Source organism: Podarcis erhardii (genome assembly GCF_964252035.2).
Source record: "Podarcis erhardii genome assembly, chromosome: 12".
Classification (NCBI taxonomy): domain Eukaryota; kingdom Metazoa; phylum Chordata; class Lepidosauria; order Squamata; family Lacertidae; genus Podarcis; species Podarcis erhardii.
Genome location: NC_138513.1, coordinates 16,195,288 through 16,339,466, shown reverse-complemented (window position 1 = coordinate 16,339,466; position 144,179 = coordinate 16,195,288). Strand labels below are relative to the sequence as shown.

General features: G+C 42.0%; 3 protein-coding genes and 3 long non-coding RNA genes across 8 annotated transcripts; 4 read left to right on the top strand and 2 right to left on the bottom strand.

The window, feature by feature from the left end:
- The first annotated feature begins 20,913 nt into the window (after positions 1-20,913).
- On the top strand, positions 20,914-25,981 carry LOC309326117. The gene is made up of 3 exons (XR_014150171.1): positions 20,914-21,147; positions 21,256-21,393; positions 25,611-25,981. It is a non-coding gene; the product is annotated as an uncharacterized lncRNA (long non-coding RNA).
- A 5,434-nt stretch (positions 25,982-31,415) lies between these two features.
- On the top strand, positions 31,416-50,194 carry LOC309326019 (uncharacterized protein). The gene is made up of 11 exons (XM_081834529.1): positions 31,416-31,556; positions 33,086-33,199; positions 34,862-34,969; positions 38,308-38,427; positions 39,558-39,641; positions 40,285-40,404; positions 41,100-41,240; positions 43,398-43,487; positions 48,368-48,454; positions 49,511-49,560; positions 49,934-50,194. Exons 1-11 carry the CDS (start codon positions 31,550-31,552, stop codon positions 50,021-50,023), a joined length of 1,011 nt encoding a protein of 336 aa, XP_081690655.1. The 5' UTR covers positions 31,416-31,549; the 3' UTR covers positions 50,024-50,194.
- Positions 50,195-55,330: 5,136 nt separating this feature from the next.
- Positions 55,331-94,073, bottom strand: ITGB1 (integrin subunit beta 1). Of its 2 annotated transcripts, XM_081834275.1 has the most exons (17): positions 93,735-94,073; positions 82,999-83,068; positions 81,992-82,077; positions 75,124-75,346; positions 73,832-74,002; positions 72,686-72,924; positions 71,565-71,720; positions 70,828-70,923; positions 69,884-69,973; positions 68,233-68,373; positions 67,935-68,137; positions 65,584-65,822; positions 63,917-64,139; positions 60,501-60,733; positions 60,010-60,176; positions 59,030-59,110; positions 55,331-56,524 (listed from the first exon to the last, which is right to left on the bottom strand). In XM_081834275.1, exons 1-16 carry the CDS (start codon positions 93,741-93,743, stop codon positions 59,036-59,038), a joined length of 2,421 nt encoding a protein of 806 aa, XP_081690401.1. In that variant the 5' UTR covers positions 93,744-94,073; the 3' UTR covers positions 55,331-56,524; positions 59,030-59,035. The 2 variants fall into 2 exon arrangements, with proteins under 2 accessions (XP_081690401.1, XP_081690402.1); XM_081834276.1 differs by lacking the exon at positions 59,030-59,110 and having other exon boundaries at positions 93,735-94,067.
- On the top strand, positions 60,177-61,142 carry LOC309326145. Its single transcript, XR_014150201.1, has 2 exons — positions 60,177-60,275; positions 60,946-61,142. It is a non-coding gene; the product is annotated as an uncharacterized lncRNA (long non-coding RNA).
- Positions 71,764-128,755, top strand: LOC309326102. Its single transcript, XR_014150154.1, has 2 exons — positions 71,764-72,078; positions 128,218-128,755. It is a non-coding gene; the product is annotated as an uncharacterized lncRNA (long non-coding RNA).
- On the bottom strand, positions 94,394-142,691 carry LOC309325929 (integrin beta-1-like). 2 transcript variants are annotated; one of them, XM_081834313.1, is made up of 16 exons: positions 142,598-142,691; positions 141,591-141,660; positions 139,700-139,785; positions 135,031-135,253; positions 133,866-134,036; positions 128,814-129,052; positions 127,727-127,882; positions 126,471-126,566; positions 125,532-125,621; positions 123,881-124,021; positions 123,584-123,786; positions 122,087-122,325; positions 120,427-120,649; positions 115,161-115,253; positions 106,590-106,722; positions 103,708-103,818 (listed from the first exon to the last, which is right to left on the bottom strand). In XM_081834313.1, exons 1-15 carry the CDS (start codon positions 142,604-142,606, stop codon positions 106,704-106,706), a joined length of 2,058 nt encoding a protein of 685 aa, XP_081690439.1. In that variant the 5' UTR covers positions 142,607-142,691; the 3' UTR covers positions 103,708-103,818; positions 106,590-106,703. The 2 variants fall into 2 exon arrangements, with proteins under 2 accessions (XP_081690440.1, XP_081690439.1); XM_081834314.1 differs by lacking the exons at positions 103,708-103,818; positions 106,590-106,722; positions 115,161-115,253 and adding an exon at positions 94,394-94,418.
- Positions 142,692-144,179: the final 1,488 nt, after the last annotated feature.

Genomic DNA, 144,179 nt, shown 5'->3' with positions numbered 1-144,179 from the left:
TCACATCCTATTTAAACTTGAAGGACTTAGACTTAAACAGATTTGCTCCTGTTGAAATCAGGAGGAATACATCACGTTAAAATGAAGTACCGTGGCTTAACTAGGCTATGGATTCGAGCCAGGCAACTTGTAGCCTAAGCATGAGCAAGGCAGAGCTGAATCAAAGTTTTCGAAAAACAGAACACAGGTCGTGCCCCATCCTTTACAGCAAGACATGCATAGATTTCACATTCTTTTTAAATACAGTCCGCAGGAAATGCTGTATGGCATATGATAACGTTTAACTACACAGAGGTCTGGACCAAATTCAAGTGCTGCCAGTGAGCAGATCAAAGCAAGCAACATATATTTATGCTTTATATAGAGGAAACCTTGCAAAAGAAAAAAGAAAAAGGAAAGGAAAAGGGCAATGAATATGTTTAAAGCCTAGCTGGAGGGAAGAACTATATTATGAACCCCTTGTAAAACAAAGGAAGAAGTAGAGCTATGATTCTGTTTTTACTGGAAGTCCTGTTTATTATGGCACATACGTTCAGATAAACTCCACAAAGTCTTGTGCTCTTTGTGTAAATATATTTGGCTTCTTTGAAGCAAAGGATAAAAAGGATATGATAATAGACATTATGCTACGCAAATTTATTGCTTTCTTAACCAAATGCAGAAGCCTCAGAAGCTGCAGGGAGTGGTCTGTGCTTTCCACCTTGAGAAGGACACCCTGACTGCTGTGGGGTTATGCCACAAATGACTTTGGTCACATCACTCATAGTGGGAGAGGAGAGCTGGCAGGACTTAGTTCCGTTCTCTGTCCTCTTTAAACACTGGCCAACTGCTTGCACAAATATTATTAATACATGTTGAGTGAAGCCTTTTATGGAAGTTCATAGCAGCCTTCGAGGCTTCCATGCTGCCAAATGACTGTGGAAGTAAAATAAAATAAAGATTTAAAAGTATGCGCTTGTCAAAAAGCTTTGGGTTGTTGCAGGCTAAACAGCACCCACATTAATTGATATTTGCATCCTAATTCTCTTCCAAAGGAACCCAGGTTCAGTTGATCAAAAAACTAAAATACTGGTCTTCTCCATAAGGAATTGAGTTTCTAAATGACTTTTGGATAAGTAAGTTAAAACCTTCAAGTATTGAGGATTTGTTTTTCAGGGTCCTAGATGGCTTATGGTAAAAGCATTTTGGCCCAGAGCTAATAACAGCACAGCTGGGGTTGCTCGTTTTTATTGGACAAAAGGAAGTTGTTCAATTCTTCCAGCAGGTAAATTCTGTAGAGCACAGTCTGTGTCTCAGTTATTGTTTGGGATTTCAGTTTGGCTCAACAATAAAACTACTATTTAAAGAGGATCCAGAATAGATATTTGAGAAGCTGAAGCACTAGCCAATACAGTATGTGGAAGTTGGCTTATCATCTGCTGAGACTTCAGCATGGATAACCACTCTAAACATTTATTTGCCTGCAACCACTGGGATTATTACCATTGCTGACTCATATGTGTGTTGTCTCTTGAAGAACCAGCAACTTGAGTTGGTTACTATTGTCCTTTCCAAGGAATTAATGGCTACTTTAGCAGAGGGGTGAGGAACCTATGGCCCTGCAGATGTTGCAGCCCACAACTCCCATCATCTCCAGCCACCGAACATGCTCACTGGGGCTTATGGGAGTTGGAGTCCTGCAACATCTAGAGGGCCACAGGTCCCCCAGCTCTTCTTTAGAGTACTGTGTTGTAAATCCAAAATGTGGGGCAAAGACATTTCTCTATCAATAATCACTGACATACTGGGGCCTCTGCCAGGAAATGTGGCTCTCCTGTCTTTACCTGCCCTGCTCTTTTACCTTCCTCATTCCCAGCACCCTGTTTACTGAAGATGATGCAAGGTTTAGGTGAGCTCTTGCAGTTTCCAGGTTTAATGCCTGATGGTTTGCTCTATGGACAGGTCATATGACAGGAATTCCTTCTGCAGATTGCCAATGTCCATGTGTGTCTGAGGAAGTGGAAACTCTGATTCGTGTTTTCTTCCAATGCATTTCCCATCCCAATGGCAGATGTGAAGTGCTTATATCTCAGTTTGAATCTTACCACCAAGGTTGTTTTTCTGTTAGCAGACACCAGGCTTAATGTTACCTGGGGGCGGCGGCGCTGCTGCTACGTTTTGTGGTTGCTATTAACACATAGCAAACTGACTGAGTTAATAACAAATTACCTGAAGCATGTGGGTTATCCTGGTAACCTGTATTATTTATTTATTATTGAATTTCCCTTTGCATACATGTGGGAGAACATTGCAGTCTGGACACTCTGATACTGATATTGTGGTAGCCACAATTTCAGAGGAAGACTCCCAAGAAAGGAAAATGCTGCATTATAATTCATCAAGAAGCCCAACTCTATTCATCCGTGTCTGAATGAAAAGAATGGTTTCCTGTCCTATTACGCATTATTTAATTCAGTGTTGCTATGTTGACTGTATTATTACAAGTCACTGCTGTTGTAAAGGGTAACTGCTTATTTCCACTGTAATTGAATCGCCACTGCTTGTACTTTTTGCATTTCCTTTTCCTCTGATCTCATTGCTTACTTTTGATGAAGTGGACTCTTGCCTGTGGAAGCTTATGCCATTCTAAATGTGTTAGTCTTTAAGCTTCCACAAGAGTTAAGTCTCTAGTGAACTCAGTAGACTATGCAGTGGTTCAAAGGGTGTGGTCCACAGGCCACCAGTGGTCCATGAGCTTCATTCAGGTGGTCTATGGTGGAGTGGCTTAGTATGTATGAAGAACAGTGTGTGTGTGTGTGTGTGTGTGTGTGTGTGTGTGTGAGAGAGAGAGAGAGAGAGAGAGAGAGAGAGAGAGAGAATCATATACTTGTTGAGTTGGAAGAGTTCCACCTCCTGCAATGCAGGAATATGCAGCTGTCCTGTATGGGGATCAAACCTGCAACCTTTGCATCATCAACACCATACTCTAACCAACTGAGCTATTCAGTGCATCCACTGGAGACACACACACAGAGAGAGCACCTGCTCTGTCATTCTTAGAACTTGGCAGTCCTCCAGGAAGGTCAGTGGGATGGGCCAGAAATAATGGGGTGGGGTAGGGTCAGGTTTGCAAGACATAGAAAGGAGTGGAAACTCACTACAGCGGAATGAAGGAAGAAGCTGAGAGACAGAGAGTAACTCCGAGTATCAATTTAGAATGAAAGTAGTCAAGGTTTCAAGCTGAGTTATATCACACCAAATACTGAAGAACTTTAACACAACATGCACACCCATTGCATTATCCATCCATCCATTACATTTATATCCCATTGTGTACATTCTTTTCTATCCCCTCCCCCCAATTATATCCTCACAAGGACCCTGTGAGGTAGTTTACACTGAAAGATAGTGACTGGCCCTAGGTCATCCAGTGAGCTTCAAGGCCAAGTAGGAATTTGAACCCTGGCCTGGTCTCCCAGGTCCTAGTCCAGCGCTTGCATTTTTATTGCTTCTTTTATTTCTTACTGTACTGTGGTACTTCAGGTTACATACGCTTCAGGTTACATACGCTTCAGGTTACAGACTCCGCTAACCCAGAAATGGTCTTCAGGTTAAGAACTTTGCTTCAGGATGAGAACAGAAGTCGTGCTCCAGCGGCACAGCGGCAGGAGGAGGCCCCATTAGCTAAAGTGGTGCTTCAGGTTAAGAACAGTTTCAGGTTAAGAACAGACCTCCGGAACGAATTAAGTACTTAACCTGAGGGACCAATGTACTGCATTAAAATTTGAATTCCATATTGTTTTAATATAATACTTAATACATAGAATAATTAATATGTATGTCTGAAGAGCAACATATAACCAATACTGAGCCTGAATCATGTACTCCATTCTGAAACACATAATATAGTCCATGAGCATTATGCATTGTGTGGGTTAGCAGACTGAGGTGAGCCAGGAACCCTGAGCTCTGGTGGAAAAGCCAGCCAGCAGGATCAGAGAGTAAATCTGAAGTGAGGACAAACCAGGAGACAAAATCAATGAGCAATCCAGAACCAAGGAAAAATCAATAAGGACTATGCCAGAGCTTAGGAAGTCATTGCAGTTCAAGCAATGCTAAACTAAGAAGCCATATTGTACTTTTTCCTGCCTATGGGGAACCAATGACCGACCTGAGTGGATGGAGTCAGTCAGGGTCGTACTTGCACTGAGAAACCACTACCTGCAGTCTCTGGGATCACCACATGGGGCAGCTGTCTGTGGATCTTGGCAGCTCCTAAAGTAAGCTTAGCTGGGGGAGAAATTTATGAGGCGAGAGTGAACCAGACCCTCTGCATGCCTTGCTATCCCATGCTATCTTCTGTCAGTGAGAAACTGATGATGAAGCTATTGCCTTGTTTCTCAGACATCCCTGGCAGCTTCCACAGATGTTTACATCAACCCCGGCAAGCCTTTCTCCAGCCACAGCTTCCAAACAAATGTCCTAGGTAGTTCCTGGGCGTGGGGCCCACCAGTCACACCCATCTGGTCCCAAACATTTGGCCTGCTGCACAGTCCTCTGTGCCTCCCATCCTCCATCCATTTCCTATGGAGCTGGAGGCAGCACCACCTGTTTCTTCTTTTCCCCTGCAGCTGTCGAAGCATCTGCGCAGCTTAAGAAGCCGTAACAGAAGCTTCCATCTATTCTCCTGGCACAGGGGATGAAATATCCTAAGGACACACACCTTAAGACATAGGCATAAGATGACTGCTGTTTCCTGAGGGAAGCGCACATGTTGTGTTTGGGGTGTGTGTGTGCGCCTGACATGGAACTGGCATTAAATAATTCTCAAACCTGGCGTCCATACTTTGTGCCCTACAGCCTGGCCTGTTATTTATCCCGTATTTATTTAAACGGCCACAAGCAGGATCCTGCACAGCTATTTTGGTCACTTCCTCTAGAGAGTTCCTCCAATTGTTGGCTAGCACTGTGTGAGTCACCAAGTCACTGAGCCACACTTCCTGTAGTGCTCACTCGCAGCTGGGAAAATGGCCTTCTGCTTTCTCTTTGTTTGCCAAAGCATCCTGAAGCAGCTCAGACTATGCTCACTGTTATAGGAATTCTAAAGTCTATATATATATATATATATATATATGCAGGTTTTGGTGTCCTTGGGTGTCTTCCCGTGTAAAAGTTGGGGTGTCTAGGCGACGTTTCGACGAGGTCTCACGGTCGCCTAGACACCCCAACTTTTACACGGGAAGACACCCGAGGACACCAAAACCTGCATTCCTGTACCCGTGAAAATCTACGAAAGCAAATATATATATATATATATATATATATATATATATATATATATATGAGAGATAAATAGATATAGATATATTATATACACACTATGAAAAATGACCATGCAGAAATCTTTCCTGGTCACCAAGACCTTTGCAAAAGTTTGTAATGCAAGGAGGTCAGACATCCTCACAACTGAGACTACCATTTCAAAGAGGCCAAGTAATCATTGAGCTTATGGACTGATATCTTTCTGGAAATCCGATCAGGGCTGATAAGGATTGTCATGCTGACCCAGACCAATGATCTGCTCATTGCAATGTGTGCGCAGTGCAGGAGCAAGGAACCCCAGGGGACTCCTCTAGGCCTCTCTATCCAGCTCTCAAGATTCCCCCTAGACTACTCTTCCCTCAGAGTATTTCCACTGTTCCCTCATTTAGTGGAAATACTCTTCCCTCAGAGTATTTCCACTAAATGCAAACTCTTCCACTGTTTCCCACCTGTTTCCCTCATTTATATTCCCTTAATCCAGCCTTGCTCTCTACTTGCCTGGAAAGTGCCAATGAACTGTAATAATGCCTCTTGCTTGCCTGGGCAGAGAGAGAGAGAGAGAGAGAGATTTGTCAGAGAAATCTGACTTTTGCATGGCTGGAATGTAGCCAACTACACAAAGGTAAAAGACACATCAGTTGTTCTGCCCACTCTGGCCATGTCCATTGCAGCCGGTGTATGTGTGTAACCCCAAAACGCTGCCCATGAGGTGATGCAGCGCTCAGACTAAAAGAAAAACACACACACAAAGAAACCCTGGTATAGTGAATTCTCCCAACCCTGGTTGGCTAGATGTCTCAGGGGAATTTGCAATGTTTGCCCTATTCATCTTCTACATTGATTACACATATATAGTATTTCAGCATGAATAATGCTGATAAGCTGACCCTCTGTATAGTTAATCCTTTTTTAAAGCTAGATATACAATGGACCTCAGAACATTCTGTGGGAATGACTTAAGAGAGCAGCCATCGTTTGCTGCCCATTGCACTCAGTCTCTGCCTTGCTCCCCTTTTAGCCTTCCCAACCTGGACTGCTGCATTTGAGCTTGCTCAAGCTGAGAAGCTGTACCTCACCGCTTGATGAAGCTTGTGATCCTCGCCTGCCCTGATCTTAATCCACCTGAGTGACCACCAACCTCCTCCTTGACCTAAGAAGCCCCATGATCTCCATGATCTCCAGTCCACTAGTGGCCTGGGCTGTGTTCATGTAGCACCCTGCTTGTGGTTAACGCTTAGCTGGAATGAAATATTCAACGCAGCAATAGAGAAATTAAAATAGTAATTTATTTGTCAGACAAATAAATAAGAGGCTCAGTGGTACGTGGTTACCAAGCTCTGGCCTGGCCTCCTGCCATTCTGGCCAGCACTTATATTCCCTTAATCCAGCCCCCTTTGCTCCTCCTGTGGCTGCCTCTGTCCAATCAGCCTGGTTGAAATTCCTATTGGCTGTTTGCTAGAGCCAATCACAAAAGATACACCCACAAAAGATACACCCATTTCCTTGCCCTTATAAGGGAGACAAAGAGCTATATATATGACATATAAGTAATAATATATCTTACATGGAATCTTAATTACCAGCTCACCTCTTGCCCTTCTTGCCCTATTGCCTTCTAAAACAGATGTTTAATCTTACATTTTTATGTTCAACAGATGTCAAGGATCTTGAGTTTCACATCAACATTGAAAGATTTCCTTCATTTAATGTTTCTAAACAAATGCCTGACAACCATATATCAAGACTGCCCGGATGGCGTCCTCTGTCCGGCAGGGGGGCTAGGCTGGTGGCTGACTTAATTTCAGGATAAATACAACTCTTACAACCATATGAAATAAGAATCTAGCATTCCTTAAATCCTTTGCATAATTACATTTAAGCCAATATATTTAAGCTAATATATTTCATACATTTATCATAGGTAGCCTCTTAAAAGAATAAAGCTTCTCAAAGTGAAAAGGAAGGAACTCAATAAAACACAGCTTTTAAAAGAAGCCTCTTCAGTTTGCACCTCCCCCTTTCCCCCTCCTCTCCAGCCTCAAAATAAAATAGGAAGAAGCTGCTTCTTCTGCCAAGCCAGTTGCCTTTCCAACATTTAACACATTTTAACCTTTTTTAACTCTCTTAGTTTAAGAAACAGCTTTAGAAAAAGACTTCCCCCAAAAATGTTCTCTTTCCAGCTAAATGTTTCTCCCCATTGCTCCTGGCCTTTTAACCTTAGAAAGAAGATCTGGCTCATTTTACTGGGAGGCACATTGGTATTATCTTCCCCATTCCTAATGGTGTTTTCTCAGCCTTGGGGCAGCATATGTAATTCTCCCTTTTTATGACTTTGAGAATTGTTTTTCTACTATAAATCAATGGGGCCCTTCTTGTCTTAGGAGGAAAAACATCTTGCCAAGGTTCTTTTAGGCAGCTGGTCTTTTGCCTGGCATGAAACATTTGAAAATCCTTTTTTTAAGCTCATTTTTAAATACAAGCCTTGATTGAAATATATAGAAGCTTTGATAAAAATGCAGGCTTATGATTAGATGCCTCATTCCCCCCTTTCAAGCTCAAGGACCTTCATCCCAAGTGTCCTTGATAGCTTGACCTTCATCATATTCCTGAGGTAAAGCTCTGTATAGGGCCATGATATGAGGTAGAGTTTCATTTGAAACCATCTTGCTAATTGTACTTCTAAAACATGAAATGATACATGGCATCATACATAAAACCAATACTACTACTGTCAAGAAAAACAAGCAAGACAATAGTATCCCTTTGAGTCCTGTGACATTAGGTAACCAATTGGTGAGCCATCCCATATCCCATCCTTCCCATGTTTGTACTGGGACATGTGCTATATTCTCCATCTTTGTGGCCAACACACGGATTGCCTCACCATTATCAGAAATGTTAAAGCAACAGGCATTCCCTGTCAAGTTCAAGACTCCACATAGGCCTCCCTGCCTGGCAAGTACATAATCCATTCCCATTTTCAGCTGCAAAATGGCGGCTCTACTTTCATCCAACTGTTGTGCAATAAGTCTCAAACTCTGGGCCGTTGCATTGGTTACAAGTTCCACTACTGCTTGCAATCGAATTATTCTGTTTAGATTATAAATAGGATCCCGTGCCCCTTGTATGAGCTCACCAGGATTCCAGGAGGCAGGATCATAATAGGCTATAATGCGCTCTGGCGGCCAATCATCAGTACCGCTCCAACTTTGGGTACTTCCTCCTGCTATATGAGAAATATCAGCATTCCTTCGTGTTCGCCTGGCCGAACTAGTGGGCATAATCCACATTGGTGGTAATACCCAACCCAAGAAACAAGTCCCACTCCATTTGGAAGGGAGTTTCTTGTATGCCCATTCTCCACATATCCACCACAACCATCGGGTCTGAGGTTTTTGGTACGGGGAATACAGAAGGCGAAATACCAAAAGGGGTAGAGAGTTCACAGTGCAGTATGTTAGATTGCCTTCTTCTGTCACAGTTATGTTCCACACCACTTTCCATGCATGAATAAAAGGAGGTGCACAGGGCAAGGCATTCCGAGTTCGATAGGTAGTACCGTGTGCCCAGGTATGACTATTCTTCTTATAATCCCAAGTATAGTGACAATGAGAAGAGCCTATCATGGGAGAATCAGCTGCATCTGATGATTTATGTACACAGAATTCCCCTTGTACAGGTATAACTCGTAATGGTTTAGTTGAGTTCCATCCGGGGAAATTCTGTATTTCAGTTTGGTGTGGCATTTCGCTTACCATACCAATAGCATCTAATGGTATTGGTAATAACGGCATACCTCCCTCTGAATCATCTGGCCCAAGAGAGCAAACAAGGCAATTGGTCCTATTTGCAACATTAGCTACCATTTCAGCTAAACCTACCCACATATTGTGGTCATGGCTGAATCCATATTTAGCCAATTTGGTCAGATTCAAGGACCCTTCCCCTTCCCAAGGGATCAGGATTAATAAAATCATGTTGATGTCTAGTATATGCATTCCTTCCACAAAAGATTACCTTATTGTGATAGCAAATAATTATTAGCCCCAATATAATTCCCCCAGTGACAGAAATGGGGAACCACCAAGACCAAAACATATATCCCGAGGATCCCCAATGAGTAATATCTCTGATAATTGTTCCACAAGGGGGGCAGTCAATCAATTGTATTAGAGAATCTTTCCGTTCACAGTCGCTGGTTCAGACGCTCCTCAAGCTTCAGGCGTGCGCAGGTCAGCCAGCTTCCAGGTTGTGGCTGCAGCAGGCCAGTCGTCAAATGTTGCCCGTGACCTAGCCCGTTCCCGGTAGGGCTAGATACAGGGGTTTTTGGAGAGAGTTAGTTTTAAAGGATTAGAGGGGTCACCTTTGCACGTCCAACTGCCTTCAGACTTCTTCAAACGAGAGTGATGAATCCAGGGGGTCACCTCAGCTACCTTCACCGCTGTTGGAGTAGAGAGCAAGACGGTGTAAGGTCCACGCCACTTAGGTGCAAGTGGATCGCGTTTCCACTCTTTCACCCATACGCTATCGCCAGCCTGGAACTGATGAATCGGCTCGGCAATGCTGCACGGCGTGCGCTCGAGGGCCCACCTGTTAAGAGAAACAAAAACACGGGAGAGAGATTGCACTTGTTCCTGTGTTACATGGTCTCCTATTTGTTTAAGGTCAGCTGGAATATCCTGAACAAAGGAGGGCGGTCTCCCATACAGGAGCTCAAAAGGTGACAACTTAAGTCTTTTTGTGGGTGCACACCGAACACGAAACAGTGTTATGGGTAACACATCTACCCATCCCAATCCCGTTTCCTGGGTTAATTTTGCCAATTGGGTTTTCAGAGTCCGATTCATTCTTTCAGTTTTCCCTGAACTCTGAGGCCTATATGCTGTATGCAGTCTCCATTTTACTTGTAGGACTCGACATACATCTTGTACTACTTGATCAATGAACGCTGGCCCATTATCACTTCCAATGCATCTAGGTAATCCAAACCTTGGGATCAATTCAGTGAGGAGTCTTTTAGTTACCTCTCGTGCCTTTTCAGTTCGGGTGGGAAAAGCTTCAACCCATCCGGTAAGAGTATCTACAAACACAAGGAGATACTTGAATCCCTTAGAAGGGACCAGCTCTGTGAAGTCCACAATTAGGCTTTCCATGGGGACGTATCCCACATGCTGAATTCCAGGAGGTTGTACCGGTCCCTGCCTGGGATTGTTTTTAGCACAAAGAACACATTTCTGTGAAATGCAAGTTGCTAATTGTGATAGATTAATAATATACAACTTCCGACTGAGACTCTCTCTAGTTGCAGTACCGCCAAGGTGAGTAGATTCATGATAATTTCTTACAATTGTGCCTGCTAGATGATGAGGTACATAAATCCTATTGTCCGGCAGGATCATCCAACCGTCCCTCACAACCGCTCCTTCCTGTTCAGCCCACTTCCTCTCTTCTGGGGTATAGTGAGGTTTAACTTCTTCTGGAACTACCTCTGGTATGAGGGCTGCTATAAATCCTCCCACAGGCTTTTGGGCTGCCTCTCGGGCTGCTTTGTCAGCAGCATGATTTCCTCTGGTTATTGGATCCCTTCCTCGTCCATGACCTTTGCAGTGCATTACAGCAATCTGTTCTGGAGCCCATACTGCTTCTAACAGGATTTCTACTTCAGGTCCATATTTCAAGGCCTTCCCGTGGGCTCCGATTAGACCTCTTTCTTTCCATAGAGCTCCATGTGCATGCAGGGTTAAGAAGGCATATTTTGAATCAGTATAGATGTTTGCCTTACATCCGGCTGCCAATTGCAGAGCTCTAGTTAAACCTATAAGTTCAGCCTTTTGTGCTGAGGTGCCAGCAGGCAAAGCTTCAGCTTCCACAACTTCCTCATTGGTGACCACAGCATATCCTGCCCGTCTGGCACCTTCATGCAGGTAACTGCTACCATCAGTATAATATACAACATCTGGATTTTTTAATGGCTCATCTTTCAGATCAGGTCTACTGGAATAAACTTCATCCATTATTTGGAGACAATCATGTGATTCCTCATCATCTACCTCTGGTAGGGGCAGCAAAGTCGCTGGATTGAGCATATTCACTACTCGTAGATGAATCCTGGGATTTTCACACAATAGGCCTTGGTATCTAGCCATCCTTGGGTTCGTTAGCCAATAACTACCCTTATATTCCATGAGTGTCAGAACAGCATGAGGTACATTCACATACATCGTCTGGCCAAAGGTAAATTTATCAGCTTCTTTGACAAGGCTCGCAGTGGCCGCTACTGCCCTTAGGCATGGAGGCCATCCTTTTGCTACTGAGTCCAATTGTTTAGACAAATAAGCTACTGGACGGTTCCAACTTCCTAATCTCTGGGTCAGGACTGCCGCTGCAATCCCATTCTGTTCATGTACATACAGCTGAAAGGGTTTTTCCGAATTAGGCAATCCAAGGGCTGGTGCCTCCATAAGTCGCTGTTTGATAACTAAAAAGGCTTGTTTCTGCTCAGGTCCCCATACGAATGGGTCCTTTTCTGCACCTCGAGTGCTTTCATGTAAGGGCTTGGCCAGACTGCTGAAATCAGGTATCCATAGTCTACAAAACCCTGCTGTTCCCAGGAATCCCCTAAGTTGTTTTCTTGTGGTAGGTTCCTTGATAAGGCAAATAGCTTCTTTCCTCTCTGGTCTCAATGCTCGTTGTTGGTGTGAGATGTCAAAGCCCAAATATTTGACCTTTTCTAAACATAACTGTGCCTTTTTCTGGGAAACTCGGTAGCCAGCTTCCCAGAGCAAGTGGAGCAGTTCCTCTGTCCCTTCTTTACAGGTATCAAAATCCTTTGCAGCTAGTATAAGATCATCCACATATTGCAGAACCACCTTTTCTCCCGGTATTGAGGGGTAACTTGTTAGATCCCTCGCCAAGGCAGTGCCAAATAAAGTTGGGGAATTTTTGAATCCTTGGGGCAATCTTGTCCAGGTTAGCTGGCCTTTTGTTCCTGTCAAAGGGTTTTCCCACTGGAAGGCAAATATAGGTTGGCTCTGTGGTGCCAGCCGGCAACAGAAGAATGCATCTTTCAAGTCCAATACAGTAAAAAATGTTGCTTCTGGTGGGATCAAACTCAGCAAGGTATATGGGTTTGGTACATTTGGGTGCAAGGTCTCGATAGCCTGGTTTACGAGCCTCAAGTCCTGCACTGGCCTATATTCATCTGTCCCAGGTTTTCGAACAGGCAAAAGGGGTGTGTTCCATTCTGATTGGCAAGGCTTAAGCAGACCATATTTTAATAGGCGGTCCAAATGTTTCTGGATGCCCTCCGCTGCTCGCCGGGGTAAGGGATATTGCTTTACAGATACAGGGGTAGCCATAGGTTTTAGGGTTACTACAATTGGAGCTATATTCTTAGCCATTCCTGGTGGGCTATTTTCAGCCCATACTCCTGGTGGCACCTGTAGAGTTCGGAGGAGCTTGTTTAATTCTGTATCCAATGTGGGTTGGACTTGCAAGGCTGACATTAGGCGCCATGATTGTTCCTTAGGTACTGAGAGGGTAATTATTCCTGCTGCTTTTGATGGCAGTTTCATTTCTGGACCTCGAGGAGTGAAAGTGATTTGGGCCTGCAATTTGGACAGCATATCTCTACCTAAGAGAGGTATTGGACACTCAGGTATATACAAAAACTGATGGGTTAAACGATGTCCCCCAATCTGGCATTCCAAAGGTTGGAGGAAAGACCTCTTGGCTGACTGTCCAGTGGCACTTTTAATGATTACACTTTTGGATGCCTTTTTCTGCAATAGTTCTGGGAGTACCGAGTATTCAGCCCCAGTATCAATCATAAAATCTATTAAATGGCTCCCTAATTGAATCGTGACCGTGGGCTCCTGGAAGCCTAACTTTATGGAGTCCGGTCGTTCCTAGTCTTGGGTAAAATCCTCTTCTGCCAGTCCAATGAAATTGTCTCTACTCCGTCCCTGTCCTGGTCTCTGATATCTTCCATCTCGGATCATTCCCCGTCCCCGTCCCTGGTTTCTTGGGCCGGAGCCTGGGCCTGGGCCTGGGCCTGGGCGCACTTCTTCCAACCTCAGGGGTTCAGGACACTCCCGCTTCCAATGACCCTCCTTCTTGCAATTTGCACATTGATTCCTTCCCAGTGGTGGATTCCTTCCTCGCCCTCGCCCTCCATTTAAGGGGCGGTGGTCTTGCTTCACTGCTGTGGCTAGCATTACCATCTTTTCCTTCTGCCACTTCTTCTTCTCTTGTTTCTCAGCCTCATCCCTATTCCGATAAACTCGGCGTGCAATGGCCATAATTTGGCTCATCAGCATCCCTTCCCATCCTTCTGATTTCTGAATTTTCTTACGAATGTCAGAAGCGCACTGGGCCACAAATGTAGCAGTAATCATTCTGCTGTTTTCAGGGGCTTCAGGGTCAAAAGGAGTCCATATACGATAGGCTTCTTGCAGCCTCTCTAAAAAGTCTCCCGGACTCTCATTTGGTTTTTGTTCTACTTCTGAAACTTTAGACATATTAGTGGGCTTCTGGCATGCCCTGCGGATACCTTGCACAAGTGTCTGGCGGTAGGTGGTAAGTCTGGCCAGGTGAATTGCATTGTTTGGATCCCAATTAGGATCTTCCAAGGGAAAGTTATCTTGGAGATGACGGTCAATATTATAAATATTTCCCGCTCTGGCCTGCTCACGCAAATATATCTGTGCCTTTTCAATTATGTCTCTCCTTTCCTCAGTGGTGAACAGAGTATTTAGGAGCTGGCGACAATCTGTCCAAGTAGGGCTATGAGTATTTACTATTGAAGTCACCAAGTCCATCATAGCCTGAGGTTTTTCTGCAAAAGATGGGGTGTGTGTTTTCCAATTCATCAGATCTGTAGTTGTGAATGGAATATATTGCAGGGTCGAAGTTCGAGGTGGCCGTGGTCCGGGTTGCCCATTAACCAGCGCAGGCTCCTCAAGTGCATCAAATACTCTTCTAAGAGGGGCTACTACGTGATCTTTCTCTTCACTTTGCTCTAGGGGCTTCAAATCATAGGGGATGGTATCTGTCGCAAGGCGTTCTTTTAGCAGCTTTATACGCCTGGCTGTATTGCTTGCTGACCGAGCAAGGTCTCCCTGTAACTTCTGTAACATTTCTCTGGGACTTGGATGTACAGGGGTTTGGGGTGGGCAATCAGTTGTTCCACTAAAGGAGACTGTAGATGGAGGTCTATTAGGAGTCACAGGTGGAATAACCACTTCTGCTTGGGCTTTATTATAGAACTCCAATGCCTCCTGAAGATATTTATCATAATCTATCAAGGAATCAAGCTCTGTGACTCCACTCCCATTATTCATTCCAGTTTCTTGCCTTGGGGTTACAACTGGTGGAGTGTTTGGATTAAGCTCCCTTCGATGTGGAGCATAGGGTGGAGGTGGAAGCACCTCTTCCTCTGGCCCCTCAAAAATGGGTTTGAGTTTATTTGGCAAGATTCCTTTCCTAGCTTCGGCTTTTACAGCCAATAATTTGCATCGTTTGACTTTGCATTCCCTTATCCATGGAGGATTTTTATTTAATGTGCTCAGCCAGGAATCTATATATGGAAATTGTTCTGGGCACCCTCCAGTTTCTTTGGCGATATCAGTCCAAAGTTTGCTTACTAAATTTATATCAAAGGTTCCCTGGGATGGCCATCCAGTAATTTGTTTTGGCCATTCTAGTTCACATAACGTTCTCAAGCGCTCTGGCGTCATTTTGACTCCATATGCCCCTGAGAAGGCTTTCTTAAAATTATTTAACATACACTCAAGAGGTGTATTTTCCCCCTTTGAACCCCCAACTCCCATTGTATGGCCCTGTGAAGTATCCACTCAGTCACTCACAGACGCGCTTCGTGGGTTTCCTTGCCTAGATGGAGTCGGCCTTACTAGGAACCGAAGTACTGCCCACTCCACACTCAGGTCAGCTACAGATTGCTCTGTACTTTCTCACACATACAATGCGCTGGATACTTCACCACACTCTACCTCCCAATCCTTCCCTTTCCCTACACCAGATCACCATCTGATGTACCCAACCACCTAGCGTACTCAGTTTCCCCTTACTGAGACGCAGAAGTTTGATCAAGACTTCTCTTCCTCCCAATTAATTGGAGGGCCAAAAATCCCTTTGTGCACTTACCCTTGGTTGGTTCCCTGTTTCCCCCGGTCCGTCGCCGCCAGTGAGCAGGGTATCAGACAGACGAGTCTTCTGCGTTCCCCCTGGAAAAAATTACCAGTGCGCGCTTTGGGTAAGCAGTTGTCCTCTCTCTTGTACCCTGCCCAGTAGGGCGAAGGGGCTGCGTTCCAGCAGACCACTTATCCGAGTCACGGCACCATAAAATGTAGCACCCTGCTTGTGGTTAACGCTTAGCTGGAATGAAATATTCAACGCAGCAATAGAGAAATTAAAATAGTAATTTATTTGTCAGACAAATAAATAAGAGGCTCAGTGGTACGTGGTTACCAAGCTCTGGCCTGGCCTCCTGCCATTCTGGCCAGCACTTATATTCCCTTAATCCAGCCCCCTTTGCTCCTCCTGTGGCTGCCTCTGTCCAATCAGCCTGGTTGAAATTCCTATTGGCTGTTTGCTAGAGCCAATCACAAAAGATACACCCACAAAAGATACACCCATTTCCTTGCCCTTATAAGGGAGACAAAGAGCTATATATATGACATATAAGTAATAATATATCTTACATGGAATCTTAATTACCAGCTCACCTCTTGCCCTTCTTGCCCTATTGCCCTATTCTAAAACAGATGTTTAATCTTACATTTTTATGTTCAACAGATGTCAAGGATCTTGAGTTTCACATCAACATTGAAAGATTTCCTTCATTTAATGTTTCTAAACAAATGCCTGACAACCATATATCAAGACTGCCCGGATGGCGTCCTCTGTCCGGCAGGGGGGCTAGGCTGGTGGCTGACTTAATTTCAGGATAAATACAACTCTTACAACCATATGAAATAAGAATCTAGCATTCCTTAAATCCTTTGCATAATTACATTTAAGCCAATATATTTAAGCTAATATATTTCATACATTTATCATAGGTAGCCTCTTAAAAGAATAAAGCTTCTCAAAGTGAAAAGGAAGGAACTCAATAAAACACAGCTTTTAAAAGAAGCCTCTTCAGTTTGCACCTCCCCCTTTCCCCCTCCTCTCCAGCCTCAAAATAAAATAGGAAGAAGCTGCTTCTTCTGCCAAGCCAGTTGCCTTTCCAACATTTAACACATTTTAACCTTTTTTAACTCTCTTAGTTTAAGAAACAGCTTTAGAAAAAGACTTCCCCCAAAAATGTTCTCTTTCCAGCTAAATGTTTCTCCCCATTGCTCCTGGCCTTTTAACCTTAGAAAGAAGATCTGGCTCATTTTACTGGGAGGCACATTGGTATTATCTTCCCCATTCCTAATGGTGTTTTCTCAGCCTTGGGGCAGCATATGTAATTCTCCCTTTTTATGACTTTGAGAATTGTTTTTCTACTATAAATCAATGGGGCCCTTCTTGTCTTAGGAGGAAAAACATCTTGCCAAGGTTCTTTTAGGCAGCTGGTCTTTTGCCTGGCATGAAACATTTGAAAATCCTTTTTTTAAGCTCATTTTTAAATACAAGCCTTGATTGAAATATATAGAAGCTTTGATAAAAATGCAGGCTTATGATTAGATGCCTCATTCACTTGCCTGCCTCAGTCTCTTAGAGTGCACTTCGCACTCTTCCTGATGCCTCAGAACCCACCGTTTCCCTGGTGATAGGTCCCCCTCCCCTGAACTGTCAGCTGGCCCTGCAATGTCCTCCAACGTCCTGTGAGCAGGGCCGGATTTAGGTTTGATGAGGCCCTAAGCTACTGGAGGTAATGGGGCCCTTTATATGTCCAGCTATCCTTTGTCAACAACAAATTGTCGCTGTTTTTTGTGCTGAATATCTGCTATATGGTAATTTACGATATATATATAGAAATGAGCAAACCAGTGATATTTTAGGGAGCAGGCTAGCAGGCGGGGCCTATTACTTACATCATAGGAGCCTACACAACACAAAACACTGTTGCTGTATGTAGGTTTTATTTTATTTGTTTTTTATCTTATATTTCGGAAATGTACATCCAGGTTTTTTCCCTTTAAATTTTTTGGGGGCCCCCAAGAGAGTGGGGCCCTAAGCTATAGCTTGTTTAGCTTATACGTAAATCAGTACCTCCTAAGTCCCCAACCTCCCCTTCCCCATGTTCAGCTTGTCCCAGTGGTGTCCTGCCAGTTCATGACACAGGGGTGTTCTACCAGCATATCTGTCACAAAGGCAGTGTATCCAGCATTCTTCCAATGTTGCAGGGCTTCTATTTTATTCCATTTTATTAATGTATTCATATCCTGCCCTTCTAGTGTAAAAACACCTCTCAGGCCACCTTGCAACATAAAGCATTAACAATTTCATAAAACAATTACAAAAAAGAAAGAAAGGAAGAGATCAGGCAGGCAGGAAGAGGAAAAGCAGCAGCTGGTGAGAAAAGCAGTGATTTTTTTGGGGGGGGGGGTGGCAGGGGCTATGGAAGGTGCCTCGCTCTGTTACCTGGAGCCAGGTGTAGCATTAGCTTTACATTACTGTTTTGGGAATAACCAGGGATATCCAGGCATATTTTGCCCATGACCATCAGAGTCCTTTAGAGCCACGATGAGCAGAATTGCATATATACTTTAGCTGTTTGTTGTCATGGATCTGATACAATCTTTTGCAGATGGCTGAAAGAAATGCAAACCAATTATGTGTACTTCATGTGGAGAAACCTCAGCTGAAGCATCACACTAAATTGCCAGATTGTTAGATGGTTGACCCATATGACAACGAAAGCTTGTGTTTGAAATCACACCTCATCTCTCCTAAGAGCTTGCATATGCTGAAAATTAGAAACATCAATGCTCAGATTCATAGAAAAAAAGACACATGGGGGGGGGGGGGTTGGGAGAAGTTTAACCGCCTGGGTCCCCCCTTCCATCTTGGAGAAAGAAGAATAAAGAAAGTGGATACTAAGAGCAAATCAATGGATCACCTGCAGCTGAGATCAGTTGCCTTCTTTCCTTTGTACTTCATGCACTGAATGCTAAAGTGCATATGTGTGGCATATGTCACCTGGCCCATATGTTTCGAACATGTTAGGAAGCTCTAGTTCTGATGAGCTGCTATGCAATGGATGAGCAATAAGCGTACCTAAAAATACACCTAGCAGTTCTATTTCATATACTTGTGGAATGCATTTTTTGAAACTGATACAAGGAAGAAATATGATCATGGAGTGATGTGTGCATTTTATATTTCTTTTCAAACCAAACCAAACAGCTGTTTCTTATTGTTGAGACCAGGTAGACCTAAACTCTGTTCAGACACTCAAAAGTGCAAGCAGCGAATACTGGGAGGGAGAGACTCTGGCCCTCAACCTGTGCCTTAACAGAGCATCTGCAGGGTGCCTCCACATGTATAACTTGTCACACACATCCATGTGCTCATGGTACACATTTTGAACTCTTGACTAGGGCCTAGGTCATGGGTAGGCAAACTAAGGCCCGGGGGCTGGATCTGGTCCAATTGCCTTCTAAATCCGGCTTGCGGTCGGTTCGGGAACCAGCGTGTTTTTACATGAGTAGAATGTGTCCTTTTATTTAAAATGCATCTCTGGGTTATTTGTGGGGCATAGGAATTCGTTCATTCCCCCCCTTCAAAATATAGTCCCGTCCCCCCAAGGTCTGAGGGACAGTGGACCACCCCCCTGCTGAAAAAGTTTGCTGACCCCTGGCTTAGGTTTTCTCTCATATGTATATCCCACTGTTCCTCTGATAAGCTGAGGCTGGCATTCATACATGAGCTCATCCTGTGTTTTGGTGTCACATTTACTGGCCCCAAAATGGTGACCCTTTTTTGGGAGGGGAGGTTGGGGTGAAAAGTCAGCAAATGCCGTTTTCCCCCAGGACTTCACCAGAACTCTGTACTGGCTCCTTTTCTTACCCACCAGATTTTTCCTGGTTTTGGAAACACCATAGCTCAATGGTAAAAAGGTAAAGGACCCCTGACAGTTAAGTCCAGTCGCAGACGACTCTGGGGTTGCAGTGCTCATCTCACTTTACGGGCTGAGGGAGCTGATGTTTGTCTGCAGACAGTTTTTCCGGGTCATGTGGCCAGCATGACTAAGCCGTCTCTGGTGAAACCAGAGCAGCACATGGAAACGCCATTTAACTTCCTGCTGGAGCGGTACCTGTTTATCTACTTGCACTTTGACGTGCTTTCGAACTGCTAGGTTGGCAGGAGCTGGGACCGAGCAACGGGAGCTCACCCCGTTGCAGGGATCTGAACCTCCGACCTTCCAATCGTGAAGCCCTAGGCTCAGTGGTTTAGACCACAGTGCCACCCGCGTCCCCTAGCTCAATGGTAGACTAACAATATAACTTAACCTTGCAATAAGTCTATTTGCATACGAAGTGCCTTTAAATGAAAATACCTTATGACTTCCTACTTTCCATATATAAAAACTTGTAATGTCTGCTTATAGTGTTTTCTACTTCCTTTATTATTTAACCAGTTATGTAATTTTTTAGTAATTTAAATTTAGCCTGTTTATATATTTTAATTTAGTGGTCCCACATATTCTGAGGTCCTATGCTGTTGCTTACAATCTTGTGTGTAAATCCAGCACTGATTTGGTCCTTGATTACGGTATATGTTTATTCATCACAGAGCACCCTCTCTCACTAAATTAGGTCCAGCTATTTGCCTGGGATGATTTACACAGAGAAAATGCATTCAGATTATCTTCTGTTTCTACTGGAGGAGCTAATTCGGAGCCTGCTGCTGCCTAGAATTTATCTTCAATAAACAATGAATTCTCCGTCTGGGAAGAAGACACTAAAATCATCACCTATTTGTAAAGGGTAATTACCATTTCTTCTAAGCAGACACTAATGTTTATTGTTAGTATCAACAATCTACATGCAAGAGTCTAGATTTCAAAGAAAGCAGATGGTAAAAGGGACTCTTCAGAAAACTAGAGTGAAATAGAGTTCATATGTGTTTGCAAGACTTATCTGAAGACAGCATGATTGTATAAAGCTTGGCTACACAGAAAAGGAGAAGCCAATCATAGAAAAATAAAAGCGGAGAAAGGGATCTTGTCTGGTTTAATCATGTTGTAAAGAGACCCACCCACTGTAGTGTTTGCAAGTTTATAAATCATCCACAGACTGGATTAGAAGGAACAAACTTTACAGAGTAGTGCCCTGCTACCAAAAGCACATACTAACCGATATAATATTGGACTACAGCTCCTATCATCCCCAGCTGGCATGGTCATTAGCCAGAGATGATGAGAGCTGTAATCCAACAACATCTGGAGGGCACCAAGTTGATTATCCCTGGCCCAGCCCTCGTGAAAAGGAAGAGAGCAGGAATCTGTAGGCTGAGCTGTATTTAAAGGGACATCCTGTTTTCCATCATGAGAGAATGGTGGCCAATTTGGTTGCCGTGATCCCAAGCAAATTCACCAAGCAACCCCCGAAAAGCACTTTTTGGGGCCGCAATCTCAGGGCTTTTTTGGGTGGGGGAACCGTGATACAAAATTGCGCAAGATCACAGCAAACAAAATGGCCACTGTGCTTTCGCAATAAAAAAATGAGAAGGCAGCGTTTGGGAAGACGGCCCCCCAGATTTTGGCTTCAAAGCATTGGAAAGTATGCAGTGGGCAGGGGAAGAATGTCTGCCTCAAGAAATGTCTGTTTTAGAGATCTAGATGGGGACCTAACAAAAGCACTGGCTCATGTTCTTCAAGATCTTTGTTCTGAGGTAAGGGGTGCTCAATTTGTATTTGTAAACACACCCACACAGACTCCTTTTTAGAAAGACGCTTTTGTGGCACAGTTTGACCAAATGCTGCCTAACTTTCCTCCTCAGTTTGCTGAGCTGTCGAGGCACAAAAGGGAAAGATGGTCACTGAAATATTACTGTCATGCTGCACAAGAAAACAGGAAGATAAATCACCTTCTGTGTCCTGGTTGCCCAGGGCAACTCCTAATGGATGGGCCTACTCAGGTAAAATCTTACTGCCTTGTCTTTTTAAAAAAAATATCCAAACAAACTTAAGATGTACTGCCAGATGAAGGGGCTAAACACATGTAGCGCTTCACTCAAAAATGTGCACGTCCCGCTCTCTTGCATTTTCATCATTCAGAAATGCAAAAAGGCCCCAGGAAGGCCACCAGAATCCCTTCTGTCTCTCTCACTCCCTCAATCCGAGAACGAGGCGAGGGCTCATTAAATGCTGCTGTCAGTAGGCCTGGATCCCGTCCCCACACAGCACCAAGTGATTTTAACCAGGTACACAGAATTAAGAAGAGTTCAAAAGTTCAGGGAGTTGGGACCTGGCAAGTCACCGCCAGGTACAGAGCAAAGGGGCATCCATTTTGGGGATGTTGTTTGTTTGAGGTTATTGGAGGGAGCAATTTTGTGGGGATTCATCAAGAGAAGAACTGATTTGCGTGACCCGTTTTTGAGTTTTGACCCTCTCAAGTTTTTTGTGCAGTGAAGAAGTTGGGATTGGAAAGCTCTGTATGGTGGCATCACAAGCTACCACATCCTAGAAAGCAAAACAATGTGAAAATGGCAGGGTGAATCACATCCCGTGGCATTCAGGCACGTTGGTGACACCCACACACCATGGCTTCCCTTAAATAATCCTGGGAACTGTACTTTACACCCCACAGAGCTACAATTCCCAGCGCCCTTAACACATACAGTTTCCGGGCTTCTTTGGGGGGAAGCCATAGGCATGGGGCGGATGTAATCTAGGAATTGTTCACTGTGCTTGTTCGGCGCTGCGAGGAAGACACAGTCTGCACATCCTCAAATCACTTCACTCTTTATCACCTCTGAGGCCTAATACTGAAAACATTTTCTAGTACTAAGCACTGATGATTCCTTACTCAAATGCATCTCCAATAACAAATGGAGAGTAAAATTCCTTTCAAAACAAAAGTAAGCATTTTGCTATTGCCCTACCTCACAAAATATAGAGAACCTTGTAAACGAAAAAGAGGGGGCAATCAAGCAGGTTTAAACATTATTGATTGCATTTTTATACCACCTTCCAATAATCTCAGTGTACATATCCCTCCTATTATCCTCACATCAATCCTGCCAGGTAGCCACTAGATTGAGGTCACCTGTGAGTTTTGTGACTGCCGTCCTTCCCCCACTGCAGCCACTGTAACACACCACCATGAAAACATTGGTGCTTATATGCTGCACAAGTTTCTTCAACCTCTAGAAGACTGTACTTCGAAGAATCTTTTCTGCCTGGTACCTTATGCTCTCAAACGGCAACATCATAATGAGGCACCATTTCATATACAGTGGTGCCTCGCAAGACGAAAAGAATCCGTTCCGCGAGTCTCTTCGTCTAGCGGTTTTTTCGTCTTGTGAAGCAAGCCCATTGACGGCTTAGCGGCTTAGCGCTATTAGCGGTTTAGCGGCTTATCGGATAAGCGGCTTAGAAAAAGGGGGGGGAGGGGAAAAAAACCCGCAGGAACTCGCAAGACATTTTCGTCTTGCGAAGCAAGCCTATAGGAAATTCGTTTTCCGAAGCACCTCCAAAATAGAAAACTCTTTCGTCTAGCGAGTTTTCCGTCTTGCGAGGCATTCGTCTTGCGGGGCACCACTGTACAACGAACATACCTTTCCCTTATAAAATCATGCATGCATCAGTGATGTTATATATTACTCCATCACAAAAACAAATCTGAGCATCTGGCTTAAGCTTGCAAACCCAGGAAATTTGATGGCTGAAATTACAGCTGTGGGCCTTCTCTTGGTGCAGTTAAACAGACCACTGTATCATAATGTTGAGGATATTAGAGATGTATATTATTTCTTCTAACATTCCACAAGATTTTTGGAGGGTGGAAACAGGGCAGTGTTGTTTTATAGTACCACAACTATATTTCTTTGGGGCCTGTGGTAACTTTGATTGACTCAAACATGCTCTGCATTTCTCTGTAGTTACCATTCTTGCCAACTATGCAGCATTTTACAGAGTTCTCCTTGAAATTCAGCATGTTCCCCACTTAGGTTGAAATGCCATGCAAAAACATAGGCTGCGATCCTAACCCCACTTGCTTGGGGGTAAGTCCCACTGAATTCAATAGGGTTTACTTCCCAGTAGGATTGTTAGGATTTCTGTTAGTCAATCGGTGCAAGTCAAGTTATGCTTCTTGTAGTTTAGTCTCTTTCTCTTGTTATGAATTCACCCAGAGCTTTTAATGCTGAACTGACACTGAGGTCTCTGTGAGTTTTGTGCTATTTAATTCTTTGCTGTTAAATAGCTGTAGCTCATTTTACCCTTGATGAGAAGAGTCCTGGTTTCACTCTGCTTTGCTTCTTTACTGTTCTGAATTGTGTACTATACTGTACAACCTGTGTGTACGCCTTGCGATTTGTTTCCTTATCTGTAACCTGGCAATGTGAAAATACATAGTGGGCAGTTATCATAATGGGCAAAATGAAGGCTTGTGCTTTCTGGGAGAGGGATAATATCTATTTCCATTTGGCATTTTAACAGTGAGGTCTCGTGCAAGGGTGATAAAGAAGTCTTGAACAAGACCCCTGTATTATTATTTTTATCAGTCCAATATATGTGTGCTGCAGTTAATGTATTCCAGGTAATCCCCACATTTTTCATATGGACAATATCTCCTGTGTTCTGGGTATTACTTTGGCATACAACAACTGGCATTATGTTTGGTATTGGGGGCAGCTGGAAACAAAATGGGTAAGTTGTGTTTCGGTGATAATCAAAGGAAACAGAAGTAGGGAAGTGTTGAAAGAGACCACCTACGAAATGCACATGACAAAATGCCTGCTTACAAATGTGCTAATGAACTTCCAAACCAACAATAACTGTGGATGTTTAATAGCTTATCTTTACTTACTGGATTTTCCGTGGTAAGTAATTACAGTCAAACCTCGGTTTTTGAACGCCTCGGCTGCCAAACATTTCTAAATGCCAAAAACCTGGAAGTGAATGCTTCCGTTTTCGAATGCGCGTCGGAGGTCAAACGTCTTCTGAGGTGTGTTTCTCAAATTTCCCCATTGAACTTGCTGGCAGCCCTTTGATCCTCACCTTTCAAACGTTTTGGGATTCAAACAGAATTCCAGAACGGATTACGTTCGAAAACTGAGGTTCTAAATTAAATATATATATATAAAGTAAAATCTGGTATTTTTATGACAATGGCATCATGTCGATGCTACAAAAAAAAGTTATGGACCTGAGCAACATCAATTCCAAAATACACTCATGTTTGGAAGCTCCTTTATCTGTGGCAGGTATAAATATTCTGAGCAAAGAAATAATCTTTTCATGAATTAATCCTGGGATGGACAAGGCATGAACTCTAGCAAGCTCTTCTATACTAATAAACTTGTTAGTTCTGCAGTGACTAAAAATGTGGCGGCTTTCCCATGGAGAATAACAAAGTACGCTGGCTTGCAAAGTACGGTATGTTTTCACTTTGCGTCTTTGGTGGAATTAGGTTATGGTTCACAGAGTTCCATAAATATTCTCATTTAGTTATGCATGGAATAATTTATATATTTCATGTAGTTCCATTTCTAGCCTGCCCCATCCCTAGGACTTCGAGTGGGTCATAGTTTTAAAATAATAGCACCAGATAAAAATCAGACCCCCTTCTGAAACACCAAACAGAATTTTTGCTAACAGCTTAATCCTGCTCACCAAAAGCCAAATGAAAAGGTTTACGTTGCTTCTGAAAAAAGGTTGAGGTTTACCTTTGGCTGGGTACTCCTCCAAATGTTACGCCTTTCCTACAAAGCAGCTTTTATATGTAGTAAAGTAGATGAAATATATGTGAATGGTGACCTTTCCTATATGGTTTTCCCCATTTCACACGGGGGAAGTGCTTTCAGGTCTGGAAATGCGGAGCATTTGAAGCAGCCCAGAGTCTTGTAAGGAAGAGAGTTCTCCTGGGGCAGTGTTTGAAGTGTTTCCCTACAACTGTATGAAAATAGCAAGTTGTCACTAGTCTCTGGCTAACAGAAATGAAACAGAGGTCTCTTCCACATATTGAGGGAAGTGCCCGCCCCCTCAGTGGAAGCACAATTGACTTTTGTGCTTTTGTCGCAATGTGTGAAGTGGAAACTTGTGCATCTCTCACATAGGAAGCACAAAAAAGAAGAAGCATGGCACTTCTAGATAACCTGTTTATTGAGAATTCATCCTGATTTGTTTGCAGGGAGACCAGATGACACTGGCTTTTCGATGAACATTTATTCTGACGATGATACACCCCATACTTTCCTGTCACATTTCTCATTGCAAACAGTTCTATTTTGGAGTAAGTGGGTTTGTTGTGCAAGAGGACAAAATTGTGCAACCTAAATTTGCCAGTATGTGATTGAATCACCCCCCCCCCCAATAGTGACAGTTTGGAAGCACTGCAAGAGTGATTCTTATGATCTGTTTTGCTGCATGTAGTACAAAAGAATCCCCAGAAATAAGCCTAGCTAGTATCACCTGGTGAAATGAGACCTGCCAAAAAGAAACAAATCCCACTGTCTTTCTCCTTTGGAGAGAAGATTCATTTATTTCATTTCTTAATGTATATTTTTGTATAGCTACATAGGTAAAGGTAAAGGTACCCCTGACTATTAGGTCCAGTTACGGACGGCTAAGCTGCTTCTGGCGAACCAGAGCAGTGCATGGAAATCCGTTTACCTTCCCGCCGGAGCGGTACCTATTTATCTACTTGCACTTTGACGTGCTTTCAAACTGCTAGATAGGCAGGAGCTGGGACCGAACAACGGGAGTTCACCCCATTGTGGGATTTGAACCGCGGACCTTCTGATCAGCAAGCCCTAGGCTCTGTGGTTTAGACCACAGCGCCACCTGTGTCCCTTATAGGAGCATAGCAGAAGTCAATTAATTCAATAATTTCTTGCCATGTTTCTAAATGTGGAAATATTTTGTGGTGATGGGATGTTTTTGCTCTCCTCTTTTTTATATTGCTAAATAAACAATCCCTTTTGATGCTCATTTCTCTGTGAAGATGTTTGATCCTTATTACTCCACTCCCTTATCACTCTGCTTTCATTACATAATTCCAGTGTTCATTCCTGACAGATATTCTGCATAGGTATCCCAGAATCAAGAATTCTAGAGCGCGCGAAAACACAAACCATTTCTACAGTACATCAAAATAAAAGCAGTTAATTTACTGATTTCATTTATTAAAAAGTGTCTGTACTTTTTAATGAGCAAAACATCAGCTTTGAAAGGAGTGTTTTGGTTGGTTGGTTGGTTGGTTGGTTGGTTACTTGGTTTTGTATTTCTGAGTCAAATACATATTTAAAGCAAATTCGCCTGCTTACATAGAAAACTGCAACCTTCTTCCGAGCAGTTTTGTGATATCCCCCACAATTTCCTTGTGATGAATTTTAAACACCGTATGGTTAGGACCAACATTCTTTTCTAAAAGTCTCACTTAAAACAAAAATATTTTCCTTCTGCAGAAAGTAGATACTTAATAGTGTACTTATCAAAATAGATTGATACCTGAGCCTTCAGCTCTTAATTAAGCAAAACACATGGGGTGGTTTCTTTTTCTGAAATTCTGAGTTGAGAAGAACAGAAGGCAGACTGTTTTTGTTTGGTATTCATTTCTCATCATGCTTTTTCAGTTCCTAGTTAAATATTGGAAGCTATATTATATCTCATGGGAAGGGACTATTGCAGTGCCAGCGTTTTGCCTTAGAGAAGCAGGATGAATCAATTTCTGGAAAGGGGGAGAAGCTTACATTAGAAGTTTAGAAGAGTGGGCCACGATCCACAGATACCAGTATGCTCATGCAACTTCCCCAGTTCCCTGGCACCAGAACCCCCAGGGACGTACCACAGCCACACAGTACTAACACTCAGGTAGCTTCATTCTGTCAAATGCCAAACACACAGAGACCCACAATGTCACCCCTAAGGCTGCCTAACTGGTCAGGGGAGTTACAAGACCACAAACCAATGACTTTCTGTTCCTCTAATGACTCCACATACACCAACTGTAACCACTGCCGAGACATAAATGGGAAGCCATTGTCCAGGGGCTGTGTGCATGTGTGAAGAAGGAGGCATAATAGAATTTATTTGTTTGTTTCTTATGCTTTAAACTTGTTTTTAACTTTTTGTGGTTTTACTGTCTGGTTTTATGTTTTCCTATTGTTGTAAACCGTTGTGAAACGTTTATGATACAGTGGTGTATAAATATTTTTTTTATGAATAGATGAATATAAATAATTTGAGGAACCTTACCTTTTATGCTGAACCAGGTAAAAAATCGGCATGCGGATTGTGGAAAGCACCAGTGGTGAACTTCAGGTGCAGGGTCAAATGCAGCCCTCCAGGCCTCTCTGCTTGGCCTGTAGGAGCCACACACACACACACACACACACACACAGGCTTTCAGGGCCTCATTTGGTAATTTGGGATATGTGTGGCTGACATTGACTTGCATCCCTCCCCATATCTGTTTCCACTAAGGTCAGTGAAACAGACACATGCCATGACATCTGCTCCAATCCAATTTGTTGGTGGCCAGGAAATTCTTAATAAAAGGCAACACAACATGCTGGGGAGATAACATGGAGGTGCAGGCTGGTCACCTCCTCATGTACCCCTTTTCTATTTCACCAGGCCTATGCAGGGATTAAGAATTCACCCTCTTAATTGTATTGATGCACATTTTAAACCTTTTTGCATTAAAATTGTTTTAGCCTTTTATGCTTTTATTGCATGGTTTTTGTTTTTGAAAAAGAATCATTTAATGTTGTAAACCACTTTGATATATTTTTATCATTTAGTGGTATAAAAATACTTTTATAAATAAATAATGATAAATAACTTCTATGTAGGTCCTAAGTCTTCAAGAGTTATAGCAACCGGCCAGGTTGTATCTAACCTCCAGTTCATTATCCATGAAGGCAGTGCCTGCTAGTTCAGCAAAGAAATAACTTTATTTTTGAAAGTTCTGATGTCATTAGTGCTATTTAAAGATGCAAATGGTGGCTAGATGATAGTGTCTGGGTTACCCCAGTTTCTTGGTTTATTTAAAATGCTGATGTATCAAATAATCTACTGGGACAAAAGCAGGAAGGAAGGAAGCAAGCATAAAAATAAGCTGCCACTAATGGAGGCGAATGAAACTCTTTGAGATAATGACTACCCCTAAGCAAATTATTCAGTGGCTTAATACATTATCTGCAAAACTGAGATATTGACATGGATATGATGTTGACAAATTCATTGGTGTCCGTGAAACTTCAAACCTTTTGAGCAGAGGGCTCTGGAAAATAACATGGCTGGAATTGTACTAATGAACACATAACTCTAGTGCCGAATGATATCTGCTGTGGAATTTGAAGAATCAGAACTTCTAGCTTAACATGATTTTGGAGAAAAATGTAAAAAGTGTGGGTGGTTTCCCCGTTAAATATTTGGAAGCAGGTATTTCTGTAACAAGGAAACGCTCCCCACCCAGTTTGACTTTTCTCCCATTCTCTTCATCCTTCGATCTGTTTAACTGCCTCCCCTACTCCTGGTCAGCCTCCTCCTTTGAAGAGTGCTGGATAATGCTTTCAATATGCCGTGATCTGTAGCCAAGGTTTGCTGATCATGGTTTGTTGTAGCGAAAGAAACCATGATCCTTTGTTCAGATGTAACACTCAGCCTGAGGTCATTGTTTGTTTCCTCCCAGTGCAAATATGATCATGGTAGAATGTTATCTCTCGTTTATCACAGGGATGGGGTATCTCAGGCCCAGGAACCCATTGTGGCCCTCCAGGTCTCTCCATCTGATCCTTGGAGCTCTCCAAAGGCCACACCCCCTATTCTCAGGCCACAGCCCTCACTGGCCCTGCTTTACATCCTGCCTGGCTGGAATGTGTCCTTGACCTCTGATAATGCCTCTCGCTTGCCTAGATGGAGGTTAGAGAGATGCTTGAGTGTGTGTAGAAAACAGCCTATAGCGCAAGGGTAAATTTTACATTAGTTGCTCTGCTTACTTTTGTCCCTGACTCCACCCACTACTGGTCTGTGGCCTCTGGAAGGTTCCTCACCTCTGGTTTACCATGGTGTCCAATTGAGGCCTTTATCTATCTATGCCTGCCAAATATAATATTCTTATTCTTAATTAAAACTGACGTTGTGCTGCAAATCAGTGGGTGTGCCTGGTCTTTGATTGCTTGGAAAACAAGACTTATCCCATCTCTGCTAGCATCCCACATAGCTGTGAAAAAATATGTCAGAATGTGGGTGTGAGACACCTACCATCTTGTTCTGGTGATTAATCCTGACTTACCTGATGGAATGCACACATTCACCATAACTTCTGTAAGTTAATAGGTGCCAGGTGAAAGCACTCCTCTTCTCCCAGGCCTTTGGGCAAATTAAACTATCTGTGGCTTTAAAATGTGTGTGTATTGTTTGGTTTGCATTTTTGTGGTTTTACACTGTACACCAGGGTGTATGGGATGTTAGGGGAGGGGTAGTACCTTTCGTGGGGGAATCATCGTGCTCCTTCTGGGGTAGTTTGACCACCTTTGTCCCCCACCCTGCACTCAGCTCTCACCTGTGGCTCATAGAAGCTGTCAGCATGCAACAGCAGCCACACCCTGGGAAGGGCTTTGACTGGCTGGCTAAACCAGATGAGAGTAGTAGATGGCCTCAAACCATTGTTGAATTAGGGACTTCCCATGCATGTGAAGGCAGGCTCTGGTGGATTGAGTAGAGGAGACCAATTGTGGATACAACAGTCAAGAAAGCAGCTTCTGCACAAGCTGTAGAGGGAAGTGAGGAGCAGGTGGGGCTCATCAACTTGGGAAAGTAGCCATCTAGGAGAAGGAAAACTCTGATCCTAAACTTCTACTGCCTTCCAGGATATCTTTGGGAGAAGAAACAGCTAAGGAGTAAACCTTACACAAATCAGGAGTGTAGGCTCTAAGATGGTTGGATGGTGTCTTGTATACCTTATTTTGGCAGCTCCTGCTGCCCAGCCGGTGCCAAACACATTGCTCTGCTTTCCTTTAGACCACATCAGTGAGGATGAGAGGGAGGTTTTGTCACCTGGGCAGCCTAGGACCTCCATGCACGCTGCCCAGGTTTGAGCATTGGGGAGGTCACTTCAGAGCTGCTTATGCAGCAATTTGACTTCACCCCTGGAGATGCACTCCACTGTCTCTTGAGACAAATGGGTGCCAGCAATACTGTAAGCCACTGTGTGATCCTTGGACAAATGACTGTATGTAAATTTAATAAATAAAATAATAAATAAAAATACTTACCTTACACAAAAGTACTGTGCCTTCCCCCAAAAGCTATATCCTTCCTGATGTTCAAAACCTCTTCATTCTTTTATCTTTATTTTCAAAGGCCCAGTCTACATATTACATCTATCACAGAGAAATGTCAACAGATGATGGTGATAAGTTGTTATTGTATACAAAACACCATTAATGTTGAAGGTGTTTTACAGAGTACAAAAGGTCACATGCCTACCACAATGGCATCACAATCTAAAATTCAACATGGGATACAAATGAAGAAGGAAGGAGGGAGTGGAGCTGGGAGAAACATGGGAAGAATGTGTGATTATAGTAGTTACATGTAATTAGACTTAGTTACAGCATGGTATGTGAACTAGGGCAACCTCATGGATACAGTGGCAGTTGAGGATAGGTTTTAGGTCAAAAGATTGGTTCTGGGAGGCAATTCTAGACATATGGCACAGCATGTGAGAAAAGTCAAAATTGTTTAAGAGAGCAGGGAACCTTTGGATAATTGAGAGTGGAGAAGCTCTGTAGCACTGGTAAACATGTACTGCTTTCTCATCACACGGAGTGCCTCTGTGGCAGTGCCTTATGCTTTTGGATGGGATGGCACTGGCACAAAGTTTTATTTATTTATGATTAGTATTTGTTTAATTTATATCCCACTCTTCCTCCCCAAAGGAGCCCAAGGCTCTTGCCTCATGTGAAGTTAAATTATTTTTTTCACTAAAGGTTTGCTTTTGTTTTTGAAGCCACCAAAAAAGGCAAAACACCCAAAGAATTAGCTGGGAAAGGTTTGTTCTCATATTTGCGATCAAGTATCAAAGATCTGCAAGAACAAGGCATTATTCGGCAAGATAGCATGTCTGGTAAGTATTGTAGTCAAACTTTCTGTGTTTCTTTGAGTTTTCTGAACAGATAGACTAGGGCAGGCTAGGGCTAGACTAGGGCAGATAGACTAGGACAGTGCATGGGTTGCATTAAAGCTCCAAAGAGCTTTTGTGGTTCTTCTATAATGCCAACGGAATTTGTCATTTTAAATAATAAAAATAGTTGTTACAGTTGTTAATTAAAAATCTTATTGCGTCTACGGGATCCCAGCTGTGATGCCAGCCTTCAGAGGGCTCTCAGCTCTGTTATCACATGGCCACATGCAAGCCACCTCATAATGGGGGCAGTGCTGCTTTCTTCCTCTTTCCTCTGCTGCCTCCATTCTCCTCCTTTCCCTCTGACTCCTCTTAATTTTTTTTAAATGTTCATTACCACCATGTCAGACCCATTTGCTAGACACTTTGACTTTGAGACAAGGCCAAAGGCAGGGGTGGCACGTTCCATTTCAATGCTCGGAAAATGTATAAAACATTTATTTTCTGCCTCCTTGGTCTCCCTTTCTTTCTGCTGTCCTTCTAGTTTTATTTTAACCTGCTATTACAACAAAGGTGTGCAAACTAGTTTTTGCTTTTTTTGGGGGGGGGGAGGGTTCAGGCTGGTGAGCACGCATTTGGTGAGGCTAGGTAAGAAAGTTTTTTTTTAATGTGTGTGTTATTTTCTGTACTCCATATGGTCTTAAATTGCTGCTTTATTTGTTAACTTATATCCTATTGGGTTTTAGGATCTTCTTGGTGTTCTTATTTCAAATATTTATTTATTTCTGCTTTAAAGCATTTGTGTGCGTTTGGGGGGGGGGAGTCCAATGCCCAGACAGTTGGAGCAGGGTGGGGCAGGGGAGTTTGTTTTGTGCTAGTTAAGGAAGATGCAGGCACAGAGTTCTGTGCTTAGGCATGTATATGAATGGTAAAAGCAGAGGAGGGTGGTATTCTAGCTAGGAGGGTCTTAGAAACCCTTCACTTAGGCACCCTTCTTCCTAACAGTTATATTTGGTGTTCTTCAAGACACACAAAAGGTAAAGGAAGTTGAGTTAGTCTGTAAAAACAAAAAACCCCAAACAAATTCCATAGTCAGGAAGCCATGACTGAAGTTTCAATCATCCCAATCCCACTTAAAGGATGCAAGGGACTTGGGTTTGATTTATTGGGTCTCTTAAATTTGTGTGTGTTGGTGCTTTATTGTACACCTGTACATCTTTTCTGTACACCAGAGTGAAATTTGAGCTAGGTACAATTAGTTATTATTTATTTATTACCCACCCTTAAGTCCATAAAGTAAGTATATTTTTCAATAAAAACTGAAAAGTAGACTGCTCAGAAGTTTTCTAAACTTAAAATGACAGAATCATAGAATGGTAGAGTTGGAAGGTACCTGAGGATCATCTAGTCCAACCCCCTGCAATGCATGAAAATGCAGCTGTCCCATATGGGGATCGAACCTGCAACCCTGGTGTTATCAGCAACATGCTCTAACAGGCTATCCAGGAATAAATTCAAATTATTTTTCTTAGAGGTAGAAATGGATCAGCTAGCAAAAGAAAAAAGAATTGTGGACAAATATTTTGAAGAAGTTCCAATAGAATTCCTGCCTTCAGAGGTTGCTGCTTTAAGTACACAATATGAGGGTGAGTGGGAAGAATATAATATAGTAGGATTAACATATCTGATGGTCTTGTTTAACAAAATCCAAGAACTTATACAGAATTGTTTGACCCAAGGATATAACTGGGTTTCTTTTTCTGAATGAGGAGCAGTCACAAGAATAAGACTTGTAATATATTCTAATATTACAGTACATTGTGTATACTTTGCAGAACAAAACCCCCAGAAAAGGGTTGTTAATATATTCCACAAAATGTGGTAAAGATCACTGGCTTAGAATTTAGATAGTTTTAAAGGATAGAGGAAAGAATGAATAAATATATTCACCTACATATTCCTGAGCTCCTGATTATTAATATGTAACAAGTAGCAAACTCTTTCATTACGATCAGCAAGGGTGAAGTCTCTTTTGCAGGAAGCATTAGCACCAGTAGCCCTCCTCTCAAATTACATACTGCATTTACTTTAGCCCATGGAATTCATTGGTTGTCAGACTCAGAACCAGATGTATCATTAGGCAGAATAAGACAACCAATTCAGGTGACAGATACTTTGGGGGTGGGGGTGAGAACACGGATGCAGCAATGCCCTAGCTGTCTTCTTCTGTTGGTGCGTGGCATTTGGAATGACCTGCTGCATCATTGTGTAACCAGAAATCATGGTGAGACAAATTGCTGTTTTATCAAGGAACTAATGCTTGATTCTTATTACATCTGAACAATTTGAGCTGAACAAATTTATATTCCAAACCAGGTTATGTTGTCATCATGTCTAACTTGGCGTTCGAAGAAAATACAGTCGTACCTTGGAAGTCAAACGGAATCCGTTCCGGAAGTCTGTTTGACTTCTGAAACGTTTGGAAACCAAAGTGCGGCTTCTGATTGGATGCAGGAAGCTCCTACAGCCAATTGGAAGCCGCAGAGGCCCTGTTGGATGTTCAGCTTCCCAAAGAAGGTTAGAAAACTGGAACACTCACTTTCGGTTTTTGATTGTTCGGGAGCCAGAACGTTTGACTCCCAAGGTGTTCAGGAGCTAAGGTACATCTGTATTGGAGGCTAGCAACCCAATGATTCTTTGCAGTTTTCTACTTTTATGAATAATAGAGCTAGTGAATAGGTTTTACGGTCCAGTCGACTCTCATCTTTTGTGCAGGTTATGTTCTAGGGATAGAATGTAAAGCCAAAATGACATATAGTCAAAACAGCCCTTTAAACACCAGAAAATGGCTTGTAAAAAGCATTTACTGGTTCCTGGCGACTGCATTACTTAGTCTGTGCACTCTCTAACTGTACTTCTAAACACTCTCTCTGCACCTCTGAACACTCCCAAGGTGAGTGCAATGAAGGGTCGGATTGCTGATGTTTTCCCTGCAATACCCACCCCCTTTTCCCCAGTCAAGCACGTAAAGCTGAATTCACACAAGTTTAATGTGCATAAGTTGAGAGTCAGCTTTGTAAGAAATCTAACATTCTTTATCTGTTGGAATTGCATGCAGAATGTGTTTGACATGTACTGGTTCTATCTTCAGAAAAATGTCAAAACTTGTACACTTTTTTGTTTTGTGTAACTGCAAGTTACTCTACTACTTCTGGCTGTGGCTTTCAGAGACTCTGAAATATAGATAAGCCCCTGTGATCCTATATAGTTCCTGTGATTAAGTATATTTTATTTGTTTTATTTTATAGATGAGAAATCATTAAAACGAAGGGCTTTGGCTGCAAAATTGAAGGCAAATATAAGAGATCTTCAATCTGTTCTTCAAGTAGATAAACTAGAAAAACCTAAATTTGAGAGTGAGTGCAAAGGCAAATGATATAGCAGACACATCTTTTGCTCAGAAAATAGTTAATTACACAGTCTTTTGTCCAGGGCTTTTTTTAGCTGGAACTCACTGGAACCCTTCTGGCCCCTCCCAGTGCTGGCCCCTCCCAGGTGTGTGCCATTGCCTTTATAAGAGAACAAGGAAAGCACCTTTTTCTAGAAAAAATAGCACTGCTTTTGTCAACCAATAGATAAAACTATAAAAGATGGTTAAACAATGTCCCACAGTCACCAAAGTGTTGGATCAGTTGCAACAGGAAACCATCTATGTCAGCTCTTAAATGCCTGCTGAAAAATTTGTTCCACCAGCAGTATATAAATATTTTATAAACAAATAAATAGAAATACTTAACTACAAGAATGAGTTGCAGCAAACCTCTTGCTTGTGCATACTGCCCTTCCCCTTTCACACTCACAAGGGGGAACTGCTCATGGGTGTGAAGCACAGTGATATCAGAACTCAGGGAACTGTAAACGTATCTTTACATATGTTCTCTAAGCATGGTTAAATACAAGTGTTCTCATCTGTGGATGCTGACTTGAGTAGAAAAATTATGTAGAGTGTTTACATACATTTATGAGGGTCGCTCATTAAAGATTTCCTCTGACCCACTTCCGGTTATCGTAGGAGGATGAAATTGCACTTGTATAATGATACATCTCTCCACAGGTAACGTGGTAATTTGTAGCTCTGAACTCCTAACAGTTGCTCTGCTACAGGTGCTAACATGGAGTAATGTCTGATAATGGTACCAGTTGAATGCAGAGCGGTCATCAGCATCCTGTACTTGAAAGGGTGCACACCACGGGAGCTATCTGATGAGATGAAAAGGACTTATGGGGAGGATGCCCCATCGTATGATGTAGTCAAGCACTGGCATCGCCTGTTCAAGTGTTGTTGGACTTCGGTGGAAACTGCTCCCATTCCTGGGCGATCACAGTCTCCCATTGATGAAGACACCATCCGGCAGGTGGAGGCCACCATTTTGGAGGATCGCTACATAACCGTTCACCAACTAGCTGCAGATGTCAAGATCAGTGTGGGCTTTGTAGAAAAAAACCCCATCCATGACCATTTATACATGGGAAAGGTGTCCGCACGGTGGATTCCCCGGCTTCTGACGCCTTTCCAGAAGCAGGAACGAGGCACATGCTCACAGGCTCTTTTGGCCATGTGTCACAAAACCCATGATGACTTCTTTGCCAGACTAATTACTCAGGACGAAACATGAGTCCATCATTAGGACCCAGAGACTAAATCCCAGTCCAAGCAATGGAAGCACTCTGTTTCACCGCCTCCAAAGAAGGCACGTGTCCACCTGTCAGCGGGCAAGGTCATGCTCATGGTCTTTTGGGACTTTTCCATTCCACCTTTAGTTGCAGACATGGAACTGTTGCATGTCACATGTCTGTTTACGTTCCAGCACAGCTTGCTGGGAACTTCCATTGTGTGTATAGCTTTTGCTTTTCACTGTCTCGCTGAGGAGAATAAAAGGAAGCGACATGTTTTCTTTGTCCTGATTTATGCTTAATATATCTGCAGCTTGTTAGTACGTTTCTACAAGCCTCACACCTGTTCTGTTTGCGCAGTATGCATCTGCTAATATAGTGTGCTCAGGCTTTTGAAGTCTGAGTCGCTGATTTACGTCACACCAGAGATCGGGGGATCATCACGGCTGGAAAGGCATGATCCAGCTGGGAGCTAGCCAGCTGGCATCTCGACCCCCGAAGGATGCCAACACATGGAGTAGTGGTGATGGATTTCCTGGTAAAGGGTGCCACAATTACCAGGACATACTATGCTTCACTGCTGCAGAAATTGAGGAAGACCATCAAAATTGAGGGGCATGGTATGCTGACCAAAGTTGTCCACCTCCTGCAGGATAACGCCCCGGTTCACAACTTGCATGTTTCTCAGACGGAAGCACGGTCCTGTGGCTATAAGTCCTTCCTCACCCCCCTTATTCTCCTGACCTCACACCATCGGACTTCCACCTCTTTCCAACCATGAAGTTATTTTTGAAGGGCAAGCATTTTCCAGATGATGAAATGCTGATTTCTGAGGTCATGTTATGGCTTCTAACGCAAGCTGCCAACTTCTACAGACGAGGTCTCCACAGCTGCATAAAACAATGGGGGAAGTGTGTGAATCTTGCTGGTAGCTACATAGAGAAGGACTAATAACTGTGCCCAGTTAAGTTTGTCTCAGTCCAAGGGAAGTACATCAGGGGAAATCTTTAATGAGCGCTCCTCGTATATACACACATCTAAAAGGTTATGGAATGTCCTCTGGGAACCAAAGGAGAAAGGAAAGGTTTTTTTACCATGAATTCCTGTTACCATTTTATCTTGGAGGGCATTCCACCCACCACTGTGTATTCCAGCAGACTATGGTTATCCTTCTCAGGCTTATACCGTTGTATACATTTCGATGAAGTAGGGAGGGATTCCTGGGAGAGTTTATTTCTGGCTTGTTTCATCTCCTGTTTTTTCTGTTTCTTCAGCTGTTCAGTATTGTGCTTCAGTTATGACCTCTCTTTCAGGTGTTTTTTTTTTTTTTTTTTTAAAGATATTATGGCTTCTTTTGTTGTTCTATTCTGGTAGCCCTTCCCAGATTGGGAAGATGATCCACATTTTTGGATCCTGCCTGCTGTCCACAGGGAAATACTATCCTGAAGGTTCTGGAGTGTGCTCCAGGAGTCACAATGAACAGGAATTTACAGGAAAGCCTCCCTTTCTCTACTTCCTCAGCTGCAGGTTTATTTTATACTTTGCACTGATGAAGCAGATGTATGTTCTATTGTAGCAAAAGGAAGAACAAAATAAAAACAGTTGAAATGTAATAGTAGAGAGGTATTAAGTGGCTAGCTGTTTTTAGTCAAGGTTTAATGGGTCTATATTGATTGAACACCATAGTGACTTCCTCCTGCCTCTCAACTCTTTCATTTTCAGCATCTTATTTACTTTGTCTTTTCTTTTGGGAAGGATTCCAGGTCCTGGGGATTGGATGGGGGATCAGTTAATCTCTTCAGTGCTACAATGAAGCAACTGGAGATCACATGCAGCAGCCCAAACCCAAGATGTGGTGTGGTATCCTGTGGCCACAATGGCTCCCACCATATGAATCTGTATTGCTATGATATCAAGTATTTAAATTCTCCACAGCAGGGTTAATCTACAAGTGGAATATTCAACTGCTGCAAGGGACTGCAAGTTTTGCAACATGGTTGTGTTTTTTAGGGGGACGGGAATTGTATATTGGACCTATTTCATCTTATTCTCTCCATAACATGTAAATAATTTCTCTCAGTACCAAAAAGCGTTTTACGGACAACAGGCAAACGGAGACTTAGTTTACTTGAGCCATCAGATCAGCTCGCATTGAGACCACAACTTTCAGGGCTGCAGATACACATAAGTAAAGTACCTGGTAAGTACAAAACGTGTTATCTAAAGTATCGTGTGTGCTTCCAAGGATGCTCCTTATACTGTGCATTATTTGATATGGTTACTGAGGACCCGAATGGGTTGGGTTATGACCCTTGTCACGTGACGGTTGCAGGAGAGCAAAGAACTCTGGAAACTCTAATCTTCTCTGTCAGCTAAGTGTTTTTATTTTCAACAACTCTTTATTTCTACTTCTTTACTGTTCCCTCGTATATCCTTTCACTTTCTAGTATTGTGTGTATGTCCATTTTCAAACTTTACTCCTTTGTTTTCTTTCCTCCGCTGAGGTTAAATAAATAAACACACACACACACACACAACCCTCCTGCTTCCCGTTTTGCTTTTGCTTTCCCTTCTCATTTCCTTGTTTCCTCTATTTGACTGTAGGCAAGGCATTTTTGTTTTGTTTTGTTTTATTACTGATTATTTTGGATCCTTGAAGTGCCAATGGTTTTTCTATCATGCAACCATTGGCCTTCTCAACTGTCCTCTTCCATCACTGGCTCCTTAGCAATGGTTGCCGCCTCGTTCCAGTTGTGCGATTCCTCAGCAGCGTGTTCTGCTTTGCACACAGTTGCCTGTTTATAACAGCTGGTGCTTGGCAAAACATTACATTTCACAAAAGGGTGGGATATTATGCAGTTGCAACAAAAGAATAAGGAGAATGTTGTTTGTGATGATATTATACTCTCAGATTTTTTTTCTAGAACAAACATTGAAGGCATCTTTTGTGAACTACTGGAGAGATCCCCTCTGCTATCATGTTGGTTTTTCAAATTACTTGAGCAATTTTCTATTTTTAATGCAGTTCCATTAGTTAAGGCTCTGTTTGGCGTCTGCTGCTTTCAAAGTTATCAGCTGGATGATTGCCTGAGGGAGCAGAACAGTCTACACTGCTTTTTGTATACACATCTGTAAATTACACTGAGCTATGGGTTACAACTTAGTTGCTTTGGACTGGTACTATAAATAAGTCAAAGGACAGCTTACCTATCAGGATCCAGCTGACTATAGTAGAAAATCATTTTTCATGTATGAAGAAAACTTATTTGTGTCAACAGTTAACTTTATGTATGAATATTTTCCTCCCCATTGTGCAATGGGAACATATAGTGGCAAACAGAAGCAAGCATGAGAGCAAAACAGTAGATGCAGGATACGATATGACAGTCCAGGAGGAGCAAGACCAACTTCTAAGTAAGTCTTATACATGCTTAGCATGCTCCCATGTAAAATGGGACACTGTTGAAAATCAACTTTAAGGAGGTAATGCACATTTAACCATAGTCTTTATTTTGACAAGGTATTAGCTCCACCCTTTAAAACATTTATATCATTAGGATAATATTGGGGTGAGGAATTTTTGAATCTGATGGGTGGTGGTTGAACCTTTTAGATAAACCACCGTGTGCAGTCCCTTCTACAACATGCACAAGATCAGTGGGTATAAGAAAATCTACTGCATCCTGCTGCTAAAATTATGTGTGCACATGGTGCTTACTCCAGCCAACAGAATCTCAAGCACATAGAAGGCACATAGTCCTCATATCACCTGGTGGGGATTTGGTACTGACAGCACTGTGGGAAACTTAAAGATTTCCAAGGTAAATTATTAACTGTGCCTCTGAAGGACCACATATTTTGACAGAGAACAAATATACAAGAAAATATGAAATAACATATCCATTAGTCATGCAAATATTACTGTACAGTTTAAACCTTATTTTATAGATTAAAAACAAATTACTTGGTATCTTGTATTCTTTGCAATTTATTGGTTGTGAACTGTCAGTTGTTAGGCTTTATATTAATAAGCCCTTTTCTGTGTCTGTCTTTGCAGAGAGGGACATAGAACTGGCATTAAAAGGACGGCTTCTGGAAGAATTTCCAGAGAGCAAAGTATCTTTGCCACAATTGGATAGTTCTTCTTACCTTCATGCAAATTCACACAGACTTGCTTGTAAGTAATGATTAGTATACATGTCGGGATATGGGCTTGATGAGTGAGTAAAATATGGGGTCCTGATTTAGGTAGAGAACAATAGAGTATTAAGACCAGTCAACACACAACCTGCCAGACAAGTGTAGATTAAAGCATTTTATTATTTAGCAAGAAAAATTTGACAAACATCCTCCTCATACTACCAAAGCTTAAACATTTAAAAGGAGAAGACATTTTTACAACTCTGGAGGTGGAACCTCTGTCAGAAGAGCTTAAGACATACATTTCACAGTTTCAAAGCTTCTCTAGACCTTGGCTTGATGATGCCAAACTTTTAGTTTTCAAGTTTGGATCTCACCTCAACCAATCAGATTCTGCTGATGGTGCAGAACTGGCTAACCTCTCCTATTTTTATGTCTTAGTCTGCTTGTTAAGACCCTTGCCTCCATCTGATTACTTAACATACCATATTTCATATCCTGTCCAGAAAAATATAACAAACACTTCTAACTTCACTACATCAATTTGAAATTCATCCTTCCCCCTTTCCAGAAGCATTCACAAATTTACCATTCACAAATTTGGTAAATGTAAAAGCCTAAAAGCAGTTAGCAAAGATTACCCACCTGCACTTTTGGATAGTGGATATGCAGAAAAAAATTAATGTTTTTTGAATGTTTTTTGAATTAAGTAAACAATTTGTTTTGTTTCAGTGGAGGCTGCAATGCAAGAAATATTAGAGTTTAACAAGAATTTACTTCCAAGCCATAGAACAAATCTGCAACAAGCATTGCATCTTGCAAGTTATCAGTTACAACAAAAACAGCTCCAACAACATCAAGCCAATGCGCTTGGTAAGGAATGGGTTAATTGTGTACAAATATGGCATTCAGACTCTTTGTTACATTTCCAGTTACCCTGTGAGTATGCTGTTATCATGAATTATTTGATTATTTTAATCAAATTTCTGTGCAAATATTTTAAATTACTTACATCTTTTTTCAAAGATGAGACACACACTTTAAAATAACTTTTTTTCTGATTATTTGAACTGGTGTCTTCCTGAATACACCCTTGCATCTCCTTGCAATGTGATTTTTAAAATTTCTAAGTTATTTTTTAAAACAGAGATGAAAATGTCTTGATTTCACATTGTATTTTATTCCTCCCATCTCCATTTAAATATTGTCCTATGTCTTAGAATGCTTTACTTTAAAAGACCACCCAGTGCATTCATAATCATGATGATACCTCCCTCTAGATCAGTAAGCTTTTCATGGGAAGGGGTGGGGGGTACCCTGTTCTCCAGACTGAATCTGCCTGGTGTACAGTAGAGTCTTTTCAAGCTCCCAAGAGCTTGATTTTTCTGAGCTTCCGATCCCTCACCAGCCCAACACATCCTTAATATGGATGAGAGGCCATTTACATAGGGAAGGGAGGGGGCAACTGTTGATCCACAGCTTGAGTGAAAGCTTTGTATTTTCATGGCTTGGGGCAGATACATGGATTGGGCTGTGTGTGACAGCATAGTTACAGAAAGACAAACTGTGGAAAGATGCTCAGGCCTGCTGCAGCCTTCTCAAGTACCGCTACCATAATAAAGACAAGACACAGCAACACTGAATAGAAGGGCTGTTTCAGTGTTCGTCCAATTCACTCCTATCCATATAGGGAAGGCAAGGGCCAGGGCCAGAGAGACAACATTTCCTCAAGGAACAAGTTCTATGATGGCACACTTTCTAGCATTCATGGAAAGACCAGAAACCTGCAATGAGATGAGCCAGAGGTGCAGATCTTTGGGGCACTAAATTCATGTGAAGTGGGGGACATGAGACACAATTTCATTCTGCCAACACTACTTCCTTTTTAGTTTATGGGGTTTATCCAATGGAATGGGTGTTCACCCTGTTGCGAGAAACTAGACAGGAGCAGACTTGTGGCAAGTAGGCTGGACTCCCTCAGTTTTTCCTCCTGTCTATACACAGACAGTACATTCCTCCTGGCTCTCTTGACTCAGCTAGGTTTTTACTAGTTTCTGAACCCCCTTTTTTTCTTTAGGTTTTCCTTATCGTCATTTTTGTTTTACAGTTCTTTGTCCGCATGTTGTGGTTTCTTCCACACAAAAAACTTTCTGTTGTTCTGTACGTTTGGTTGTTCTGCTTATTTGCCACCCTTCTTTTATTCCTTAGTTGTTTACTTACATTACTTATAGATAAATTTTCCAGAACGGTTGCCCTTGCCGTGGCGCCAATGGTCATTCAGGCATGGCAGCCCTCTTTCGGTGCACTCTATTTCTTTCCCTCAGCAGCCTCAGTGGCTGCCGCCATTTATCTTGGGTCAGAACTGTATTTATTTATTTCGTTGGTGTGTGTGTGTGTGTGGTTGTGTCCTACTTGTGTGACTGGTAGTGTGGCGTTTGCGTTCTCCTGCCCTGATTTAAAAATGGCTTGGCCACCTCCTCCTGGTTTGCTTTTTTTTACACCGGCAATGGAGTGAGTGTTCCTATTAGGTCCCTGCCTGACTGCTTCTATTTGCCTTTGATATTGAGCCCTGACTGCCTCCTGGTTCACTTTGGAGGCGACAGAGTGCCTGCCCTTCATCCTTATCCTCCTGGTTGGCAGCTGTGACAAGGAGAGTGTGTATAGCTGCTGTTTTCCTCCACTCTCAGTCCACGGTGTGGCAAACAGTGTGTGGTTTGGCATAAGGCTTTTGCCTGCCTCTTTTCTCCTGATCCATGGAGTGCAAACCTTTGGGGCTGAATTTCTATAATCTTCCTCTTAACGATACGAACAACAAACATTATATTCCCAAAACAGGAGATGTAGAACACCATTGCTGTTCATTACTGTAGCTGGAAACCTGAAATGCTAACCAGAATATATGGCTAGATGTCACACATTTTTTTTCCGTTTAAAAAAGCTATTATTTTTTACTTTCTTAGGCTTGCTTTTCATTAGAATTATTGGATTGTTCTGTCTCTCATACAAACTGTTTTGTGTTTTAATTTTCAGCTGACAAGTTCAGAAATATGCCATTATTTCCACCACCACCACCTGGGACAGCTAGGTTCCAGGACTATACTATACCTGTTCAAAAATCAGGTAACCTATAAAGTTGGCTGTATAAAAAAAATTCCTAATTGGGGGGGGGGGAGTGTATCTCATTCATACTGTAGGTTGCATTTGTTATATGTTTGATAGTAATGTTCCAAGGGAAGGGCATGTTCAAGGTGTTATACAAACAATTACAACAGAACTTAATTCATAAAATCTCTGAACAAAATCCTAGCATTCCTAGCTAAAAATATACTCCTCAAGTGTCAAAAGTCAGGGTAAAGTAGTGGATCATGGCATGCTGTACAATTAAGGTACCAGACACACCTCTGTGGGGACGGAGTCCCGCAATTTGTGGACCACCACAGAGAATGCCTTCTCCTGGGCAAGCACCTCATGAGGGTTTATAGGGAAAGAAGCGGTCTTTCAACTACTATTTGGGGCCTGAGTCATTTAGGGCTTTAAACACTAATGTGAGCACTTTAAATCAACCCAAGAAACAAGCTGGTTCACAGTGCAGCTGTTTTAATACATGGGCTATATGAGATCTAAATGAAACCAGTCAGTAATTTTGCTGCTACATTTTAGACCACTTAAAGTTTCCAAGTCATATTCAAGGGCAACCTCATGTAGAATGCTTTGCAATAATCCAATCTGCAAGTTACCGTGTTAGCCAATTGCCCTGTTAAATTTATTGTCCCATGCTGCCTCAGAAACTGATAAGGGAGGCAAATCATTTGACTCGATAAAGAAGATTCTTTTTGCTTTCGATCAGTGGTTCCCAACTTTTTTTTTTGGCCATGCCCCACCTAAGCATCACTAAAATCCTGATTCCCACCCCACCCCGTGACACATACCGGTAATTATTATTATTCCAAAAGTATACTCCTATTCGATAAGGCACAGAGACAGGTAGTTACAAAAGATGGCAGACTACCAAAGACGTTTTTTGATATGACTGACAATATGGACTTAGTTGACATTTGGAGAACTAAGAACCCCATGGGAAGAGAAGGAACTTTCTTCTCTGAGGCCAAAATGACATGGACAAGAATTGACCAAATTTGGGTTACTAGGGGGCTGGCCCCGAAGATTAGAAAAGTGGAAATCTGTCCTAAAACCGGCTCCGACCACAATGCGGTGAAAATGGAAATGAAACTGACACCAACTGGTTCCTTTAGATGGAGGATGAATGACACTCTGTTTAGGAATGAAGAAGTGACTAAAAAGGCCCCAAAAATCTTGAGAGACTATTTTGGGATAAATATGAATACTACTGTTGAAAAAAGAGTAATCTGGGACGCAAGTAAAGCAGTTATGAGAGGGTTTTTGATACAACAGAATGCAATTAAGAAGAGAACTCAAAATGAAAAAAAGGATAAAATTTTGGAGAAAATAAAGGAAGGAGAAAAGAGACTGAGAGCAAAACCAAAATCACAGGAGATCCTGAGAGAGATAAAGTTATATCAAGTACAATATATGAAATTGATGAATCAGGAAATAGAATGGAAGATTAAACAGATGAGACAAAAGATATTTGAATCGGCAAATAAATGTGGGAAACTGCTGGCTTGGCAAATGAAGAAAAGACAAAAACTCAATACTATTATGAATTTGGAAGTGGGAAAGAAATATACAGAATCCAGTGGAGATCAGGAAGTGTTTTCAGAGGTATTTTAAACATCTGTATACACAGGAGACCCAGAAAGAAATGGACATTGGTCGATTTTTGAAAACAAATGGATTATAAAAAATCTCTCAAGAAAATACGTTAATGTTGAATTATAAAATAACAGACCAGGAGGTAGAAGGAGCCATTCAGAACATGCAATTGGGCAAATCCCCAGGGCCGGATGGCTTGACTTCAAGATATTATAGATCTTTGAAAGACTGGCTAGTACAGCCATTAAAGGATGTTTGCAATGAAATACTGGAAGGGAAAAAGGCACCAGAGTCGTGGAAGGAAGCATATATTACACTTATACCGAAAACAGAGTCTGAGAAGACACAGCTCAAGAACTACCACCCCATATCATTGCTCAACGTGGATTACAAAATTTTTGCTGATATTATGGCTACAAGATTAAAAAAGGTACTAGCAGAAGGAATCCATAAAGATCAAGTGGGCTTTCTCCCGGGGAGACACTTGTCTGACAATACGAGGAATATAATTAACATTTTAGAAAAATTACAAGTGAAGATTAACACCAAAGCAGTTTTGATATTTGTGGACGCGGAGAAAGCCTTTGACAATATTTCTTGGAGTTTCATGAAGAAAAATTTACAGGGAATGGGGGTAGGCCAAGGTTTTGAAAACGGTATAGGTGCAATTTATTCAGAACAAAAAGCTAAATTAATTGTGAATAATGTAGTCACAGAAGAGTTTAAGATTGAGAAAGGAACACGACAAGGGTGCCCAATCTCTCCATTGCTCTTTATATCGGTCCTGGAGGTTTTGCTAAATATGATTAGAAAGGACCAATTGGTTAAAGGTATACAAGTCGGAGCTAAACAGTACAAATTGAAAGCATTTGCCGATGATTTGGTATTGACATTACAGGAGCCAGAATCTAGTACTAAAAGAGTATTGGAATTGATTCAAGAATTTGGTCAGGTAGCATGTTTTAAGTTGAATAAGTTGAAAACTAAGGTTCTAGAGAAAAATCTAACAGTGATTGAGAGAGAGAGGTTTCAGAAGGAGACAGGATTAACATTGGTTAAGAAAGTTGAATACCTAGGGGTTAATATGACTGCTAAGAATGTGAACTTATTTAAGGATAATTATGAAAAATGTTGGATGGAAGTGAAAAAGGATTTAGAAATATGGTCAAATTTGAAGTTATCATTGCTAGGCCGAATTGCTGCGATAAAGATGAATGTATTGCCAAGGATGTTGTTTTTGTTTCAAACATTGCAAATTTTGGACAAAATGGATTGTTTCAAGAAGTGACAGAAAGATATCTCTAGATTTGTCTGGCAGGGCAAGAAGCCCCGAATAAAATATAAGATACTAACGGATGTTAAAGAAAGAGGTGGATTTGCCCTGCCAGACCTTAAGCTTTATTATGAATCAGCCACATTTTGTTGGCTGAAGGATTGGCTACTTCTTGAAAACACTGACGTATTGGATTTGGAAGGGTTCAATAATGTATTTGGTTGGCATGCATACTTGTGGTATGATAAGGTCAAAGCACATAAAGCGTTTAAAAACCATATTGTCAGGAAAGCACTGTTTAATGTCTGGATAATATATAAGGATTTGCTTGAAAATAAAACTCCAAGGTGGTTGTCACCAATGGAAGCAAAGGCTCAGAAAAAGCTCAATATGGAGGCCAATTGGCCAAAATATTGGGAAATATTGGAACAAGAAGGAGACAGATTAAAGCTGCAGAGTTTTGAAAAACTAAAAAACAAAGTACGGGATTGGCTTCATTATTACCAAATAATGGAGGCTTATAATTTGGATAAGAAAATTGTTTTTCAGGTGGAGAAATCAAAATTGGAAAAAGAACTGTTAGATCCTAAAACTAAGAACTTGTCAAGAATGTATAACTTGCTGTTGAAATGGAATACTCAGGATGAAATGGTGAAATCTGCTATGATAAAATGGGCACAAGATGTTGAACATAACATTATGATGGCTGACTGGGAACAGTTATGGACCACAGGTATGAAGTTTACGGCATGTAATGCCTTAAGAGAGAATATAATGAAAATGATATACAGGTGGTACATAACACCAGTCAAGCTTGCAAAAATTTATCATTTGCCCGAAAATAAATGTTGGAAATGTAATGAGACTGAAGGTACATTCTTTCACCTTTGGTGGACACGCCCAAGGATTAAGACTTTCTGGGAGATGATCTATAATGAAATGAAAAAGGTATTTAAATATACCTTCCTGAAGAAACCAGAGGCCTTTCTCCTGGGCATGGTCGGCCAATTGGTGCCAAAGAAGGACAGAACTTTCTTTATGTATGCAACAACAGCAGCAAGAATACTCGTCGCGAAGTATTGGAAGACACAAGATTTACCCACCCGGGAAGAATGGCAGATGAAAGTGATGGACTATATGGAACTGGCAGAAATGACTGGCAGAATCCGAGACCAAGGTGAAGAGTTGGTGGAAGAAGATTGGGAAAAATTTAAAGTTTATCTACAGAAACATTGCAAAATTAAGGAATGTTAGAAGGTTGTTGGAATGAAGTAATGTGGTTTTAGCAGAAATGATATAAAGGATTAGGTTAAAATTGATTTTTTAATTGGTGAAAGATGAGAATTACAGTATATTAAGATAAATTATTAGGATAAAAACAAAGTTGGAAAGGATTTGCTGAAATATCTAATTGAACTAGAATACAAAAAGGGAGGTGTGAGGAGGTCAAGGAAATAAGCAAAGGAAATAAAGTTATGTAAAGGTTTGGTCTGTTTTTTGTGTGTGTGTCAATTGTTTGTATTTTTTCTGTCTTTTTTTACTTTTCTTTTTTTTTTGTCCTTTTATTCTTTATCTCTGTAATCTTTAAAATTTGAATAAAGACTATTTAAAAAACACACAAAAGTATACTCCTATTCACATGGAAGAAGCCTAAAAGGCCATTAGCTTGGTCTAAACAAGCTTCAAAATTGCCCCCCTTAAAAATCAAATTGCCCCCCTGTGAGGCGTGTGCACCACTTTGGGAACCACAGCTTTAGATTTATTAGGGAATGGCAGACTGTGTCTCTGTAGTCTACTTGATACATTTATGCATTCATAGTTTCTCTCACACTGTAGTCACCAAAAAACGTAAAGTATTGTTATATAAACTGTTTCCATAAAAGTGATTATAATTATTTTTGATCAGTTACAAAGACATTCCTGTATTCAAAACAACATTGTGTTTTAAGTCAAACACAGTATTATATTATGTTTTTATATATTTCCTATGCAGGATGGGAAACAAACCAGTTACCACAAAAAGACTACCTCCAAAAGCTTGCATTATTAAAACGAAAGATTTTGGGGCCAGAGATGAAAGGTAACAAATCTCAGTGGAAAAGGGTTCTATATTCACTTTGGATTTAAGAGGGCAGGTTATCTTCTAAAATTCCTACAAAATGTCAAGGGAGGAGAAAATGTCTTTGTGTGGGTTGGCAGAATGGAAACCTCATACCACTGAAAGGCAAGGAATTTCTGGCAGCTGCAATTTCTATACTGCACTTTGCAGGACAGTTTACAATATAAAAACACCAGAATACATAACATAGTAAGAAACAGAAACAATACCTCCACCTACTTTAAAAGACCATAGAGTGTTTAGTTAGCCAAAGGCCTGGAAGAAGAGGAATGCTTTTGCCTGTGCAAAATGAAGGCTCCTCAGATGATGATCCTGTTAGATTTGTAAGTCAGTTGGCCCATAACCTGTTAGACTTAGACCACCTCACACTCCTGCCAAACTGCTGCTGAATCTACTACACATACATATATTCCTTAGAAAAAGGGAGGGTGGATGAGGCATGCTTTAGGCTTGGACTGTCTCTAACCACCCACTTGCAGACATGGGGGATGGGCTGCTCAATACATGGCCCAAGCAGTGCAATTTCACATTTTTCTCCAAATTACACGAACAGATTGCAGGATCCAGGCCAGTTCATATGGGGAGAGGTGATCCTTGAGGTATTGCAGTCCTGAGCCATTTAATACTTTATAGGTCAAAACCAGCATTTTGAATTTAGAAACTAATTGGTAGCCAATGCAGTCAGGCCAGGATTGGTGCTATATACTCAACCTGCCTTGCCCTGGTGAGCAACCTGGCCACTGAATTCTGCACCAGCTGAAGTTTCTCATCTGTCTTCAGAGGCGGCCCCATATATAACACATTGCAATAATATAACCTAGATGTTACCAGAACATAGATGACAAGTGGCACTGCATTGGCAACATATGAAAATGTTAATTTTCATATTATGGCAAGTCAATTTAATACTATAAAAACTAACCCTTTCAAGTATACAGATAAAATTAATAAATATCAGGTAGACTTTCAAATGGTATGATAAAGTAATGTGGATTTTATTTTGTTTTGTTTTAATAGGGGGAGGTCCTTCATCAGTCACTCAGGGAGATGTTCAAGATCAAGTAGAGGTAAGTAACTATAGCTTACCCTAGAAAAATCAACATTTGTGAGATTAAGCCGGAGGACATTCCTTGGTAGGGATGACTCTTCCTATTGGGTCCTAAGAGCCTTTTCATCTTCTCTCCAAGAGGAGGAATCCTTCCCATCAGACTGACCCTGCCTGCGGTCAATGAATCTGAAACTGATGAAACACAGATATTTTAGAGTTATCCTGTTAACAAAGCATTCAATTCACAACTGCAGCAGAGCATTCAGTTCACAACTGCAGCAGGCAACAGATAGCAAAATGAGAGTTGCATATAGTAATCTAAAATGTAATCTTAAATATAGGTGGATTAACTCAGTTGTAAGTACCCTGAATAATTGTGTTTCATTTTTTAGGACCCAATTGTTATTTCTGGAAAAGGATGCAACCCCTACAGAAAAGAAACCACCTTCCCAGTGATAAAGCAAAGTTCAAAACATAAATGACCTTATTATTGTGTTTTTAGAGACTGAGTCAGTGATGCAGCCATCTTATAAAATTCATCTTTGCTGAACTGTGAAAAGGAAACATGAAAACCTATGCTGTTGTATGAATTTGTTCTGAGAACTTTATTGTACTGGAACAGCAGTTAAAATATATGATACCTGAACCACCAATGCTCTAATAGTAGTAATTTTTAAAAATTGTTTAGCAGATCATAACTAGGTTATTTGTGACCAAAGCTACGTACATTTTTATCTGACTATGGTACAACCAACCCCATAATCAGATGTTTGAAACCAACCAGATCATTCGCCCTAGAATTGATCACAAAACACAACTAGATGTTAGAAGTCATATGACACCAACAGGGAGTGAGTATTGCTGTAATTCATGTTAGCTAAAGTACAGAAATTTGCACTATACACATGGTTAGGTAGCCTAGTTATCAATCAGTTTCAATTATGCAAAGTAGTAGTCTTGGTTTTTTGGATATGGGGGATAGCATTAGCAATATTGGATTTTATGTTCCTGAAAAATAAAGGTAGCTTCTCCTCCACCCCATAACAGTGGTGGGAAACCTCTGGTGCATAGGCCTAATTAGGCCTGCCAGACCATTTTGTGCATACTACACCCAACTTTCCCTGGCTTGACATCAAATATGGTGTCAGATGTGTTCAAGGTACAGTTAAAAGGAAAAATCAGGACTACACTCTTAAGTATGCTCCCAGTTTTTCCTTTATATCAAATGGCTATGCTTAACTGCCTGGCATTTGAATGCTCAGTTTCAACTCAGTGATTATTTCTACCTTCAACACTCACAAAGATCATCTACAATTCAAATATATCAGGCTACTTGGTCAGCCTTTTCCAGCTGGCGCACCGACAGTCACTTACCAGTACATACAGTGACAGTGGCTGACTTGCTCACCTTGCTGCAAAGCGAACTACATAGATGTCTCAAACCAAACACTTTAAAGAGACAGGCCTCTGGCACATCCTGTGTTTTATCTTCCACAGGCCACCCGCCACTTTGGTCTCACCCCCTTGTGAAATGTTTCTAAAGGGACTTATTCTTCAATGTCCTTCAGTGGCTAATCATTTCCCCTCCTGCCTGCAGGAGTTTCCCTTCAAACCACTATAACAAGTCTCCCTCAAAGTTATGTATTTTAAAGTTCTTTCTCTTATGGCAGTTAGCTCAAAGATTTTCTGAGCTGGGAGCCTTATCTGTAGCTAAACATTTGAGCACATTTCATAAAGATAGGGCAGTTCTGAGGATGGACCCATCATTTTTGTCAAAGGTTTGTCAAAGCTGCATGTTCAGCAGAAGGTGATCCTACCTTCCTTCTGCCCAAATCCTAGGCATCCGTTAGAAAAGGCTTGGCTCTCATTAGATGTTCACAGAACAGTGAATGTATAATGTACATAAACAGAACAAAGGGCATTAAGTCCACTGAATCCCAGTTCAAATCCTTTCACCCTTCCACAATGGGTAAAAAAGTGTCTGCAGCCACACTCTCTAGAGATGGATCAGGGCATACATTGATATGTCCTATGAGTTGCTTAAACCTCCCAGATCAACAAATCTGGCAGCGCATTCCACAAGATCAGTGGCAACAGTGGCCGCCTCTTCTTCTAATGTCTCTTAAGTAGAAATCATTAGAGCAGCAACTGGTCTGTTCCTAGCACTATTATGAGGCACTATAAGATGGGCTTGTTTGCATCAGCAGAGACCACCTTTGGTCCTGCATCAGGTCCTGCCTCATTAATTATGTTGCAGGTGGACCCATCCTAATAGAGAAAGCCATGGTATGTCCCAACCCAGTGATTGCACGATGACCGACTAGTATGAGTGGTACTCACCTGAAGAGTAGATTTGTGAGGTCATCACTGGGGCCTCTCACTAATATGGGCTGCAACTGAAATTCTTCCTATATAGCACAATGTTATGGTTATTATATTTTGAGTTAAGCTATGGTTGATATTATTGATATTGTTGGGAAGTGTGCTTTTTTGCTTGTTTTTTCCTTACTTGTAATGTGAGAGTCTGATGACGGTACAAGCTTGGCAAGTCTGCAAACTGGGAGCCCACCCACTTCCCAGAGCTGTTCATTCCTGCCTTCGACACCAGAGGGAGCCATAGCCCAACACAGTGAATGCATGGTGACCTCACAAATCTACTCATGTGAGTACCAATCATACATTTTCTTTCACTGTGCTTAGAATGCACTCCTGACTTTTCTTTAAAAATTGTTTTATGCTATTATGATATGGCGTGCTCTGGTCCATGGGGTCACGAAGAGTCGGACACGACTAAACGACTAAACAACATTATGATATTTTTATTATTATTACTGTTGTTATTAATTTTTTTAACCACCCCTCATCTGAAGAGCACAGGGGAGTTCACTACATAATTATGAACTGCTTTGGGACCCAAGAGCCCACAGATATGCTATTTATTCAGAATAAATAAATACTTGCCCCAAAGCAAGTCCAAGTTCTATAGTGACTACTCCCAGCATTAATTCTGCAGCATTAAAACAAGTAAATATGGCTTCAATCTTAAGCCCCATCTAGGAGTAGCAGGGGTGAGTAGGGCCTACTCAGAGTAACCAGGATGGAAGGTGGAGGCAGAGACAGATTTTGCTGTAGCAGCTCTAGGCCATCACAGGACAGAGGCCCAGAATGGGTTCACTGCCAGTAGCCAGACTAGTTTAGGAACCAGCAGGTCCCTGAGTGGCCCATTTCCACCCCACCCCCCAAAACACCCTGGTATAGGGCTTTACTGGCTAATAGAGCACTAGCAGTAGGTTCCACTTGCCCTGCCTTTGGCAGGTGCAGTGAGGATCTCTGGATTCACATCCCATGTCACACACCCCAGCATGGTGGATCAGGGCGTAGGATTGCACTTCAAGTGTCAGTTTCCTGCAGCAGTTGGAAAGAAGTATGGCGTAGCAGTTTCCAGCAGCTAGAGTCCTTTGGTAGGAGATAACCACATTCAAACCTTGCTCAGCCATTTAGCTCCCTCTCAGCCAATAGCTACTTTGCAAGTGAGTGTGAGGTTAACCTCTTTCTGAGCTAATTTTAAGTTTTAGAAGAAAAGGAAACCACATAGAGAATTATTAACAGTTTAAATGCAATATGTTACTCAGAAGTTGTGGGTGATGGGAAGAAGGGGGATGGGGAGGAAACCAGTAGAAAGTCCCTGTAAGAATATGTTTAAACACAACTGGTTCAAACTGCAGTTAATTGCATTGGACTGAAAACATCAAATCCAGGCTTGTGATGTGAATGTCTTAACCCACATGTGTGTCTACCACTCATGTATTTCCTCAATATACAGCTCCGAGAGGGGTAGGACCCTTTGCATGGAAACATGACATGTGTCTGTTAAAAATGTGTGTGGCTTTAATTCTTATGCTAAATAATTTGCACACCAGGAATTAGAAAAAGATTGTTTATTACACTTAACTAAAAGAGACCATGTGTTTGGATGCTGCTTCAGAGATCAATATGACTATTCCTTTGGGGTTTAAGTACAGTTTGTCTCCCACTATGTTCTATGAAGGGACACGGGTGGCGCTGTGGGTTAAACCAGAGCGCCTAGGACTTGCCAATCAGAAGGTTCGAATCCCCGTGACGGGGTGAGCTCCTGTTGCTTGGTCCCTGCTCCTGCCAACCTAGCAGTTCGAAAGCATGTCAAAGTGCAAGTAGATAAATAGGTAACGCTTCAGTGGGAAGGTAAATGGCGTTTCTGTGCACTGCTCTGGTTCATCAGAAGTGGCTTAGTCATGCTGGCCACATGACCCGGAAGCTGTACACCGGCTCCCTCGGCCAGTAAAGTGAGATGAGCACCGCAACTCCAGAGTCGGTCACGACTGGACCTAATGGTCAGGGGTCCCTTTACGTTCTATGAAGAGGACTTTCCGAGTGAGGTAATGTAACACTCAAGTCTTTTGTACCATTGTTTACTTATTCCTGCTAGTTTTTCCTTCTCAAGATGACTTTGATATGACCTTAATTTTGGGGGAAACACAACTTTATCTCTACAGTTCCTGAAAGCAATCTTCATAGTCTATTTGAAGTCTGCTTCCTGCCAGGAGGTGGTTGTTTACCAATCCTTGTATGCCAGGTAGATCTAAGTTTCTGATATTTTCTACAACTCATAGGGGTCAGGCTATTAGTTGCTCACTTAGAGGTCATCTTTAAGATAAGAGCTTGTACCAGGGTCACAGCTAGTAACAAGTCTAGACTGGGCCCCATTGTTACACAAGAAACTCTTGCCACAGAAGATATTGCAAGAGTGAAATTTGGTATCACTTTTCCAGGACACAACAATGCACATAGACACCATGGGGCTATAGTTATGTCAAAAAAGTAACATGGACATCATCACACACAGGTCTGGGCTACAAACTCTAATGCTAAACATTGCATTTACTTGGAAGTAAACCCTGTGAAAATTAATGGGAGTCACTTCCAAAGGGTGATGCAGCCTCTAAGCATGTTCATTCAGAAGCTTCTGAGATTAACCTTTTGAATGCATGTACTGCCAGGGTTATAGGCAGCCATTAATACCCTCCCCAACTGTAGCCAGTTTTGGCATGTCCAAGCTTGAGAGCACCTTCACTCAAAGAACCATTGGGCTTGTAAGTTATTTTTCTTTTGAGTGCAGAAATGCTCTCCAGGCCTCACTATGATTGCTTGACAAGTTTCTGATTTGATCTGATTAAGGCCATTGATAAATTGCCTCATATGTCCAGAGTACTCAGGTGTGTGTTTTTTGTCCCACTTCTTGTCATTCTTATGTTGATTGTGGGTGGGTGCCTATTAGAGTCATGTAAACAGGTGGAGGGGGTGTGCCTGGCTGAGAGCAAAATGCCCTAATCCAGCTGCAATCCTGCCTTCAAGCTTAGAGAAATCTCACCCGAGAACATATTCACTCCAAGAAAAATACCCTTTACAGGTAAGCCCAATTTTTCTCTCTCTAGTGTTACATGAAGATTAGATTATTGTTACTGTATAACTAAAACCAGAATGTTTCTCCTCAACATTTTGATTGTAGTATTTATTTGCAAGACTTTCTCTTTTTAGAGATTCTTAGGTCCAGTTAGTATGTTTAGGATTAAATTTCAAAGCTGCTTCTCAATAAAAAACTTTTGTATTATGTACATAATAATTGTTAGGGCTGATATATTTTGTGTTCAGGTAAGTTATTTGTAGTAGATAACTCAAATTGTTTTTACCTCAGTCTGACAGGTTTCTTAAAGGGGTACTAAGTTACAAAGCGCAGAAAGGAAATTCAGGTGTGATGTTTTAAAAGATTTTTTATTTAATAAATAACTTCCATGATAGCACTGTAAAAAGTGAACATTTGTTAAAATAAAAGGCACTTAAAATAAGAATGTGGATAGTATAGAACACATGACAGAATGGGCAGCGGCAAATATACATGGCACATCAAACAATGTTATCTCAGAACTGAAAGTCATGTTACATGACAATTGTGCAGTCTTAGCTACAATATGAAGGTAAATTTACAGCCAAGACTGCAAAAAAGTTGTTTTTACAACAGTCATCTTACACAAAATGAAATCAAATACATTAAAGAAAAAGGTGACAAAGCACCAGGCTTTAACCTAAGCAAAAACATTAGAAAAACCACCACCACCGACGAATTAAGGCCCTTATGCATTCAGAAGATGTATTGGCAGACTTTTTTTCTGTACCAAAGTCAGGATTTGAGTTTACAAAGTAAAATTCTTTTTCGGTCACCATGCAGCAATGTCATAAAAAAAGAATGGCACAGTATTAAAGCTATTATTCTGAATCTATTTTTTCTTCCTATTTCTTATACATCACCCCTGACAGTTTAAAATGCATCTGTACATATTAAATTGTCTTTTACATCATGATTTCTGTCTCATTAAACTTACTGCATCAAGTAAGGTTAAATCTTGCGAAAAGTCCATTATTCACAAGCTAAAGTTAATTTTGTAATTTACAAAGAATTATTTGGCTTGCATTTTAACTGTGCAAACCAAAGCCCTGATGTGCCTATAAAGAAAAAGAAAAACTGATCTAATATTAATACTTAATGGCTAGGCAGAACCCTTATACTGGTTACTTTAGCCATTTCACTCCAGATACAGGTCAGAAAGGCACCATGTGACCTTAGTTAAGGAGGCTATGCAGTGTCAAGTTTTCTTACCAATCTCCTGGCACTATTTGCAAAAAGAAAAAAAAAACCCTTCAAAAAATAAAAACATACTGTACAGTTTTAAAACCTGCATAGAAAACAAACCTATATGTAATGTATTGAATTAGTAAATTCATTGCGATATTGCTCTAAAGCTATGTTACCGTGACTACAAAACTGCTACATTGCATACAGTGTTGTGGAGTTAGAAAGCAGTTGTAGAATTAGAAAGCAGTTTTCATTTCCCCTCATATTTAGGATTCACCACGGTTGTCACTGCACTCTTGTAGATAGGATTCTCGCCCTAGAAGAAAAAGAATTATTAATATCACATATGACATAAGAAATCTTACTGTAAAAGTATTTGAAGCAGCTCATTTACTGGAAGCAATTCCACACACCGTCAAACCAATCCAGAAATCCATGTGCATGTTTGACCCTCAACTCTTGCAAAGGATTACTGGATTGCAACAGGCAAGTACATAAAAAAAATAGCTAAAGATCATCTAGCAGCTTTAGCTTTTATGAAGCATCATGCCTTGTATACTTTTTTAAAGAATATGTAAGAGGATTAACACACATGGATGGCAAATCGATAGAAACCTACACCTGCTACTGTAGTGAAAGCTATGAAGGCTTTAGGCACATGCTTTTTAAGGACAGGTGCTTTTAAGCATTTCATATCTTTCCTCTACAAAAAAGGTACATGGGATTGTTCCTGAAAAATGGGTTGCATTTGTACCAATGCAAAACAAAATGGTGGTATCAGGACAAACTGATTGCAACCTTATTATTCACAGAGCCTTAAGAGAATGGTCAAACAGAGGCTATGATAATAAGACATACAGAAACCTGTAGCTAATAAAGGCCAATGTTTGTCATAATTTTCATTTATAACAAGAATTGTTCATACTTTTTATTCTATGAGACACACAAAAACATAGCTCAATTGTGACCATAGCCATTCACATCTTTAGTTACTCAAGGACAGTGCTATCGAAGTGAGTGAACTGGGTGGCCTTACCACTGGCAACCCCTGTGCTACAGATAATGTTTCCACACCATTAGAAAGCCTATTATAAGCAGCTTTGAATTGAATTCATAATTTCTGCATGTCTGGGTGTGTCTGCCAAATGGTCCTTTATATAAAGCATGCAACACATCCATACACATGCATGCTCTGGAATTATTGCTTATGCAGAATTCAGAATGTTTTAAACTTGGTGGAGAGAGGGGGGGGCACATAATAAAATAGAAAAAAAAGAGTAAAACTATTATGTGCTTCCAATGTAGCAGTTTATATGCCACACTTAACTATACCAAAGCTTAGTGCAAACACATAAGTGTGTGAGCTTCTGGAGAGGACATGATGGGCAAAGCAGGCCAACAAGCAACCTAACTAAACATTCCATTTGCAAGGACAAGATAGAGGCAACTGTGTTATCTGCCTGCTTTGCTGCCTTCAAAAGGGACCTCAAAAAGGCAAAGCAAGAACTCATGGCCATTTTGAGAGCTCTTGTAACAACAATTCATGCCTCTTGACTAGCATTTTTTTCCTGTGAAGTGAAAATATGCAAGAGGAAGGAAAGACTGTCCAAGGAAAATTAGCAGGAATTTGATAGCAGAGCATTCAGAAATATCTTAGCTGGTTTCCTGGGAGCTATTATGCCTCTGGTACCCACTTGTGCAGATACTGGAAGTGTGGCAAACAGCATACGGGTGGAAATACATGACAAAGCCAGCACAGCCTCATGATGGCTTCATATTACAAAGGAAAAGAGAGAGAGAGATCGAAAACACCACTTCTACAGTCTCATGTGAAGAGGGAACCACAAGGTCCTCTAGTGGTGCTACATGACAAGACTGAAGTACTCTACAATATGGGTTTCCCTTTGCATGTACTTGGAGGCCTCTTAACTTCTCTTTCATGGCTTTCTAGGCAAAATTCACTGCCTGTAAAAATTGGCCTTCCTTCACTAAGCTGGAAGGATGGCTGAAAGATTTATAACCAAGTGAGTTAGAAGCTGAGGAGTCAAAGTTTTAAGTGTGAGATTACCAACAGAAAAAGTAGGGGGAAATGAAAAGGAAGATGTTGCATAAGTCAAAGCCAACAGCAGGATCATTCAACACCAGTTACCCATGATATTTACCTTAAAAATCCAGCTAAAACTAGGCAAATTTAGTCTTATGGAGCTGCATTCAATGAACTTTTATTCTGAGTGGGCCCAAGTTAGTCAGGGCCATTAATTTCAATGGGTATACTCTTGAGCAGAATTTAGCTGAGTACAATCCATGGATTTTAATGAAAATGCATTAAGCAGGGTAGTTAACACTTCTGTTGATGTTAATTAAGTCCTAATACTTCTTGTATTTGACTATAATATGCCCATATATCAATTTGGCCAGCTCCAGAGGACACTAATCTTGGTCATTTGTCCTATCCCAAAGCCCCCAATAGTATTGCTATTCTCAATTTTCAAGGGAACAGAGGCCTGCAGGCAGTTACCTGCCCCACTTTTTTCAGTGCAGCCCCTTTAAGTGCACCTTGCCTGAGAGCTACAAACATCCTGGAGCTGGCACTGTATATATGCTCAGGCAAGTTGTTCAGATCTTACTAAGAAGGGGACAGGGCCCTAAAGCGCAACCCTAACTATAGTTTGGTCATTATTTCCCCTCATTTAAGCTCCACTGCATAATTCATAAAAAAGCAGCTGGCAAGATTGGTAAGAGTGATTAGTTAATGGCACATACAGCAGACTTTGAAGAAAGTGACATGCACAGAGAAAGAAATGGAAAGGAAAATACGAACGGAAACTTAGAGACCAGCTTTACGTCCATAGTTTGGATTCTTGAAATTATTAATAGGACTCTTGTATATAGGATTTTCTTGCTGAAGGTAGAAAAATGGTCAATGTGGAATGCAGAATTTCAGTGTACCAGTTTCCAAATAAGGTTTTCAACAATTCTTTCAAATATGACATTTCAATAATATATAGTATTGTGCTGTTTTCTGTACCAACTATATACAGTGGTACCTCGAGTTACAAACGCCTCAGATTACAAACTCTGCTAACCCAGAAGAGTTACCTCGAGTTGAGAACTTTGCCCCAGGATGAGAACGGAAATCGTGTGCCGACAGTGCAGTGGCAGCAAGAGACTCCATTAGCAAAAGCACGCCTCTATTTAAGAACAGTTTCAGATTAAGAACGGACCTCCGGAATGAATTAAGTTTGTAACTAGAGGTACCACTGTATACACAATGTATTGACTCTTAACAGAAACTGTATAGCTCAATTACATTGTAGCTAAGACCCAGGGAATACTTGTGAATATCAAGAGTAACTTAATGTGACCGTTGTTAGTTCAAATGCTTGGTCTCCATCTAAAATTCCTGGGTGGCACAATGAAAGCCTCAAAGCCAGCCACGAGATGATACATCTGTCAAAGTTATCTAGTCCAAAGACCACCAGTTTTTATTGCAAAGTTTAGGTAGAAAATCCAGAGAAACACTAAGCCAGGCTGTCTGGGCTTTATTCTAGAGCAGCAGTTCCCGATTAGCTAAGTACTGCAGATCTCCCATTTTTCAAAAGCCAAGCCATGGACCCCCAATTTTGAAAATTTTGATTTCTCTATGGTAATTTTTGTTATGTGAATTGTGCTGTGGACTCCTTGGGTGGATTACACAGACCACTAACTGGGAACCACTGTCCTAGAGGGATGAATGTCTAAAATGTCTGAAGTATACAAAAGAACATTTGCTGTATTCTCCAGGTGTTGTGTATCACTCACCGTATCCCACTTTGCATTCATCTTTTCCTTCTCAAATTTTGCAAATTCTCTCCTGTCATGAATGATCATAAGTAGCTTCCAAATCAGCAATAAAGCAAGACCAATAAGAACAATTCCAGCAACCACACCAGCAACGATGGGAATGATATCGGGACCTGTCGGGCATTCTAGGGAGCAAAGCAATCGAAGCACAATCAAGCATGATGTAAATCAACAATGTGGAAACAGGATGTTTGGCCAAAACAAATTCTGAATTTCTGCTGCCTGTAAGAGTTCAATTTTTACAGATAGAGCAGTTTTTAAATTAATTTATCTAGAAACGTAAAGCTTAATACTTTGTATTTTGATAGTAATAAAATAAATAAATGTATGATAATATATTGTTAAGCACTTTCTTGTTTTTGCTTTGTTTTACTTTACCTTTTCTCCACCCTTTTCACTTTATTTCTCTGCTGAAAGCCAACAATATCCATGTGAGAAACAAAACATACCTGGGGTCTTTACCACGTGGACAATGGCATTGTTGTTTGAATCAACTGAGTAGGTGAAATAGAACCAGCAGTCATCAATATCCTTCTCTTTGCAATGAGACTGTGCTTTATAGTCTCCAGGCTGTGGCAACTTCTCTCTATGGTCTACTGGTGTCAAGCTAAAATGTGAACACTCTTCTTCACAGGTGTCCTTCTTTCCTCCTCTGTTAAAAGCTCTGCACTGCACACAGTCCCTAATGCAAGTCAGATACAAGATACATCAGAATAAAATTAGTGTGGCAGTTTAGCATGCAGGAAGAACACAAAAGTTAAACAGAGGTTGAGTTCCAGTCCTCTTTAATTTTCAAACACAGCTGAAATGGAACTGCAGACACATTTTCCCTACCACTGCATTGGCTGCATCTTCCTTTTTCTTTTCAATACAGCATCTTTGATCCATTAAGAGCATCTTTGATCCATTAAGAGAGCATCCAGAAGCCTGCTTAGCAGGGCCTATATTACACTGCACTCAGTGGAATAAGAGAGAAAGGGAGGTGGACAAGGATCATCCCTGAGCCTGCTCCAGCTGGACTTTCCCCACAGAATCATCTTCCATCATGCAGCCTACTGAAATTATTTCAGGAGAGGCAGGCGAACAAGAAAGCATCAGTGAACATAACAGCAAAAAACATGAGTCTATTCAAGGATAACTATGAAAAATGTTGGTCTGAAATTAAGAGAGACTTGGATACTTGGACAAAATTGAAGCTTTCTTTGTTAGGCCGAATTGCTGCTATTAAGATGAATGTATTGCCAAAAATGTTGTTTTTGTTTCAAACATTACAGATTGTGGACAAAACGGAGTGCTTCCGGAAGTGGCAGAAAGATATATCTAAATTTGTCTGGCAGGGCAAAAAGCCCAGAATTAAGTTTAAGATATTAACAGATGCGAAAGAAAGAGGGGGCTTTGCCCTGCCAGACTTAAAGTTGTACTATGAAGCCGCAGCTTTCTGCTGGCTAAAAGACTGGCTACTTCTCGAAGACACTGACGTACTGGACCTGGAAGGTTTTAACAATGCTTTTGGTTGGCATGCATACTTATGGTATGACAAAGTTAAGATCAATAAGGCCTTTAAGAACCATATTGTCAGGAAAGCAGTGTTTAATGTCTGGACAAAATATAAAGACTTATTGGAAAATAAAACTCCAAGGTGGCTTTCACCTCTGGAGGCTAAGGCCCGAAAAAGACCCAATATGGAGGCCAAATGGCCAAAATATTGGGAAATATTAGAAAAAGATGGAGACAATTGGAAATTGCAGAGTTTGGAGAAAATGAAGGATAAGGTGCGAGACTGGTTACATTATGCTCAGATTAAAGAAGTTTTTAAAAATGACAAAAAGTTAGGGTTCCAGGTGGAGAAATCGAAGTTAGAAACAGAATTGTTAGAACCAAAGACCAAGGTACTATCTAGAATGTATAACTTGCTGCTAAAATGGAATACACAAGACGAAATGGTTAAATCGGCTATGATAAAATGGGCACAGGACATTGGGCATAACATTATGTTTGAGGACTGGGAAAGGTTGTGGACCACTGGGCTGAACTTCACCGCATGTAATGCTCTGAAGGAAAATGTAATGAAAATGATATATAGATGGTACATGACCCCAGTTAAACTTGCCAAAATATACCATTCGTCTGATAATAAATGTTGGAAATGTAAAGAAAATGAAGGAACATTCTTTCACCTCTGGTGGACATGCCCTAAGGTGAAGGTCTTCTGGGAAATGATATATAATGAGCTGAAAAAGGTATTTAAGTATACCTTCACAAAGAAACCAGAGGCCTTCCTTCTGGGTATTGTCGGCCAGAAGGTGTTAAAGAAGGATCGAACATTTTTTATGTATGCAACAACGGCAGCAAGGATTCTCATCGCAAAAAACTGGAAAACTCAAGATCTACCCACAGTGGAAGAGTGGCAGATGCAGCTGATGGACTATATGCAACTGGCCGAGATGACTGGCAGAATCCGTGACCTGGGAGAAGAGAAGATGGAGGAAGACTGGGAGAAATTCAAGATGTATCTACAAAAACATTGTAATTTGGCTGAATGTTAAGAAGGATGCTAGATTATAAAAAACTGGCCACCACTAAACTAGATTTAAATTTGATGATAAGTGAGACTAAAGAAAATATAAAATTTTTTGGAAGAAGTGCTAGATTATATTTGAATGAGTGGACATGAGATTGTAAACAAGTTGATAATTTGTTTGGAAAAAATTTTTAACGATGTAAATGGGAGCGGGAGACGTGAGGGAGTCCAAAGAAGTGATGAAATTGTTGTGACAGAAGTAAGATCGTTTATTATTTGTGCATTTATATTTAAAAACTTTAATAAATATTTATAAAAAAAAGAAAGCATCAGTGCCTGCTCCAACTGGACTGTCACCTCCCCCACATCCTGGGTTTTCTGCCACCAAGTAAGTACTACATGGAAAGGATCCTGATGAACTATTATATTTTAATGCTGTTGTGATTTTATTAATAGATTTTCATGTTATTTCCAAGCCAACTTGGAAGGAGGACTGCATCCTGAAAGGCAGCATATTAAAAAAGAAAGGAAGAAATTTAGCATATTTAAAATACATTCTAGTAATAGGTATTCAGCAACTGAACTACAATGCTGTGAAATAGCTGGGTGCACTCAAGTGCAGTTTTTACACAGATTTAAGATATTCTAAAAAGGTAAAGGTAAAGGGACCCCTGACCATTAGGTCCAGTCGTGACCGACTCTGGGGTTGCGGCGCTCATCTCGCTTTATTGGCCGAGGGAGCCTGCGTACAGCTTCCGGATCATGTGGCCAGCATGACTAAGCCACTTCTGGCGAACCAGAGCAGTGCATGGAAACGCCGTTTACCTTCCTGCCGGAGCGGTACCTATTTATCTACTTGCACTTTGATGTGCTTTCGAACTGCTAGGTTGGCAGGAGCAGGGACTGAGCAACAGGAGCTCACCCCATCATGGGGATTCGAACCACCGACCTTCTGATCGGCAAGTCCTAGGCTTTGTGGTTTAACTGTGGTTTAACGCACAGCGCTATCCGCGTCCCCTTAAGATATACTAGTTGGCTTTAAATGGTATCTGCAAGTGCAGGTACTATTTATTTTTTAAATTGAAAAGCTACACACTTCAGTATACCCAAGAAAAAAACCCCAAGGCAGTTTACAACAAGAAAACCAATATAATAAAACACTAATTACCAATAATTTATGCTCCAGCTTTAGAATTTTTTGTTTGGGGGGGGGGGAGGGAGAGAGAAAGCAAAGCAAAAACATGGGCCACAAGAAACAGCTCCTTGTACAAAGGGGAACACAAAAATTCCCCTGGAGCAATTTGAAAATATCCCAGCAGGAAGTTAAAAATCCAAAAGCCTTACTTGTGCTCTGCACAAACTCCAGGACAGGTTGGGCACAATTCACATGTTGGCCCCGTAAATTTGGGATCTGTGCAGTTACAGACTCCACACTTGCAGATTCCTCTGCCATTACAGATTTGTCCATTTCCAGCTACACATGGGGTGGTATCCATGTAACAATCACAAGCAGAGCCTGTATAATTTTCTGCGCATTCACACTCACGACATTTACATTCACCATGTCCTGCAATAAAAAGATAGGTATTTAGTTTCTATAAAGCACATGAAATTGAACATCAACAATTGCCATAATCGGATTTAATTTGACAGAGGCATTCAAAGCTGATTCCTACTACCCCAGTAAAGGAATAGATCATGTGACTTCTATTTCAACCACAAGATCCCATACTGCAAGTCTCTTCCACAGTTCCAAGGAGAGGACATGCTGTAACACTAATCTCCAAAGGCCAACTCTATAGAGACAATGGTGTCCTGTCTGCAGGATATGAGGTCCACATTGTAGCCCTACAAATTTCTATGAGATTAATGGAGAACTGCTATGAGCGTGCTTTCATAGAATGAGGTTTGGTAAAAGTTGGGTCTTGCATGTTGTGGCCATACATGACTTGGCCATCTGACTGTAGTAGAGCATAAGACCTTGGTCTGCCTCAGAGGCCAGCAAACTTGAGAACAATGTGCCTTTAGAAAGCAAGGGCAGAAAATCATTGTTGCTGAACAATTTTGAGGTTCATCTTGCATGCTATTATCTAACTACTCACTCTGCTTGTCCACTGGCAGTTTGCTAAGAGTGCTGATTTTAGATTGCACTGTCACTTGGAGCTCCTAATCAGAATATTCTCCTTTCAAAATGGTGTCAAAAGTTGGCACAAAGGTAAGGGATTAATGGTGTTTGGCAGGTTCCTCCCCATTTTATCTCCCTAACCTGTACTGTCCAAAGTGGACAGTTTTGGCTCTCTCTGTAATCTATCAAGTTGTACTCCCACTGAATGGCTCCCACCACAGCAAGGGCCAGCATGCACTGCCTCTAGATCACAAGAACTGGAGACATTGTGGGCACTGGAAGTCCCTGTGGCAGCCAGAGCAGCTGTATAGGGTCTTCGATTTAGGGTCTTTGACAATACTTAGTTGTAGGCTCAGTGATTACTCATTTCCCAGTTGGCCCCCTGAGCCAGAAAATAAGAGGAAAAGCAAAAGTGGAGAATAAAAGGTTTGTTTGTTTGTTAAGGCAAAAAGGAATGATTCAGAAAAAAGGAGTAGGAAATAACAGAAACCAACAAAAAGGGCCAAAGGAAGTACACACTGTAGATAGAGGAGCTGCAGCTGAACAACTTGGCCTGGGTAAGATAGGACCAGATCTGGTGGTTGAATTCTAGACCACATAACCCCTGCCTTTTACTTGATGTCTCTCGTAAATTTATAAATTAAAGTCTTGTGAAGGCATATAATAAGGGCTACAGTGTATGATTCTCTTCAGAAAAAGCCTCTCTCCTTTTACTAATAGTATTACTGTGTACGGTATTGCACAGCAGAGCATCGCAAGCCAAGAAGATCTCCTCCCAAATGTTAGGCTCTCATGCTTAGAAATAAGTACAGGACTGCATCCAAGCATTCCCCTCCCTCCAGAGGAACTTCTGAATCCTTAAAGTTTAAAAGGGTCAGTTCATTACCTCCACAAATCAAGCCATCAGAGCGATCACAGTTGAAGTTATCACATTCGCAAAACCGGCCAGAGTAGATCTCATTTGCATTCTCTCTCTTCCTGCACACACACTGTCCACAAATACATTCTCCATTGTTACTACATATTTCTGAACTGTTTGCTGGTCTACAGGTGCCTGACATATCTTCACTGTTTACTTCATCCATGCTGCATTCACAGAGCTTTCCAATACGTCCTGGTTTACACCTAAAAGAGAAAATGGTTCTCATTACTAAACTGTTAACTAAAATCAATGCAAAACTTTCTTTCCCCTTATATACATATTGAGAAGGGGGTGGGATGAGATACTGGTGCATAGATACAGGAAACAGTCTCTTTCACGAGAGCATGATTCATCCTAGAGGCAGACGTTCCGAAACTGAAGAACGGCAGTTTGGGGAAGCTGCTGAATGACTCTTCTACTAACTTCATTAATATAGCAGATGCTACTAATTGCTGTAAAAATAATATAAATGCTAATTTATTCCAAAGGTGAAATGAGGCACATGCCTGCTTGACACAACAGACATTCATTTTTCTATGCTAGAAAGGTCTTGAAGAATGGTCTGCTACAATTGCACTTAAGAACAGGTCCAATCAGCCTGCAACAGTATTATGGTAATATTCACCACTTATATCATCATCATTATCTATTTGTTTATTGCCCACCTTATTCCCCACAGGACTCAAGGCAGCTTACAGATAAAAACAACACCCCTAAAGTATGTAGCATTTTCAAAACGCTATTTTCTAAGTTAAAACAGGAAAGGTAGTCCATGCCCAGCAGGCTCAAAATACAGGATACAAGAGGAAAAAGAATTAGGAGCAGAGGAGGAAGTGAGCATTGTAGCACAGTCATTTCTCGCAGGGAGGAGAAAGGAAGCTCCTCGCAACCATTTCTTCTCTGCCTGATAGGTGGGGGCCATGTTCCTCTTCTCCCTGACATGATCATCATCGGGGTGTGTTGTAGCCTCCCTGTCTACTTAGTGGCAGAGGCCACATAATGCTCCCCTTCAGTTCTACCAGTCTGTTTTCAGTGCCTCTCTCTCTTTGAATGTTTTTGAGGGCCCAAAGGCAGGAATGTTCACTTTAAAAAAACAAAAACAAAACAAAAAAACAGTGTGGTCAAAATTACTTTTGGAAATACATGGGAATTTAAAGATCCTGGTAGGAATAAGCAGTCGGTGTTCATGGGGGAAAGGAAGGCAGGAGACTTTTTCAGAGAGGTACTCTTTCTTTAATTGGTCCGTTGCCGGATCTTTCTCTCTTGCTTTTTCCTGAGCATTCATCTCTGTTAGCTTATTTCTAAGGGTCTCCAATCTTCCCAAGATCTCAGATTGGGCAAGGAAAGGCAACAATCCAAACTGATTTATTAATGCCTTTTCTTCTGGATAGAAGTTATCAGTCCCCTCATTAGGCAGTCTCATCTCCTGTCTTAGTTTCAAGGGCCCTTGCTCAATGTGTTCCAGTTTGTCTTTTGAGTGTCCTCTCTCCTCCTTTGATTTACAAGTAAATCTTATCTCAGCTGTCGTAATATCATCAGGAAGCAAATTCAAACATGTGCTGTTTTCAAAAAATCTTGTTACCGTTATCCTTTTCTTTAACAGCAAGTGTCTTGATCTATATATATATTTGGCCAAGTTTTGGTCTTTGAAGGAGGCAATCACTCGCAGGGAGTATCCATTGTAGAATATGAAATCTACTGAGGTAATGTCATTTAATCTTATTTTCGGAGGGGCCAGTATGGGATGACTGAAGGTACCTGAAGGCCCAGCATTGAAATACAAATTTCATGCTTGCTTAAGGAGCTGACTTGGGTTCCCTTCCCTTTATTCATACTTTTTTCCTATATGAGGAGAAAGGACACACAACTTCTCTTTGTGTAAGGATTATGTGGCACAGGAAGGAAAGAGGCTAAGAAAGAAACAAGGACGGGAAATGGTCCAAGCTAAGCAAACAATGAAGTAGCGGGGGGTAGTGAGAGAAAAATGAAATAATGATTACATTGACCTGCCAAGCAAGGGGAAGTGGGTGAAGACGCAGTGCAGAAACAGCAGGAGATGGGAAAATGAGAGGCAGGTGGTGGAGTGAATGATGAATGAAAAAAAATGAGTGAAGGGCCTTTTAAAGTAGGAGGAAAGGGGGAGTGGCAGAGAATAGGGACTCCTGTGAGTTCTCCAAAGCATCTGTTTTCAGTGTCGAGGCTCAACCCTGAAGCATGTGAGGAATACATGGAGGTTCTCCTGAGCTGGTGACAGCACATTCCCTTCAGCGCTGATTCCACCCAAGAATCAGGGAAAAATATTAATATTTATCTACCTGCAGGCACCACACTCAAATGTTCCATTTCCAAAGAAGCAAATAGGGCTGTCTGGAATTCCGTCCTTGTGACATTCACATTCACAGATGAACTCCAGATTAATTTCTACCTCTTCAGTGAAACCTAGTGGCTTGATTTTAATGGTTTCACCCTGCCCCTTTTCTGGACACTGGTTGGCTGTTACTTTAATCTCAAAGCTAACCTGTAAGGAAAATAAAGAGTACATAGGTAAATTGTTTGACACTGATTAGAGGGGGTGAAGCAATAGCACACTGATTCCAGAATGCAGAAAGTTACCTCATCTCCAATTGAAATGTTGGAGCACTTTCTTCCTTCATCTCCTGTACCATTCACTCCATTCTTGCAGAAAGATTTATATTCAATTGTGACTTCTTTTGGTAGTTTGTTGTTTTCCAGAATGACTTCTGAAGACAATGACTAACACAAAAGTCAAGTAGTTTAGTGAAGGATAATGGAACATGCAGCCCAACTTCATCTGGAAAGCCACAGGTTTTTCTACTCTGTGGTCTCCCAGATGTCCAAACAGTTCCTTAAAAACACTTGGAAAATACTCTCTTGCAAGAGATACTATCTAGTCCTTTTAAAACGTGCATTTCTGAAGGGACTACAGTGGTACCTTGGTTCTCAGACACCTTGGTACTCAAAACAACTTGGAACCCAAACACTGCAATCCCGGAAGTAAGTGTTCCTGTTTGTGAACTTTTTCCAGAAGCTGAACGTGCTCCGTTTTGAGTGCCACACTTACGTTTTGAGAGTTATGCTGAGTTCTGTCTGTTTTTGCTATTTATTTTGCATTTTTGTGGCTCATTTCTTGTTTTGTTTTTGTTACTGTGTGGAACCCAGTTCAGCTACTGATTGATTGTGTGACATTGTTTATTGCTTTCATTTTATGGTTCAGTGGTCTCGTTAGATAGTAAAATTAATCTTAAATTGCTGTTTTAGGGGTTGTTTTTTAAAGTCTGGAACAGATGAATCCATTTTGCATTACTTTCTATGGGAAAGCGTGTCTTGATTTTGGAACAGACTTCCAGAACGGATTAAGCTTGAGAACCAAGGTACCACTGTATTAGTTTTCTCTGTATCTTGACACAGCAAGTTTTGAACTAGTGTTACCATTTTCTCGTGGGTTTTGTGCAGCCAGCATCATTGTAGCTTACAAAATGGATAAAAGAGATTGATAAAATTGTATTGCTGATAAGATCAGCACTGCTATTTTCCTCTCCCAACTCCTCCCCGGAAAAACCACACAGAAACGTATTGTAAAGGACTGCAGACTGTTTATAGGTTAAAATCAGCACTTTGAACTGGGTCTGGAAACTAACTGACAGCCAGTGCAGTCAAGCCAGGACCAGTGTAATCTGCTCAAACCTGTCTTGCCCTGTGAGCAAGGTCTCTGGGTGGCTAGAATGGGAAGCTACCAACTCTTTTTATACTACATATACAACTCAGAACCTCATGTGCTTAAATAAGGGATGGGGAACCTCCAGCCAGGCCTCCCCATTTGGCACAAGAGTCCAAGCCATGGCTACCTGCCCTACACTTAATGTTGTATGTGACAAGTGTGGGGCACATAAAGGCAGGGCTTGGTAAAAGGTGCTTTGAAGCTGATCATCAGTTCTGGAGAAGCACTGCACAAAGGGTTTCTTCAGTGCTGACCATCAGCTGACTGATGGCAACAGAGAAATACTGCACATATTTTTTGCTTATACATTTGATTTCAAACCATGCAAGCGAAGATTGCCACTGCAACATCAGGTGATTGACAAGGGGGCGGCCCTGTCCACCTGTCAACCTTGACTTGTGTGCATATGTATATGTGGCCAGGTCCGGATCCCCACTGGGGAATTCAACAAAATACATCCTTTATTGTATATAAAACACATTGTCTTTGGGTGTATGTGGCGATAATGAAAACTGGTGAACTCACATTGTAGGCATCAATTATCAGTTGAATCACGTTACTGGAGTTTGAAGAGAGTGTTCCCACTGCAGATTTTGGAATCAAATTCTTGAGCTCCTTTACATGAGAAGAGTGAGAAAAACATTCAGTTAAAATCATAAGCAGCACATAGATTAATTCTATACACAAAATGCAATTTATAGAAAACCATAAAAAAGGTAAAGGACAGTTAAGTCCAGTCCCCTGACAGTTAAGTCCAGTCGTGAACGACTCTGGGGTTGCGGCGCTCATTTCGCTTTACTGACCAAGGGAGCCAACATTTGTCCGTAAACAGTTTTTCCAGGTTATGTGGCCAGCATGACTAAGCTGCTTCTGGCGAAACCAGAGCAGCGCATGGAAATGCTGTTTACCTGCCCACCAGATCGGTACCTATTTATTTTAAAAGACAGCTGAAGGTGGCCCTGTTTAGGGAAGTTTTTAATGTCTGATGCTGTATTGTTTTTAATATTTGGTTGGAAGCTGCCCAGAGTGGCTGAGGAAACCAGCCAGATGGGCGGGGTATAAATAATAAAATATTATTATTATTATCATCTACTTGCACTCTGACGTGGTTTCGAACTGCTAGGTTGGCAGAAGCTGGGACCGAGCAACGGGAGCTTATCCCGTTGTGGGGATTCGAACCGCCAACCTTCCGATCGGCAAGCCCTAGGCTCAGTGCCACCCGTGTCCCATATAGAAAACCATAGTTATACAGAATTCAATTTCTCAAGTTTCTAACACATGCACAGAACAGGGGTGGGGCAACTGCAACCCATCAACTCTCTCTACATTCCCACCTAGGGTGGGTGGGGGTAAATACCATTATTGTCTAGAGAGCACCATTGGTTGTGTGGGTGGAGGCATTTTCAGGCTGGGGAATCTCAGCTGGTGAGGGAAGGGACTCTATAGAAGCTTTTGTCACTTGCTCTTACCTTGTAAACTGGTTGAAATTCTTGTGTAACAGCAAATATTATCTGAATATTATTGTCACTTAGCTTCTGAACAAGGTGTGCAATGGAGGGATAATCCTGAAGAATGAAGTTTACTTTTTATATATACGTGAATTTCACACACAATAACAGTCTTATATACAATTTTCTATACAAACATAAGCAAGAGCAAACATAAGAGTCAAAAACATTTTTTAAAAAAGCAATCCATCAACTCTCATTAACGGAAGCCTCTAATTCTCAGATTCTTCATTCTTATCAAAGCATTACTTAGGCTTTTTCTTCTATTTTGCCAGTTAAATAAATGTTCTCCAGTTCTTGGGTTTCTCTCTGGATTCAGAACAGGAGTTTTAGCAAAGTAGGATAACTTGGTTTTAAAATAGGCAAACCAAACCTGGCATTCTTCCTCCATGAAGAAAAATGTGAGGGCTACTATAACAAAATTAAAAATCTCTACATGTTTTTACATACAAGCTCTGCTAGCACTGGTCCATGAAAGCTTACAGACCCTGCTATTTTAAAATTATAAGCTAAACTTTTAATGGGTGTTCTTCTCAAAGAATTCTTCTACATTGGGGGGGGAGTATACTGGGATTGTCTCCTATTTCTACACGTGTGTATATTTGCATGTGCGTGTGTGTGTGAGAGAGAGGGGGGGCACACATACACAATAACATACATGTAAACACAAAATAAAACATTCTCTTAAGCATACTTACATAATAATGGCTCATTGTGTACATATTGTTATCTAAATGACATCGCCCGTCATTTGGCAAGACAATTCCTCCAAGTTTCCCATCTCCAGCAAAATGAAATCCAGCATCCGTAGAAAATACCAACAACCGAGTGACATTTCTCCATCCAAGTTTTGACTTGAAAAGAAATTACATATATATATATATATATATATATATATATATATATATATATATATAAGCATAGATCATTGTGAAAGAATATGGTAGCAGAGAAAACTGAAAAATGAGTGATCAGTATTCCCATGGAGTTTTAGCAAATGGAAAGATATAAATAAGCTACCTTCCCATCACTACTGTACAGTTTTGATAGTAGCTTCAGGAACATGTGCATGACATAAAAACATAGTGTGGGAAGAAGCCACCTGAACACACCCGGAATTGACAGCTGGGATGTGTTGGCACTAGGATACAGTTTCTCCAGCCTATGGTCAAGAGGCATGCAGAAATTACCATGCAACCTTTGCAACTGGAGGTTGACTCAGAAAGCTTCAAAGCAAGAGAGGGGAAGGATTCCATTTGTACACTGAAGTCACCTTCCCAATTCCCTCTGAAAATTGCTGGCACCAGTCATCATGGTACTTGGGCATCCAGATCAGAGTTCTGGTCCAGGGTTTTACTCTATATATTTACCAGCAAAGTGCGTCTGGGGAGAGGTGGGGTGGGGGACATGAGCAGGGTTTTCTCAAAATACACTGCTAGCTAACAACTACTAGAACTGAAAATCAGCAGCTAGACTTTATAGGAGCAAGACTAGAAGCAGTAGAAGAGAGGGTCTGCAAATCATAGACTGGTGACTGAAACCTTTTGTTGTTGTTGAACAGAGAGAGAGAGTACACAATGACTATGCCTTTTGTTTCCTGTGCAAGAGCTGCAACAAACAAACCCTTATGAGTACACATGTGGTTGAATGCCTTTTAAGGATCCCCACTGGTTTTTGCTACTTATCACTGTACCTTTTCAACATTTGTGTCCAGGAAGTTAAATTAACACTTTTGATCCATTAAATCTGAATAACAGCCAAGGGTCTACAAGTCAATTGCATTTCTAGTAATATCCAAAAGAAATGAAAATACACTTACACCACAAACAGCAACCTGCATTATTGCATCAAATCCACCTTCAGGAGAATCCAGATTGCCAGAAATCTGTTGGTCACCTACAAGCTTGTTGAACAGATTTCCATCGCTGGTAAAGTTGAGTACATTCCTGTAGCTAAAAGGGCTTGTACAGTTAAGGTCAACGGTGCATGGGTTCTTGAGTTTGGCTGGTGTAGTACTAATATAAGGCATTACAGTTTTTTCAACAAAAGAGCCAAATCCTGAGAGAGAGGGGGGGAGGGACATACAATGGAACTCTATTAGTTCTGAGAGCAATAGAAAGCCCTATAGAGAAGCCACCAAGTTGCAGGGCAGGTTGCACTCCAGCAAAAGACATTCGTTTTCATCAGGAAACAATGGGAAGCTTGGTCTGCCAGGTAATGAAGTGAAGTGTCCAGGAGGAAGTGGTTCTGAAGGGTCAGAACTCACCCTTAGCAAGGGTTATACTGAATGTCTTCTACACAGCAGACATGTTTGGAAACCCGGAGAGGCTATCTGGCTGTCATGTGGGTTTCTTTTGTGCATGTGTTCATCCCAAAGAAGCAGGACATATTGCCTGGAAGGAGTGCTATGAACTGGGACCATGTAGACACTTTACTTTCTCAAGAGGCTGTATATGAAACCCAGTAGGAATTCCAATATTTACATAGAAACCAATCAACTTTGGGTTGTATTCAACCAAGTCCTACTTAAGAGTAGATCCACTCAAACTGCTCATTAGCTTTGAATATTATGTGTTAAGTTTGTACATGACTTAAGTTATCTTCAGAACAAAAGCATTGACAATAAACTTGATTAACTTAAGTCTACTTATCCCAATTAGTCTACTGTGAGTATGCCTTAAACTTGATGCAACCTATTATAATCCTTGCTTCCACTAGCTTGCATATAGGCTCTCAGGTTTGCTCTATCCAAATCTGTTTTTATCCAGCAGCAATCTAATACAGAATCTATGTTATAAAAGTATGCATTTTCTTCTCCTAGTACAAACTTACTAAATCATGTTTATATTTCTGAGCACATGCATATTACACATGTATATTTCTCTTTACATTTTGACATGATAAACAGAACTTTTCTAAAGAAAAGCAAGCCCTAATTTATAATGATTTTAAACAAAATTATTACCAATTCGAAAATCTGAAGTTATATTCTTCATTTTACTCATGAGAGAAGTTCCAAGGCTTTTCACATTCTCCAAGTCATCTTTCATAGAGTAGGAGAGATCCATAAGGTAATAAAGATCAATGGGATAATCTTCAGCTCTCTTAAATTTTAATGAAAATGTCTGTGGTTCCCCTAATCCCAGAAAAAGAAATAAAAGTTTTAAAGCAAAAATTCCATAATGGCACTAGACAGTAAGTACGCTAAACATACAAGTGCAATGACACTTCCACCCTATGCTTAGTGCCTCTGTCTTGCTAGAATATATCCTTGAGCTGTGAAGCCGCCTCTTCCTTGCCTGGATGGAGGGCAGAGATCTGTGTGTGAGGAGTCAGCTTATTTTAAAACTTCTTTGGCATTGCTGGAAAATAGTCCACTGTATGAAGTCACACCTGTTGCTCCACCCACATTTGCCTTTGGCCCTGCACACCACTGGCACGTGGCCCCCAGAAGATGGCCCTTTATTCCAACATAAGGGGCGGGTTCGTGGCCTTGCCACGCAAATATAGCTCTGAGAGGGACATTGGGATCTCCTAACAAGGATACTTTGGGAGAAGCCATGACTGCTTCAAGTGGTATGATCATGACTTCAACATACAGTGCAGATGGGGCCCAAATCTACTTAGGAGGATACTTCCAATTGGATAATCCAGTTGCTGTTTCCAATTGTAAACACATTTTTGTGTACATTTCCAGTTCCTGCTCACTAGGCACTCCAAAATATGTATCACGGTTATCAATGCCTGGGGCACGTTCTGTGTTTCCTCTGAGCAGTTCCAAAGCACTTTCAGGGTGAAGAAAAGCATTTTTGACCCCAAATGAACCTTAAACCATTTATGCATGTACCAAAATTGTTCAGAAGGCCCCAATATTCTGAAATTATCCCACACCATGTTTCATGAAGACTGGTCATTTAAGAGCTTCAGATCCGTTTCCTGAATAGGGTAAGTTGAATGTTCATGTGCAAGTGTCTGTCGAAAGGAATTTGAGTTGCCGTTCTGACCAATGCTTGCTCAACATACTTATACAATATACTGGCAATATACTTAAGGTGGGGAAACTACTAGAAAATCAAGGTACAATGGCTTGATCAAGGTACAACGTTCCCACCTCAGTTGAAGCTGGATCGATCTCTATCTATCTATCTATCTATCTATCTATCTATCTATCTAAATGTTTTGACAGTTCTAGTCAATTTCTTGAATAATGGTGAGAACATAAGGAAAAAGACATCACTGTTAATCTGACATCCTTACCTATTCGCAGCTTCAATTGCACTTGCTGTGGTTGAATCTGAGTAATGTCTTCCGGTTTAAGATTCTCAGCAGCCCCTTTGACACGATTGGTTACTTCCTTGTTTTTCGGCATAGCTTGTGAACCTCTGGGATTCTCTATTTCATCTGGAGGGCAGCCCTTAGTTTTTAAAACTTCCAAATCATCACATTGTGCTGAAGTAGATTCTCCTTCTTGTAAGAAGGTCTAGCAAACATAAACAAAATCAGGTTCTAAATTGTTCACAGTATGTTCATCTCCAACTATACTACCACCGTGGTTCATTCAGCATACGATTCAAAACACCATTGACATTTTAAAAACCAAATCTGATTTTCATTTTGTATTACTATATTAGTTGCAGGAGGGGATCACTTTGAGTAAAGGTATGTTTTCAGAAATGCAAAGATACACACAGCAGGGTACAGCAAAGTCTAATTGTTAATTTTGTACTAAACTGTAATATTGTTCCAAATGTTATCTTAGCTGTCTTACTATTTTTAATAGCTCCTTGGAAGATGATTGAAAGCAGCATAAAAATGGAATGGAATTCAGCAATGTTCTAGTGATGAGCAGTTCAGAGTAAACTAGCTTGACAGTAGTTTTCAAGAAAGATGCTGTAAGCGGGCTTGGTAGGTTTCAAAGCTATCACCTGTCCCTGCAAGGAAGTCCTGGGGGAAGGGTTGAGATGCAAGGGCCTAGCAGAGCTACCAAAAACAGGAGACAGCTGCAGGATGGGCAGGGCAGACTGTAAGGGCACAGACTGAGAAAAGGAGTCACGACACCGGTGTGGGCGTGGGTCACGGTTGCAACCACAAGGAGAGGAGGAGAATGAAAGAGATGTGAGGCAGACGTCCTGGCATTTGAAAGAAAGGGCTCTTGCTTCCAGCAGAGGGGTTGTGATGGAGCAGTAAAGCCAAAACCAGCTGGGCTCTTGCCAGGAGCCAAGTGCCAGAGAGGCAGAGGAGACATGGCAGGAACTGAACTTGAGAGACAACACAGCCAGAAAAACAGCCCAGTTGCGGGACAAAAATAAGTGTTTAGTCCAGGCACAAAAAGAAAGAGCCAACAGCAAATCTGATGGGGGGCCTGCACATTGTCATTGTTAGTGTGCCTGCAACCGTGAGGAAGAGACCAAAACAAGGAAGGTTTTATACATAATTTTGGCGAGATCACTTCTGAAGGGAATGAGGGAGTAATGCATTCGTTTAATGTAGAGCTACCCCATCACAGCTCTCAGTCCTGGAGGACCTGCCCCCTGCCTTGAAAGCCCTTTTTCACCTGGCCTGAGAGCTACAAAAGCTGAGGCTGCTGAACAGAATCCTGGGTTGGGGTGGTTTTGGGCGGGGGGAGCAAGGAGTTGTTGCTGTTGATTTATTGTATCTTTATTTTAGATATTGTTGTGATATATGTGAAACTGTTCTGTTTGGTTGTGTTCTTTTAAAATTGATTTATTCATTGTTTTTGACTCCTTTTGGTATAATGTTGTTATGTATTTTTTCATGCTGTAAGCTGCCTTGAGCATGGTTAGAAGGATGAAAAGCAGCATACAAGCAAAATTATGTATGTATGGATGGATGGATGCGTACCTTCAAGTGTGGAGGATGCCAAAGTAAGATTCTTTTCTCTTGGAAATAAGTACACTATACAGATAATTGAACAATCTTTTTTGCATTACATTCTCCATTAAATTATCTTTCCATTGGGCTGACAGCATTTCTCTGGGGTCTGAGGAAGAGGTGTTTCACATCAGCTACTGCTTGACCTTTTTAAACGAGAGATGCCAAGGGCTGGGCCTGAGACCCTCTCCATGCAAAGCGTAGGACTCTGCCACTCAGCTATGGCTCGTTCACCCTATTTTAAATATATAGGAGCCCCAGAGGAAGATGCCAGACAGGTTCCTGAGGAAGTACACTCAAAGCAGCCCATCCGAGACCCAGAATGGAACAGTGAGTCATTGCTGTCTGCTGGTTTACATGACCACACAACCAAACAGCCAATACCTGACACTTTGCATGTAAAATCCAATGAAGAACCATTATTATATGATACAGCATAAAAGCAATTTGTGTTTTATCACTTTCACACACACAGATGTGGCTGGAAGCAATTTCTGTAAAAGGATGACCAGGAGGATAGGAACTGCTCTTTGCTGTATCTGTTAGACAGCCCAGTTCATACATTGTATTTATCCCCTGAAGTTTAGTGGGAAAACACCAGTGAACAAAACAGCAAACCAAGTACAAATTGTGCAAACTAGCAATGGCCCTAGAAAGGAACTATTAGAATTAACAAGCAGTGGAAAAACAAAAAGGGACCAAGTTAAGTTTTGCCTTTTCTGGCTTCAACATACAACACAGCATACTACTGTAATTTATTTGACTTCTTCACTGTAAGGTTCCAAGGCAGGCTGCAGGAATTTACTATTCAACAGTTTAAAACAAATTATGCTCACAGTAGTAGAGTGGGTCCTGAAAATATACACCTCGGGTGTCAAAGGCCAGGGCAAAGTGGCAAAGCAGAATACAGGTATTTTATTTTGGAGGTTAGAAACACAGGAAGCTATTCACTGTTAGTGGAAACTGTAGCTGTCAGAAGCAGGGCTCTAGCCTAGTCTTCAACATTTTGCTTTTATCATTACAAAAAATTATACCCCACTCTTTGTCTGTAGACTTTAGGATGGGTTATGGCAATCAAAAACAAAACTATTAATGAAGGAACGTTCTTTCACCTTTGGTGCACTTGCCACAAGGTGAAGGCTTTCTGGGAAATGATATATAATGAACTGAAAAAGGTATTTAAGTATACCTTCCTTAAGAAACCAGAGGCCTTCCTTTTGGGTATTGTTGGCCAAGGGGTGTTAAAGAAGGATCGAACATTTTTCATGTATGCAACAACAGCAGCAAGGATACTCGTTGCTAAGCATTGGAAAACCCAAGATCTACCCACACTGGAAGAATGGCAGATGCAACTGATAGACTATATGGAACTGGCCGAGATGACTGGCAGAATCCGAGACCTGGGAGAGGAGACGGTGGAAGAAGATTGGAAGAAATTTAAGGACTATTTGCAAAAATATTGTAAATTGTATGAATGTTAAGGAGGATGCTTGATCACAAACAATTTGGCACCATTGAATTAGATAAAGTGAATTATGAAGACAAGTTAAATTTAGGAAAAAATCAATTTTTAGATAATGATTAGGCTAAATTAAACGTTTTAAAAAGTGAAATTAATATATCTAAAATTCAAGATATAATATTGGAAATTTAGATTGTAAGGTGGGGATAAGGTGATAAATTGCTGGATTAATTTTTTATATTTTGGAACGTAGGAGCGGGAGATGTGAGGAAGTCCAAAGAGGATAAGAAAATATGTTATAAAATGTGATATTTTTTTGTTTGTGTTGTAATAAAAAAAACAACCATTAATAAATATTTTTAAAAAAACCAAAACCAAAAACAAAACTATTAATCAAAATTAAAAAAACAAGTTGTGTACATTATGTCTTCTGGGTATCTCATGAATCAAAAGGCCTGTAAAAGATAGGCATTTTCAGTTATCTCTGTGCATGGATTTTTGTTACTTTTGCTGCTGCTCTTTCAGAGAAGTATTCAAGCATGCAAGTCCCGATCTGCAGTCTGAAATAGTACATTCCATACAGAGGTTAAACCACCTCTGTGAAATTGGGTCTAAGGATTGTATCAGAACTTAGGACTCAGGACATTCCAGAAGTCTAACTAGATTTAAAACGCACAGAAAATTCTGTTTCCCTGTCCACCTGCTTTGTCTGCAGCTAAAGTTACTGCCCTTCTAATATCACCAGGAGAATATAATTAAATCCAGACAGAGAGACTCCGGAGTGGAATGATTTTAAATAACTATGAGGGAGAACTTGGGAGGGGGCAGAGTCCTTGCCACTGGCAAAGGGAAGAGGACAAAGCCTAAGGAGACTGCATTCTTAAAATAAAAAAAAGATTTTAGTAACAGAGTGAAGAATTTATCCATTCGCCTGGTTCCAACTGCAGCTAGCAAGTGCTTCTAGCTAATCAGGGCAACGTGGATCGTTTCAGAGAATTCACCTCTCTACCCCCTTCACCTGGCATTCAAGAGACCTCAGACTATTTCATGCATACAAGTCAACTACTTATGTCCACATGACAAACACCCCTGTCCCTGTGTAGGGAAGGGGGCATGGAAAAACAGCAGTGTGAACTAAGCTATATATGGATACAGCCAGTAGTGCCAATCTGATCATTACAGTTGGAAAGTAGAAGAGCTGGGACGGGGAGAAATGGAGAACAGCGACAGCACGCTATTTGATAGATAACTTGTAAATAAGTCAATATATTTCAACTGATGCATAAGGGACACACTTATTTCTATGCTCAGTGGAGTATTAAAAGAGAGAAATGGCAAGGAATCTTTCCTTGCAAATCTGCCTGTTTGTGTACAACTCAGCTGCACTTTCTCTCCTGCTGGTCACGGGTGAGGTGGAATCCCTTCCCTGTAAATTGAATTTGTGGACAAAGCACCAAATGAGGCATCTCTTTACCCTCAAATTGCACCAGGGTCTTTTTATTCTGCTGTGTGTAACAAACAGACCCATTCCATCTCCAAATCCTCTGGCACATGCAGAGGAGTTGGGAAATAAGGCAAAGGTGTTTCACCCAGATACAAACAGGGAAACTCAAATGCACTAAGAGAAGGTCTTGCTCTTGCTACTTCCTATTGTGTTTTCCAGCCCAGGTTAACAGATGATTCTTTCAAGCAAGGGAAACACAGGGTCATTTGTTGACCTACTGGTGGGCTGGAGCAAAGATAAATTTTAAGCACCTCCCAGCCCAGCCCAGGTGACTAAATGGCCCTGCCACTCTCCTGCAGAAAGCAGTCTTTCACCTTGCACCTTACAGGAACTTTAAAGCAGCACAGAAGTCCTGCAACCCATTTAATCGTCACAGCAACCCTGAGAGGTAATTAGGTTGAGAGTGTGTAAGGTCGCCCACAGAGTTACCGTATTTTTCCTTCTATAACACGCAGATTTTTTCTCCTAAAAAGGAAGGGGAAATGTCTGTGCGTGTTATTGAGCGAATGTGTGGTCCCTGGAGCCAAATGGCGCGAGGGGAGGCAAAAAAAAATCAAATCGCGCGTCTTGGAGAAGGGAAAACTGAAAAGAGGAAGTGGCTGCTTTCCTGCATTCTGCCTCAGGGTCTTACTGCCCACCCATCTCTATTTCCTTGTTGTGTTTGCTCAAACGGAACAAAGAGCAGGGAAAGCCCCTCCCCTCCAGGCAAGCTCCGTGCTGCTGAAAACATGCAGGAGGGAGAGAGAGAGAGAGAGCGCTCGAGCTGGCTGGCTTGGGTGGGTAGGTGAGGGAAAACTTTTGCCTTCCTTTCCTCCCGTTTATACCCCTCTCCTGCATTCTTAGCCAGCTGCTTCTCTGCACACCCCTCTCGTGCTCCTTGTCCGTTCTGTGTTTTTCCTTCCCTCCCCACTTAAAATGTGGTTAAAAAGCATGGATCCTCAGGATCTTTGCATTGGGTCACCCCAAATTCAACATCAGATCACATAGCATGTCCATGGCTACAGCCTGCCCCCCAAAAATCACACACCCACTGTTGCCTGGGGCTGCAGTGGTGCAAAAACGTGGTTAAAAAGCATGGATCCTCAGGATCTTTGCATTGGGTCAGCCCAAATTCACCATCAGATCACATAGCATGTCCATGGCTACAGCCTGCCCCCCCAAAATCACGCACCCACTGTTGCCTGGGGCTGCAATGGTGCAAAAACGTGGTTAAAAAGCATGGATCTACATGGATCCTCAGGATCTTTGCATTAGGTCACCCCAAATTCACCATCGGATCACATAGCATGTCCATGGCTACAGCCTGCCCCCCAAAAATCACACACCCACTGTTGCCTGGGGCTGCAGTGGTGCAAAAACGTGGTTAAAAAGCATGGATCCTCAGGATCTTTGCATTGGATCAGCCCAAATTCACCATCAGAGCACATAGCATGTCCATGGCTACAGCCTGCCCCCCAAAATCACACACCCACTGTTGCCTGGGGCTGCAATGGTGCAAAAACGTGGTTAAAAAGCATGGATGCACAGGGATTCTCAGGATTTTTGCATTGGGTCACCCCAAATTCACCATCAGATCACATGTCTGTGGCCACAGCATGAAGCACAAAAATGATACATCCACTGTTTCATTCAGAATGTTTTTTCCCTTGTTTTCCTCCTCTAAAAACGAAGTGCGTGTTATGGTCAGGTGCGTGTTATAGAGCGAAAAATACGGTAAATGGCCTGAGTAGTGATTAGAAACAGAGTCTCTGCATTCTTATTCCAGCACTAACCATTAGACCATACTGGCTCTCAAAAACCTTTCCATGTGCACAAAAGCATCTTCCAAAGGCACCAGGGGATCATTAAAACAAGGAAGGTTATTTCTGAGAAAAAAATCTTTGCTGGTCTTGATGCTGCTGCCAACACTGTTTCCTACCAGTTCCAGAATAACAGTGACAACAACAACAACAACAACAACAACAACAACAACAACAACTTAACCCCCAAGCTAGGAATTGTTAGTCACAAAGCCAATCTTAAACATACATGACAGTCTCCACATCTCCACCACCAAAATTTTAACTGCAGACTTATTGTTCACATCTGCTCTGCACTTTGTAGAGTCTAACACTGACCAAAGAAACCTGTAGCTTTCATTTGCAGCTTATTTATCAATGCAAATGAGTGTATCATAAAAAGTTATTGAATGTATAAGAATAGCTACAGATAACATGAAATAGGAAACAATATATTGCAAAGGAAATATATTTTCTAAAAATACGTACTGCATTTTTGCACCATCCACAATTTGGTCCAGCTTGTATACAATCAGCACATGATTTAGCATTAGCTTTTATACAATTGCTCCCACCTATAAGAAAATGCAAAGGTTTTTTTTAAACAAATGATAACACATACCTAACTTAATGTACTGTATAAGTAAATGTCTTACTAGCCATAAACTGAGGTTCAAACTAATCGTTATATCTATAATTAACATATGATTGCAAGTGTTGCTTAACAATCAATTCCACAAGTGCTCAGAGCCTAGAGGGAAAGTTGGAGCACCAATGCACATTTCTTCTGTGCCAATCATAATTCATTAATTAGGACTGCTTCAATCCTAATTAGGACTGCTTCAAATGCCATGGAACAATCCTCCACATAAGAAAAATCATGAAAACCACAACAAATTGCACATGCATTCATTGCACTACACACACGATGAAAAGGTGACGCTAATCTAGATTTTCCATTGTATGTACAAACAGTGAAATAGATGCAGGTGAATTCCAAACATAAAAGATGAAACGGCGGAACGTAAAGACATTCTGCAAGAGAAATTGCACCTGCATCTATTTCACTGCATGTTCGGAAAGGCTGTTTGGTTTTTCTTACTTGGAAGAATAAGAGGTGCATAACATTTCAAATGACCTGACATGGGACAAGAGTACAAGTTCAAGCTGTAGGTGCAGTTCAGCATCCTTCAGATGTGGCTACACTAGAGAAACAAGAGTGTGGTTCTGAAGATACAGCTCAATCTCTTCTCCAGGGCAAACATTCCTCCTGTTCATATGTCCTCTTTGCCAACAGTTTCAGAGACATGAGCAAAGAGGTTAAACCAATATGGATTCATGTTGTATGAAAGTGAAATAGGCAGCATTTGCCTTTGAATCAATTCAAAACAAGCATAGCAAGCTTACACTGGATAGCTCTGGAATTAATAGGTCACCTGCACTGTAGAATAGAAAATCAGTCTACGTTTTCTAAACCTGTACATATTTCCATTTACCTTGTTGGGCAGATCCGCAGACCACAAAGCAGCTTAATAATCCAATCCAGATGAGAAACTTGAAATTTGCCTGTAAAATAAAATATAAATAATTGAACTAGTTAACTATTTCTATTCCTTTGATACAAGCACTTATGTCAAGAGTATATACATAGCATTGTTAACTGCATTGTAAAAAGAAGGTTATACATATACAGTCACTGTTTAAAATGTTTCAGTAAAAGCAGAATGAATACTGTATTCTGTCCTCTGGAAGCAAAGCTCTACAGATCAGAAATAGGCATGAAAAACACAGCATAGAAAAACAGAGACAAACACACAGATCTCATGTAACAGTATTTTTTCTTTAACTGCATTTGCATGTTTGCATATGAATTACTACTTTGAGCTTTATTCATGTTTGTAGTACAGTGGAAGCTCAGGTTGCAAACGTGATCAGTCCGGGAGGCACGTTTGCAACCCACAGTTTTTGCAACCCACAATGCTACGTGTGCGCGGGTCACGATTCGGCGCTTCTGCGCATAGCACAATTTAGTGCTTCTGCGCTGAAACCTGGAAGTAACCTATTCCGGTACAGTGGTGCCCCGCAAGACGAATGCCTCGCAAGACGGAAAAGCCGCTAGACGAAAGGGTTTTCCGTTTTGGAGGTGCTTTGCAAAATGAATTTCCTATGGGCTTGCTTCGCAAGATGAAAATGTCTTGCGAGTTCCTGCGGGTTCCCCCCCCCTTTTTCTAAGCCACTAAGCCGCTTATCTGCTAAGCCGATAAGCCGTCAATGGGCTTGCTTCGCAAGACGAAAAAACCACTAGACGAAGAGACTCGCGGAACGGATTAATTTCGTTTTGCGAGGCACCACTGTACTTCCGGGTTCAGCCCGGTGCACAACCTGAAAATGCACAACCTGAAGTGTCTGTAACCCGAGGTATGACTGTATTGTATAGTTTAATTGTGGAAAGGTATTCAATACACTTAGAAAAAAACTAGAAAAGAATCCACGACATCCCCACATCACTGCAGTGATTCCAACTATAAATTTAAATACAGTGTACAGTTGTAGAAACTAACTAATACCTCTTTTATCACAAGTACATGAAGCACAGGGGAAATGTGGGTGTACCTTTTTTTTAAAAAAAAGAATTTGTTATGGGTCAGTATTGGGGGCTCTTGCATGAGAAAACGAATCTCAATTTCTCCCAACTAGGCTTGCTTTTATTAACATCTTAATTCCATGCATTTCTGATTTCTGACCAGGGAACCACGACAAAAGATCAGGGGGATGCTGGAGACATAGTGTATCTTGATTCCAGTAAGGCTTTTGACATAGTCCACCACCATAGTCTTGTGGTAAAAACAGCTGGTAAAATGTGGACTGAAGAAGGTAACTGTTAGGTGGATTTGTAGCTGGTTGACTGACTGAACCCAGAGAGTTCCTCATCATCCTGGAACTAATGATTCCTCGTCATCCTGGGGACAAATGGGGTGCCGCAGGGTTCCCTCCTGGGCCTGTTGTTGTTCATCTTTAGATGACGGAATTGAGGGGATGCTCAACAAATCTGCAGATGACACCAAACTGCCACAGAAGACAGGGTCTGGAAACCAAGTCTTATGAGGAATGGTTGAGGAAGTTGGGTATGTTTGGCCTGGAAAATAAGAGACTAAGAAGAGATATGATAGCCATCTTCAAATACTGAAAGGGCTGTGACATGGAAAATAGAGAAAGCTTGTTTTCTCCTGTTCGGGGCAGGACTCAAATCAACAGCTTTGAATTACTCAAAAGGAGATCCCAGCTAAACATCAGGAAGAACTTTCTGACAGTAAAAGTTGTTTGACAGTGGAACTGTCTCCCTTGGAAGGTGATGGGCTCTCCTTCCTTGGAGGTTTTTAAGCAGAGGTTGGATGGCCATCCGTCATGGATGCTTTAGTTGAGATTCCTGCATTGCAAGAGGTTGGACTAGATGACCCTCCGTGTACTTTCCTACTCTAGAATTCTATGATCTGATGGGAAAATATACAGTGGTACCTTGGGTTACATACGCTTCAGGTTACACACTCCACTAACCCAGAAATAGTGCTTCAGGTTAAGAACTTTGCTTCAGGATAAGAACAGAAATCGGGCTCTGGCGGCAGCAGGAGGCCCCATTAGCTAAAGTGGTCTTCAGGTTAAGAACGGACCTCCAGAATGAATTAAGCACTTAACCTGAGGTACCACTGTATAGTTTTAGCAGACTGCAAAGCACTTTGGACTGAGGTGGCCTGTTTTCCAAAGCACCACAATGCATTTCAAAACAAGCATTGTAGTTGAGGCAGATCCCTAATAAGGATCAGCTTTTACTTTTTCAAATGACGGGAAACTATTTATTTCCTACAAATAAAGACATCTAATTAGCAAATGCAGTTTTAATTATGTAGCAGATGCTGACTAGCATTTTGTCATCACCTTAGTTCATTTTGTTAGTCTGAAAACCCTTACCTTACAAAAATCTCACTCCCACTCCCCCCGCAACCAGAAATCACAGTAGAGGCAACGACCGTTTTATGCTCGTCCAATATGCATGTGACCGCGCATGTGCGCATCACTGCAACCAGGAAGTGGCCAGGAAAGGGGGCAGGGTGTAACAGGGTGAGCAGGCTTATGCATGCTCCACCGACATGTGCAGGAGTCAAGAACATAACCCCTGTGTAGAACCATTGTTACCTGTACAACAATTCACCAGACATTTCTTAATGCAGTTTCTGGTGGAAGCAAAGTTATTGCCTCATTCTTTGAGCAAACTCAGCACCATAGATGCTTCCCACCCAAAACTTCTTCAAGAAGAGATTATTCAGCCGGGTGTAACTTAAAAGCCCATATTTAACTACACAAAATCAATTTTGTTTAGAATATAAATAGTTCTTACACAGCTTACCACAGCCTGTATGTATTACACAGCAGTATTTCCACATCATACCTTAGCCTTCATAAAGGCATGACTTGCTTTTAAAAATCCCAACTATCATTAAGAGGCAGCACCCTATGATGACTACAATCTTACTGAGAGAGAAAAAGATAAGTAGAAAACTAAGCTTCTTTGTTCATCCATATTAAACCTGGAAACATTTATCTCATTATTCATGTAATAGGAGGATCAGTCAAGAGACAGAAAAGAATCATACAATTTAAGCCCTATAATGACAGGCTATTCTTGGGAGTTTTCTCCAATCACCAGCACCAACCAGGACAGCTGTTACATGGTTTGACTTTTTTGCCATGTGGCATTGCTCTCCTAAAAGCAGCATGTTCACTACATATTCAAGGTGAGGTAAAAAGGAAATTTCTGCCTAGTACATACATAACCCAATGTCTGTCTATCTTCAGTAAAAGGAAGTTCACCATTTTCTTTAGAACTCAGACTTTTAGATGCTCCCACCCAAGAAAGCCAAATCATGAGACCTAATCATGCAGCAAAAGTGAGGCTTCCCACCCTCTCATTTTTAGACTCCTACCCGTAACAAAAAGAAGAAACAATTCAGACAATTTGTGACCCCCCCCCCCGTTTCCCAACTCAAAAGCAAGGATGCAGGGGACCTGTGGCCCTGCAGCTGCTGTTGGACACCAACTCCCATCAGCCACAGCCAGGATGGCCAATGATCTGGGGTTATGGGAGGTATTGTGCAACAACACCCGGAAGGCCAGAAGGTCCCCATCCTGCTTTAATGGCTTCAAAATGTGTAAAAAAATGAGATCTGAGATTTAGAAATGGGGAGGCTGTGTGTAAATCACAATTATCACAGTTATTTTACAGGCCTCTTTTCAGCTCTAAAAAGGGCCCTAAAGCAGCTCACATAAAAATGTTAGAATGATAATAAAATATTCTATATGATAGAATACATAAGATTGGTAAGAATCTTGGCTTCTATTGAGCAAGTCGACAGATATATACAATAGAGTTTCTAGTCCTCAAGGAATGTGTGGAGATGAAGCAGCAGGAGTCAGAGAAATTCCAGAATAGTGTTTTTGGTGCTCAGTGGGTGCTCAGTGCCCTTTATTGCTTCTCGCCCCCCAATAACTGGCAGAAGCATACTCTAAAAGAAGCCCTCCAACATAATGTATACAGCTGTGTGAGTGTTCCCCAGCCGAATTAATCTATCTTTATTTCCAGTGTGCATTGTTTACTTAACTCTATGTTGTAAACTCATGAAATGAAAAGAAAAACTCTTCTCGTATTACATGAGAATCCCATACAGAATAATACCATGGGAAATGGCAATTAGATTTTAAAAAGATTTAAAATTGGTAGTATTATCTCCATTAACACCACACCCAAAGGAAGGGAATATTTCCTGCTGTGTGTGTAAGTCAACTAATGAAATAGATTAGAAACACTCCTGACCATTCTACTGTAGCCATCAAGTGAATATCAAGGTCCTATTGTGCTATATATGCTCTCACAGACTCTCATATACAGTGGTACCTCGGGTTAAGAACTTAATTCGTTCCGGAGGTCTGTTCTTAACCTGAAACTGTTCTTAATCTGAAGCACCACTTTAGCTAATTGGGCCTCCAGCTGTGACTGTGCCGCCGGAGCACGATTTCTGTTCTCATCCTGAAGCAAAGTTCTTAACCTGAGGTACTATTTCTGGGTTAGCAGAGTCTGTAACCTGAAGCGTATGTAACCCGAGGTACCACTGTATATACATATACATGCATGCATACATATCCCAGCACATTATCAAACTGAGGAAGGGCCACATGCTCTGCATGCAATATCTGGCTTCTACAGGTAAGGCTGCAAATGACTCCTGTTAGGAACCCTGAAGAGCTGCTGCCAGCCAGTGAAGACAATATTGTACTAGGTGGGCTGATGGTCTGGTTTGGCATCAGATTCCTATATTCCCAAAGTCATACCATGAAATAGAACCCTAGGTGGGGATATACAGGTAAGAGTTGGCTCGGTTCTTAATGGATCCCAGTGCACATGTTTTGCAGAGGAATGTCCAGGTTCAATCAATGGCACCATCCGTTAATAAAAAAAAGGAGAAGGTAGCAGATTTCAGACCTCCCTGCTCAAGATACTGGAAAGCTGCTACAAATCAGAGTAGGCAATACCAGTTTAACTGGATAAATAATCTGACGCAAAAAGGTAGCTTCCTAAGATATCTGCAGTATATAGCGCTCTCTCCTCACACACATAACCACCTACCATACTGACTGGTATTTCATTAATGGGATATTAATGGGAAATTTCAGTGGATTTTTTTTACTGCCTGTGAAGAAAGAGGCAACCATGAAGGATGAGCCTTCATGTATAGCATCTCTAATAATGGTCCAATTCACATATATAAACCATGATTAACAAATGAAGAGGGAATTCACTCCTCCCCTGGTCCTGTTGTACTACCTAGGGCTAAGCCATGGTTTGGCTTTGCACTGCGTCAGAACCCGAAACCTTGGTATGTCTCCCCCAAACTACAACCAGTAAATCAAGAATCTTAAGTTTGTTTTTGCTAAGCCATTGTTTGGATTATTATGTTCATAAGTACTAGAAATTCACATTTTGAGCCATCCTGCTATCATACATACATAAAAACCACACAAGTTGCAGCAGCAATTATGGTTCCTAGAACCATTGGCAAAGTGACTACCACAATGTTGAGACTACAGCTAAAATAGGAGACACAGGAAAAACCCATCTATCTGTAAAACACTCCTGCAAATTCCATTCCCCTGTCCCCCAAAAATCACTACCCTGAGAAAGGCTGAGTTGAATGGGTTGGCTGAAATTTACAGTGGTGCCTCGCAAGACGAAATTAATCCGTTCCGCGAGTCTCTTCGTCTTGCGGTTTTTTCGTCTTGCGAAGCACCCCTATTAGCAGTTTAGCGGATTAGCGCTATTAGCGGCTTAGCAGCTATTAAAGGCTTAGCGACTATTAGTGGCTTAGAAAAAGGGGGGGAAATCGAAAAAAATCGCAAGACTCGCATGACGTTTTCGTCTTGCGAAGCAAGCCCATAGGGAAATTCGTCTTGCGAAGCGCCTCGAAAAACGGAAAACCCTTTCGTCTAGCGGGTTTTTCGTCTTGCGAGGCATTCGTCTTGTGGGGCACCACTGTAGTTTTTTTTAAATCCCATTGTTGGTATTGAGCCATTTTAAAAAATCCAGAATAAGCTCTTAATCACATGTTTTGGGTGTTTTGGAAGTTCTACATTTCAATAAACAAAAATACTTGCTTTGAAATAATTAGTGTTAAAGCTTGGTACAGATTTACATTCTTCTCTGTAAAAGAGAAAGACAAATACCAAATGCAAATAAGAAATCAGGATCTGAAATCTTATTTTGTTACTGCTTTCACAAGAGTTTAAACAAACCAAAGCTCTAAGTTCAGACATTATGAGAAAATGTGGTTTGTTTAAAAAGCAAGCGTTTCTTATCTCTGCGCCTGTTGGTAGTCTGAGAACTCACATGGTTTGCTATTAGTGAGTTAAAGTCCTTTTCAGATGTATCTTTTAAAGATCTCATTATGGCTGACTGCTTCTATTTAGTACTTTTTGATACGTAATCATTTACTGCCTAGAAAAGGCTGCTTAATCATTTCCTTGGGATACATTTTTTGGTGACACAATAATTAGTCATGCTTTGTCATCATTTGGGTAGATGCTTACAGCCTATACCTCACTGCCTTTAAAAACGTTACAGGTAAGACGCTATCTCTGATTGTACTTGCTAAATTATACCAAAGAACAGCCAATCTATTCATTCTTCTTCCTAGTTATTTTGGCTACAATCCAAACTACATGCACAGAAAGGTTCCACAGCAAGCTGTAAAAGCCATAAAGACTTTTTGGTTTACGTTATTCTGCAACTGATGAGAGGAAAATCTTGGGAGGGGAGGGCTGCAGCATTTCTTTGCTGGGTTGCCACCAATATTATCAGAACTAGTGTGATACTAAATTTTTACTTTCATAAACTTCATTTCATGCAATTCCACCGGCTTCCATGCCATATATCAACGTGACTAAATTGCCATTTGCATGTCAGTACAATACAACACGTAGCATCAGAGTGTGACCTGCAGTCCCAATTTTAAATCTCACTTCAACAAGGCAGCCTCAGCTCTTCTTACATGGCTACTGTAAGGATTACATATGAAGTTCTTCAAACACTCTAGAGCACTATATAAATAGCAATTAGCACACACTTTTAAACTATCATAATTCCAAACAATCACTAACAGATGAGTACTTAATAGAGCAGCGTAATGCCCAAATACATACAATATTACTTATACCAAGAAATGTTTTGGTATTTTTATAGTTACCAGTAACATTCTTAATCTGAGTTTTGTCAACAATGTTAGGAGCTGTGTAAATTCATCTTTAAAACTGGGTAATGTCACATCCCAATACAGTCGTACCTTGGTTCTCGAACGGAATCCATTCTGGAAGTCCGTTTGACTTCCAAAAACATTCGAAAACCAAGGCGTAGCTTCCAATTGGCTGCAGGAGCTTCCTGCACTCAATTGGAAGCTGTGTCGGATGTTCGGCTTCCAAAATATGTTCGCAAACCATAAGACTCACTTCCGGGTTTGCGGCATTTGGGAGCCAAAACATTGGTGTTTCAAGGCATTTGAGAACCAAGGTACGACTGTAGAGTCCTTGAAAAATTCCTATTATTATTATTATTAAACCTGAAATGTCTTCCATTTATACATGTTTGGAAGCCTTCTTGGCCGGTGTTGGAAGAGATGTACTATACTATATGTACCCACTGCCATTTTTCAACTTGGGCAGTGAAAAACTCTTGAAGCGTAGGTGACAATGACAAATAAACCTCAAACTGTAATACAATCTATAGTGCACAGAACAGGGTTAAACACAACATAGTTAATAAGATTAAACAGTGTGTTAGTTTTTCAATAGTTAACTAAAAATAAATAAATCACATGTTAAACTCAAGGGGATAAGAGTCAATGTGCCTTTTCCCTTAGAACAATCCACACATGTTCTGAATACACAATAACTGTCCTTGCTCATTTCACCTCACTGCCAGCATCACATCTAAAATAATAAAATGATCTCATAGGGCTTTGACTTTTATATTCTATGCATGGAATTGGTTCTTGTCTATAAAACCAAATGTCATAACAAATAAATATTTAAGGCACACACAAAACTCTATGCCCTGCGCTACTTACATAATATACGGCTTGATTTCAGGAGCACAAATAGGGTAGCAGTACCCAGAAAAATAAAAATAAGGAAGTATTATTTATTTCCAATATTCACATCCTAGTTTTCACTACTAATGGTGACAATAGTTTATAAAACAATGAATACAATATTTTTTTTGTCAGAAGCACAGGGGGCAGATGCACCACTAAACCATGGTTATGAGAGCAAACAGACAAGCCATAGGCTTGTGCACACTATTCTCACCTTTCCTTATGCACAGCACTTCAAAGATTCCAATTCTGCTTAAGAAGGAAAACATAGTTTGCTGTTCTATCCAAGCCTGGCATACTGGTTTGTGCAAATTGTACCTTGTTTGCAAAAGGGGATCATACCCTAGGTTACAATCCTGGGTTGCTGGCAATAGTTTGTTGAAACCATCAATTGCTGCTCTTTTAACTGCCTAGTTTTTTGCTATTTAAAAAAAAAATAAAAAAATTAGCTGACTTTGAACTCAAGAGGCCAAAGGTGTGCTATAAGTATTCAGAATAAATAAATGGTTATCCAAAAGTAAGTACAGGCTCTGTAATGTCCCTCCAAAGTAAGCATGTCTAGGATTTAAATAACAATTCATAGAACAATAGAAAACAACTGCAAACTTAACTCCCATCTGGAAGTAGCAGGGGTGAACAGAGCTACTGTATCCAAAGCCTTGCAGCTAAAGCTAAGGAGTGGTGGTGGTAGCAATGAACTTTGCTGCAGTTGCTCTAGTAGTTTATGAACCAGGAGATCCTTGAATGGCCTATTTCTGCCTCTGGCTAACGTACAGGGAGTGGTGGATTTCCATTGTCCATTGTTTTGGCAGATGTAGTGGGGATCTCTGCAGTGCTACATCCTCTATAACACACTCCAGCATGGTGGATCAGGGCTTAGGACTGCACTTCAAGTGACAGTGTCAATTTCCAGAAGCAGTTGAAAAGAAGAACCCTCCAGCCTAGGCCTACTTTGCAGGTGTGTGAGAAGTTAACCTCTTTCTGAGATAATTTAAGGTGTCAGAATTAACAGAAACCAGATAGGGATTTATTAGCAGTGAAAACATAACATAAAACGGGACTCAGGCATGGCTGACAGAAAGAGGAGAAAGTCCCTATAAGGGCACGTTAACATGCACACATGGACATAACTGATGCAAACTGCAGTTCATTGTATTGGACTGAAAATCACGCATGCAAGTAAGAACAGTCCCAAAACTGTTACCACAAAATATATTATGAGAGTAAAATCCAGTATCACTTCTCCAGGAAACAACAACACATAGCCACCATGAGGCTTGAGCTGTGTGCCAAAAAAGCCACACTTAAGTCATTAAACTTTGAGGTAAGCATGCACATATCTAGGCTACAATATTTGCAACTTTTACTTGAAAGCAAACTCTGTGAAAAGTAATGGGAGTGGCTTCAGGATGCTAGACTACAGTCCTAAGGCTATGCAAACATGGAGTCCCTTTCTAAGCATGCTCAATCAGAAAAAGTTCAGCTGCGCTTAATGGAGCAAACTCCCAGGTAAATGTACATAGGAATATGGCCCAGTTCCAATGCAGTTCACAAAATGTACTTGCAAATTTGGTAGACACTGTTCACTTTTAAGCTTTGTAAAGTCTATCAGGAAATGGCATGACAGGCATTTCCTGTCTCTTATGTTGGCATTCTCCTTCAGCTGGGGCATGATTAACACCATCAACTTACAGACACTATTGGGGGAGGTGGGAGACAGAAAGCAAGGGGCATAAATCTCCTGAGCCCTTCCAGATGTTGGCACTCCAACTCCCATCAGCCCCAACCAGAATAGCCAGTGGCGAGGGATGATGGGAGTTGCAGCCCAACAACATCTGGAGAGCCACAACTTCACCATCCCTGCTCTAAAACCACCGACGTCCAACCAAAACAGCCCATCCAACACCACCACCACACCCACCCACCCACCGGGAACGAGACACCTGTGGCACCCTTTCAGGCTAACACAACGATTGTGGCAAAGGTTTAGTGAACTAAAGCCCACGTCATCCGACGTGGCCAACAAATCCGTTAACCTTGTATGGTGCCACAAGATTCTTTTGTTGTGCTGCTGGCTGCAACATCTCTGCCTGCCTGGAACTTGCAATTAAAAAGTCATTTAGGGAGGGGAGGACATATATAATAAATTATAATAATAATATCCTCCGACGCAAGTGCAGTCCCCCCCCCCCGCAGCACCTTCGGTTATTCTCTCCCCCTCGTTCCCGCCCGGCGAACACGCCCTTATAAAGGCACGCTTGGGCTTTTCGGGCTTCTGAAAAAGGGCACACGGCGCTCCTGCCTCACAGAAAGGACGGGGGGGGGGGGAGGGCAGCGCTCTCCCTCCTTCTCCTCTATAAGCCCCCCCCCCCGCCTTTCTCTTTCTCACTCGGCCACACTTCCATATATCCCACAAAATAGGGAGAGGCTGGAAACAAAAACCAAAAAAATTAGAGGGATACAGATACACTCGCAACGCCCAGGCTTAGTGTTGTCGTCCCCCCGCCCCCCCTTTGCCTGCCCCTCCTCTCCGCGGCTACCTGTGCCATGGCCGCGGCTGAGCTCGGGCGCCTCCCCGACCCTTGTCCGGGGGCTTCGAGAAGTTGGTGGCGGGGCTGAGCCTGCTTCCTCCGCCTCGCCGCTCCTCTCCCTCGCCTCCTCTGCTCCGGGGCCTGGCCCGGCCTCCTCAGGGCGACGCCTCAGGGGTGCTGAGGGTGGCGGCGGCGGCGGCGACGACTGCTATCCCCTCTCGCCTACCAGAGCCGCGCCTTCTTCCCTTCCTTCCTTCCTTCCAACCTTACGGCAGGGCCGGGAGAAAGGGACGGCCAGGCCTTGCAACCGCCGCCGCCGCCGCCGCCGCTCCTTGTGCGCCTCCGGAAGCGCATTCCTCCCCGCTGCCGTCAGGCTGGGCGGAGCATGAAAGGCGCGGAATTGGGGCCCTCAGGCTTGTCTGCGTCGGAGCAAAGCGGGGCTTTCCCTCCCTGGCCCTCGTCACGGAGCTCACCTTTGCCTTGAAACTCGGCTTTTAGGATCGACAGAGGTTCACAAACGCACACGCGTTGCCTTCATCCCCCTGCTGCAAGTGCAGATTGGCCAAAGGTTTGGTCCTCCGTAAGCACACTCCTGGGATATATTTTTTTTACTCGGAAGTAAAGCTTGCGTTCAGAGGGTGTAGACTTGCAGCCTCTTTCTGTTCACTCCTACAGGTTTCATTTCACGTCAGGCTGAAAAACAGAGAGTACATTGGAATTTCTGGGTGATCTGAAGTAGATCAGGAAAGGTTCCTTCCTGACTCCCAGTTGTTTGCCCTAGGAAAGACTCCCGAGTAAGCAGGTAGTCGTGTAACAAGGGGAGATGCCCTTCTGCGGTAAAGAGTTCTAGCAATGGAGGAATTTAGAAAGTGGAGTCTATTTTAAGCTTGTTTCTTGTCATAGGGAAAAGACACCGAACCATATCCCTAGATCCACTTTTTAAAGACAAAAGTTGATTCTATTCACATTGAATAGGCACTTTGCACATACTCACAACTCTCTCTCTTTAAAAAAGCCACATTCAAGTCCATGATAATTGAGCAGGCCCTACTAGTGTTGAACTACGACTTTCATCATCCCTGGCCATTGACGTACTACTCTTTCAGAACCAAACTTCCCCTTGACCTCTCTCATCCCTGGTTAGCTTAGTCATTTGTCTCATCCTGCCAAGTGACAGTTGATACAGAATTTTAAACACCCTTATACTGAGTCAGATCACTGGTATATCTAGCCTAGTAGTGTGTAATCTGAACTTCCAGCGGCTCTTTAGGGTCTCACTACAATAATGCACTAATTTGGAAGACAAATTCCAACAAGAACAAAGTGCATAAATCTTTAATGAAAGAGGAGCACCCCTTAGAAGGCATATGTTCCAACAGCACCACACTATTAACAGCAATGAGCATTTTTGCTAATGTGATATCTCCATAGAACCTAAAAAGACATATCTGAAAGTCTGCTACTACACACATCTGGATGTCTACAGGGGGCAAGACACTCAATTAGGGTTGCCATATTTTTAAAAAGTGAAAACCAGGACACCCCAAAAGTTGTGTAATATCCGGGGTGTGTGTGTTGGTTTCTAGCACTTGTTGAACCTGAGAAATTAATCAAAATGTACAGGCGCTTGCTTTGTTTACCATCTAGTTTTATGAAGATTTCTGGAGAACTCAAATGTTTGCATGCAGTTTTCTGATATTTTGGTTGGCCTAATAAAGGTATTGTCCTAATCAGTGCTATATTTTCTAGAAAAAGAGGTGCCAGAACTCTCCATGAACACCTCCCTCATACTCTTAGTTCTCAGGTAGGCACCATTGCCATTCTGAGATCTGGCAAGTTCCAGCTGAAAAAAAAGCCCTGGCCCTAATATTTATTTATTTTCTTATGGATTAAGACAGGCATTTCTACATAGTGTGTAACAACTGATTAATCTTTAATACTTTAGTTAGTCTATAAGACTTTAGCAGCAACAGTAACAACAGCTACAATATTAAATTAGGCGGTGATTCCATGCACAATGCTTTTAGAAATATACCCTTGTCCAGCTTTCCTCTCTACTTTAAAATAATAGTTTGCCTTTCCTTGTAACTGCAATAGCAAACATATTCCTCCCTTATATATCTTTTCCGGCATTGCCTGCACAGTTAGTTGTATAAATTTAGATTATGGTTTCTTAGGACCATTCAGATTCCCCCTGATTTATAGTCACACATTACAATGTTAGTAAGGGAAATGGTGTGTCTTTGAGAGAACACAAAGGGAAGTTCAAAAGGAGCTGTCAGATGTATAGATGGGCTCTATAGAAAGCAGAACTGCATAATTGCCAGCTCCCAATTCAAAACCACAAGTTCAGCAACCTGTGAAATTGATTTAAAAGCTGTCAGGAATAATATATAAAATATTGTCAGTTTCTGAGCCTCTGGAATACACTGTAGTCACTGTAAAAGTTTAGTTGTTGTGATCAATTATGTTTTAACAATGAATAGCTAAATTCAGTAATATTGCACTTTAACATATATTCAACCTGAATGAAACTCCCCCTTAGTTTTAAAATAACCTGCCAGATGGGCGGAGTATAAATAATAAAATTGTTGCTGCTGCTGCTCATGTTTAAACCTAGATCTACCATTTGTTCATGACCCATTGAACATCCATCAGTCTATCTACACTTGCACTATTCCTTTTGTTACAAAAAGCCCTGTGAGGGCATGTGAAAAGCTGAGTGGAGCAGCAATGAAACTATTATCAAAGGCCCTACCATCAGCCTGCAAAAGTCACACACCAGAGATCATTGTGTTCCCCGCTATCAGTTTGCTAGCTGTAGCTGGGCCTGGGGACATCCTATTCCATAGTAATAATTTTACTATTTATACCCTGCCCATCTGACTGGGTCACCTGAGGCACTCTCGGTGGCTTTCAACATATAAAAACATAATAAAACATTAACTATTTAAAAGCTTCCCTGTACAGGACTGCCTTCAGATGTCTTCCAAAGGTTGTACAGTGGTACCTCGGGTTACATACACTTCAGGTTACATACGCTTCAGGTTACAGAAATAGTACTTCAGGTTAAGAACTTTGCTTCAGGATGAGAACAGAAATCATGCTCTGGAGGCGCAGTGGCAGCAGGAAGCCCCATTAGCTAAAGTGGTGCTTCAGGTTAAGAACAGTTTCAGGTTAAGTACGGACCTCAGGAACGAATTACCGTATTTTTTGCACCATAAGACTCACTTTTTTCCTCCTAGAAAGTAAGGGGAAATGTCTGTGCGTGTTATGGAGGGAATGCCTACGGGTGGCATGCCTACGGATTTTCCTCCTCTAAAAACTATGTGCGTGTTATGGTCGGGTGCGTGTTATAGAGCGAAAAATACGGTAAGTACGTAACCAGAGGTACCACTGTATAGTTATTTACTGTATTTAGGTGAATCCAATGCGCCATCGAATCTAATGCACATCTCAGTTTTTAAAACCTTGGAACCAAAAAAGGTTTTTGCTGAAGAATGTAAATGCACCATCAAATCTAATGTGCACCCTAATTTTCGCAAATGTAATTTGGCCAAAAAAAGGTGTGCATTTGAGTAAAAACGGTATCTTCTTGGCTTGGGCGTCGCATATACTGTAGTAACTTTGTTATTAACTGCCATATGCAACTATTTCTGTGATTTTTAAGATCTGTTGATGATGCCAAGAAATCCTCCCAAGCACTTAATATACTGCAGTAGTTTGTGGCCTGGTGTTTTCATTCCTTTCTTGAAAACACACCAGAAAGTTTGGCACTGATACATAGTGAAATGCCAAACATATTTGCCTAGGATGCTAAGCAAAAATAGATGATTTTGGCTGGCAAAACACAATGGAATTTTATGCCATGCTGCCATAAGAGTTTGGTCAAGAGCTTGCCATCATCAAGATCTATTAGGGTCCATATCTGTTCATCTTTTGAAACTGATGGGTAATCTGTCCTGCATTTTCTAAGAAGAAAGCTGTTCTGAATTACCATTTCCACTAGAATATTTCAAAAATTTGACAACTTGGAAGAATAATTATAAATCAGATTCACCCCAGACATTCACCAAGCTCCTTGGCAATAGTGTTATGAAAAGCAATATTTTGGTTAAAAGGAAAGGTTCATCAGAAAAAGTGCATGAAGAATTTTCTAAAAAATGAGCACTTCCAATGACTGTCCAATGCTGAGTCCAAGCTGTAGTGGTGTAATGTTCAGTGGTTGTAATGAGGCCAGTGATTGGCTGTATTCCACCAGTACAGTATTTGAAAAGAGCTGTTTTGGAGATCAAATGTACCCTTAGGTGAGGGATGGGGAACCTCCTTGGCCCATACCTGTCAAGGAAGTGGAATTTGAGCACAAGCTGTCTCTTAACTGAAGCCCAGTCACCAATAAGATATCCTCTTTTTAGAGTAAACAGTTCATTTTTAACTCTATACATCGCGTATCCATTGGAACACTGAGAAACCCATGTTTTGTCCTCTATTTCAGTTCCACAGACACCCATCTGATGGAAGCAGGGTGGAGTACATTGACTTAGTCATTGGTACCACCCATTAGTGTTCAGTTAAAACAGAGGGTGGATTACTGGGGGACTTTGGAAACTCACTATAGATCTCAGCCTAACTCATCTTGCAGAATGCCTCTAAAGAGAAAATGTAAAAAATGTATAGAGGTAAAAAAAAGATACAGTTTAACCCATTATTAGCCTTAGGGTATGGGGGGGGGGGAATCCACACATGGTGTAGTGTAGTGGTAAAAAATGATGGATTCTGCCCCTCTCAGCACATTTAAGCTTTCCTCATGAAAAAACCCCTAAGACCTTCTAGACATAGGATCCCTTTAAAACAAATTCTTAGCCAAATTTACCCTGAATGTTCCTATAATTTTCACTGTGGGTTAGGATTTCCACTTCATCCTTTACACACACTCTTAATGAGAAAAAGTAGGGAGGGAGGGAGGATGAATTATTTTACCATGCCCAAATAACCAAAGCTTATTAAAGGCTCAATAATCCAAGCGGATTTATTTTGTGATTGTCCCATTATAGGTAAAAAGCACGTACTCCAGTCAAGCTGTGGAATTACCGGTAGCTAAATCTGCCTGTTCTGAAGGCAAGAAACAAGTATTACAGCTTGCAGCTATGGTAGAGACTTTGCCTTTTGATATACTTAGTTTGTGGTTACACAAACTCTTTTCCATTCCAGATCACACAATACCTGTGCAGTTATTTTAAACAAAATCCTATTTTTAAAAATCTATTTCTTTTGTCTCGTTTATGATCATATCAGATGTTCCCAGGACGGTTGCTGATGCTGAATGGAAAGATGACTGTGTTAGATTTCCAGTGATTCATAAAGCCACCTCCTTCTCTGTTCTCCTTTCAGAAGCCTTGCAAATTTCCCTCTGTCAGTTAAATTAGGGGTGGAGAACCTGAGGTCCTCCAGATATTGCTGAACTTCAAGTCCCATGGCCTCTAATAATGGGCCGAGCTGTTTGGAACCGATGGGGTTCAGAATCCAACGATATCTGGAAGACCACAGCTTCCGTACCTAAATCCTAAATTGTTGCTCATGAGGAACATGTATTCTGAGCATAATGACAGTTTTGTATAACTAAGTTTGTGGGTCACCATAGTGATCTTGCTATATTTATTACAAAGGAAATTGGGCACATGGTTAATGTTTTCACAAATACTCACACCACAGAGCAGTATATAAAAGTTGACAAAAATGAGCCTGGTTTTAATCATGGCCATAAAAGTTAATGCAAAGAAGCCCTTAAGACATACTTCCTCCTGATACAACCTCTTCTCCATGTGGGATATATTCAGGGTGGTACAATACACAGAGTTGGGCTTTATTGGGGAAAAACCTCCCCTTTCAGTCATTTACTGCAACAAGGGTTTTGCAATGAAAGTATTTTGTTATGATTAGGTCCTCCTCTCCTTTTTAAACAGTTGACATATATCTGTGTCAGTGTTACTTTCAGTTTATATCTCCATTATTCCAGTTTAACAGCATCACACAAAAGGAAAGTAGCTACTTATCTACCATTTCTTGTTGATTATAAACTATATTGCATAAAATGCAGTAGTATATAATCTGGGAAAATTGTTTATTACATTTTTTCATTGCTTTTTACACCAATGTCTCAAAGTGACATAAAGAGTATTTAAAAATACTGGACTACCTGCCAAACATTTAAAAACTGTGATACTCATATGTTGAGAGACTATCTGAAGACAGGTACTTGGCACTTCATATTCTTTATATGCCTTTGAAACAAGGTAAATATATTGGGTGAAGCATTTTATGGACATATTATCCTTAATTCTGCATTAAACCAGCACATGGTGCTTAGCATATGTTTTGTTAAGTGCAAATTTTAAAATAGTTCATGACCATCTTAGAATCAGCATAAGCCCAAGGCGTTTTAGTACTTTTCTTTATGTTATCACTTTATCTCCCGAGATGTGAGTAAGCCATAAGCAGGGTTTTACTCACACAGCACTGTTTGCACTTAGTAACACAGATAGTTTGTCAAGCAGGATTAATCAGCAATGCTGCTGTGAGATTGCTTGCTTCTTATCACCAAATCTGTAGTATAAACATGCTGGCTATGTTGGCCAAAATATGTTGTATGCTGTGGGGTAGACATCAAGGGAATATCTGGAAGCATCCCATTTTCGGTATGAATATGATATGAATTTTGAGCTTGCTGCTTGGAACACTGATTTGGAAATGACTGTGTCATTTTAAAGCATCCTTCCCCAAACTGGTGCCTCCCCCCGATATTTTGGAGTACATCGCCTATCATCCCTGATCATTGGTCATGCTATTTTTTAAAAAAGTTATTCAACAAGGTTTTCTAAGTGGATTAGCTTGATTGCAGGTTTGGTTTGCGCACAGATTTCCACATCACAATTAGAAACCCTATCTAACAGCTGCTCAAGCTTTGAAAACTAGACAGATGGTGTTACAAAATGTGTTGTGATGCTTCCCATTTCTGTAAGCAGTAGGAAACTCCAGCTGCTACAGAGTTGAGTTCCCTTTTGAGAAGCTTGTGTATTTTTTTGTAAGCATAAAAATATACAAGTTGAGCAGGGGGCATCAGACAAGAACTTTGGCAATCATGCATGCTGGTCTTTAAAGCAGTATCAGTTCTCCCAAAAGCTGAAAGCATAGCCTTAGAAACTCACAGCTGTGGCCAGGATGAGTCAATTTCCCATGAAAAGACATCTCGATTGCTTTCTAAAGCTTCATTCCACGTGGATTCCCAAAGATATAAATATATAGATTTGGTTCCTCAACAGGGATTTTGAAGAATTCTGATGGAACCATGAGTGAAAATTGCTTATTCATCCCACTTATGGAATGGAAATCAATCCTCTGATAACAATTCCATAAAGGTAAAGGTAAAGGTACCCCTGCCCGTACGGGCCAGTCTTGACAGACTCTGGGGTTGGTGCGCCCATCTCACTCAAGAGGCCGGGGGCCAGCGCTGTCCGGAGACACTTCCGGGTCACGTGGCCAGCGTGACAAAGCTGCATCTGGCGAGCCAGCGCAGCACACGGAAACACCGTTTACCTTCCCGCCAGTAAGCGGTCCCTATTTATCTACTTGCACCCGGGGGTGCTTTCGAACTGCTAGGTTGGCAGGCGCTGGGACCGAGCAGCGGGAGCGCACCCCGCCGCGGGGATTCGAACCGCCGACCTTTCGATCGGCAAGCCCCCACCCGCGTCCCTTCCATAGTTTCCTTTAATTCCGCCATCTGCAATCCCCTGCATCATATCCCATATAATGCCCAAAGGCCCCCCAACCTCTAGGAGCACATGCTGGTGTGGGGCAGTGAGGTCAGAAAGCCCCATTATGAACTTTTCTCTATTCAAAAAAGGAAAGTTAGGATCTTAAAACACAGCAATTAACAATCCATAAATTTAATTTATACATACTGTTGTGTATTGAGTCAAAGGATTTTATATCTGTATTATTATTGTCTGTAGTTGCATTAGGGTAAAGTAACTGCCTTTTGGTTCCAGAGGGTACAGCTACTATTGGTTCATTTAAGCTGCTGTATTTGAATCCTCTGTCTTATTGGTTGCCTCCAAAAGGCCAGGACTGTGATTGCCTGATATTGTTCCCTCCAAAATGTATCCTTTCTAGCTAGTTCCCTGTCCCTATAAATGTAGCTCTCCCCTCCTCAGGTCTCAGTCTTGTTGCTTTAATAAAGAAGTGTTACTAGAGAACTGTCTCCAGCATATTATGTCAAGAGAGCTGAAATCACAAACCCCACGTCACAACACATACAGTTTAATGTGGATTAGAAAAGCAAGCTATATAGCAAATCTAACACATATGATGTCCTTATTATTGTGGCTTACATTATTACTTCTTGTTTGGGAGGGCCTAGACTTCAATCCCAATAAGTCCTTCCCTGAATACACCATGGTTTGTGGTGGTGGGAAGTGCAGAACAATATGAATTGCAGAATAAGATTACAGATTTGATTACCTCTATTCATTTACAACTCTTTATGAAAACAATTTAGTAAACTGGTTTGTGGTTAGTGCATTCCATGCTGCATATGTTTCTGTTGCAGGACTCAGTGTTGGGTTTGTCCTAATCTATAATAGCTCCCTAGCAGTAAACTTTGATGATTCACTCTGACTCATTTTGAAGGATAGATTTATACCTCCAGTTCAGCAGCATCCAAATAAAATCACTGGCTGTTTACACAAGAAAGACCATCCCAAGCCTTTAAAAAGACACACATATATTTTCTCCCTTGAACATTTCACTTCTTACTTTCAGTTGCAAATCAAGAACTGACTTAGTTGGTCTTTAAGGTGCTACTGGAAGGAATTTGTTTTGTTTTGTCAGTTGCAAATCAGTAAGTACTGCTATAAATTAAATTTCAAGTGCCAAGTGAATGTCCTCCTTTTGTGGAGGTAATTGGTAAGAAGAGATCCTCTTTGTTACTGTAAGTTCAGTATAGAAACTGATGGAAGTGATGATTACAGCTTTATTGCTGTTAGGAGTAACTGAGACTTCAAGGTGAAAGCAAGATATGGAATTGTGCTAAGAGAGAAGCCTCTTGTTAATGGGGGTTCAGTCTTATGGAGTGTATTCATGTTGCCTCCTTAGAACACAGTGAAGTTGCTTCCCCATCTCCATGTGCTTCACAGCTCTTCCCTTCCCCCCAGCTGTTCACATCAGCACAGCTTCATTAGTGTCAGATTCGTTCCTGTTTGTATACACACCAGGGGGCATTGATAGGGTGGGGAAATGCCTTTTACCCTATGCAAAGGTATTCATAAGTACTTAATTCACTCTGGAGGTCCGTTCTTAACCTGAAACTGTTCTTAACCTGAAGCACCACTTTAGCTAATGGGGACTCCTGCTGCTGCCGTGCCGCCGGAGCATGATTTCTGTTCTCACCCTGAAGCAAAGTTCTTAACCCGAGGTACTATTTCTGGGTTAGCGGAGTCTGTAACCTGAAGCGTATGTAACCTGAGGTACCACTGTATTTTGTTAGGATACACATGCATTTTGGATAACATCATTTGATGTATGAAAACGCAGCAAGTGCACAGCAAACAGGAGTGTGAACACAGCTGTGTTGTCCATAGGGCAAGTGGGCAGAAAACCTGCAACTAGCACAATCCTGACCATGTCTGCTCAGAAGTAAGGCCTTTCTAGACCACTTTTACATTAGAAGCCAGAAGGCATTCTTCACTACTTCCACCATTGCTTGTTTTGCTTACTAGTTCTGAAAACCCCTTCATTTAGCCAATATGTGCCTGACAGCACAACCTACGCAGAAGTGATCCCCATTCAGTTCAGTGGGGACTTATTCTCAGGTCAATGTATGTAGGCTTAGCTCGAATGTTTATCTTTTGACCCAATAAAAATGAATAAGTTTTGGAGGGGCTCTTGAGATCAGTTTCCTCAAATGTTGGAGAAAGGTTAGCTATGACTTACGCGTTTCAGTCCTTCCAGATGTTTTACTTCCTTAATGTTGGTTAGACATACAAATATAAGGTTCCTGGTTTTCTACTTTACTGTAACGGGGGAGGATGTCCAGGAACTGAAAGGAACAAGGATCAGAAAATGCACCACCATTCTAAATCTATTTCAGAGGAAACTATTAAATGGATACTATACTAACTTCAGCTATCATGTCCCTGTTACCAATTTTTAAACCATTGAATCAATTGTTTCTGGTTTTCTTTTAAAAATAACGGTGTTTCTGCAATATAGAAGTATGCAGATAGGAAACAAAAAGAATAGCCCAAGGGCATTCTCTGTCCAATGGGTGTGTCATCCTGACCTTGCAAACCAGGGCAGCACTATTGAATGTGCTGCCAAAGAATAAAGTAAGCTGTAGCAGGGTCTTTGTTTAAAATCTTAATAAAAAATGAATCATCAAAAAGAGCATGTCCCTGCATGGCTTCTCTTTTAAACCTCTTTGAGATTTTTTTCTACAATCAAGTGACATGCACATTTTATTAAACAAACAAACAAACAAACAAACAAACGATAGGAGTTCAAATATCCTGCCCCATGTTTGCGTTCTGCAACCATATCCTACTACTCAGTGGTTTAATAGTGAATTTCAAAGTGCAGGAGACTCATCATAGCTGCCCCCTAAGCCACATACCAAAAATGCAGGTGGCTGTACAGATCCATTATTATTCACAAACACAGACACAGCCATGGGTGTAGCCAGGCCTTTTGTTAGGGAGGGAGCAGAACCTCAGTTTGCAATGTATTTATTTTTAATTTTTTGATGGGGGCCCATGGACACAGCCAGAATGACTTAGCTCCCTCACTCCCATGAGCTGCATAGCTTAGAGAAGAATTTGATTTGAACTTGTATAAACTGCAAAGAAAGCAAACCAAATCACTTTGGACTCTAGCTCGCAAAACAGTGACACTGACTGCCAAGCAAGGAAGGTTACCATAATTCTAAATCCACATTTCACTTCCCAGAGTAAAAGCAAGGCCTGTGAGTTACTGTGCTGCTCCTTCCATTAGCAAAAACGAGAGGAGGGATGAATGAGCTAGATATCTCAGATGCTAGGTTGGGAAACATGTAGATGGACAAAAGGAATGTCAAAAGGAGGAAATTGGAGTCTCCAGTGTGAAAGGGTAGTGCAGATAAGGCTCGCTGAGCAATTAATTCATTGGTTTCCCACTCAGCTTTTATCTTGCCCTTCATCTGACAAATTCTGGGTGGAGTTCATGGTTCTTCTCCCAATTCTTTGCTTATGACAACCCTGCAAGGTAGCCTAGGCTGAAAGATAGTGACCCAGCTTTGGGGCTGAGTGGTGATTTGAACCTGGGGATCCCTGGTCCTACTCCAAGTAGGGCCTTTTAGCATACATAATGGTAATAAAAACTTTCAAGTCACACTGAAATCTTCAGGGATGGATGATCTAAGTAATCTTTTAAAAAATCACATGTATGGGTGATAATGTACCAGTAAAATTGAGGGATCTTTAAACTGAAGTTTAGGCAGGGAACAGATCAGAAATCTATCTGTTATACAGTTTATTTATCTGAGGTGGGGAAGGAGACACCCAACAAGGATTTCCAGCAGAACTGGCGGTGGTTGTGGGGAGAATTCAGCAAGAAGATACAGTACAATGAAATTAGAGTGCACTGAGTATTTACTCTCCATTGCTAGTCTATGGGCAGTAGAATCTCTCTGCCTGAAGCAGCACTCCGGATTATGTCTGTATATGGAATTTGACACGGGCGGAAAGAGAATCAAACTCCTGACGCAAAGCCTTTAGTGTGCTAGAAACTCAGGGCCAAACTATGTGTTTTGCCAGAAGAGATCTGTGACTGATCTCTTGATGTTTTGTTCTGGTTTTTTGTTTTAGCTAAATATATCCGTGGGGGGGGGGGGGCTCTGCTCATTGGAGTGGGGAAGGAGCAATGAGGATGGAGCTTTTTAACATTCCCTGAAGCTTTTTGCTGCTCAGAATTGATGTTTGCTAGGTTAAATTTCTTCCTGTATTTTTTTTTCCTCCCAGGAAGCACGAGGAAAAGAGAGCAGGGAGGATTAAACACACCCAGCCTTTATGCCACTTCCTTGACCAAATTAGGACCTTTCTCTTCTCCCTGCAGCAGTGTTTAGCTGAAAAAGAAAGTTGGGAGATCATTCAAGGGTTTCCCAATATTACACATACCTTGGCACTAATTTTCCTGTTATTTCAGAAGCAGAGCCATGCCAGTTTGTTGCAGCTTGGGCACTGCAGGTACAACAGCTGATTGTGGCATGAGCTCCTTTATGCTATAGCCTACTTCCTCAGCTGCATCTGATGAAGCAGGCTGTTGCCTAGGGAAAATGTGGGCTATCATAAATTTCTTAGCCTTTAAGGCACCATATTTGCCCCTCTTGAGCTATGCTAAATCCAAGGCTAACAAATGTGGGTGGGGATGGTCTAGCCCCACATGTATCACTAGAAGTTTCATAGCATCCAGCTGTACACATCTACAGCTCTCTGCACATGATCAGGAACCCTGCCGCTCTATATATATTCTATCTGTATTCTAATGAGGGAAGGGGAGGTCAGAGCTTCAATGCATCCCCTGCAAAAGTTAATTATTCACAGATTCTTAGTGCCTGAAAACAACTATTGTTACCATTCTGGCAAGGAAACCTGGATGTGCATTTGATGTGATTTGCACCTTTATCCCTGTGGCAATTATATAAGTAGAAAAGGGAAAGTTACACTCTGTCTAACGCCTTTAAGTTCCACCATTAGGGTGAAGAAGGGCATGCTAATTTAAAGAGAATAACTTCCAGGGTTTTTTATTATTACAGTATATAAAAAAAATCTTCTTTACCCTCAACATTCTTTGATTCTGATAAATGCTGAATCACTTTCTTGCCTCTGTCCATTTCCTGTTGCTTCCTGTCACTGCATGTAGGTAGGGCTGTGAGATTTTTGGAGCAAAGACTCATCTCTTTGCTTGGCAGCTGCGAAGCAAACGGATTGAAATAGGTGAGCGGCATTCACAACATTCGCACCTCCACCCTACTTTTAAAGTGTTTGTTTATCATCTCTTAGGGACGTGGGTGGCGCTGTGGTCTAAACCACTGAGCCTAGGACTTGCCGATCAAAAGGTTGGCGGTTTGAATCCCTGCAATGGTGTGAGCTCCCATTCCTTGGTCCCTGCTCCTGCCAATCTAGCATTTCAAAAGTACGTCAAAGTGCAAGTAGATAAGTAGGTACTGCTCCGGCGGGAAGGTAAACGGCATTTTCATGTGCTGCTCTGGTTTGCCAGAAGCGGCTTAGTCATGCTGGCCACATGACCCGGAAACTGTACACCGGCTTCCTCAGTCAATAAAGCGAGATGAGCGCCACAACCCCAGAGTCGGCCACGACTGGACCTAATGGTCAGGGGTCCCTTTACCTTATCATCTCTTAAGGGCCTTTCTCTAAAGAATATTACAGAGATGGAAAAGGGACAGAAAATGGCAATCAAAGTGACCTAGGGTTTTAGGGAACAGAGTGACTCCCCTGGGAGGAATGGTTGCAGTGTTTGGCGAGGAAAATGTGTAGAGGAAAAGGAGAAATAGAAGCTGGTGAAATGATGCATGTTTCTCCCTCTCTCAAATCACTAGAATTCGTGGATGCTGAAAGTTGGAAAATCCAGAACAGATAAAAGAAAGCACTTGTTTGTGCAATGCATGGTTAAAACTATGGAAATCAGTTCCAGTGGAGGCAGTGGATAGGTTTAAAAGAGGGTCGGACAAATTCATGCAGGATAGGGCTATTAATGGCTATTAGCTATGATGGCTTGTTCTGACTCCACCATTGGAGCAAGTAATGCTTCTGAAAACCAGTGCAATAGCTGGACTCCAAAGACAAGGGGGAGAGTGCTCTTGCAGTTTGATCCTGCTTCCATGTTTCCTGCTGGCATCTGGTTGGCCAGAACAGGATGCTGGGTTTGATGGAAAATTGGCCTGATTCAGACTCTTCTTATGTTCTCCCTCCAAAGCCTCAGCTGCCAATTCTATTGGCAATAATATCTGCCTATTTATTACTACATGTATAGCCAACCTTTCCTGCAAGGAACTCAACATGACATGCACAGCACCCAGTCATGGCTCTTTTGTTTAATCTGTAGTTCAGCCCTAAGAGGGAAGCTTTTGATCATACGGTTGGAACTGGCATTTTTTGCATAGGTTTCAGATTATACAGGTTTTAATCTTTTTCTTTAAAAACAAAAGAGAACGTGTTACTACTGTCCAGTATCATGGCTATGTCACAAAACTGCCTTTAAAAAGTTGTAAAACAGGCATTCACATTTAGTTTGCCTTCAGATGGCTGCACATTAACTGTTTGCTTTACAATGGTGTGCTTTCTGGTGCAGTCTGCTAACATCCCAAAATGTACTTTCGTAATGGCAGTGGGTCAGCAGCGGAAGGACATCTCAGCTTGCAGACATAAACCGTTTTGCATGGCAGATTAGTCAGGCCAGCAAGTCTGTTCTCGTAAAAGGTGAAATTGCCTTGACATGTTGTGCTGATAAGAACAGCTAAAGGTATTACATTGAAATATTTTCTCCCTCAAAGTAAGCAACGCACATATTTTGAAGGAAAGAAAAAATATGAGGCAAAGGGGACTTTTGTTGTGACAGCTGGCTTGACAGCTGTGGTGTATAACTGTGCCACAGCTATACCTTCAGTCAGCCAGCATGCTCTGACGCCACACTGTGGTCTTACAAAGACCAAATGGACAGCCACTGCCCTAATCTATACTTGCCTAAGCTTTAGTTGGATTTTGAACACAGCACGGTGATACAATGGCAGTAAATACAACATAAAGGTAAAGGGACCCCTGACCATTAGGTCCAGTCGTGACCGACTCTGGGGTTGCGGCACTCATCTTGCTTTATTGGCTGAGGGAGCCAGTGTGCAGCTTCCGGGTCATGTGGCCAGCATGACTAAGCCGCTTCTGGTGAACCAGAGCAGCACATGGAAACGCTGTTTACCTTCCCGCTGGAGCGGTACCTATTTATCTACTTGCACTTTGACGTACTTTCGAACTGCTAGGTTGGCAGGAGCAGGGACCGAGCAATGGAAGCTCACCCCGTCGTGGGGATTCGAACCGCCACCCTTTTGATCGGCAAGTCCTAGGCTCTGTGGTTTAACCCCCAGCGCCACCTGCGTCCCTTAAAATACAGCATACCCACCACCTAAATCATTTTGCTTCAACTGGTGGATCATGTGACCCACAATAGGGTTTTAACTAAGGTGGGCTGCTCCAGTAGTACAATAATTCATTTTCTTTTTATTTAAGTTTTGTAATAAGCCTCATGTATGTGCTAAAATTAAGACACAAAAAGGTCAAGGGAAATTGCTATCAACCTGGGGCCCACAATGCGGTGCTCGCAAGCACCACAACACACTCAGATATGCTCCTTGGAAGCCACTAAGGTCTAGTTTTTTATTTTTAAAACTGAGTATTTTTGACATTCTTGTTGTTTGATTGGAGTTGTATTTTTTGGATGGGTGTGTTGGTGTTTTGTCTGTTAGGAAGCAGCTCTGAGCGTCACCAGTTTTTCTTTTGTGAAATGGGCATTTTGTGGTGCCCTCAACAGCTCTTTAAATTTCCCACTGGGCCCTTGGGCCCAAAAAGATTGGGTACCTCTGCTATAAACCATTACACTGAGGCATTTGCAGCACTCATTCACAAATCAACGGGCAAAAAATTATCAGCAGTGGTGGAACTTGCCCAGTCATGTAAATGTTTACATTTTCCATTGGACCTGTTTAGGAACATAAGACCATTAAATCACTGGTCCACTGGACCAGTAATAAATCTGCAACAGTGCCCAAACTGATGCCTCTGTCAGAGTCAAAGGTTTACTACTCTTGAACATGAAGTTTTTGTGCTGCATTGCCCAGGATACTCTTTTAGCAGAAGTAGTGCCGTCAGAGTTTGACCAAACTGTGGGAGGCAGTGGAAGACAGGAGTGTCTGGCATGCTTTGGTCCATGGGGTCATGAAGAGTTGGACACGACTAAACAACAACAACAGTGCCATCAGACTGTTGTCCATAATATCGGGCTGTAACTCCTTCAGTTCTGTTGCTCTGAATAATCCTGGCATTGATATGACAGGTTACATAGGGGAAAGACTCTTTCCAGCTCTCTAGAAAAACCAGGCAGTGAGATTTAGGCTTAAGGGGACAACCTCAAATCACTAACTCAAGAGCAGTTCTACAGAAGGCAGCAGAACAGTTTCAGAGTATGCAGCTTGAGATTGCAGCCTTAAATGGTAAGCATTTATACAGCACATAATTTTTCCATCCCTGGGCAGAATGCAACAGACGTCTTGAGTGCTTTGCAATAATACAGCATAATTCATTTCTCTCTATGGTACTTTGAATCCTGAGCATTAGGTCATCTTTTCCATACATTTGCCAGAGCAGGATTATTGCACAGAGAAGACTCTCTCCAGGGCTTTGTTCTAAATGACCCAACAGATGAGACACATCATTTTTCTTGAATGTGTTCCACAGTCTGATAATTTTAAGGTCTCCTCTGCCTTTGGTAGTTGGCCCAAATTTTCCTGTTAAGTCCAAATGATTTAAAATCCTGCATTTTTCTCCTTGTGGCAAATACATTCTAGAGCCGATTGATCCTATCGCTTTGTACATTTAATGGAATAGCTTCGCTCCAGAAGAAATAGATCAACTTCTGTTTCTCCACCGTTATATAAAAACAGTGAGGGAATGTGAGCCTGGGCAAACACTGGAGAGGGGAAAACATGTAGCCAGTTTTAACAATTACATTTTTAAAAAGCAAAAGAAATGCCTACAAAAACATAAAGCATTCCTGTGTTGGGAGTGGGCAACCTTGCTAGTTTTCGACCTTTTAAAAAAAGCCGTAGGAGTGCTCTCATTCATGAGTGATACAATGTGGAAAACTTGCTTTAAAAAAGTTCACATCATAGCACACGTGTGGAAGGAATTAGCATCACATGATGCATGTTTTAGCACATGGATGAGTGTGGAGGTCATAAAGCCACATTCAATGCAGCATTCACAATAGCCGTGGAGAGAAGGGAAATAGCATTTCCTGAATCACAACTACAAAACAATGTAGTTTGAGTACTGTGAAAACAGCAGCACAACCAGTCCTTTGAGGAAAGTTCTTCAGGGTCTTGGAAACAGACGAACAACAGCTGTACATTTCATAGAATCAAAGAATTAAAGAGTTGGAGGGAACCCCGAGCATCATCCAACCCCTGCAATACAGGAATCACATGGGTGGCGAAGAACAGTGTGGAAATCATTCTAAACTGCTGGATCCCTAGTCTGGGGATTCCTACCCCCTTATGATTGCATATGTGCCATTTATAGTCTCCAATACTTGGTACATTCCCTCCTTCATTGGCATCTTTCTTGGATTTGTACAGCCCAGTTCTAAATGTGCAAACATGGAAGGAAGTCCCATTGAGTTCAGTGTGACTTATTTTCAGCCAATCTACTTAGGACTGCATTCTTCTGCCTTGTCTCTGACTCCTTCTGATTAAATTCCAGAACCATATGTGGCAAGAGTATTGTTAGCCCAGAAGAAATTCTGATGAAAGAAGAATGGCAGATGAAAGTAATGGACTATGCAGAATTGGACAAAATGACAGGAAGGATTCGAAATCTGCGGGATCAGAGATTTACAGAAAATTGGAAGAAGTATGAATTATTTGAAGAGCAACTGTAATCAACAAGTTACAGATAGGTAGCCGTGTTGGTCTGCCATAGTCAAAACAAAACAAATTCCTTCCAGTAGCACCTTAAAGACCAACTAAGTCAGTTCTTGGTATGAGCTTTCGTGTGCATGCACACTTCTTCAGACTTCTTCTTCTGAAGAAGAAGAAGTGTGCATGCACACGAAAGCTCATACCAAGAACTGACTTAGTTGGTCTTTAAGGTGCTACTGGAAGGAATTTGTTGTGTAATCAACAAATTACGCTAGTAGGACTACAAGAAGTTTTGTAAGGGGGGGGGGTTGGATTTGATATCCCGCCTTTCACTCCCCTTCAGGAGTCTCAAAGCGGCTAACATTCTCCTTTCCCTTCCTCCCCCACAACAAACACTCTGTGAGGTGAGTGGGGCTGAGAGACTTCAGAGAAGTGTGACTGGCCCAAGGTCACCCAGCAGCTGCATGTGGAGGAGCGGGGAAGCGAACCCGGTTCTCCAGATTACAAGACTACCGCTCTTAACCACTACACCACACTGGCTCTCCAGAAATATACGAAGTGTTACAAAGTAGAAAAAGATAGAGATATTGTTTATGAGTTTGAAATGTAATAGGGAAGATAAGACATGCATACTGAGAGATTACATTGGAAAATTTTCAGACAGGATTGATTTAAATCAAAAATTTGAATAAGATGTAAAAGTATGTTTAATTACTGTTGAAAATGATATGTTAAAAAAACGAATAAAAATGTATATATGAAAAAAAAATCGAGAACCATATGCACATAAACTAAAACATAACAAAAATAGTCATAAACAATAAAGAAAACATTAAAAAATACACAACCAAACTGAACAATTTCCACATAAATCACGAGATCTAATATAAAGATACAAAAATCTGAACAGAAACCCCTCCCCCACAACAAAACCCCCTAGGGGGCTTCACAGCTCTCATTTATGTGTAAAGAAAACTCTGCACTTGTAATGTGTGTGTGGGGTGTTATTTATTTATTTATTGCATGTATATCCCCCCGCTTTTTCTCCAAGGAGTGCAAAATGGTTCTCTCCCACCTCATTTAATCCCTGCGACAACCATGTGAGGTAGGTTAGGCTGAGAGATAGTGACTGGCCCAAGGTCACCTAGTGATATTCATGGCTGAGTGCAGATTTGAACCCTAGTCTCCCAGCACCCTGTCCAACACTTAACACCACACTGGTATGTGATGCCTTTGCTACATACTTTCATCTGCTTTACTACTAAATGCTGTCTTAGAATTCCTTTCACGGATTCCTTTCTGGCTTTTAAATAGCTACTGATGTTTTTTAAAAAAAATAAAAAAATGTACATTTATGAGGAACAACAGCACATGAAATCCAATATAAGCATAGGACTAGCCAAATGAAACAAACAGAAAAGATGCAGAGTTAGGAAGTACAAGGCTCAGTTCGAATCCCTGCCTAGCCTCTGGGTGACTCTGGGCCATCAGTCTACTTTTTTTCCCCTCAGGATCAACTTGTTTTCTTCAAGTGACATTGTTTTTAACCAAAAGCAGCTGTGCAGAACTGCAATCTAGATCGGAAGTTGAGGAGTGTGGGGAGAGGAGCTTATCTCTTCCTTTACAAGTCATTTTTCTCTCAGAATAGCCCTCTCTAAGTTTAGCCCTGCCACACTGGGCATTTCTTATCCAGACTGTCAAACCTTGTTTTGGTTAAAGCAAACTTTGTTTTTTAGAAATCCCTCATAAGAAATAAGGCTATGTATACACATTTTATTTTAAAATCATTGGGGACAGAATACTTGGTGTGTCCCATCCCCTATATAGTCCACGTACAATCTAGTTCTATTGAATATCTCCACCCCCTGCGGAAAAGGACTTCTTGGGAACATAACAACTCATTGCCGACTGATTCTGCATTACCCCGCGGTGTATCCATTTGAAAACAGAAGAAAACAGCAGCCTGGGCAATGGGTGTGTTTGTAACTGTTACCGGAAAAATCTGAGGGCTCCCTTGGACAAAAAGTAAAGACACCAACCAGAGTAAATTGGAGCAAATCAGCAGCCTGTAGGCTTGGTCTTTATTGAAGAAAGACTGTCGCGACAGGGTGCTCCCCTCACTTGCAGGTGAGAGGAAAGACCCAGAAGAATAGTGTGCAAGGTCTTATAAAAACTTTTGAAATTCCCCTCCTCGAGATCAAGCCCACCCCCAGAAACATCATGCATACATTACAGAAAGGAGGGGTTGAGGGAGGCATACATTACAGAAAGGAGGGGCTGAGGGAGGAGTTGGTGGTAACCTGAGTGTCTTGTCACCTGGCTGGTTCCTCCCTTCCCCGGAGTCACTTCCAGGAACTTCCAGGAGACAAAGGGGAGTTGGCAGTTTCCTGCCCCCTGAGGGAAGATCTGATCATTGTCCTTTGTTTCAGTCCATGCTGAATCCACTCCCATATGCAAGTTCTTTGTGATCTTGATTGTCTTCTGTCTGGGATCATCAGGGTTGGTATGGGCAGAGCTCCTGTGGATGTGCTGAGACAGTGAAGGGATTATGGCTGACCAGGACTAAGCCACCCCCCTTTGTTAGTTCTTGTCATATGGAGTAAAAATAAAAATGGAACAGTGCAAATCCGATGTATGGTTGATTTTCTATGAATTTATAACAGAAATGTGGCGTATGTAGTGTGTGAGTGTGTAGTTTATAGAAACAGAATGATTGGGGTGGGGTGGGGGGGTTCCTGCTACATATCCACACCTGCCCAGGGACATTGTAAGAGGGCGTAGCATCCTTGTAAATACCCTTAAAGTATTCCTGGTTTTGCACCTGTTGGTTATTGAACAAAGTGAGATTCAGAAATGAGATAAGAACTAGAGGCTCCTATGGAGAAACCACCACTGTTACAGGGGATAAGCAAGGAACAAAGGACGCTTTGTGTTTGTCCTGCCTTTATTTTTTTAGTGTGAGGTGTCTGATAGGGAGTTTGTGCAGTTGGAGTTTGTGCTTTGAAACTCTCCTGCAGATGAGGCCTTTTTATTTTGGTCTTGCTCAGTGGTGGCAGCAGCACCCGCCCTGTTTATGATCCAGCCTCCTGGCGACGGCTGACAAATCTGGAAGCTTGCTCACTTCTTTGTGACCTTTCTGCTGATTCCAACAGCACCACACTACTGTTACTAAGGATTCCCCATTCCTTCAATGGACCAACACAGCTACTTCCAATTTTTCTCCACTTAAAGTGCAATGCAAAATCAACCATGATTTAGTCTAAGTGTGAGAGAGAAATCAATCAGGCAGGCAGGAGGGGCTGGGGAGCAGCTTAAATGTGCAAGCCCATTTAAAGAAAAAAAAAACCCTTAGAATTCCTCTAGATTTGGCCTGATTCCTACTGACTGAGGAGCTGGCTGCGTCTCCTTTTCTCTTTGATTTAATGACAGAAGTATCCAGGAGGCTTCCAAAGCCAAAAGCCCCATATGTTTGACATTCTTTTTCTTCTGGGAAACTGGAAATGACCTCAGACCTCAATGCTTATAGTCAGCCAATTTGTGTGTTTACTGAATTGTTGTTACTATCCCCACCCCCCACCCCAAGGGAATCTAAAGGGAATATACTTTTGCCTGAGACAGAATTTTGAAACTCCAAAAATAACTTTTTGGCTCCTTTGCAATACTTTCTGTGAGTGCTGTTGAGCTTCCCCTTTTTATTCTCTGACCTTTTCACTCTTGCAATCTCTCTCTTGACCTCTTGACTTTTCTGCTGATTCTGGTGAGGCCATTGGCTCATTTGCTCTGATGTCATGGTGACCCTGTGTGAGAATGAGAGGCGACAGGGTCTCTTGTGGATCTTTTGCTTAGCTGAATGCTAATGGGAAGTGCAGAATCTGAATTCTAAGACTGGTCACATGAAACCTCTGGTACATTCAAGCACATGCATATTGCCTACAAGACTTGGGTTACATATGCTTCAGGTTACAGACCCCGCTAACCCAGAAATAGTACCTTTGCTATAGAACTTTGCTTCAGGATGAGAACAGAAATCCTGCTCCGGTGGCACAGCAGCAGCAGGAGGCCCCATTAGCTAAAGTGGTGCTTCAGGTTAAGAACAGTTTCAGGTTAAGAACGGACCTCTGGAACAAATTAATTTCGTCTTGCGAGGCACCACTGTACCTACATTGGCTAATGTGATTTTTAAAAGTAGACTTCTGCTGCTGCCTGCTGCCTGGTGTATGAACATCACCCACACATATGCACAAAATAGTACATGAAGAGACAATTATAGTGTCATGACAGAACAGCCAACTTTTGTAGGTCTCCAAGAGACAATTCTATATTCTGTTCAATTTATTACAGTGCCATATGTACGGTAATTCTTTGCAGTCCTTTATCTGAGACACCACATTTATTGACGTTAAATCTGATTAATGTTGCAAGGTTTAAATTCTGTAGCCTTTATCACAAATGCACTTCCTGAATCAAATTATTCTTCATTGAAGCTTTTGTACTTTCTTCCACTATATTTGTAATATGAGTTTTTTTCATTCATCTGACATGATTTGATTGCTAAGAAACCATTCTTTTTCTGTGCTAGCAAAATCTCTTATGCACTCATTTGGTCCACTATAAATCATAATATTCACAAGTTATTTCTTAAACATTTGTCCTTTATTTATTTTCCTTCATCCACAGCGTGCAGTTGGCTTGGCTCACTTTCTTAAGCTATCTTTCTACAGCCATTTGTTATCTAGGTACATTTTTGGGATGCAGCTGCTCTGAGTTTGCAGCGTTTTTTCCTGCCTGTGAGACCTTGTCTTAGATAAGGAGTTCAAGTCATGTACAAATGATGTGTTTATGGAGCAAGATTTTGAATTTTAACTCAGTAAAGATGTCCTCTTGCCTCATATGTATAATTTACTTAAATATAAACCAGGCCGTTCTGTCTGAGGAAGGAGTTCACTCCTGCTTCTTGGTTTCAGCTAAGGCCTTCAGCAATTCTTGAGTGAAGATTCGCAAGGAATACAAGCAACTCTTCTGTCACTGTGATTTAAATGAGGTTAGGCTATAGCTCATTATCTGTTTAACAGTTCATTGACACAAGGCACTGGAGGCAGAAAAATCTCAATCTCTTGGGGGGAGGGGATGGTACCTGTTAGGGTTCCAAGGGGTTGCTCGAGAGTAAGCAGGCAAATGCCTCCCTGCTCGGCTGTGAAGCCTTGCTTTCAATGCCAAAATAAACTTTATCTGTCCAGAGCGCCACTCTCCCGTGGCTGGCTCATTCACTGGCAGAATCCGTGAGTGGCCGGTCCTTAAACTTTTCCCAGCAGAGTAGTTTCTTGATGCCCAATCTGCGCCTCCCCAGGCAAGGTGTCCTGGCATGGCCTCGACTCCTCCGAGCCCTGAAGCTCCTCTCCACTGGAGGCGTGGTTACTCTCCTCCGCTGAGGAGGAGCTGCTTCCCACGATCTTTGGGGGCTCTCTGTAATCCATCTGGCTTTTCCCCTTTCCCCCCTGAGCCAATGGCAGTTCCCTGACATCTGCCCCCTCCTCAAGACCCCCCTCCCCACTGGTGAGGTCTTTGAACGTCTCCTCCTCTATATCGTCGGCCGGTGATGTAGGAAAACCCCGGAAAGAACCATCATCATCCTCCGTGGATTCAAAAGCTACTTCCCATCCTCTTGGATCCCTTCCCGCTGCTTGAACCTCCCAGTCTGATTCTTCTCCCTCGGACACCTCCCCGCCCTCCTCTTCTGAGGCAGGGAAACCTACAAAGTCCCCTTCGTTGTCCATGGGTCTGAACTCCTCCTCCTAGAACCTAGCTATTGGTTTAGGCTTGCTTATGTGGGAACAAACCATGGAATTCTTCCACCAGATAACCCTCTGTGATGGATTCTGTGGGAACCCACGTGTTTTTGGATCTGGGTTCTCCCTCCCAGGCCATCAAGTACTCTACCTGGTGCCCTCTCCACCTAGAATTGAGTATTTCCCTTGCTTCATTACAGTGTTCCCTTTCCTCTGCCCGTGGATGGGTAGTCACCCCTCCCTCCCTCCCTCCCTCCCTCCCCGGGAAGCCCCACCTCTCCCTGTGATGCAAAAACAGGGACCTATGGAACACCGGATGTATCCTCATGCTGTCTGGCAATTTCAATCTGAAGGCCACTGAGTTAACCTGCTGTATTACCTCAAAGGGCCCCAGCTGTCTAGGCTGCAACTTTTTGCAACCTCCCTTTAGGGGCAAACCCTGGGACGACAACCACACCCTGTTTCCCACCCGTATGACCTCCCCCGGCCTGTGGTGCCTGCCTGCCTGCCTTTTGTAGACTTCTTTAGCCCTTTCCAAGTTTAGCCGGAGTTGTTGGTGCAAGGCCTCCATCTCTTCTGCAAATTGCTCCATCGCTGGCACACTCCATTCCTCCTCTTCACACCCTGGGAAGGCCCTGGGGTGACACCCGTAATTGGCCATGAAGGGGCTCATTCCCGTGGACATGTGTTTAGCGTTGTTGTACGCAAATTCAGCTAGCGCCAATTTCTCTACCCAATCGTTCTGCCTCTCAATGACATAACAGCGTAGGTACTGCTGTAGTATTCCGTTCACCCTTTCGGCCTAGCCGTTGGTTTCTGGGTGCCTTGCCGTCGAGAAGCTCACCTCTACTTGCAGCAAGCTCATGAGTTCCCTCCAGAACCGCAAGGTAAATTGTCTTCCTTGATTGGATGCAACCCTCAATGGAGTCCCACGCAGCCTAAAAATGTGGTCCACAAACAGCCTGGCTGTCTCCTCTGCAGACACCGCATGAGAGCAGGCCACGAAATGGCACATTTTGGTCAGTAGATCGACCACCACCACCACCACTGTTTCCCCCCTAGACTTGGGCAGATCTGTCATAAAATCAATGGACACCACCTCCCAGGGCCTCTCCGGTGTTGGTAAGGGTTCCAGTAACCCCGCTGGTACGGTTCTTTCCCCTTTGGCCCTCTGGCACCTGTCGCACCCCCGGACATATTCTCGTACATCCTCCCTTACCTTGGGCCACCAGAACTGTCTGGTGACTAGTAGAATGGTCTTATGCTGCCCAAAATGCCCGGCTGTTGGGTTGTCATGGGGCTGCCTAAGTATCTTGGCCCTCAATGTCTCTCCCAGTGCATACAGTGCCCCTTTGTAGTACAGGAGCCCTCCCGAACGGCATGATGAGATATTCAAACGCCCCCAAGGGGGGTGAACATTGTCGTCTTCCATTCGTCTCCCTCTCTCCATCTGATCAGACTGTACGCCCCCCTGAGGTCCAGCTTGGTAAACATTTTGCCCTGCCTCACCCGCGTCAAAACATCGTCAATTCTGGGCATGGGGAAGGCTACGGGTTCTGTTCTACTGTTCACGAGCCTATAATCCACTACCAAACGAGGCTGGTTAGACTGTTTCTTGTCCACAAAGAATACTGGGCTTCCCCCTACAGCTTGGATTCCCTTATGAAACTGCCTCAACTCATGCATCTCCTGGTCGGACATGGCATACAGCTTACCCACCGGCAAATGGACCCCCAGAAGCAGGTTGATTTGGCAGTCATATGGTCTCTCGCTGAACAACTCCTTCAAATCTGCATACTGCAGTGGCACGCGCCCCTTCTCCTCCAGAGTCACCCCAGTCACCCTGGTCATAGTCATTCTTGGTTCTTTCCCTCCCAGCAGTGTTCCAAGTAGTGAGCTGACACAAAGGTGAGTGAACGTTGATGCCACAACACCACTGGGTCATGGAGTGCCAGCCAGCTCATTCCCAGTATAATGGGGGGGGGGTCCTGCCAGTGTGGCCACGTGAAAGGCAATGGTTTCAGTGTGCCTAGAAACCCTCATCCTCATTGGTGGTGTCTGGTGTGTCACTCCCCCCCCCCCAGTAGCTCCCTGCCATCTATGGTGGACACCTGCAAGGGGAAATCTAGTGGCAACAGGTGTAGCTGGTGCTCCAGAGTGAAGTCTCTACTGAAGAAATTACACGACAAACCCAAATCCAGCAGAGCATTCACTTGTACTGGGTGCCCATTTGGGAATTCTAGCACCACTTCAACTGCTATGGCTGCCTTGGGAGGGTCTGGTTGGGGCTCTTCTACTGGTTGCTTTTTCGTTTCCCTGCACCTGCGCCTTCTCATGCCTTGCCAGGCTTTTCTCTGGGGACAGACCTTCGCGAAATGTCCAGGGCGCTGACAGACGAAACACTTCTTGGCTGTTTTCCAGTCCCTTCCCTCCTTCTTCCTGAGATCATTGGCATTTGAAACTGCGCGTGCGCGGGCTCCATCAATTTTAATCAATTTAGCATATTTAAAATGAGTTGTTAATACATTCTAGTAATAGGTATTCAGCAACTGAACTGCAATGCTGTGAAATAACTGGGTGCACTCAAGTGCAGTTTTTGCACAGATTTAAGATATACAAAAAAGGTAAAGGTAAAGGGACCCCTGACCATTAGGTCCAGTCATGACTGACTCTGGGGTTGCGGCACTCAACTTGCTTTATTGGCCAAGGGAGCCAGTGTACAGCATGACTAAGCTGCTTCTGGCGTGCTTTCGAACTGCTAGGTTGGCAGTCATGGGGATTCGAACCACCAGCCTTCTAATCAGCAAGTCCTAGGCTCTGTGGTTTAACCCACAGCGCTACCTGCGTCCCCTTAGGATATACTAGTTGGCTTTAAATGGTATCTGCAAGTGCAGGTACTATTTATTTTTTAAACTGAAAAGTTACACACTTCAGTATACCCAAGAAAAAACCCCCAAGGCAGTTTACAACAAGAAAACCAATATAATAAAACACTAATTACCAATAATTTTTTTTCAGAATTTTGTTTGGGGGGGGGGGAGGGAGAGAGAGAGAAAGCAAAGCAAAAACATGGGCCACAAGAAACAGCTCCTTGTACAAAGGGGAACACAAATATCCCCCTGGAGCAATTTGCAAATATCCCAGCAGGAAGTTATTTTATTATTTAAAAATCCAAAAGCCTTACTTGCTCTCTGCAAAAAATCCAAGGCAGGTTGGGCACAATTCACATGTTGGCCCCATAAATTTGGGATCTGTGCAGTTACAGACTCCACACTTGCAGATTCCTCTGCCATTACAGATTTGCCCATTTCCAGCTTCACATGGGGCAGTATCCATGTAGCAATCACAAGCAGAGCCTGTGTAATTTTCTGTGCATTCACACTCACCACATTTACATTCACCATGTCCTGCAATAAAAAGATAGGTATTTAGTTTCTATAAAGCACATGAAATTGAACATCAACAACTGCCATAATCTGATTTAATTTGACAGAGGCATTCAAAGTTGATTGTATTTCCTACCACCCAGGTAAAGGAATAGATCATGTGACTTCTATTTCAACCACAAGATCCAGTACTGCAAGTCTCTTCCACAGTTCCAATGAGGGGACATGCTGTAGCACTAATCTCCAAAGGCCAACTCTATAGAGACAATGGTGTCCTGTCTGCAGGATATGAGGTCCACATTGTAGCCCTACAAATTTCTCTGAAATTGGTGGAGAACTGCTATGAGTGTGCTTTCATAGAATGAGGTTTGGTAAAAGTTGGGTTTTGCATGTTGTGGCTATACATGACCACATGACTGTAGTAGAGCATAAGACCTTGGTCTGCCTCAGAGGCCAGCAAACTTGGGAACAATGTGCCTTTAGAAAGCAAGGGCAGAAAATCATTCTTGCCCAACAATTTTGAGGTTCATCTTGCATGCTATTATCTAACCACTCACTCTGCTGGCAGTTTGCTAAGAGTGCTGATTTTAGATTGTACTGTCACTTGGAGCTCCTAATCAGAATTTTCTCCTTTCAAAATGGTGTCAAAAGTTGGCACAAAGGTAAGGGATTAATGGTGTGTGGCAGGTTCCTCCCCATTTTATCTTCCTAACCTGTACTGTCCAAAGTGGACAGTTTTGGCTCTCTCTGTAATCTCTCAAGTTGCACTCCCACTGAATGGCTCCCACCACAACAAGGGCCAGCATGCACTGCCTCTAGATCACAAGAACTGGAGACATTGTGGGCACTGGAAGTCCCTGTGGGGGCCAGAGCAGCTGTATAGGGTCTTCGCTTTAGGGTCTTTGACAATACTTAGTTGTAGGCTCAGTGATTACTCATTTCCCAGTTGGTCCCATGAGTCAGAAAATAAGAGGAAAAGCAAAAGTGGAGAATAAAAGTTTTGTTTGTTTGTTAAGGCAAAAAGGAATGATTCAGAAAAAAGGAGTAGGAAATAACAGAAACCAACAAAAAGGGCCAAAGGAAGTACACACTGTGGATAGAGGAGCTGCAGCTGAACAACTTGGCCTGGGTAAGATAGGACCAGATCTGGTGGTTGAACTCTAGACCACATAACTCCTGCCTTTTACTTGATGTCTCTTGTAAATTTATAAATTAAAGTCTTGTGAAGGCATATAATAAGGGCTACAGTGTATGATTCTCCTCAGAAAAAGCCTCTCTCCTTTTACTAATAGTATTACTGTGTACGGTATTGCACAGCAGAGCATCGCAAGCCAAGAAGATCTCCTCCCAAATGTTAGGCTCTCATGCTTAGAAATAAGTACAGGACTGCATCCAAGCATTCCCCTTCCTCCAGAGGAACTTCTGAATCCTCACAGTTTAAAAGGGTCAGTTCATTACCTCCACAAATCAAGCCATCAGATCGATCACAGTTGAAGTTATCACATTCGCAAAACCGGCCAGAGTAGATCTCATTTGCATTCTCTCTCTTCCTGCACACACACTGTCCACAAATACATTCTCCATTGTTACTACATATTTCTGAACTGTTTGCTCGTCTACAGGTGCTTGACATATCTTCACTGTTTACTTCATCCATGCTGCATTCACAGAGCTTTCCAATACGTCCTGGTTTACACCTAAAAGAGAAAATGGTTCTCATTACTCATTTCTTTTCCCTTATATGCATATTGAGAAGGGAGTGGGATGAGATACTGGTGCATAGATACAGGAAACAGTCTCTTTCACGAGAGCATGATTCATCCTAGAGGCAGACGTTCCGAAACTGAAGAGCAGCAGTTTGGGGAAGCTGCTGAATGACTCTTCTACTAACTTCATTAGTATAGCAGCTGCTACTAATTGCTGTAAAAATAATATAAATGCTAATTTATTTCAAAGGTGAAATGTGGCACATGCCTGCTTGACACAACAGACATTCATTTTTCTGTGCTAGAAAGGTCTTGAAGAATGGTCTGCTACAATTGCACTTAAGAACAGGCAACAGTATTAATATTCATAATAATAATAATAATAATAATAATAATAATAATAGTAGTTATATATTTGTTTACTGCCCACTTTATTCCCCACAGGACTCAAACAGATAAAAAACCACACGCATAAAGTACCTAGCTTTTTCAAAAACGAAAACGAAACAAAAAAACAGTGTGGTCAAAATTACTTTTGGAAATACATGGGAATTTAAAGATCCTGGTAGGAATAAGCAGTCGGTGTTCATGGGGGAAAGGAAGGCAGCAGGGGCCAGTATGGGATGACTGAAGGTACCTGAAGGCCCAGCATTAAAATACAAATTGCATGCTTGCTTAAGGAGCTGACTTGGGTTCCCTTCCCTTTATTCATATGTTTTTTCCTATATGAGGAGAAAGGACACACAACTTCTCTTTGTGTAAGGATTATGTGGCACAGGAAGGAAAGAGGCTAAGAAAGAAACAAGACGCAGTGCAGAAATAGCAGGAGACGGGAAAATGAGAAGGAAAATGAGGTATGTGGTAGGAATTGGGAGAAAGTTGAGGTTTGGAGAAAGAGAGGCAGGTGGTGGATAGAAATGATGAATGAAAAAAATGAGTGAAGGGCCATTTAAAGGAGGAGGAAAGGGGGAGTGGCAGAGAATAGGGACTCTCATGAGTTCTCCAAAGCATCTATTTTCAGTGTCGAGACTCAACCCTGAAGCATGTGAGGAATACATGGAGGTTCTCCTGAGCTGGTAGACAGCACATTCCCTTCAGTGCTGATTCCACCCAATAAGAATCAGGGAAAGGTCTTCCAACTACATTTGTGTCTAGTCTGGGATTTTTTGGGGGCCATTTACAGTCAAGGGATATTTTATTTCCTAGCAGATTTATCTGAGGGAGAGAAAAAACATTAATATTTATCTACCTGCAGGCACCACACTCAAATGTTCCACTTCCATAGGAGCAAATAGGGCTGTCTGGAATTCCGTCCTTGTGACATTCACATTCACAGATGAACTCCAGATTAATTTCTACCTCTTCAGTGAAACCTAGTGGCTTGATTTTAATAGTTTCACCCTGCCCTTTTTCTGGACACTGGTTGGCTGTTACTTTAATCTCAAAGCTAACCTGTAAGCAAAATAAAGAGTACAAACAAAATTGTTTGACACTGATTAGAGGGGGTGAAGCAATAGCACACTGATTCCAGAATGCAGAAAATTACCTCATCTCCAATTGAAATGTTGGAGCACTTTCTTCCTTCATCTCCTGTACCATTCACTCCATTCTTGCAGAAAGATTTATATTCAATTGTGACTTCTTTTGGTAGTTTGTTGTTTTCCAGAATGACTTCTGAAGACAATGACTAACACAAAAGTCAAGTAGTTTAGTGAAGGATATTGGAACATGCAGCCCAACTTCATCTGGAAAGCTACAGGTTTTTCTACTCTGTGGTCTCCCAGATGTCCAAACAGTTCCTTAAAAACACTTGGAAAATACTCTCTTGCAAGAGATACATGTTCAACAGATTCTATCTACTCCTTTTAAAACATGCATTTCTGAAGGGACTACAGTGGTACCTTGGTTCTCAGACACCTTGGTACTCAAACAACTTGGAACCCAAACACTGCAAACCCAGAAGTAAATGTTCCTGTTGGTGAACTTTTTCCGGAAGCTGAACGTGCTCCGTTTTGAGTGCCACACGTTTTGAGAGTTATGCTGAGTTTTGTCTGTTTTTGCTATTTATTTTGCATTTTTGTTTTTGTGGCTTTTTTGTTTTGTTTTTGTTACTGTGTGGAACCCAGTTCAGCTACTGATTGATTGTGTGACATCGTTTATTGCTTTCATTTTATGGTTCAGTGGTCTCGTTAGATAGTAAAATTCATGTTAAATTGCTGTTTTAGGGGTTGTTTTTTAAAGTCTGGAACAGATGAATCCATTTTGCATTACTTTCTATGGGAAAGCGTGTCTTGATTTTGGAACAGACTTCCAGAACGGATTAAGTTTGAGAACCAAGGTACCACTGTATTAGTTTTCTCTGTATCTTGACACAGCAAGTTTTGAACTAGTGTTACCATTTTCTCGTGGGTTTTGTGCAGCCAGCATCATTGTAGCTTACAAAACGGATAAAAGAGATTGATAAAATTGTATTGCTGATAAGATCAGCACTGCTATTTTCCTCTCCCAACTCCTCCCCTGAAAAACCACACAGAAACATATTGAAAAGGACTGCAGACTGTTTAAGGCTTTATAGGTTAAAATCAGCACTTTGAACTGGGTCTGGAAACTGACAGCCAGTGCAGTCAAGCCAGGACCAGTGTAATCTGATCAAACCTGTCTTGCCCTGTGAGCAAGGTCTCTAGGTGGCTAGAATGGGAAGCTACCAACTCTTTTTATACTACATATACAACCCAGAACCTCATGTGCTTAAATAAGGGATGGGGAACCTCCAGCCAGGCCTCCCCATTTGGCACAAGAGTCCAAGCCATAGCTACCTGCCCTACACCTAATGTTGTATGTGACAAGTGTGGAGCAAGTAAAGGCAGAGCTTGGTAAAAGGTGCTTTGAAGCTGATCATCAGTGCTGGAGAAGCACTGCACAAAGGGTTTCTTCAGTGCTGACCATCAGCTGACTGATGGCAACAGAGAAATACTGCACATATTTTTTGCTTATACATTTGATTTCAAACGATGCAAGTGATGATTGCCATTGCAACATCAGGTGATTGACAAGGGGGCGGCCCTGTCCACCTGTCAACCTTGACTTGTGTGCATATGTATATGTGGCCAGGTCCGGATCCCCCATACATCCTGTATTGTATGCAAAACACGTTGTCTTTGGGTGTATGTGGCGATAATGAAAACTGGTGAACTCACATTGTAGGCATCAATTATCAGTTGAATCACGTTACTGGAGTTTGAAGAGCGTGTTCCCACGGCAGATTTTGGAATCAAATTCTTGAGCTCCTTTACATGAGAAGAGTGAGAAAACCATTCAGTTAAAATCATAAGCAGTAGATAGATTAATTCTATACACAAAATGCCATTTATAGAAAACCATAAAAAAGGTAAAGGACCCCTGACAATAATGGACCCCTGACAATTAGGTCCACTCGTGAATAACTCTGGGGTTGCGGCGCTCATCTCGTTTTACTGGCCAAGGGAGCCAACATTTGTCCGTAAACAGTTTTTCCAGGTTATGTGGCCAGCATGACTAAGCCGCTTCTGGTGAAACCAGAGCAGCGCATGGAAACGCTGTTTGCCTTCCTGCTGGAGCAGTACCTATTTTAAAAGACAGCTGAAGGTAGCCCTGTTTAGGGAAGTTTTTAATGTCTGATGCTGTATTGTTTTTAATATTTGGTTGGAAGCTGCCCAGAGTGCTGGGGAAACCAGCCAGATGGGCAGGGTATAAATAATAAATTATTATTATTATCATCTACTTGCACTCTGACGTGCTTTCAAACTGCTAGGTTGGCAGGAGCTGGGACCGAGCAACGGGAGCTTACCCTGTTGTGGGGATTCGAACCGCCAACCTTCCGATCGGCAAGCCCTAGGCTCAGTGCCACCCGTGTCCCATATAGAAAACCATAGTTATACAGAATTCAATTTCTCAAGTTTCTAACACATGCACAGAACAGGGGTGGGGCAACTGCAACCCATCAACTCTCTCTACATTCCCACCTAGGGTGGGTGGGGGTAAATACCATTATTGTCTAGAGAGCACCATTGGTTGTGTGGGTGGAGGCATTTTCAGGCTGGGGAATCTCAGCTGGTGAGGGAAGGGACTCTACAGAAGCTTTTGTCACTTGCTCTTACCTTGTAAACTGGTTGAAATTCTTGTGTAACAGCAAATATTATCTGAATATTATTGTCACTTAGCTTCTGAACAAGGTGTGCAATGGAGGGATAATCCTGAAGAATGAAGTTTACTTTTTATATATACGTGAATTTCACACACAATAACAGTCTTATATACAATTTTCTATACAAACATAAGCAAGAGCAAACATAAGAGTCAAAAACATTTTTTTAAAAAGCAATCCATCAACTCTCATTAACAGAAGCCTCTAATTCCCAGATTCTTCATTCTTATCTACTTAGGCTTTTTCTTCTATTTTGCCAGTTAAATAAATGTTCTCCAGTTCTTGGGTTTCTCTCTGGATACAGAAAAGGAGTTTTAGCAAAGTAGGATAAATTGGTTTTAAAATAGGCAAACCAAACCTGGCATTCTTCCTCCATGAAGAAAAATGTGAGGGCTAGTATAACAAAATTAAAAATCTCTACATGTTTTTACATACAAGCTCTGCTAGCACTGGTCCATGAAAGCTTACAGACCTTGCTATTTTAAAATTATAAGCTAAACTTTTAATGGGTGTTCTTCTCAAAGCATTCTTCTACATTGGGGGGGGGGAGTATAGTGGGATTGTCTCCTATTTCTACACGTGTGTATATTTGCATGTGCGTGTGTGTGTGAGAGAGAGAGGGGGACGACGACGACACATACACAATAACATACATGTAAACACAAAATAAAAATGAGTGATCAGAATCTAATTCTCAGATTCTTCATTCTTATCAAAGCATTACTTAGGCTTTTTCTTCTATTTTGCCAGTTAAATAAATGTTCTCCAGTTCTTGGGTTTCTCTCTGGATACAGAAAAGGAGTTTTAGCAAAGTAGGATAACTTGGTTTTAAAATAGGCAAACCAAACTTGGCATTCTTCCTCCATGAAGAAAAATGTGAGGGCTACTATAACAAAATTAAAAATCTCTACATGTTTTTACATACAAGCTCTGCTAGCACTAGTCCATGAAAGCTTACAGACCTTGCTATTTTAAAAGTTTAAACTATAAGCTAAACTTTTAATGGGTGTTCTTCTCAAAGCATTCTTCTACATTGGGGGGGGAGTATACTGGGATTGTCTCCCATTTCTACACGTGTGTATATTTGCATGTGTGTGTGTGTGTGTGTGTGTGTGTGTGTGAGAGAGAGAGAGAGAGAGAGAGAGAGGCACACATACACAATAACATACATGTAAACACAAAATTAAACATTCTCTTAAGCATACTTACATAATAATACCTTATTGTGTACCTATTGTTATCTAAATGACATTGCCCGTCATTTGGCAAGACACTTCCTCCAAGTTTCCCATCTCCAGCAAAATGAAATCCAGCATCCGTAGAAAATACCAACAACCGAGTGACATTTCTCCATCCAAGTTCTGACTTGAGAAGAAATTATATATATATATATATATAAATAAAAGCATAGATCATTGTGAAAGAATATGGTAGCAGAGAAAACTGAAAAATGAGTGATCAGTATCCCCATGTATTTTTTAGCAAATATAAGCTCTCCTCCCATCACTACTGTACAGTTTTGATAGTAGCTTCAGGAACAGGTGCATGACATAAAAACAATGTGGGAAGAAGCCACCTGAACACACCTGGAATTGACAGCTGGAATGTGTTGGCACTACGATACAGTTGCTCCAGCTTACAGGCAGGAAGCATGGACAAATTACCATGCGACCTTTGCTATTGGAGGTTGACTCAGAAAGCTTCAAAGCAAGAGAGGGGGAGGATTCCATTTGTACACTGAAGTCGCCTTCCCAATTCCCTCCGGAAAATTGTTGGCACCAGTCACTTGGGCATCCAGATCAGAGTTTTGGTCCAGGGTTTTACTCTATATCTTTACTAGCTAAGTGTGTCTTGGGCGAGGTGGGGTGGGGGGTGGAGGTTATGAGCTGGGTTCCCTCAAAATACACTGCTGGCTAACAACTACTAGAACTGAAAATCAGCAGCTAGACTTTATAGGAGCAAGACCAGAAGCAGTAGAAGAGAGGGTCTGCAAGTCATAGACTGGTGACTGAAACCTTTTGTTGTTGTTGGACAGAGAGAGAGAGAGTACACAATGACTACGCCTATTGTTTCCTGTGCAAGAGCTGCAACAAACAAACCCTTACGAGTACACATGTGGTTGAATGCCCTTTAAGGATCCCCACTGGTTTTTAACTGCTTATCATTGTACCTTTTCAATATTTGTGTCCAAGAAGTTAAATTAACACTTTTGATCCATTAAATCTGAATAACAGCCAAGGGTCTACAAGTCAATTGCATTTATAGTAATATGCAAAAGAAATGAAAATACACTTACACCACAAACAGCAACCTGCATTATTGCATCAAATCCACCTTTAGGAGAATCCAGATTGCCAGAAATCTGTTGATCACCTACAAGCTTGTTGAACAGATTTCCATCGCTGGTAAATTTGAGTACATTCCTGTAGCTAAAAGGGCTTGTACAGTTAAGGTCAACGGTGCATGGGTTCTTGAGTTTGGCTGGTGTAGTACTAATATAAGGCATTACAGTTTGTTCAACTAAAGAGCCAAAACCTGAGAAAGAGAGAGAGAGAGAGAGAGAGAGAGAGAGAGAGAGAGAGGACATACAATTGTTATGTACTGAGTTGAATAGGATCCAAACTGCAGCAGTCTGATTGGTCCTAGAACAATAGGATCCAAAAGGCAGCAGTCGGATTGGTCCTAGAACAATAGGATTCAGAATGCAGCAGTCTGATTGGTCTTAGAACAATGCAGCAGTATGATTGGTTGGCAGGAACCACCCAATCATGCTCCAGATAGAAGTGAATCCACAACCTGATTGGCTTACAGTAGAATTCCAGAATTAGCCAATCATGTGCAGCCCATTGTGTAAATAATGTATATAAAGCAGATACTTTGAGGGGACTCTCATTCATTCCTCCTCACCACTATGAGCTGAATAAAGAGCATGAAATCACTTTGCGACTCTGAGTATATTTCACAATGGAACTCTATTAGTTCTGAGAGCAATAGAAAGCCCTATAGGTGAGGACTGCAGGGCCTGCTCCCTTCCAGGGCCTTTTCCAACTGGCCCAGGGGGCGTGGCCCAGGAACAAACTTTTGGAACAAACTCTTGGGAAGGGTGGGAAGTGTTCTGCCATTGCTTCCCTGTTCCAGGGGGTTAATGTGCTTTAAAATGTCCTCAAGCAGTCGGTGGCAATTTAAATTTTTATTTCTTTTTTTCCATTGCTGGGGGTGGGTGGGATGGATATTTGGTTGGGGATTAATTTTAGTATAATTGTTCTGTTCCTTTTTGTTGTTGTTGTTGTTTTATTGGTTCTGTATAGTTTATGTTTTGTTTTGAAAGGGCTAGATCAGGGCTGCCTGGGAGTGGGGCCCCAGCCATCACGATGGCTGGGACAAGTTCCACAGGGGGGGAAGCACTGGGACATCCGATCTCGGTGATCATGGGCAGGAGGCGGAGTTACGCTAAGACCAGACCATGTCATTACCGAGGAGGCAGGTTTAGTCGTTGTTTGAAGACTATCCCTGCCTCTGGGTCTGGCCTTGACCGGATGGATACTGGAATCAACAGGGGAAACCTACATGACCTGAAGGTGTTGCTGTGTAATGCCAGGTCAATGATGAATAAAACCACTGCCATCCACGACCTGATTGTGGATGGAGGACTTGACCTGGCATGTGTGACAGAGACCTGGTTGGAGGAAGCAGATGGGCCTGTCCTTGCCGCTGCTTGCCCACCAGGTTTCTCTTACACACAGCAACCCAGGTCATGTGGGCGGGGAGGGGGGGTTGCAGTGATTTTTAGGAAGTCACTAGCTTGCACCAGGCGTCCTACTGGGAAGATCCAGTTTTCTGAGTGCATGTTCTGGAAGTTGGGCAATAGGGGCAGTACAGGATTCCTTTTGGTGTACCGACCTCCCCGCTGCACCAAGGATTCCCTGTCTGAGCTGCTTCAGGTCGTGGCGGATTTTCTCCTGGAGACACCTAGTTTGGTTGTCCTAGGGGATTTTAACATCCATGCCAACACGACCTTACAAGGGGCTGCTCGGGACTTCGTGGAAAGCATGGCCTCCATGGGGCTGTCCCTGAATAAGTTTGGCCCAACTCATAGTCATGGACATGCCTTAGACCTGGTGTTCACCTCTAGTGACGTGGGTGATCTGACACTAAGTAAAAGTGAAACAAAAGAAGTGCCATGGTCAGATCACTTCCTGGTGCAACTGGACTTCTCCGCGACCCTTCCCCTCTGCAGGGAGGTGGGACCAATTCGGATGGTCCGCCCCCGCCACTTAATGGATCCAAATGGTTTCCAGAGAGTGGTAGGGAATGCCTTATCCCATGTTGATGGCCTTTCAGCTGATTCCCTGGTGGCCCGCTGGAATGCGGAGTTAACCAGGGCTATCGACTGTCTGGCTCCGAAGCGCCGTCTCCGATTGCATGGAGCCCGGACAGCTCCGTGGTTTTCTTCGGAGCTGAGGGCGATGAAACAATCGCTGAGACGGCTAGAGCGTCGGTGGCAAAAAACTCACTCCGAATCTGACCGGACACAGGTTAGAGCTCAACGTCGAGCCTACCAAGTGGCGATAGCGACGGCGAAGAAGACTTTCTTCACCGCCTCTATTGCATCTGCAGAAAATAGTAGCAGGAGACTTTTTCAGGTGGTTCGTAATTTAACGGAACCACCTTTACCACCGGGGCTTTGTAAAGACCCCAAGATCTCCTGCAACGATTTTGCAAAGTTTTTTGCAGATAAAATCACTCATATTCGGAAGGAGCTAGACACCACCGTGGGAGCAGGGCTGGGGCGGGAGAGTGCTAGAGCTCTGTCTGGTCAAGTTGCATGGAATCGATTTCAATCCATTACCCCCGAGGATGTGGACAGGCTGCTTGGACGCGTGAAACCAACCACCTGTCTCCTGGATCCTTGCCCATCCTGGCTAATAAAAGCAAGCCGGGAAGGGCTGGGCGATGGGCTCTGCGGGGTGGTGAATGCTTCCCTCTGTGAGGGAGCATTCCCAGATCCGCTGAAAGAGGCGGTCATCAAACCGCTTCTTAAAAAACCATCTTTAGACCCGGCCAGTATGGCCAACTATCGCCCAGTCTCAAATCTTCCATTCTTGGGCAAGGTGATTGAGCGTGTGGTTGCTGAACAACTCCAGGCACACCTGGAGGATGCGGACCATTTGGATCCCTTCCAATCGGGATTCAGGCCTCATCATGGGACTGAAACTGCCTTGGTCGCGCTGGTTGATGATCTCCGGCGAGCTAGGGACAAAGGTGAGAGCTGTTTCCTAGTTCTGCTGGATCTCTCAGCGGCCTTTGATACAATCGACCATAACATCCTTCTGGACCGTCTAGAGGGGCTGGGAGCTGGGGGCACTGTTATACAGTGGTTTCGCTCCTTCCTCTTGGGCCGTGTTCAGAAAGTGGTGGTGGGGGATGAGTGTTCAGACCCCTGGGCCCTCACTTGTGGGGTGCCTCAGGGTTCCGTCCTCTCCCCCATGCTTTTTAACATCTATATGAAGCCGCTGGGAGAGATCATCAGGGGGTTTGGACTGGGTGTCCATCAATATGCAGATGATACCCAGCTCTACCTCTCTTTCAAATCAGAACCAGTGAAGGCGGTGAAGGTCCTGTGTGAGTGCCTGGAGGCGGTTGGAGGATGGATGGCGGCTAATGGATTGAGGTTGAATCCTGACAAGACAGAAGTACTGTTTTGGGGGGACAGGGGGCGGGCTGGTGTGGAGGACTCCCTGCTCCTGAATGGGGTAACTGTGCCCCTGAAGGACCAGGTGCGCAGCCTGGGAGTCATTTTGGACTCACAGCTGTCCATGGAGGCGCAGGTCAATTCTGTATCCAGGGCAGCTGTCTACCAACTCCACCTGGTACGCAGGCTGAGACCCTACCTGCCCACGGACTGTCTCGCCAGAGTGGTGCATGCTCTAGTTATCTCCCGCTTGGACTACTGCAATGCGCTCTACGTGGGGCTACCTTTGAAGGTGACTCGGAAACTACAACTAATCCAGAATGCGGCAGCTAGACTGGTGACTGGGGGCAGCCGCCGAGACCACATAACACCGGTCTTGAAAGACCTACATTGGCTCCCAGTACGTTTCCGAGCACAATTCAAAGTGCTGGTGTTGACCTTTAAAGCCCTAAACGGCCTCGGCCCAGTATACCTGAAGGAGCGTCTCCACCCCCATCGTTCTGCCCGGACGCTGAGGTCCAGCGCCGAGGGCCTTCTGGCGGTTCCCTCATTACGAGAAGCAAAGCTACAGGGAACCAGGCAGAGGGCCTTCTCGGTAGTGGCACCCGCCTTGTGGAACGCCCTCCCATCAGATGTCAAAGCGATAAATAACTACCTGACATTCAGAAGACATCTTAAGGCAGCCCTGTTCAGGGAAGTTTTTAATCTGTGATATTTTAATGTATTTCTGGTTTTTATGGAAGCCGCCCAGAGTGGCTGGGGAAACCCAGCCAGATGGGCGGGGTACAAATAATAAATTATTATTATTATTATTACTATAGAGAAGCCACCAAGTTGCAGGGCAGGTTGCACTCCAGAAAAAGACATTCTTTTTCATCAGGAAACAATGGGAAGCTTGGTCTACAAGGTAATGAAGTGTTCAGGAGGAAGTGGTTCTGAAGGGTCAGAACTCACCCTTAGCAAGGGTTATACTGAATGTCTTCTACACAGCAGACATGTTTGGAAACCCGGAGAGGCTATCTGGCTGTCATGTGGGTTTCTTTTGTGCATGTGTTCATCCCAAAGAAGCAGGACATATTGCCTGGAATGAGTGCTATGAACTGGGACCATGTAGACACTTTACTTTCTCAAGAGGCTGTATATGAAACCCAGTAGGAATTCCAATGTTTACATAGAAACCAATCAACTTTGGGTTGTATTCAACCAAGTCCTACTTAAAAGTAGATCCATTCAAACTACTCATTAGCTTTGAATACTATGTGTTAAGTTTGTACATGACTTAAGTTATCTTCAGAACAAAAGCATTGACAATAAACTTGATTAACTTAAGTTTACTGATCCCAATTAGTCTACTGTGAGTATGCCTTAAATTTGATGCAACCTATTATAATCCTTGCTTCCACTAGCTTGCATATAGGCTCTCAGGTTTGCTCTATCCAAATCTGTTTTTACCCAGCAGCAATCTAATACAGAATCTATGTTATAAAAGTATGCATTTTCTTCTCCTAGTACAAACTTGCTAAATCATGTTTATATTTCTGAGCACATGCATATTACACATGTATATTTCTCTTTACATTGTGACATGATAAACAGAACTTTGTTTGTAAAGAAAAGCAAGCCCTAATTTATAATGATTTTAAACAAAATTATTACCAATTCGAAAATCTGAAGTTATATTCTTCATTTTACTCATGAGAGAAGTTCCAAGGCTTTTCACATTCTCCAAGTCATCTTTCATAGAGTAGGAGAGATCCATAAGGTAATAAAGATCAATGGGATAATCTTCTGCTCTCTTAAATTTTAATGAAAATGTCTGTGGTTCCCCTAATCCCAGAAAAAGAAATAAAAGTTTTAAAGCAAAAATTCCATAATGGCAGTAGACAGTAAGTACGCTAAACATACAAGTGCACTGACACTTCCACCCTATGCTTAGTGCCTCTGTCTTGCTAGAATATATCCTTGAGCTGTGAAGCCGCCTCTTCCTTGCCTGGATGGAGGGCAGAAATTTGTGTGTGAGGTGTCAGTTTATTTTAAAACCTCTTTGGCATAGGTGGAAAATAGTCCACTGTACGAAGTCACACCTGTTGCTCCACCCACATTTACCTTTGGCCCTGCACACCACTGGCACGTGGCCCCCAGAAGATGGCCCTTTATTCCAACATAAGGGGAGGGTTTGTGGCCTTGCCACACAGGTATAGCTCTGAGAGAGACATTGGCATCTCCTAACAAGGATACTTTGGGAGAAGCCATGACTGCAAAATATGTATCACGGTTATCAATTCCTGGGGCGCATTCTGTGTTTCTTCTGAGGAGTTCCAAAGCACTTTCAGGGTGAAGAAAAGCATTTTTGCCCCCAAATGAATCTTAAACCATTTATGCATATACCAAAATTGTTTAGGAAGCCCCAATATTCTGGAAATTATCCCACACCATGTTTCATGAAGACTGGTCATTTAAAGATCTTCAGATGCGTTTCTTGAATAGGGTAAGTGGAATGTTCATGTGCGAGTGTCTGTTGAAAGGCATTCCAGTTGCTCTTCTGACCAATGCTGCTCAAGGCAATATACTTAAGGTGGGGAAACTACTAGAAAATCAAGGTACAATGGCTTGATCAAGGTACAACGTTCCCACCTCAGTTGAAGCTGGATCGATCTCTATCTATCTATCTATCTCTATCTATCTATCTATCTATCTATCTATCTATCTATCTATCTATCTATCTATCATCTATCTAAATGTTTTGACAGTTCTAGTCAATTTCTTGAATAATGGTGAGAACATAAGGAATAAGATATCACTGTTAATCTGACATCCTTACCTATTCGCAGCTTTAATTGCACTCTCTGTGGTTGAATCTGAGTAATGTCTTCTGGTTTAAGATTCTCAGCAGCCCCTTTGACACGAATGGTTACTTCCTTGTTTTTCAGCATGGCTTGTGAGCCTCTGGGATTTTCTATTTCATCTGGAGGGCAGCCCTTAGTTTGTAAAACTTCCAAATCATCACATCGTGCTGAAGTAGATTCTCCTTCTTGAAAGAAGGTCTAGCAAACATAAACAAAATCAGGTTCTAAATTGCTCACAGTAGGTTCATCTCCAACTATACTACCACCGTGGTTCATTCAGCATACGATTCAAAACACCATTGACATTTTAAAAACCAAATCTGATTTTCACTTTGTATTGCTATATTAGTTGCAGGAGGGAATCACCTTCAGTAAAGGTATGTTTTCAGAAATGCAAAGATACACACAGCAGGGTACAGCAAAGTCTAATTGTTAATCTTGTACTAAACTGTAATATTGTTCCAAATGTTATCTTAGCTGTCTTACTATTTTTAATAGCTCCTTGGAAGATGATTGAAAGCAGCATAAAAATGGAATGGAATTCAGCAATGTTCTAGTGATGAGCAGTTCAGAGTAAACTAGCTTGACAGTAGTTTTCAAGAAAGATGCTGTAAGCGGGCTTGGTAGGTTTCAAAGCTATCACCTGTCCCTGCAAGGAAGTCCTGGGGGAAGGGTTGAGATGCAAGGGCCTAGCAGAGCTAGCAAAAACAGGAGACAGCTGCAGGATGGGCAGGGCAGACTGTAAGGGCACAGACTGAGAAAAGGAGTCACGACACCGGTGTGGGCGTGGGTCACGGTTGCAAACACAAGGAGAGGAGGAGAATGAAAGAGATGTGAGGCAGACGTCCTGGCATTTGAAAGAAAGGGCTCTTGCTTCCAGCAGAGGGGTTGTGATGGAGCAGTAAAGCCAAAACCAGGTGGGCTCTTGCCAGGAGCCAAGTGCCAGAGAGGCAGAGAAGACATGGCAGGAACTGAACTCGAGAGACAACACAGCCAGAAAAACAGCCCAGTTGCGGGACAAAAATAAGTGTTTAGTCCAGGCACAAAAAGAAAGAGCCAACAGCAAATTTGATGGGGGGCCTGCACATTGTCATTGTTAGTGTGCCTGCAACCGTGAGGAAGAGACCAAAACGAGGAAGGTTTTATACATAATTTTGGCGAGATCACTTCTGAAGGGAATGAGGGAGTAATGCATTCGTTTAATGTAGAGCTACCCCATCACAGCTCTCAGTCCTGGAGGACCTGCCCCCTGCCTTGAAAGCCCTTTTTCACCTGGCCTGAGAGCTACAAAAGCTGAGGCTGCTGAACAGAATCCTGGGTTGGGGTGGTTTTGGGCGGGGGGAGCAAGGAGTTGTTGCTGTTGATTTATTGTATCTTTATTTTAGATATTGTTGTGATATATGTGAAACTGTTCTGTTTGGTTGTGTTCTTTTAAAATTGATTTATTCATTGTTTTTGACTCCTTTTGGTATAATGTTGTTATGTATTTTTTCATGCTGTAAGCTGCCTTGAGCATGGTTAGAAGGATGAAAAGCAGCATACAAGCAAAATTATGTATGTATGGATGTATGGATGGATGTATGTATGCGTACCTTCAAGTGTGGAGGATGCCAAAGTAAGATTCTTTCCTCTTGGAAATAAGTACACAATACAGATAATTGAACAATCTTTTTTGCATTACATTCTCCATTAAATTATCTTTCCATTGGGCTGACAGCATTTCTCTGGGGTCTGAGGAAGAGGTGTTTCACATCAGCTACTGCTTGACCTTTTTAAACGAGAGATGCCAAGGGCTGGGCCTGAGACCCTCTCCATGCAAAGCGTAGGACTCTGCCACTCAGCTATGGCTCGTTCCCCCTATTTTAAATATATAGGAGCCCCAGAGGAAGATGCCAGACAGGGTCCTGAGGAAGTACACTCAAAGCAGCCCATCCGAGACCCAGAATGGAACAGTGAGTCATTGCTGTCTGCTGGTTTACATGACCACACAACCAAACAGCCAATACCTGACACTTTGCATGTAAAATCCAATGAAGAACCATTATTATATGATACAGCATAAAAGCAATTTGTGTTTTATCACTTTCACACACACAGATGTGGCTGGAAGCAATTTCTGTAAAAGGATGACCAGGAGGATAGGAACTGCTCTTTGCTGTATCTGTCAGACAGCCCAGTTCATACGCTGTATTTATCCCCTGAAGTTTAGTGGGAAAACACCAGTGAACAAAACAGCAAACCAAGTACAAATTGTGCAAACTAGCAATGGCCCTAGAAAGGAACTATTAGAATTAAAAAGCAGTGGAAAAACAAAAAGGAGTCAAGTTAAGTTTTGCCTTTTCTGGCTTCAACATACAACATGCCATACTACTGTAATTTATTTGACTTCTTCACTGTAAGGTTCCAAGGCAGGCTGCAGGAATTTACTATTCAACAGTTTAAAACAATTTATGCTCACAGTAGTAGAGTGGGTCCTGAAAATATACACCTCGGGTGTCAAAGGCCAGGGCAAAGTGGCAAAGCAGAATACAGGTATTTTATTTTGGAGGTTAGAAACACAGGAAGCTATTCACTGTTAGTGTAAACTGTAGCTGTCAGAAGCAGGGCTCTAGTCTAGTCTTCTTTTCAACATTTTGCTTTTATCATTAAAAAAGATTATATCCCACTCTTTGTCTGTAGACTTTAGGATAGGTTATGGCAATCAAAAACAAAACTATCAATCACAATTAAAAAAACCAAGTTATGTACATTATGTCATCTCTGTAATCTCATGAATCAAAAGGCCTGTAAAAGATAGGCATTTTCAGTTATCTCTGTGCATGGATTTTTGTTACTTTTGCTGCTGTTGTTTTGGAGAAGTATTCAAGCATGCAAATCCCGATCTGCAGTCTGAAATAGTACATTCCATACAGAGGTTTAACCACCTCTGTGAAACTGGGCCTAAGGATTGTATCAGAACTTAGGACTCAGGACATTCCAGAAGTCAAACTAGATTTTAAACGCACAGAAAATTCTGTTTCCCTGTCCACCTGCTTTGTCTGCAGCTAAAGTTACTGCCCTTCTAATATCACCAGGAGAATATAATTAAATCCAGACAGAGAGACTCCAGAGTGGAATGATTTTAAATAACTATGAGGGAGAACTTGGGAGGGGGCAGAGTCCTTGCCACTGGCAAAGGGAAGAGGACAAAGCCTAAGGAGACTGCATTCTTAAAATAAAAAAAAGATTTTAGTAACAGAGTGAAGAATTTATCCATTTGCCTGGTTCCAAACTGCAGCTAGCAAGTGCTTCTAGCTAATCAGGGCAACGTGGATCGTTTCAGAGAATTCACCTCTCTACCCCCTTCACCTGGCATTCAAGAGACCTCAGACTATTTCATGCATACAAGTCAACTACTTATGTCCACATGACAAACACCCCTGTCCCTGTGTAGGGAAGGGGGCATGGAAAAACAGCAGTGTGAACTAAGCTATATATGGATACAGCCAGTAGTGCCAATCTGATCATTACAGTTGGAAAGTAGAAGAGCTGGGACGGGGAGAAATGGAGAAAAGCGACAGCATGCTATTTGATAGATAACTTGTAAATAAGTCAATATATTTCAACTGATGCATTAAGGGACACACTTATTTCTATTCCCAAATAAAAGAGAAAACTGGCAAGGAATCTTTCCTTGCAAATCTGCCTGTTTCTCTCCTGCTGGTCACGGGTGAGGTGGAATCCCTTCCCTGCAAATTGAATTTGTGGACAAAGCACCAAGTGAGGAATCTCTTTACCCTCAAATTGCACCAGGGTCTTTTTATTCCGCTGTGTGAAACAAACAGACCCATTCCATCTCCAAATCCTCTGGCACATGCAGAGGAGTTGGGAAATAAGGCAAAGGTGTTTCACCCAGATACAAACAGGGAAACTCAAATGCACTAAGAGAAGGTCTTGCTCTTGCTACTTCCTATTGTGTATTGTCATGGAGAAAGCAGTCTTTCACCTTGCACCTTACAGGAACTTCAAAGCAGCACAGGAGTCCTGCTACCCATTTAATTGTCCTGAAAGGTAAATAGGTCGAGAGTGCGTAGCATAACCAAGGTAGCCCACAGAGCTTTGTGGCCTGAGTAGTGATTAGAACCAGAGTCTCTGCATTCTTATTCCAGCACTAACCATTAGACCATACTGGCTCTCAAAAACCTTTCCATGTGCACAAAAGCATCTTCCAAAGGCACCAAGGGCTCATTAAAACAAGGAAGGTTATTTCTGACAAAAAAATCTTTGCTGGTCTTGATGCTGCCGCCAACACTGTTTCCTACCAGTTCCAGAATAACAGTGATGACAACAACAACAACAACAACAACAACAACAACTTAACCCCCAAGCTAGGAATTGTTATTCACAAAGCCAATCTTAAACATACATGACAGCTTCCACTTCTCCACCACCAAAATTTTAACTGCAGCAGACTTATTGTTCACATCTGCTCTGCACTTTGTAGAGTCTAACACTGACCATAGAAACCTGTAGCTTTCATTTGCAGCTTATTTATCAATGCAAAGGAATGAATCATAAAAAGTTATTGAATGCATAATAGCTACAGATAAAATGAAATAGGAAACAAAATATTGCAAATGAAATATATTTTTAAAAAATACATACTGCACTTTTGCACCATCCACAATTTGGTCCAGCCTGTATACAATCAGCACATGATTTAGCATTAGCTTTTATACAATTGCTCCCACCTATAAGAAAATGCAAGGGTTTTTTTATAAAAGAAATGACAACACATACCTAATTTAATGTACTGTATAAGTAAATGTCTTACTAGCCATAAACTGAGGTTCAAACTAATCATTATATCTATAATTAACATATGATTGCAAGTGTTGCTTAACCATCAATTCCACAAGTGCTCAGAGTCTAGAGGGAAAGTTCGAGCACCAATAATAATAATAATAATAATTTTTTATTTATACCCCGCCCTCCCCAGCCAAGGCTGGGCTCAGAGCGGCTTAGAAGCAATAATAAAAACAAATTGAATGATTATAACTTAAAAACAAAATTAAAATACAACTTTAATATATGTAAACATTAAAATATTAAAATGTAGCCTCATCACAGGAGGAGAGGGAAAGGAAAAAAGAAAGAAAGGGAGGGAGGGAGGGAATCAAATTGGCTCCAAGCCAAAGGCCAGGCGGAACAATTCTGTCTTACAGGCCCTGCGGAAAGAAATCAGATCCTGCAGGGCCCTGGTCTCATGAGACAAGCGTTCCACCAGGCCGGAGCCAGAGTTGAAAAGGCCCTGGCTCTGGTTGAAGCCAATCTAACTTCCTTAGGGCCCGGGACCACTAGGGTGTTGCTATTTATGGACCTTGAGGCTCTCTGTGGGGCATACCGGGAGAGGCGGTCCCGTAGGTACGAGGGTCCTAGGCCGTGAAGGGCTTTAAAGGTCAAAAGCAGCACCTTAAATGTAACCCTGTACTCTACCACGAGCCAGTGCAGTTTGAAAAGCACTGGGTGAATATGCTCCCGTGGCAGAGACCCCGTGAGGAGCCTCGCTGCAGCATTCTGCACCCTCTGGAGTTTCTGGGTCAGCCCCGCATAGAGCGAATTACAGTAGTCAAGCCTGGAGATGACCGTCGCATGGATCACTGTGGCCAGGTCGGGGCGGGAAAGGTAAGGGACCAACTGCTTGATGCAGCGAAGGTGGAAAAATGTCGCCTTGGCTGTTGCTGTAACTTGCGCCTCCCTGTAAAGGGAGGCGTCAAGGATTACACCCAAACTCTTAACGGAAGGCAATGGCACTAATTGGGCCCCCGCAAGAGAATGCACAGTTCTTCTGTGCCAATCATAACTCATTAATTAGGACTGCTTCAAATGCCATGGAACAATCCTTCACATAAGAAAAACCATGAAAACCACAGCAGTCATGCATGACAAATTGCACATGCATTCAATGCACTGCACACACATGATGAAAAGGTGACGCTAATCTAGATTTTCCAATGTATGTACAAACAGTAAAATAGATGCAGGTGAATTCCAAACATAAAGGATGAAACGGCGGAAGACGTTCTGCAAGAGAAATTGCACCTGCATCTATTTCACTGCATGTTCGGAAAGGCTGTTTGGTTTTTCTTACTTGGAAGAATAAGAGATGCATAACATTTCAAATGACCTGACGTGGGACAAGAGTACAATTTCAAGCTGTAGGTGCAGTTCAGCATCCTTCAGATGTGGCTACACTAGAGAAACAAGAGTGTGGTTCTGAAGCTCCAGCTCAATCTCTTCTCCAGGGCAAACACTTCCTCCTCCTACCTCCTGTTCATATGTCATCTTTGCCAACAGTTTCAGAGACATGAGCAAAGAGGTTAAACCAATATGGATTAATGTTGTATGAAAGTGAAACAGGCAGCATTTGTCCTTGAATCAATTCAAAACAAGCATAGCAAGCTTACACTGGATAGCTCTGGAATTAATAGGTCACCTGCACTGTAGAATCGAAAAACAGTCTACGTTTTCTAAACCTGTACATATTTCCATTTACCTTGTTGGGCAGATCCGCAGACCACAAAGCAGCTTAATAATCCAATCCAGATGAGAAACTTGAAATTTGCCTGTAAAATAAAATATAAATAATTGAACTAGTTAACTATTTCTATTCCTTTGTTACAAGCACTTATGTCAAAAGTATATACATAGCACTGTCAACTGCATTGTAAAAAGGTTATACATATACAGTCACTGTTTAAAATGTTGCAGTAAGAGCAGAATGAATACTGTATTCTGTCCTCCTGGAAGCAAAGCTCTACAGATCAGAAATAGGCATGAAAAACACAGCATAGAAAAACAGAGACAAACACACAGATCTCATGTAACAGTAACTCACTTCTGGGTTTGCGGCATTCGGGAGCCAAAACATTGGAGTTTCGAGGCATTTGAGAACCAAGGTACGACTGTAGAGTCCTTGAAAAATTCTTATTCTTATTATTAAACCTGAAATGTCTTCCATTTATACATGTTTGGAAGCCTTCTTGGCCGGTGTTGGAAGAGATGCACCATACTATACGTACCCACTGCCATCTTTGAGACTCCTCAAAGCGTAGGTGACAAGGACAAATAAACCTCAAACCGTAATATAATCTATAGTGCACAGAACTGGGTTAAACACAACATAGTTAATAAGATTAAACAGTGTGTGAGTTTTTCAATAGTTAACTAAAAATAAATAAATAAATCACATGTTAAACTCAAGGGGATAAGAGTCAATGTGCCTTTTCCCTTAGAACAATCCACACATGTTCTGAATACACAATAACTGTCCTTGCTCATTTCACCTCACTGCCAGCATCACATCTAAAATAATAAAATGATCTCATAGGGCTTTGACTTTTATATTCTATGCATGGAATTGGTTCTTGTCTATAAAACCAAATGTCATAACAAATAAATATTTAAGGCGCACACAAAAAGATACACTCGCAATGCCCAGGCTTTGTTTTGTCCCCCCCCCCAGCAGACCCCCCCTTGCCTGCCTCTCCTCTCTGCCGCTACCTGTGCCATGGCCGCGGCTGAGCTCGGGCTTCTCCCCAACCCTTGTCCGGGGGCTTCGAGAAGTCGGTGGCGGGGCTGAGACAGCTTCCTCTGCCTCACCTTTTCTTATGGCTTAAGACAGGTATTTCTACATATTGTTTAAGAACTGATTAATCTTTAATACTTTAGTTAGTCTAGTTTAGTTTAGTTAGACAAATATTTCTACATATTGTGTAACACCTGATTAATCTTTAATACTTTAGTTAGTCTATAAGACTTTAGCAGCAACAGCAACAACAGCTACAATAATAAATTAGGCGGTGATTCCATGCACAATGCTTTTAGAAAATATACCCTTGTCCAGCTTTCCTCTCTACTTTAAAATAATAGTTTGCCTTTCCTTGTAACTGCAATAGCAAACATATTCCTTCCTTATATATCTTTTCCAGCATTGCCTGCACAGTTATTTGTATAAATTTAGATTATGGTTTATTAGGACCATTCAGATTCCCCCTGATTTATAGTCACACATTACAATGTTAGTAAGGGAAATGGTGTGGCTTTCAGAGAACACAAAGGGAAGTTCAAAAGGAGCTGTCAGATGTGTAGATGGGGCTCTATAGAAAGCAGAACTGCATAATTGCCAGCTCCCAATTCAAAACCACAAGTTCAGCAACCTGTGAAATTGATTTAAAAGCTGTCAGGAATAATATATAAAATATTGTCAGTTTCTGTGCCTCTGGAATACACTGTAGTCACTGTAAAAGTTTAGTTGTTGTGATCAAATAGGTTTTAACAATTAATAGCTAAATTCAGTAATACCGCACCTTAACATATATTCAACCTGAATGAAACTCCCTCTTAGTTTTAAAATAACCTGCCAGATGGGCGGAGTATAAATAATAAAATTGTTGCTGCTAAAGTTTAAACCTAGATCTACCATTAGAGCCAATTCTGAGCTAGGGAGGAGGTGGGGTTGCGGGCTTCACGCCCCTCCCCACACTCGTGGGGACTGGCTTCAGCCCCCGCAATCCCAGGGAATCCTCCGACGCGTCATACCCCGAGCCAGCCAATCGGCGGCCGTGGCCTCACCCTACTTTGGCTGGTCTCCCTCTTTCCTGCGCCACAGCTGACCTGGTTTGGCTCTGTGATCTTTTTGCTTTTATTTTTTAGGTTCCTGAATGGCGAGGTGCGAGGGGCAATTGCTTCCTTGTTATTTGCCTGGTTTTGCTGTGCCGCGGCTGCTGTTTTGCTAGTTCATGACCCATTGAACATCTATCAGCCTATCTACACTTGCACTATTCCTTTTGTTACAAAAAGCCCTGTGAGGGCATGTGAAAAGCTCAGTGGAGCAGCAATGAAACTATTATCAAAGGCCCTACCATCAGCCTGCAAAAGTCATACACCAGAGATCACTGTGTTCCCCGTTATCAGTTTGCTAGCTGTAGCTGGGCCTGGGGACATCCTATTCCATAATAATAATTTTACTATTTATACCCCGTCCATCTGACTGGGTCAGTTTGCTAGCTGTAGCTGGGCCTGGGGACATCCTATTCCATATTAATAATTTTACTATTTATACCCCGTCTATCTGACTGGGTCG

Coding starts and splice junctions, on each gene's coding strand:
- LOC309325929 (XM_081834313.1), bottom strand. Junction 126,567..127,726: donor ACACAATAAGGTATTATTAT/GTAAGTATGCTT, acceptor TTCATTCTTCAG/GATTATCCCTCCATTGCACA. Junction 115,254..120,426: donor GGATTTTTTGCAGAGAGCAA/GTAAGGCTTTTG, acceptor ATTCTCACACAG/GGTCACCATGACATCAGAGC.
- ITGB1 (XM_081834275.1), bottom strand. Junction 70,924..71,564: donor ACACAATGAGCCATTATTAT/GTAAGTATGCTT, acceptor TTCATTCTTCAG/GATTATCCCTCCATTGCACA. Junction 68,374..69,883: donor TGATAATTGATGCCTACAAT/GTGAGTTCACCA, acceptor CTTTTGTGTTAG/TCATTGTCTTCAGAAGTCAT.
- LOC309326019 (XM_081834529.1), top strand. Junction 41,241..43,397: donor ACATCAAGCCAATGCGCTTG/GTAAGGAATGGG, acceptor TTTAATTTTCAG/CTGACAAGTTCAGAAATATG. Junction 49,561..49,933: donor ATGTTCAAGATCAAGTAGAG/GTAAGTAACTAT, acceptor TTCATTTTTTAG/GACCCAATTGTTATTTCTGG.